This window comes from Sciurus carolinensis, chromosome 2, assembly GCF_902686445.1.
Source record: "Sciurus carolinensis chromosome 2, mSciCar1.2, whole genome shotgun sequence".
Lineage (NCBI taxonomy): Eukaryota > Metazoa > Chordata > Mammalia > Rodentia > Sciuridae > Sciurus > Sciurus carolinensis.
The window spans coordinates 68,520,977-68,645,268 of record NC_062214.1 but is presented as its reverse complement, the minus strand read 5'-3'; the positions used below and the strand labels follow the sequence as shown (position 1 = coordinate 68,645,268).

The following is a 124,292-nucleotide window of genomic DNA, read 5'->3' as shown; positions in this document are numbered from 1 at the left end:
AACAACACAAGTTTACTCTTTCACAGTTATACAGGTTGGAAGTTGGATGGTGCTTACAGAGTTGGTGTCCTCTGGGACTTCCTTTGCTTGTAGATGACCACTTCTTGCTGTCACTTCATGTGGTCTTATCTCTTGCCTTCTTGTCTCTTTTGTGTGTCCTAATCTGTTTTTTAAAAGCACCAGTCAGACTAGGTTAGGATCCACCCTATTGGCCCCATTTTAACTGAATTCTTTGAGGACCCCATTGCCAAATACAGTCCACATTTTAGATACTGGGGATTAAGGCTTCAACATACAAATTGGGGTGGGGTGGGGTGAAAGCAATTCAGTCCATAACAGTTGTTGTCCTTATAAGAAGAGGAGAAGAGACACAGACACTGAGAAAAGACCATGAGAAGACAGGCTGGAGGGATGCAGCCCACAAGCTAAGGAGCTCCTGGGCCTACCATAAGCTGGAAAAGGCAAGGAAGTTTCCCTAGAAGATTCAGGGGAAGTTTGGTCCTGTTGACCCCTTAATTTTATACTTCTAGTCTTTAAACTTTTTTGTTTTTAAACTGGTGATTGAACCTACCAAACTGCATCCCCAGCCCTTTTTAATTTCTTATTTTGAGACAGGGTCTTACTAAATTGCTGAGGTTGGCCTCAAACTTGCAATTCTTCTGCCTTAGTCCCAAGTCTCTGGGATTACAGGTGTGCACCAGGCGTTACTGCTAGCCTTCAGAACTGTGATGGAATAAATGTCTGTCTTTATAAGCCATTTCGTTGTCATTTGTTACAGCAGCCACAGGAAGCTAATACATTAACCTATAGGAAATGTAGTCCTGTAGAATTTTCTCTTATTCACGTAAGCAATATAGATACAGTCCAAAGCTCAGAAAGAATAAAAGTGGCATGGATTTATCACATGTAACATGCTCAGACACCTTCTAATAATAGGAGATGATTTGGAAGGCATCCCTTCAGCAAAGCTTTGAAAAGATGCTGGCGAGGGGAGCACCAACGTTCTTGAACTTCCCTGGTGGTAACTGATCTGAGCAAAGCTGACTTGAGGATAGGGCAACAGGCCATACTGGATAGTTCAAGTTTGGCATTCCAAATTCATTTTCCAACCACTCTTGCACCAGAAGACTAACCTGTATGAGCTTCAGGGGCTTATCCACAGTCTGTTCAGGCCAGTCCCTTGGGTGTTGACCCTGAGGCCACCTTAACTTAAGCAGATATGAGCATTACTCTTAGGCACTCCTATCAACACAGTAAACATGAATCCTGTTTTCATAAATTTGACTCCAGCAAGCTTTATAATTTTTTTCTTCTACCTCCTGACACCTATGGAGTCCCCCTCCATAATCCTTCTCCACCTTCTACCAGTATGGTTAGATAGGGATCCTGCCACACTTCTCATTGTATAGCTGTGGCCTCCCACAGCAGGCTTGTACTTTTCCTTTGGGATCAACTTCCTCCTGTAGCCTGGAGACTGTGAGGAGCTGTGGGGTGAGGTCTGAGGGTGATCAGCATCAGGAGGCAAAGAGCTACCTCAGGTGCGTTAATTGAAAGACAATTTAGGCAGGAGGCAGTTAGTGAGGGACTGAGACAAAGGGATTTAAAGGTTCAAAGTTCTCTGCAAGAGATCTTGGCATTCCTCTAGAGGCTGTCTTTCTTGAACCCTTAATTTTGGAAGTGATTCAGAGTCAGCCAACCAATTATAAAGGATTTTAAATGTCAACCTATATACTGAGTGCTTTATAGATATGATTTTATTTAGTGCATATTTCCATAACTTTAACACTTTACAAAGAAACAGAATTGGAGAATATAAACAAGGTGTGCTTCATAATAAGACAGCTAATAATAAAAGAGCTGGAACTTAAACCCTTACTTAATCACCCAGAAATTTCCCTTTCAATTATATTTGTATTTTCTATTATTTTGTCTACCGATCTTTGGAAATGATTAAATAGAAAATAATCTTAAAAAAAAAAAGGTTCTCAGCAACCCTTATTTAGGCCTAGATTTGGCTTTCAACCTTTTCTCTCTGATAGTTGCAGAGAATGATAGTCCAGCAGGGCTTCCTGATCTTCCCCTTGTGTTCTGCATTGGACGAAGACTGCCTTCAATTTGTCCTTTTCTCTGTGTGTACACTTGAGGGTCATCAAGAAGCAGCCAGCTGACCCCACAGTCTTTATAATTCCCCTGTTGCCCTTGTGCCTAATTCACTGTCCTTTGCTTTCCTATTGCCTTGCTCTCCTTTTGCCCACTTTTCTAGGCTAACAGTGATATCCCGAATGTCCCGACTTCCCTGCCAGCCATGACTTGCTCCAACATCTGAGTAAGTCAGACCCCAAACCCATTTCGAAGGTATGGTTCCCAAGTCCACGTCACTAAAGTTAAGCCCATGTCACTAAAATTAAGAATACTTACTATTTTAAGTATTGGTGTGAACACTTGGCATGGATGTGGATGAACTGGACTCTCACACTCCTGTCAGGAATGGAAAATGGGAAACAGCTCAATGGTGGAGCACTTGCCTAGCATGTTCAAGGTCCTGGGTTTGATCTGGGGGGTGGGAGGTTTGGAGAGAAAAGGGGGAAAGAAAATTGAAAGCAATTTGACAGTTCTTAAAATAGTGAAATGACACCTATTGTACCACTCAGCCATCTACTGGTAAATATTTACCTAAGGGAAAAGAAAGCATGTGTCCATATAAAGCCTTGCAAATGACATGAATGTTCACAAAAGCTGTACATTTAATAATCCAAGTTGAAATCAGTGAACTTTTAAACTGTGGTACATGTAAGGAATCCCACAGAAACCACGCCAGACATGGGAAATCACATAAAGGAGTTTATTAAGCAAACAGAGTGTCTCCCTGCAGGGTAAGAGAGAAAATGAGAGGAAAAGAAAGAGAATGAGAAAGGGCGCATGCTAGAGAGAGTGTGAAAGCCAGGAGGATAGAGAAAGTGAGGAGGAGAGACAGAAGGATGAGAAAAGATGGCGGGGTAGCTACAGTAAAGCAATTGAATTCCATTGGGCTAACAGGGGACCAATAATGGAGAAGGATACTTGCAAGCTGACTGATGAACCAATAGCTAGCTAGGATGTTCACAGACTGACAGTAGTTGGGAGGCGGGAAAATGGCTGCAACAGAAAGGGCAGGGGAACAGCTTTATACATTAGATTCCCCTGTTTCTGTTTTTATAAGAAAATCTTTTGCTCTCCAGTTCTTTTCGAAGCCTTCTCTCTCCTTCCTGCCTAAGTGACTGGGGACAGTTTTGCAGGTGAGATGTAAAAAGTCCATTCTCCTTCCAGACTTCCAAAGGCAGATGGTTTTCATGGACTTCATTTCCTCGATTTGACTGATCCCCTATTTCCACACTAACTGCCTGTCCCCAATTCTGGCTTCATTCACTCCTCTAATTTTAGGAACTCCTTCACTGCTGTAGGGAAAGGGGGTGATGACCGATCTGGTTTCTTCGAGCTGGAAGGGGGCAGCATGGGGCAAGCAGTTTGGAGTTCCCTTTTTAGAAATTGGGTCAATTGAGGGGTCCAAGGTAGAAGTCTGGTTGGGGAAGAGCAGGCTGTAAAAGCATCTGGGGATGGGTGCTTCTATGAGAGAAGAAAAAAAAGACATGAGTACTGAAATGAGATTGATACAATATAAATGTTGCAGAATCTGGAACATGCCAATAAATATCATAAAGATGACAGAAGATAATAATTCCTCACCAGGGGGTGGAAGAACTGAGAAGTTGTTCCCATAACAAGGCCTAGCAAAGGCTGGAGAGGACAAGGCCTTTATTTGGGAACTTTAACATTGTCCAGGTTATCAGGAATGTAAACACAACATTTAGTAGAGATCTCTATACTTCTGTTACTAGCAAACATAGATTAAGCCTACCTGTGTCTGTAGGCTTTAAACTGACTAAAACTTCTGACTCTGGCAGTTTCTCTTGATAGTTATCAGGCACATTTGCCTAAGAATCTCTTTTGTAGCTTTTAGCCTTTATTCTAGTGGGTTAACACAAGTGTACATCTTAAGTTATGTTTAAGTATTATTTCTTTTAAATGCCCAAGAATGGCTACATTTTGGTTTTAACTGTTTTACTAGGTGTTTAAGATCAAGTTGGCCAAAGTGACCTGTTCCTGTCTGTTAAAGAGTCAGCTGAGTTCCCACAGGGGTCACTCATAGAGAACTTAAGAGCAGCTTCTTAGCTCCATTAGTGCCATTGGTTAGGCAGGGTCTCCTCAATGAGGTGGCTTCTCTTGAAAGTACCAGGGATGTCTCCCTTTTTCCTTGACCCTCCTCTGCAGCAGGTGCACTGAGTGGCTTTTCCTCTAGTGGCCTCATCAATCTCCTTGATCAGGAGGTTGTGTGACCAAGAGTTGCAAACCTCCTTAGAGAAGTCCTCTTGTTCCCTGGGTTCAGGCTGACTTTGAGGGCAAGACCCAAATATGGACTTTTCTTGACCTCTGTATTTAATCTCAATCTCTAAGTTTGATCTTAACCATCAAGCAAGCCAGTCTCACCAGTCATAAAGCAAGAGTACTGGACTTTAACTTCAATATCTATAACTTTAGTTATTTACCTCCTTTTATCTAATTGGGGTCTACATTATCTGTCCTATAGGTGATGGCTTACTATTTCAAGTTAATTTATGGTGTACTTCTGCAATATATTAATCAGGCAACAGAGTTTACAAGGAAAGTATAAAATGGAATCACCAGTAATTAATTAAGGTTTGGATGCAGAAAATTGTCAAACAATTATCTCCCACTACTTGTGGGGAATGGGGCTGCTTATATTACATGGGGGAGCAGGGGAAGACGGATTAGCAGGGTCTGGAGGCGCTTGAGCCTGCAGGAAGAGCCAAGAAGCAAGAAAGAAGAGACTTGAGGATAAGGAATCCCTTTCCATCTGCCCGCTCACTCACGGAAGCTGTGTGCCATTACTCAGGGCCTGGTGCTTGCGAGGCAAGCACTCTACCAGCTGAGCTATCTCCCCAGCCCTACACAAACGAATTTTGATGGCTTTAAGTTGGGGGTCGGGCGAAGGGTTCCCAGGGTTGAATCTGCCAGATTGGAGGACCCAGATCCCATGGTGGGGACTGATACAGCCCAGTCTGTGCCCCGGTGTCCCGAGGCCACAGAGTGGTCGACTGGAGACGAGAAGGCGGCACATAGATGGTGTCATCACACAAACATCAATGTGGGGCCAGGCAAAAGCCGAGAAGAGTTGAGGACCTGATATCAGGGTTTTCGAGTGCGAGTGCACGAGTGCGAGATGAGCCTCAACCCTGAGAGAGAATCTCCACCATAAAATCAGGAATCCACCCGGCAGATAGGACCGACTATAGGGGCCAGTTGTAACTATAAAAGTTGTGGCTGGGGGTACCCCCACCCCTCAGCCGCCTAGAGGGTATAAATCAGCCTAGGGGAACTCGCCTAGAGGACTCACCAACCTGAAGTCCGGCGATGAATGCAGAGCAGAGTGTCCGGGCAGAATGGAAGGTGGGGCTGTGTCTGGGGGGCACTGGGGCTTAGATGGGGTTCCACTTGCTTAAGAGACAGTGGAAGATCCCATCCCAAGTCATGGCACCAATGTAAGGAATCCCACAGAAACCACGCCGGACACAGGAAATCACATAAGGGAGTTTATTAAGCAAACAGAGTGTCTCCCTGCAGGGTAAGAGAGAAAATGAGAGGGAAAGAAAGAGAATGAATACAGCCACATCAATGTTCATAGCTGCTCAATTCACAATAGCCAGATTGTGGAACCAACCTAGATGTCCTTCAATTGATGAATGGATAAAGAAACTGTGGTATATATATACACAATGGAATATTACTCAGCCATAAAGAATGATAAAATTATGGCATTTGCAGGCAAATGGATGAAATTGGAGAATATCATGCTAAGTGAGATAAGCCAATCTCAAAAAACTAAAGGACGAATGATCTCGCTGATAAGTGGATGATGAGACATAATGGGGGGGTGGGAGGGGTTAGTGTCAGGGTTAGAGTTAGGGTTAGGGAGGGGGGCAAGAATGGAGGAAGGAAGGACTATATAGAGGGAAAAGAGGTGTGGGAGGGGTGGGGGGAAGGGAAAAAATAACAGAATGAATCAAACAATATTACCCTATGTAAATTTATGATTACACAAATGGTATGCCTTTACGCCATGTACAAACAGAGAAACAACATGTATCCCATTTGTTTACAATAAAAAAGAAAGAAAGAGAATGAGAAAGGGCGTGCGCTAGAGAGAGTGTGAAAACCAGGAGGATAGAGAAAGTGAGGAGGAGAGACAGAAGGATGAGAAAAGATGGCGGGGTAGCTACAGTAAAGCAATTGAATCCCACCGAGCTAACAGTGGACCAATATCAGAGAAGGATACTTGCAGGCTGACTGATGAACCAATAGCTAGCTAGGATGTTCACAGATTGACAGTAGTTGGGAGGTGGGGAAATGGCTGCAACAGAAAAGGCGGGGGAGCAGCTTTATACATTACAGTACATTATTAGTTTGAAAGGCCATTTAGCAATAAGATAGAATGAACTATTGACACATGCCATAGCATGTTTCAAGGTATTTTCTTCTCTGTGAAAGAAACAGAGCACCCAAAGGAGTACATACTATATGACTTCATTTATACAAAACTCTTGAACATGCATGCTGATCAATAATGATGGAGCACAGATGAGTGGTTTCCTGAGAATAGAGGTGTAGACTTGGAAGGAGGGAGCAAAAAGGGGTGCAAGAAAACTTTGGGGGGTGATGGAGGTCACTATTTTGATTGTGGTGACACCTATCTATGACACATGTACGTGTGTGTGTGCATGTGTGTGTGTAAATTTAACCATACAGTTTACTGTCCATCAGTTATACCTCAGTAATACTGGTTTTAAAAATTCTCTCAGTTCACATAACTGGTGAGGTTCCTGTCTACTGACTGAACCCAGATATGATGGGTGGTTCTGGGGCAGGGTTAGAGCTCTCTGTGGGGTATTGAGGTCTCTGTGAGCTTTGTTCCCTTGATATCACAAGCATTGACAAAGAAGTGAAGCAGAGGTGGGTTGACCTGGAATATGTTCCACACAAGTGTCCTGGAAAGCTCCCATGTCCAAATCCACGCAGTACAACTTTTCACTTTGCTTCCAGTGATGGGGAAGCAGTTGGTTTTATTGCTATCAAATATTTAAAATTTAAATTTCTTTGTTTGAACCCATGAGTGCTTTACCACTGAGCCATATTCCCAGTCCTTTTATTTTTTATTTTGAGATAGGGTCTCACTAAGTTGCTGAGGCTGGCCTCAAACTTACAATCCTCCTGTTTCAATCTCCGAGTCACTAGGATTACAGGCATTTGCCACAACACCAGGTTAAATGTATTTTTCAATGACTTAAATGTTTATGTCTGATTTAAAGTTAAATGGTATAAAACTTCATTTTAAAACCATTTCGAATCAATCAGAAAATGGCATGAAATCCAGAAAATTTGGAGAAGAAACAAATTACACTAGTTCATTAGAATGCCTCCTGTTAATTTCAACATTGCTGAAATCGTGTTGAACTACTCTACCAGAGGCAGCTAAATACCAGGACCAATTGTATCTTAGGCCATATCCAGTTTGTGATAATAAAAGTGTGTTATATCTTGAGGTTTCCTTCCCATTTACTAGGCAGGATACATTTTCAGAGCGCCCTTTGAGTTCAGGTGTTAGTGGGGTCTAAGGTCTTTCCTAGGGAACATAACCAGGGCAAGCCCCTACCACTGAGACAGTACATGGATGCTAATAGCTTGAAAGTGTCATTTTCAGGAGAAATTTTTAAAAATGAAGTTTCAAAAAGGTCAATAGCCTCTTTGTGTTAGTCAGCTTTCTATAACTGTGACAAAATACCTGAGTTAATCATTTTTTTAAGGAGGAAACGTATATGCTATCTGCTTTGGGCCTATGGCAGCCCAGTATATAATTGTAGGAATGAGTGGCAACTGGGGAAAAAAAAAAAGAGGAAGAAGAGATACTAGGATCCCAACATTTCTTTTGAGGGCACACACCAAATAATCCAACTTTCTCCCACTATGCCCAGTCTCCTGAAGTTTCACCATCTCACGATAGAACCACTGACTGAAGACAAAACCTTGAACACATGGACCTTTGGGGGGTGTTACAGAACCAAATGATGACCCCCTGATGGGGACAAAGATGGGTTCACCATCTTTGCACTGGTGTTGATGTGAACAACATTGCTGACCTTTAACTCCATCTACTCCTCACCCCACGCCTGCTCAGATCCCATGAAACATCAGGATTTTCTGGGCTTGGGGAAGGCATTTGGATAAGCTTTTGAATTGTGATACTGTTTGATGTTGGTGCAGTATACAGCATCAGTAGAATGTATCAAAAAAAAAAAAAACTCCCAGTTTTTTGGGGGTGGTACTGGGCATTGAAGCTAGGGTACCCTACCATTGATCTCCATCCCTCATCCTTTTTATTTCTATTTTTGGACATGGTTTCCCTAAATTGCTGAGGCTGGCTTTGAACTTGAAATTCTCCTACCTCGCCTCCCAAGTCTCTGGGATTAGAGGCATGTGCCACAGTGCCTGGCTAAAACTCCCAATTTTGCACAGTTTTGTAACACTTATTTGGAAATTCAAATTTTTGTAGTGAGGCTGGGCATGGTGGCACATGCCTGTAATCCCAAATATTTAGGAGGCTGAGGCAGGGATTGCAATTTCAAGGCCAGCTGGGCACTTAGACCCTGCCTCATAATGAATTTTTTGAAAGACTGAAAGTATAGCTCAGTGGTAGAATGGTTCAATTCAAGTATTAAAAAATGCAGTGATGACCTGCAGAATCCTTTCCTATGTGAAATCTAGGGGCCAGACTAGTGCAGGAAAGCAAAAACTTCTCAACCAGCATCTGCAGCCATATACAATAAGCTTACATGGGCTGGTATTCTGCAGGTGTTAGGAGATCAGTGGCCCATTTGTCACGTGAAAGAAGAGATTCATGACTGTCATACCAATCTGGGCATCAGGATCACTTGGGGTGCTTGCTAAACCTGCAGAAATCAGCCCCACTTCCCTGACATTCTCATTCAGTTTCATTATTCAAAGAGTAGATTCCACTTCACAGGAGTGTTTTTGAGACAGGGCCTCACTAAGTTGCTGAAGTTGGCCTCGAACTTGCCATCCTTCTACCTCCTAACTTGCTGGGATTACAGGTTGCGCCACTGTGCCCAGCTCAGTTCATTTTTTTTGCTCAACTTTCATTTTACAGTGTCACCAGATAGTTAACAACAATTACAATTACAGAACGTTGGAAAATGTCTTAGTAGGCTATAATGAGAAATAGGCTATTATTAACCATAAAATAAAGTGTCTGATCTCTTAAGTCCAAGATTAAAGCCCTCACTTGACAAGAATAGATATATACCACAAGAGGGCGCCATTGTCACAAAGTTCTAGCACTGTCCTGACCCAACCTTTTTATGTCTACTATCTTAACACATTTTGAAAAAATTTTTAAAAATGTGTTTAAGGGTTAAAACGGGAAAAATAAAAATACACATGGATGGGGAATGTAGCTCTGGTAGACCACTTGCCTAGTGTGCACAAGGATCTGGGTTTGATCCTCAACACCAGGAAAAAAGAAAAAAGAAAAAAGAAAAAGACATCATAAATCCTTAGGATTATGGAAGGCCCAAGAATAAAATACAAGGAGGAGTAAGTGTTAAAGAAGTAGAGAAATAGGGCTGGGGTTGTGGCTCAGTGGTAGAGCATTTGCCTAGCATGTGTGAGGCACTGGGTTCAATTCTCGGCACCACATATAAAAAATAAAGGCCCATCAATGACTGAAAAAAAATTTTTAATAAAAAAAAGAAATAGATAAATAGATTCTAAGTACATTTATCCAAAGTTTTTGGGACCAGAAGTGTTTGTGTATTTTTTTTTAAATTTTGGAATATTTATATATAATGTAATATCTTGGGGATGGAGCTAAATTCATTTATGCTTCATATAGTATATACATAGTCTGAAGGTAATCCTATACAGTATTTTAAATAATTTTTATTAGTATTTTTAGATGTTGATAGACCTTTATTTTATTCATTTATTTATATGTGGTGCTGAGAATTGAACCCAGTGCCTCACACATGTTAGGCAAGAGCTCTACCACTGAGCCAAAACCCCAGCTCCTTAAATAATTTTGTACATGAAACAAAGCTTAATGTTATGGAACTTTTCATTTGTGGCCTCATTGCAGCACTCAAAAAGTTTCAGATTTTGCAACATTTGGATTTTGGATATTTGAATTAGGGATGCTCAGCCCACATAGGCATTTTGATGATTTGAGAGGGCTCTTACTATTTCCATGCTAGAAGAATACTAACAATGATACTAACTTCAAATTAGTTCTATGAAATTTCTTTTTTAATTCATTGCTGAAGGTTAAGAGACAAAACTCGAAATAAAGTATTGTGGAGATTCTTGCTTAGAATCTGATGCATTCTGGGCTCTTTGGCTATGACTGGTGACAGCACTCACTGACTTCATCTCTTTGGGTCTCAGTGTCCACTTCTGTAAGACAAGAAAGCTGGCTAAACAGCTGAGAGATAGAATCTGTGATCTTCATGGTCTAAACTGTTAATATTTTGGAACATCTGATGTGTGGAAAAATTGGTATGTTTTTATCCTTTTTGTATTAGGTAATACAATCACATTTGAAAAAAGCAAGACTGACATTTAAAAGTACTCCTTGGAAGATCTCATTCACATCCTTCCTTCCAATAACCCCCACTCCCCAATTCCCCTGACCCCTCATAGAGCTTCACTTTCTCATGCATTCATCTAGCCCTGTTATAAAAACATTAACAATATTCTTATTTTTTTTCCCCCTAGTATGGGGATTTACCACTGAGCTGCATCCCCAGTCCTTGTTATTTTTTATTTTGAGAAAGGTTTCACTAAGTTGCTTAGGGTCTCCCTAAGTTGCTGAGGCTGGCCTCAAACTTGTGATCCTCCCGCGTCAGCCTCCGGAGTTGTGTGTGCCACCATGCCCCACTGACAGCATTCTTATTCTTCTTGCCTTTTGTTTTTTATTGTTTTAGTATATAGAGAGGCTGCTCCCTGTTTTATAGCTGCAGAAGAGAGATTGCCCCAGTTTATAGTGATTTACTGATGATTTTTAAATTTTATGATGGGACAAAAGTGATGTGTTTTCAGTGGAAACTCTAGTTTGAATTTTGAATTTGATCTTTTTCCCATGCTAGTGATTTGTGATGCAATCCTCTCTTCTGATGCTGAGGGCTACTGTTTCCAGTCAGCCACACCATTAGGAGGGGAAACTGCTAAGCTGTCATGTCCTGTAGGTTAGATGCATTCAATGCATTTTCCACTTATAGTATTTTTAACCAATGATGGAATTATCAGGGCGCATCTTCCCTCAAAAATAGAAGAACACCTAATTTTATTTTCTGAAAACTAGTCCAAGGTTTTTTCATCCACTCCCCTATAAATGGACACTTGAGTCTAACAGTTCGCTACCACACTTTACAATCACAGAGAACAAGTGTCAGTTGTACTGATATGGCTGGAGGATAAATTCTCAGAAGTGGGGTCTAAAGTAAATGCATTTACAATTGCTAATGGTGATAAAATGCCCTCCAAACAAGTTGCACGACTGCATGACAGAATGCTTCATCATACTCTTGGTAGTGTGAATTCCTAGAGAACCCTTCATCGGCAGGCCTGGCTAACAGCCCTTATCAAACATCAGATGAATGATAAGAATATTTATGACCCTAGTGCTGGCATGATAGCAGAATAACAGGGTGTGCAAAGGATCAGGGAAGTGCACAGGGGGTGTAATTTAGCAGTGGGTGCTCTGGTGTAAATGTTCTTTTATCCTTGCAATGTACTTTAGGTGTTTGCAGATCTGAATTACTGCTATCTCAATTAGTAGCTTAAACCTTCTTCTGCAGCTTGAATTCAAAGTGATTTGATGCTTCATTAAGCCTTGAGTAAAACAAAGGGGATTTGAGCTACACATTTGGAATGTCTCCACAAGAACTGACCCCAACTGTGGTTAGGCCTCAGGTGGCCATGCTGACCAGCTGACCAGCACCAGGGTTCGGGTGTGGAGGAGGGGATATCCCTCCTGTGAATGAAAGCTATGTCTTTGTGCAAACCCTCCAGCTGCAGAAATTCTGACCCTGCTTTAAAGATTAATGGCATTTCTTGGCAACAGATGGGAAAGTCAAACTTCTTTGCAATACAAGGATTAAGTCTTAGACTAGAAGCAAACTGTCCTTGGCCCCTTCAGGGAGGTTATCTCCCAAAGAACATTTAGGCAGTTTCCCAAGAGTGCCTGTGCTGGCAGCAGTCGTTTCTGGTTATCAAGATTACATCTCATCCGGCCAGTGTGCAGAGTTATGCTCAATTTCTTCTTTCTGTCTCTGTCCTCATGTACATGTGCACATGCCCACAATGCTTGTATGAGAAACACACTGATGATGCACAGAGATGATAGGCAGAACAAGGAAGCATGAGGCACTGAAGAGTGTTCCAGGCAACCAGTGTTGTATTGCTAGTGTTTGGAAGCCAGAACATAACCCATGATCACTTACCCTTTCCTGTCTCTGACTGGAAATGCTGCAACTAGAATGAAAAATTGAGGAATCTTAAAAAGGTAATGAGAATCTTGCCTGTCAGTTTAATAGCAATGTTAATAATGAGGCAAAATTTTATTGGGTTAATAGAGGTTTAGTGGTAATATTAGTAAAATGGTCATTACAGATATTCTTTGCAAGCTGTGAAGAGAACCTTCTGAAAGGATGGATTATCACAACTCTCAGCATTCACTGTTTCTTAAAAGAGGCATTTCTAAAAGTTTTTAAAAATTATTACCATTTTTTTTCAGGGACCCTCTTTTGAGGCTCGAGTCCAGATGCTGTGTCTTTCAAGAAGCCCTTACATGAACTCTGTCAGTCGTTCAAGGCTTGCTGCCAATAAACAATTGAGGTATTTACCAAGGGTTTCCAAGAAATTGCTGCAAATTACACGAAATGTTATACCTGCAACAGGCATTAGATGTATTAGCAGCAGGAAAAAATGTGATTCATGTGGAAACAAAGTTGCAATTTATGAAAAAATATTCCCTCATGGAGGTAGAGATGAATTTTATGTGTCAGAGAATCACAGACATGCAAACAGAAAGGAAGTAGATGATCCCACATTTTAAAACAAATTTCTCAAAATCAGTCTAGACTCACTACCAGAAGACTTTAACCTGATTTAGTAGAAAGATCTGGTGTAGAAGTCAGAACCTATCCCAGTCTCCTGATCCCCTATCCAGCACCAGTCGCCTCTCAGGTGCCATTAGGAGTCTTCATGGAATAAGCCCACAATTCAGGTTTCCCCTGCAAGTGGACCTGTATCTGATTATGGTTAACACCACACCTATTTTGTGGTCAATGACTCCCTCAAAATAACAAAGAAGGCTCCCAGTGCAGCTAATCAAGAACCCAACATCATTAAACTATTCTTAATTTACTGCAGTGAAACACCTACAGAATCTTATCAGCCAGTGTTCTTCCCATCTTTAAAAATAATGTGAGGGGACATGTGTGTTAGGAGCTGCCAGAGTCTCCAGGAGGCTCCCCTATTGAACCTGTAGTTGAGGCTGTATCTGGACTCAGGAAGCCAGGGATTTCTAGGAATTGGGGGATTGAGGAGGACAAAATATTATTTCCTCACGTTTCTGTACTTTTTATTGAACTTTAGTTTAGGAGAGGAAATATGGACATGTCCAAAGCCGATTAGAAAATATAAAATCATTGACTATGTCACGATATTGAAAGTCTGCAGGTCTACATCTTGCCAGATTTATGCCTTACATATATCATTTTGAATTATGGGGCTGTTGCTGAATTTGGGGGCTCTGGTGACTCCCCAGCATTTGTGGTTTATGGTCTTACTGGAAACCTCTTTATATAGTTTTTGAGCCTGTAATTCATGGTTGTATGTTCTGTATTTTTCCCAAGACCACTGCTGAAATCCTGTATTCACTGCATAATCATATTTTATTTTTGGATGTGGATCACTTCTTAGAGAGGGAGTGTTGGGAGGAGGGTAATGAACTATTTTTGACATAAATCACAAGAGTCTCAGAAAATAGTAGTACTCCAAAGAATAAACAAGAGCTACCACCATTCAGTTAAAGAGAAAGTATCTGCATCTCCCACAGCTTGGTATTTTAAATCATGTAATAATCTCATTTGGTCTTAGTAATGAAAAGAGACTCAATGATTACCCCAGGGCTGGGGCTGGGGCTCAGTGGTGGAGTACTTGCCTTGCACGTGTGGGGCACTGGGTTCGATCCTCAGCACATTAAAAAAATAAAATAAAATAAAGTTATTGTGTCCATCTATAACTAAAAATTAAAAAAAAAAAAGATTACCCCACGCATGTTTAGTTTCTGTTCCGAATTCCTTGGTTCATTTGATTAAATGAGAACCCCGCAGGCCCAGGAAATACTTTGCTCTTAAAACCCCGATAATATATTGGCGACTAAGTAACAGGACTGATATTTACAAACATTTGTTGAATAGGCACGTACTCAGTTTTTGTTAACTGACGTTTTCGTAAAGGAAATGTATAAAACCTAGCGTAGAGGAGCAAGGACCCAAAACCTGTCTTCAGAAATCCAGGACCTTTTTGTAGATTAACTCTATCAGAATATTGACAAAGACTCAGATGAGCGATACTAATCAGCTATCTGCCCAAACAGATTACAAATAAAAGTAGTGTTTTGTTGCCCAGAGTATTAACATCTTCTACCGTATCTTCAACATCTGTTAAATGCTAGTACTGAGTGAGGAGCTTGGGCATAAAGTATGGCTCCTTCCTCCCTCCTTTCTTCCAAGGTAACTGAATTCACGGTTCACTCTCCAAGCCTGCACGTCGCAAACCGCTCCCAAACTGTTGATTCTATACGTGCGGTTCCTGCCGACAGGACTGCGGGAACAAAGATACAGTGTGAATGGGTCCACACAAGCAAGGAGGCGGGAGGTCAGCGAGGCTGAAGGGCAGGGCGCGGCAGTGGGGTTTATCCGAGGACAGTCTGGGAACGAGGAACGTGCGATTCGTGTAGTTTGTGGCCAAGAAGCCCCTTCTGCAAAACTCGCCCTGGAGATGCCCATTAGCGACGCCCTGGTGCGCAGAGGGACTGCCCGGAGCGGCCCACTCGGAGACCAGTTCTCCCACCCAATGCAGAGTCAGCCTGCGGGCCGGCGGGGGGCGTGGCCGCCGGTGCGGATAACGGGCTGCTGGAGCCGGCGCCCGACCGGGCCTGCAGCTCTAGGACAGACACGGCCACACGCCCCCTCCGCCCGGCCGCAGACCACACCGGCGGGCGGGGCACGTGGGCTTTTATAATTTAATTTTTTTTTTTTTTTTTTTTGTCAAACTTTGGCCACGTGAACCGCCCCCCATTCACTTTTGCGCCAATCGCGTGGCGCGGACGGATCCCGAGAGGGGTCACGGATCGCAGCCGCCGGGGCCGCTTCATAACGCGCTGTGCGTGACGTGAAGGGCTTCTGTTGCAATGGCGAGCTAAGCCGGAGGATGTGCAGCTGCGGCGGCGGCGTCAGCCACGAAGAGGACGGGGGCGGGTGCAGCACGAGCCAAGCGGAGCCAGCCGGGGGACGCGAGCAGGGCGGGACAGGGGCTCTAGCCCGACTGCCACTGCCGACGCTGTCGCGCTGGCCCCGCGCCTCCGCGCGCAAGCGGGAGGAGCCGCCGCCGCCTCGCTCCCGAGCCGCCGCCGGCGCGCGCCGGGCATGGTCCCCTCTTAAAGGCGCAGGCCGCGGCGGTGGGGGCGGGCGTGCGGAACAAAGCGCCGGCGCAGGGCCTGCGGGCGGCTCGGGGGCCGCCATGGGCGCGGCGGGCCCGCGGCGGCCGCGGCTCTGTCCGGGCCGGGCCTCGCGGCGCTAGGGCGGGCTGGCCTCCGCTGGCGGGGGCGGCGGGCTGAGGGCGCGGGGAGCCTCTGCAGTAGAAGCGGCCCTGCGGGCGGAGTGGCGCGGGCATGGCCGCGCGCGGCCGGCGCGCCTGGCTCAGCGTGCTGCTCGGGCTCGTGCTGGGCTTCGTGCTGGCCTCGCGGCTTGTCCTGCCCCGCGCTTCAGAGCTGAAACGAGCGGGTCCGCGGCGCCGCACCAGCCTTGAAGGCTGCCGGTACGGGCAGGCGGTAGCGGCTGCGGCGGCATCGTCCCAGGCCGGCGGGGCGCGGGGCGATGCGCACGGGGCGCAGCTGTGGCCACACGGCTCGGCCCTGGGTGGCGGTCCGCGCGACAGGAACTTTCTCTTCGTGGGAGTCATGACCGCCCAGAAATACCTGCAGACCCGCGCCGTGGCTGCCTACAGGTGAGCCCCCTTTTCCTGGAAATGGCCTCTTGCATTCTGCATTCCGGTGGGTGGCATTACCTGTTCAGTGACTCTTGCCCTTGCGGATTTTCCAGACTCGAGGCTCCCAAACTTCTTGGGGGAACCGGTGTACCTCTTAGGGGATGACGGACATTGGCAGCAGATGTCAGGGGCGGCGGGATGGCAAGGACAAGGTTCAGGAGTAGGTCTTTGGGGTCAGATGGACTAGGATGGCTCACTGGGTGTGCCTCACCCTAACCTTATGCAAGGCACTTCAGCTTTTCGTGTCCAAGCCTCTTCTTGTGTTAAAAGGGTCTGACTAAATGAGTCTTCCTCATAAGGTTGTAGGAAAACTCATAGCCCAGTACCTGCGGAAGTGCTGGCAAAAGAGGTTATAATTTGATTCTCTAAAATGAGCACATTTGCCCTTGCAAAGCTCTAGCGCATGTAAATTAATCTGGCTAGAGCCTTCCCATAGCATACTTTTAGATTTCACAGTTGAAGGCACTCCGGCAAACGAAAGGGGGTGCCCAATGTGCACTTGACCATACCGGACTGTAAAGCAGAGAGAAAAAGCCTTGGGGAGAAAAATATTTCCCGTGGTAGATTGCGTGGAAGATTGCATTCCCGCGTCTTTTGCTCAGCAATTATGATATATGCATGTTATCCAGTAACTGAACCCTACTTGGCTAAATGAGTCATAAAAGTGACTGCAGTCATGTTAAAGGATTATCAAAGGGATTAGCCAAAGCAGTCTTTAGAAAGGAGATGATTTTGGAATAGCCGGCATGGTTAGAATTAGATTTGTATTGGAGTGAATTTAAAGAAGAGGGATGTACACTTAGTGAAAGGATTTGGTGGAAACTTTGTGTGTGTAATACAGAAAACACTTACTGTATGGATAAAGCTTGGAGTTTATCCAGCCACCAAACAACCCAGGGTCAGTAATGGTTTTAAAGCATGAATATACTGGGAATTAACTTTTAGAGCAGTCAGTACTGAGCCAAGATATGATAGTTGCTGGGATTTTTGTTTGTTTTTGCTTCTATTTGTTTTAAATGCCTTTGTAACTTCAGCCTTTAAATTCAGTCCTGCTCTTTAAGTTTTCAAACATTAGATATTGTAATGGGATAAGGATATGCAGATCTTTCCCTTCCTTTAAAGGAGGTAGTATTGAGAAACAAGGTCAAAGAGCTTGACTGCCCTTTGAATGGCTTGATCCCCATTCCTGCATGTTTCCATTATCTTGTTGAAGTCCAGACCCCACATTCTGCCAAGAAGGGTTCTAAGTAGTTGAAAAGCTTAGAATTTAAGTGTTGTACCACAAAAATAGGATCCTAATTAGAATAAGTTATATTACATGTATGTATAACATGTCAAAATACACCCTACTGTCATGTGTATCTAAAAAGAGCAGGTAAAAAGAATTTAGGTATTGTAACTATAGACTAATGCAGCAATTTGGGAACTACCAGATCAGGGTTCTCTCCTAGGTGTACTATGATTTTAACTGCGGTTTTATAGTCTTTGTCCAGAGAAACATCCATATCAGAAATGGATGAGTCCCTATGACTACAGTGTGACGACTGACCATGTGAAATCACAGTTCTAGGGACAATCGTCGAAGTAGTTTGTCCACTGTCCACAACAATTATCAGCATACTCAAAATGTATGTAAACTAGAACTACTAGTTTACATTCTGTGATAGTTTCCCAAAGTCCATGCTTGATATTCTGACTTTTGGTTTCCTTTCCACATCTCCTATCTCCTCTTTTTTTTTTTTTTTTTTTTTAATTTTTAAACACATTAAGATTTTGTTTATTTTCTTATAGGCAGTTGAGGAAAGTAGAAACACAGTTTGCCCTTTGGCCTGGGTTCTTCCTTCTTTGAGACACCTTTGCTTTTTTTTTTTTTTTGAGAAATGAAGACCCCTACCAGAGGTCTTCAGTCATTTCTTCAACTTTCTTGCATAGCTTTTAGTTCTCTAATCTGAAGAACTCAAGAGTATTTCGAATCTAAGGGTGGGCCTACCCTTAACCAGTTAGAGTGTCTGCCCCTCCTGTCCACCCTGTACTTAGTCTGGCTTCAGGAGATGGCACAAGACAATTTTAGTCTTAAGGAACTTTCAGGGAAGGCCTGAATTGGGATGGAGTTTGTAGGGTGTAACTTATGATTACAGTTTTGCTGTGCTTTATAGGCCAAAAGTCCACACTGAACTCTCAAATTGGAAATTCATGTACAGATTTGTATGGAAAGTAGACTCGAATCTTAAATTTGCTAATACAAAGTGAAATTATAGTTGTACCTGGTTGTGCTTAGTAGTATATTTCTTCTGAAAAGCAAATTCATTCTTTTTTTTAAAAAATATTTTTGTTAGTTGTTGATGAACCTTTATTTATTTGTATGCAGTGCTGAGAATTGAGCCTAGTGCCTCACATATACTAGACAAGCACTCTACCACTGAACCACATTCCCAACCCAGATTCATTCTTTTTTTTTTTTTTTTCCCTCGCGGTGCTGGGGATTGAACCCAGGGGGCTCAGTGCTTGAGAGGTAAGCACTCTACCTACTGAGCTACCTCCCCAGCCCCAAAGAGTTCTTCTTTTCCTTGAAGGTGCCTTTTGCATGCTAGGCGAGTGCTCTCCAACATGAGCTATCTCCTCAGCTCCAAATTCATGCTTAATCTCAGGAAAAAAAACTCTGCTTTTTAAACCTATTGTTTGACTTATGAATGAAGGAGATGCCAACACTTTTAGTAAGAGGGCAGTGTGGTATAAGATATTGAAAGCGTCAGAATTTAGGTCTAGAAACTAGTAACTCGCAACCTCTTCTTTCCAAGAACTGTCTGAAATCTATAGGAGAGCTAAAAAACCCTTGAAATATTCAAGAAGGTGGTATGTCTATCTGCACTAAAGTTAATGCATTTTATTTATTTTAAATTTTTAAATTTTTATTCATTTATTTGTTTTGTGGTACTGGGGATTGAACCTAGGGGCACTTGACCACTGAGCCACATCCCCAGCCCTATTTATTTTATCAGGGTCTCATTGAGTTGCTTAGTGCCTCACCATTGCTGAGGCTGGCTTTGAACTCTTGATCCTCCTGCCCCATCCTCCAGAGCTGCAGGGATTACAAGCATGTACCACGGCACCCTGGCCTAAAGTTACTGCATTTCCATGATAGAACAGCCCTATCCTTAAATAATTTACTTTCTAGAACTGCCATATGCTTGTAGTAGGGGTAGGTGCCACCAAGAGATGTCAAGGCAGTGATAGCTAATATCAGACAAGATAGAGAATTTAAAAAGCAGGCAAAATAAAACTCAAAGTGCAGTAGATGAGACACCAGCCAGATCTGACTTCTGTATCCTCTGACTAAACACATAACTTTTAGGTTCATAGGAGTAATCTTGGTTCATCAAAACATTCAGATGCGCTTTGTATTCATTCCTTTGTAAAGCCAAATACATGCATAGCCCCTGTGGATCCAGACCCTGAGGTTGGGACATAGCAGTACAGATGCTTGTTCCAGTGGGAGGGACAGACACTAAAAAGAGGGTTTCAGCTATTGCTGGGCACTGTAGAGAAAATAGAACAGAGTAAGGTCAGGGCTGGGTGGTGCTTGTCTTTATTAGGTAGTTGGGGAAAGCTTTGGAGAAAGTGGCATTTGGGCCATTGGGTCTGATAGAACAGGTTATCTGAATATCATTGATGAGCATGTGAGGCAAAGGGAGTAACTGTTAAGTCCCAAGGCAGGAAACATTGTGGAGAGGAACCCAAAGGTGACCAGTAAAAGAAAGGGGAATGAGGGGACTGGGGTTGTGGCTCAGTGATAGAGCACTTGCCTGGTACGTGTGAAGCATTGGGTTCAATCCTCAGCACCACATAAAAATAAATAAATAAAATAAAGGCATTGTGTCCATTTAGAACTAAATATTAATAATAATAATAATAAAGGGGTGGAGGAGAATGGACTTACAGCAGCAAGTCTTTCAGAATTTTATTCTAAGTGAATAAAAAAGTCACTCAAGCATTTAAGCAGGGAAGTGGGGTGAGTAGCTAGGGTTTTGCAAATAAACACAGAAAATAATTTATTTTGACTCATCTGCGAAGTTATTTGTAATTTCACTTTAAAATACCAAGATTCCCCAAAATAATTTATTGTGCTAATTATAAACATGTTGTGGGAACTCCTGCATTCATCGTGTCTTGAGTTACTAACTGCAACCCATATTTTCTCTATCTTTTTATTTCTCATTTGTGAGGTTCTTTGATAAGCAGAGGTTAAAAATGTTCATGTAATTTAATCTGTTTTTCCCTGACTTTAGAGCTCCTTCCTTAAGCTCTGGAAGGTATTAACCTAGGGAGATTTTTAAAGGTAACATTTTTTTCTGATGCTCGAAAGGACAGTCATCTCAGCTTCATTTTTTCTTCCATATAGTTTATTGTCTCAGCACCATGTGTTGAGTAAGCTCTCATTTCCCTACCAATTTGAAATGCCATCTTTATCATTCTCAGAATTCTTGGGTATGTTTTTGGACTTCCTCTTTTATTTATTGATTTTTTTTTTTTTTTTTTTTGGTTTGTTCTTCTGCCAGTACCACCCATTAAAATTATTTGAGGTTGAATAATATTTTAATATCCGGTAGACAAGGCCCCCTTTGTCATCTGTTTCAGATATTTCTTGGCTACACTTACCTGTTTTTGCTGGGGGAGTTGTGATGCATTTTACATCTTTTTATTTTATTGTTTTTGGTCAACATTTTGATAAAAAAAGAAAAAACATAACACATTTAGTTTTTCAGTTCATTTAAATCTGAGAACACTGAGCTAATCCAACACCTCTTATTTGTCTTGGTTCTTACTTCTCCTGGGCTTATTTCTTTCTCAGAAGAAAGACTTGGTATTCTTTCTTTGCCCAGGAATGATAAAGGGCACCTATAAAGATTAGTGTCTGTCTGTAGGGGACTGTGGGAAGGTAGGGTGAGAAACACTAGCTTTGGATATAGGACTCTTATTTCATGGTATTGTATCAGTTAATAACCTCTTCCTAATACTTTGAAAGAAGGCAGACTGTTCCTTTTACCAGCCCTAATGAGCTGCTTCTCCTTTATATATCTCAGAGTTCGTTTCCTTTTTTTTTTTTTTTTTGAGCTAATATACCATGTTTATCTTCAAACAGTTTAGAGCAGTACTCACTTTCTTAGATGCAGTTCTTTTTGGCAAACATTTATATGGAAGGTTTTTACATGTAAAATCAAATAACCTTTAAGTGAACTTTTGTAGCCCAGCCCATTTCAAATTATGTATTACCTGTAGAACAAGACTAGTGAAAAATTGTGGTCCTGAAAATGAGTGTAGTTTTATATATCATGGTTTAAGATCTTGTTGCCTCCAAATGGAATGAATATTCCAGGTATAACCATGGTTGTGTTCTCATCACGCTGGCAGTTTGACTTTTCCCTGACCATGAATTAAGGTGCCAGTTATTAAAAGTAGATTACCAGTGCTGGACCTCACTCAGTCCCTACAGAATTTAGTTCAGGGAGGGAAATGAATGATGATGGATGATGAGGGAGGTGCCTGAACGAAGTACTGGGGGGCGGGTACAGAAGAAAGAGGCTTACACTGCATAAAGAGGATCAGGGCTGTATCACCCACACTACACATCCTTTCTTCTCTGCTGAATCTTGAAAGATGGGTAGGAGTTTTTGAGACAGAATAGCAGGTTTCCTAAAACATGAAATAGTAGGAAGAAATGATGGATGAGAAACAGACAGTTCATTGATGCTGAACTGTGAGCTGTGGGTGATGGAGTAGTAGGCAGGGACATTTAGAACCAGGCTGAGCTAAGGCATCTGTGTGCTAGGCTTAAGAATTGGGTTTTGAGGGGCTGGGGATATAACTCATTTGGTAGAGTGTTTGCCTTGCACGCACAAGGCCCTGGGTTCAATCCCCAGCACCACAAAAAAAAAAAAAAAAAGGGTTTTGTGGTATGGGTGTCCAGAGCTGTTGGTAGTATTTGAGCAGGAGAGTAGATTGTTGTGTTTTGAGTTTCTGAACATCAATTGACAGCCTTACTATTTAGAGAATGGACTAAAATCCAGAGAAATTGGTTCCTATTGGGGGTGGGCTTTGGCAGTATTTATCAAGAACTTTAAAATGCATCTCTCCTGAGATCTAGCCATTTCCTTTATAATTTTTTGAAAAGAATTTAAAGGTGTGTATGAAATAGACATTTAAAGTACCTTAGGTGTCCATCAGGAAGTATGGATCATGATTGATTGAATTGATTCAATTGTATTGTGATCTATATTTCATACCTTTAAGATGATATGGTTCTGGGGGTATGGCTCAGTACTGGAGTGTTTGCCTATTATATACAAGGCCCTGGGTTCTATCCCCACCCAGTAATGGGGGGAAGTGGGAAGAAAGTGTGGCTGAAATATTTTTTTCAAAATGAAGAAGTTCAAAATATATTTGAGTGAGACTATGTTATGAAATAGTATGGCCAGCATGAGGCCCATTTTGTTTACAACCAAAGTAAACATATATTTTTGTTGTATAGAAAAGAAAGTGTAAAAGAATATATACATCATGATGCTAAATGATTTTTTTTTTATGTTCTTAGCATTTTTCTATATATTCTAGTTGTTTTACAATGGGCAGTCATTTTGTAATAAAGCTATATTGAAAAAAAAGAGATGACAGCTTTTGGGAGGAACTGTGAATTTGATTCCCCCCAAGTGTGTGGGGGTTGAACCCAGGGGCATGCTGTACCATTGAGCTACATCTCTAGCCCTTTTAAAATATTTAAGATAGAGTCTCACTAAATTGCAGTTTAAATGTATTAAAGCTGTCTGCCTTCTCAACCTAATGCATTATTTCTAAAGCATTAATTGCCACAGCTATTTATTCTGTATATAAATAGATTTGTTTTGGATGGTTAAAAATAAGGGGCAGTTTACTCTTGATGTCAAGTTGGTGTTTTTGAACAAAAACCTGAGTATTGTTGAGCAGACACATAGATATTAATGTCACGAGTGTATGATTTTTCTAAGTTGATCACAGGTGCCAATAAACTTGTTGTGTGTGTTACTGATGATAATGCCCCCTCCTCCCGCCCCACAGAATTGAGCAGAAGTTTGAATAGTAAACAGATTCACACAAAAGAAGGATTTCAGAAGGTTATATTTGAATCAGGTTTTCTGGCTGAAAGACAAAACTGACCCCAACACTGAGAAAGGTGTTCTTGGCCAGCAAGTTTTGCCCAGATTTTCTTTTCACCAAGCCAGGCAGATAAAGGGGGGTAGAAGTGGTTGAAGTATGTGTAAGACTGCTTTCCTTATCTGTGATGGCTGTTTCCTCAGCCTTATCAGTGGCCCAGAGACTGGAAAAGAAATGTGGGTGATAATTCAAGTGACAAGTGTATGGGATGAGAAGCCAATAGGCTGACCTGTGGGGCTCTAGAGCTATACCTGTTTGCATTCTGGCTTTCATGCTTATTAACTTTTTGATGCTGAGCAAGTTACTTACTTAGACTGGAGCCTCAGTTTCCTGTGGGTAATGATGCTTCACACACCTCACAGAGTCCTTGTAAGATTGAGTGAGTATAATGCACTCTGAAATCGTTCAGGGAAGGGTGACTGTTGACTTTGGATAAACAGGCTGATTCCAGGTAGTGCCTCAATAGAAGGAGACTCTGATTTCAAAGGGGTCAGCCAGAATAAGTTCAGGGTTGTTGTTTTTTTTTAACCTTTATTTTATGTATTTATATGTGGTGCTGAGAATCAAACCCAGTGCCTCACACATGCTAGGCAGGTGCTCTACCACAGAGCCACAACCCCAGCCCTCAGGTTGGTTTTTATTGTTTGCATTTAAATGCTGATTTTTTTTTTCCCCTTAGATTTGAAAACTTAAGTTTTGTCCACACATATCTTCTTTTTCTCCTCAGAACAAAGAAAATTACATTTATTTGGGGTTAATTAGGAATACAGAAAAACAGATTCAAGCAGGTTTGAAAATGTGCTTTCTGTTCATACATATCCCTTAGAGTTAGTTGTAAGTGTACAGCAGCATTATACAAATTATACCAAGTAGCTTTGCAATATTCCAAGTTTTAGAAATGTATCAGGAGATCAGAATTTGTCTTCTGTCATTTACATTCTGAATTTTATTTCTTATGTTTCAAAGAGGGTGTATTTATGGTCTATCAGGAGTCTTCTCATTTTTTGTTGTGAAACTGGGCTCCAAGAGCAGGTTACTCTTAACTCTTAATACTTTAGAAATGTCTTCTGGCTAATGTCCAAGCCATTGTTGAGGTGGGAAGTTGTAATATACCCTGCCAACAGCTTGAGAAGAAAATTGCTGTTTAGCATGCTGTCCTTGTAAGTATATTTTTTTTAGGATTATCAGTAAAGAGTAAAAATGATTTCTCTTTTTAAAATAATTTCCCTACCTATTCCAAAAAGAATTTGAGATTGCTCACATCTTAAGGACAGTGAGTCAGTTAAAGATTTTAAAAGAGGAAGCCACATACCCGGAAACCACACACTTGGAAGGGTGAAACTGTAAATACATTTGATGTAGAACTCCTAGTATTGAGGCAGAAGACAGAAATAATAGACTGAATAATGCTGGCAATGCCCTGCCTGCAATGACATGCCTTCAGCTCTAGGAGAGGCGTCAGTCACCTTTCATCCTGGGAGTGTCCTCAAGGCCTTTTGCTGATCTAACTGGCAGTGAGGAGCACACACTCTGTTTTTGTCGGGGGATGAAGTTAGACTGCTTCCCCATGAAACCATTCTTCCTATAAAGATATACCCTACATTTATCCTGCTTCCTCACCATGGGCTTGGGGGAGGAATTTCCCAAGTCTTAGTATCTGAAATAGTTTTTATACTTAACCCAGAACAGTAGGACACAGTCTTGTGACTTGGTTGCCAAGTGGAACCAGAAGTCTGGAAAGCTTCTAGCTGAATTTGGGCCTGCCATTGGCACTTACATGGATCACATGATGTCACACAGGTCTCAGCATGTGAGCTCACTGCAGTTTGAGTGGGTACCTCCTTAGGTCCCCTGCCTGATCCAGGTTTGTCTTGGGTGTAAAGTTGTGCCAGGCAGCTCCTATGGTGATTTTGCCCTTTATGCCTTGCTCTAGGTTTCCTACTCTTACTTTTCTTTAACCTCATTTTCTTGTTCACTTTTTCTCTTAAATTTTGTCTGTCTTAAATCCTCTTTATAACAGGGAAAATGTATATACATTTAATTTCTAGTGTCCAGCTTTTCTACAAGGGAACACCTGTATTCTTCCTTCATTCTTTGACCTCAACTTCTGAGATTATTGTATGCTCAAACTTAGCCAAAAGGTCAAGAAGCCATATCTGAGGTTTTTTTTTTTTTTTTTTTTTTTTCCATGAGTCCTTTTAGACTTGCCACTTTGTAAACAGCAGATGACATGCTTAATGGTTTTGGGGAACTTGAAACTCTCCCAGCATTTTAATTTAAAAAATTAGTATAATTGTTAAAGTTTAGAAACTTTAAAGAACTCAATTTTGTTGTTTTTCTTTAAGCTTTTGCCTGTTGGAGAGAGAGGTTTTTATTACAAAAGTAAAATTTTGTTGTCCTGTCTTTTGGTTTCTTTATTTGCTTGTTAGCCCAAAGCTTTTCTCCAGGTAATTTTCCCCCCCTAATTCTAACTATATGTATCTGTTAGAAAAAAAAAAAATTTAGAAAACATGGAAAATACAAAGAAAATTCAGTCTCTTCTGATCCCCCATCAATAAATGACTATAGCAACTATTTTGGGGTGGAGGTATACATTATTTTGTTTTTGAATGTATACATTTGTTCCTTTAGGAAGCCACATAAGAAATATGTACCGTTGCCTGCTTTTTAAGCTGACCATATATGATTATTTACCCAGGGCAGTGGTTGTGCTATAGATGCGGTGTTGAACAGAAGTAAATTTTATGTGATTTTCCTAAAAACGGTGCTAAATAGAAATGGAGACTATGATACCAAGTATTCACAGGACACAGACATTCCTTGGCTAAGCTAAGATCAGGCCAGCAGCATTACTAAACTGTGATTTCACTTGGTATAAGGGTAGCAGTTAGATCCCAGAGGAATGTAGGAATTGCTTGGCTCTCTCAGATTTCAGTTGTCTTATTTGAGCTTCAGGAAGAGTTGGGTATCAGTCCATTGAAAATTGAGTTTTCTGGCAAGAGCCTTTGCAGATGTCCTGTTATATCAGTTAAGAACTGCTGGTAACAAATGTGTTGATAGCCAAGTTGCCATTTGCTTATGAAAACTACATACCTTTGCCTATTCTATCACAGAAGGAGGGCCAGTTGCTTGGTCAGCAACATTGCCTTTAGTAATTTAAAATTATTAATGTGCCCTTTCCCTACCCAATGGTGAATTATGAATTATTTTCCAGAACTTGTTCACAGGTGGAGCTCTTTAAGCTTAAATTACCTAATTGAACAGATTATAATTTCTTAAGATTGGCGTGTTTACAAAGACTTCATGTTGAGAGATGTTCCTTAAAATGCCATCATTTAGTTCTAGAAGTTTTCTGGTGGAATTTCCCCTAAGGTCAGAATCAGCAAAGTAGAAGGATATAAAATCAACATTCCTAAATCTAATGCATTTCTATTCAGAAGTAATGAATCCACTGCAAGAGAAATCAGGAAAACTACCCCATTCACAATAGCCTAAAAAAAAAAGAACTTGGGAATCAATCTAACAAAAGAGGTGAAAGACTTCTACAATGAAAACTACAGAACACTAAAGAAAGAAATTAAAGAAAACCTTAGAAGATGGAAAGACCTCCCATGTTCTTAGATAGGCAGAATTAATATTGTCAAAATGGCTATACTACCAAAAATTTTATACAGGTTTAATGCAATTCCAATTAAAATTCCATGATGTACCTCATAGAAATGGAGAAAGCAATCATGAAATTCATTTGGAAAAATGAGACCCAGAATAGCCAAAGCAATTCTTAGCAGGAAGAGTGAAGCAGGAGGTATCACAATACCAGATCTTAAACTATACTACAGAGCAACAGTAACAAAAGCAGCATGGTCTTGGCACCAAAATAGACCAATGGTACAGAATAGAGGACACAGTGACAAAACCACATAAAGTACAGTTACCTCATACTAGACAAAGGTGCCAAAAACATACAGTGGAGAAAAGATAGCCTCTTCAACAAATGGCACTGGGAAAGCTGGAACTCCATAGGCAGCAAAATGAAATCAAACCCATATCTCTCACCCTGCACAAAACTCAAAATGGATCAAGGACCTAGGAATTAGGCCCGAGACCCTTCACAAAAAAAAGAGGAAAAAGTAGGCCCGAATCTGCATCATGTTGGCTTAGGACCAGACTTCCTTAACAAGACCACCATAGCACAAGTAATAAAAGCAAGAATCAATAAATGGGATAGATTCAAACTAAAAATTTTTTTCTCAGCACAGGAAACAATTAATAATGTGAAAAGAGAGCCTACAGAGTGGGAGAAAATCTTTTCACACACACTTTAGACAGAGCATTCATCTCCAAAGTTTATAAAGAACTTAAAAAACTTTACACCCAAAATACAAAGAACCCAATCAGTAAATGGGCTAAGGAAATGGGCAGATAATTCACAGAAGAAGATATACAGGTAATCAACAAATATATGAAAAAGTGTTTATCATCCCTAGTAATTAGAGAAATGCAAATCAAAACCACTCTAAGATTTCATCTAACTCCAATTAGAATGGCTGTTATCAAGAACACAAGCAATAATAAGTGTTGGCGTGGATGTGGGGAAAAAGGCACACTCATACATTGCTGGTGGAGTTGCACATTGGCTCTGGAATGCAGTACGAAGATTCCTCAGAAAACTTGGAATGGACTCACCATTTGACCCAGCTATCCCACTCCTGTTATACCCAAAGGACTTAAAATCAGCATACTACAGTAAAGCAGCCACATCCATGTTCACAGCAGCTCAATTCACAATAGCTAGATTGTGGAATCAAACTTGATGCCCTTCAGTTGACAGATGGATAAAGAAACTGTGGTATATATACACATGGAATATTAGCCATAAAGAAGAATAATATGGCATTTGCTGGCAAGTGGATGAATTTGGAAAATATCATGCTAAGTGAAATAGGCCAAGCCTAAAAAAACCAAAGGCCAAATATTTTCTCTGGTAAGTGTATGAAAATATATAATGATGGGGGGGGCAGGGGGAAGAGATGAATGAAGGAACTTTGGATGGTGTAGAGGAAAAAGGGGTGGGAGGGGGTGGGGGACAGAAAGATAGTAGAATGAAACAGACAGTATTACCCTATGTATATGTATGATTACAGGAGTGGTGTGAGTCTACATTGTGTACAACCATAGAAATGAAAAGATTTACCCCATTTGTGTACAATGAATCAAAATGTAGTCTGTAAAAATGAAAAGATTTTAATAAAAGAGAAACAAAAATAAGAATCAACAAATGTGATGGATTCAAACTAAAAAATTTCTTCTCAGCAAGAAAACAATCAGTAATGTAAAGAGAGCGCCTACAGAGTAGGAGAAAATCTTTACCACTTGCACTTCAGATAGAGCACTAACCTCCAGAATTTATAAAGAACTCAAAAAACTTGACACCAAAAAATACAAATAACTCAGTCAATAAATGGATTAAGGAACTGAGCAGACACTTCACAGAGATATACAATCCATCAACAAATATATGAAAAAATGTTCAACAGCTCTAGTAATTAGAGAAGTGCAAATCAAAACGACCCTAAGATTTCATTTCACTCCAATTAGAATGACTATTATCAAGAATATGAGCAAATAAAAAAAATACATGGTGAGGATGTGAGGGAAAAGTTACACTCATATGTTGCTGGTGGTTTGCAAATTGGTGCAGCCACTCTGGAGAGCAGTATGGAGATTTCTTAGAAAACTTGGAATGGAACCACCATTCAACCCAGCTATCTAATTCCTTGGTTTATACCCAAATGACTTAAAATCATCATACTACAGTGATGCAGCCACATCAATGTTCATGGCAGCTCAGTTCACAGTAGCTAAACTATGGAACCAACCTAGATGCCCTTCAACAGATGAATGGATAAACAAACTGTGGTATATATACACAATGGAATATTACACAGCCATAAAGAAGAATAAAATTATGGCATTTGCAGGTAAATGAATGGAACTAGAGAATATCATGCTAAGTGAGATAAGCCAGTCCCAAGAAACCAAAGGCCAAATGTTTTCTCTGATAAGTGGAAGCTGATATGTAAGTCGGGGTAGTAGGGTAAGGGAAGAATGGAGGAACTTTGGATTGTGTAGAGGGCACAAGGGGAGTTGAGGGGGCAGAGGGAAGGAAAGATGGTGGAATGAGACAGACATAATTACCCTATGAACATGTGTGATTACACAAATGGTGTGACTACATCATATACAACCAGATAAATGAAAAGTTGTACTTCATTTGTGTACAATGAATTAAAAAAAAAAAAAAAAAAACATTTAGAACAGAAAAGCAACATGAGGTCTTTCCCTAGGTCACCTAAAAGGGAGCAGATAATAATTGGGTGAAGTTACTGTGAGACTATAGAGGGTTTTTTTAAGGATGGTTTAAGTTTAGATTGTTGGTTTTTAAAATTAACTGTTTTCTCTTCTTGGACAAATAACAAAATTTGAAATCACAGTTGAGGCATTAAGTGTGACCATGTCAATCATGTTGCTAGCGTTTACTGCTTTGGGTTCTGTCTGGGGGTACATGGAGAACCAGGGCCAGATACAATGATTATTTTTAAAATATTTTTTTAGATATTGATAGACCTTTATTTTATTCATTTATTTATATGTGGTTCTGAGAATTGAACCCAGTGCCTCACACATGCTAGGCAAGCACTGAGCCACAACTCCAGCCCCAGGTGAAATGATTTTTGGTACTAGTCTAATATATTAAAGAGTCTGGTGTTTTAAGCAGAAGCATTTAAAATTCAAAGTCTTGTAAGACTGTGTCCTGTACCACTGAGATTGAGAATAAAATGAAATTTCTGATATAGTACATAGCTTGAGGGATGGGTTTTTAGCCAGATATGTGAGAAGCATTTTCCACAATAGCTTCATTCCAGTTTGTAGTCTTGCAACTGACTATTCCTTGTTTGGCCCACACTTCCCTGTCTCTCTCACTTTTTTTTGTTTTGTTTTGTTTTGTTTTGTTTGCACGGTGCTGGGATTGAACTCAGGGCCTTGAGCTTGCAAGGCAAGCACTACCAATGCCAACTGAGCTATATCCCCAGCCCTCTCACTTTTTCTTTAACAACATTGTTTTATTTACAAGTTCTTGTCTACCCTCATAATAAATGATACTAATATAGTGCCAGGCTGGCTTCTAGGCACTCTGCATATAACAATTTATTTAATGCTCACAGCAGTCAGATAAGGCAGGTACTGTTTTCCCTAGTTTACAGATAAGGAAACCAAAACCGATGCCAGCATTCTTACCCCAGCAGTGTGATCCCAGAGCCCCTGCACTGTAGATTGCCTATTTAATAGGTTGTTCCTTTGAAGTGAGGAATTAGCTACTTCATCTTCCAAATATTACTATGGTGCTTTTGTATTTTCATGGCTTTTTGGGGGTGGCTCCTTTAGTGCTACTTTGAACTTGGTCTGTTTTAGTACTCACATTTTGGTTTAGAAGCACCATATGTATTAATGAGCTAAAGTTGAGTAGCTTTTATTCCTCATACTGTTAGTCAGTCATAAAGTGGTACAGACTATTTAGCTTTGAATTATATTTCAGAAATATTATGGGTAGTAATATTTTTCAACTCCAGTGAACCTGTGAATTTTCCCTCTGGATTGATTGTTTTCTTGTTTCTTGAGTCAGTTTTCTGTAGGTTGGAATTGTAGGATGTATGACTTGGGGGATGAGAAGTGAAGAGAAGGTCATCTGGAAATGATTTCTGCCCTTTTACAAACACATATGTGGCATCTTTAAGTCGCTTACTCTATGGTAGTGGATAGTATTCATTCCACACATTTATTAACCTCTGTTATATGTCAAGCACTGAACTTATTTACATTTTTAGAGAACTGTAACTGCCAAACAAAACAACATTTCTATACAAGGAGAGTAGAGTCAGATTTCTTTTCTTTCTTTTTTTTTAACCAGGGATTAAACCTAGGGGTGCTTAACTACTGAGCCATGTCCCCAGCTCTTTTAGTGTTTTATTTAGAGATTGGGTTTTGCTAAGTTGTTAGAACCTTGCTAAGATGCTAAGGCTGGCTTTGAACTTGTGATCCTCCTGCCTCAGCCTCCCAAGTTGCTGGAATCACAGGTGTGTGCCACCACCATGCCCAGCTGAGCCAGATTTCTTGACTTGAATGAGGTCAGTATAATTTTGCCATCACTGGTTTCTGGAGGTTGAAAGAGTGCTGGGAAGTCATCTCCCCTCCAGATATGACCACATCAGAGGGGCAACTGTGGATGTCATATATTCGGTGTATGTTGCAGATCATTCGCATTTGCAAAGGGACTGGTCCCTTTGCAGGTGGGTTTGATTTCTCTTTAATCGCCTTATCTCCTTTATTTCTTTTTTCTTTTTCTTTTTTTTTTAAAGCAGACTATTCTTTGTGAAAATGAAATGCAGTTTTCAATATAGTATTTAATACTGTAGAGTTCTGAATTTGTTTCTTGGTTCTTTTTCAAAGAATAAAGTGGTATAGAATATGTAGGTCTGCTTAAAATCCATAAGGTGTTAAAGGAAAACATTAGCAACTACTGTGTTGTATCCATTCTGAAATGCACTTTATCCCCCCACGTTTTAACATCTCTGAAATTAGGATTTATTTTACAGATGTTGGCATGATGGGATTATGATTGGCAGTATTTTTTCTTATTGATAGATGAAATGGTGCATCTTATAGTTAATATTTAGATTTGATGAAAAGTATTAATACTTAGACTTTTTGAGCAGCATGTTTGTTAGAAAGTTGAATTCCATTGAATTTTTCTTTGGTTTCAATAAGTGTGAAGTTGTTTCGTATTTCTTAGATTTTGGTTAAGAAGAGAGATGAAAGCCAGTCATTTATTTTCCAAGTTCTTCATTGTAAATTGTTTATGAAATTACAAAAGTAAGAGGTAATACTGTGTTTTAGAATTTCAGTTTTGCAAAATGAAAAAGTGCTGGAGATGGATGGTGGTAATAGTTGTACCACAACAATGTGAATTTATCTAATGCTACTGAATGATACACTTTTTTTTTTTTTTTTTTTTTTTTTTGGCACTGGGAATTGAACCCAAGATTGCTTTACCATTGAGCTACATTCCAGACCTCCTTTAAAAATTTTTTTTTAAATTTTAAGATAGGGTCTCACTGAATTTACAGATATATATATATATACACACACACACACACACATATGCATATGTATACTGAATATAAATACATTTGTGTTTATTTATTTTTGGTATTGGGGATTGAGTCCAGGGGTGCTTAACCACTAAGCTACATCCTAAATTCTTTTTATTTTTTATTTGTATTTTTTCATTTTTTATTTTTGGCACTGGGGAACGACCCCTGAAGCCCTGAAGCACTTAACCACTGAGTCACATCCCCAGCCCTTTTTTAAATATATAATTTAGAGATAGGGTCTCACTGAGTTGCTTAGGTCCTTGCTGGGTTGCTGAGACAACTTTGAACTTGGAATCCTCCTGTCTTAACCTCCTGAGCCTTGCAATTACAGGCGTGTGCCACCATGCCCAACATCTTTTGAAATATTTTTCTCCTAAGATTTTGCACTACAGATGTGTTTATGTTTAATTTGATCTGCCAAGTCACTTTTTCATTGTGTAAATACTATTGTTAATAGTTAAAATAATGTGGAGGAGACTATTACTTGGGAACTGCTTTTTTTGATTTTTGTTAAGGTTAAATTTACTACACATTGAGCATCCCTAATTTGGAAATCCAGAATGTTCTGAAATATGATGAAACTTTTTGAGTGCAGTGCTCTATTCTGCCAGGGATTTCAGAGCACTTTGGATTTTTGGATTAGGTTTGCTCAACTGGTAATCTGTGTACATATTCCAAAATCTAAAAAAACTCCAAATTTAACACACTTCTGGTCCCAGGCATCTCAGATAAGGAATACTCAACTTCTGTGTCATTTATTCTCCACCTTTTTTTTTGTGTGTGGTGCTGGGGATTGAACTCAGGGCCTTGTGCTTGCAAGGCAAGCATTCTACCAACTGAGCTATATCCCCAGCCCTCATTTATTCTCCATTATACATTTTTCCTGAAAGTAGTCTATGTAAATAAATTGTAGTAAACTACTTCAGCTTTTAATTCATAGCATAAGTACAAGGTAAAGGATGTGATAGCCTTAAATCAGTTGTTTGGTGTAAGGATGCTCTGTTTCCTTCTAATTGATCCTTAGTCTTTCCTTGGTCCTTCCTATCTATAGCTTCATTCAACCCTCTACTCCGTTCCTGAGGATTTCGTCTCTCCTCTGCTCCATTACCTTTGATGATTTCTTGGTGGTTTTTAAAACATAAAGGCCCACATGTCTGGCAGGCTCTGCTAGGCCCTGCAGAGTTTTCCCCACTTGACAGCTTTCCCCACTTCCACACTCTGCATTCTGGTGTCTTGGCATCCTTGATGGTCACCCTGCCTCAGGGAAGCATTTTCTGTCCTGCAGGTCTTGTTCACTTGCAGCGATTCTTTCAGAGAGCTTATTTGAGTTCTTGATACTACGTACAGGAGTGAATGTACGTAATGTGTCTCTTCTAATGTCAGCTCTACAAGTTGGGATGATGTTTTTGTTCACTATCATATTCCTGGCACGTTTGGCACTTGATCAATAGTCAAAGAAAATTTACTGAATGAATAGTTTGACTTTTCTTTTTTTTTTTCATGGTACCAGGGATTGAACCCAGTAGTGTTTAGTTGCTGAGTCACATCCCCAGACCTTTTCTATATTTTATTTAGAGACAGGGTCTCACTGAGTTGGTTAGGGCCTTGGTAAATTGCTAAGGCTGACTTTGAACTTGTGATCCTCCTGTCTCAGCTTCCTGAGCCTCCGAGATTATAGGTGTGCATCACAATTTGACTTCTCATAGCTTGTTTTATAGAGTTGAGGAGTTTGTCATGAGGAGTTGATAGTATTAACAAGTAACCTGACTACCTACGTCTTGGTGTCTGGCAATTTGGTTTTCACTAAAACTGAACTTTAATTGTTTTAACACTCATCCTTTTTTGGGGGGTTCTTTTAAAAATGAATTTGGAGATGGGCATGGTGGTGCACGTCTTTAATACCAGTGGCTTGGGAGGCTGACGCAGGATGATCACAAGTTCAAAGCCAGCCTCAGTAATTTAGCAAGACCCTAAGTGACTTGGTAAGACTCTGTCTCAAAATAAAAAAATTTTTTAAAAGGCGGGTACACTGGGGGGATGTGATTCAGTGGTTAAGCACCCCTGGGTTCAATTCTTAATACAAAAGAAAAAATAATTAAATTCTGCAGTATCTGGGAGCCTGGGCTTCCATTAACAGGAAGCAAACAGGGCGTCTGTTTTGTGGTTGGGGCTGTAGTTCGGTGGTAGAGCATTTGCCTAGCATGTGTGAGGCACTGGGTTCGATCCTCAGCACCACATAAAAATAGATAAATAAAATAAAAGACCATCTACAACTAAGAGGAAGCAAACAGACCAAGTAAATCAAGCAATCATATGTAGTGATTCAAATGAGCAGATATGTAAATTTCTAAAAATAAGCCTGAAACAAACTGTTCTCTAATTGATATTTATTTTAATTCCAGAACATGGTCCAAGACAATTCCTGGGAAAGTGGAGTTCTTCTCTAGTGAGGGTTCAGACACGTCTATACCAATTCCAATAGTGCCACTACGGGGCGTGGATGACTCCTACCCACCCCAGAAGAAGTCTTTTATGATGCTCAAGTACATGCATGACCACTACTTGGACAAGTATGAATGGTTTATGAGAGCAGATGATGATGTTTACATCAAAGGAGATCGTCTGGAGAGTTTCCTGAGGAGTTTGAATAGCAGTGAGCCCCTGTTTCTCGGGCAGACAGGACTGGGCACCACAGAAGAAATGGGGAAGCTGGCCCTTGAGCCTGGTGAGAACTTCTGCATGGGGGGGCCTGGTGTGATCATGAGCCGGGAGGTGCTTCGGAGAATGGTACCACACATTGGCAAGTGTCTCCGGGAAATGTATACCACGCACGAGGATGTGGAAGTGGGAAGATGTGTCCGGAGGTTTGCAGGCGTACAGTGTGTTTGGTCTTATGAGGTAAGAGCAGAGATCTTTACTAAAGGAAAGATTGTTAATTTTGTCATTAGTTCTGAATCATTTGTAGGAAATTAGTGATAATATCCTTTTTGAGGGTTAAAATTGGTATAAATTATACATTTTTTAGCCTCAGGGTTTTTTGTTCTGTTTTGTTTGTTTTTAAAATTTGGGTTCCCCTTAATTCCTTATCTCTTCTTGGTCTTGGCTTTTGGAACATGCCTTCTATACCTTTGTCATAAATACCTTGGGTAATAAACAATGACACTTGGGGCTTAAATAAAACACGTGGTTTGCTGATAGTCATAGTGACATTTTCATGATTATTCAGAAAATCATCTTGTATCATTTCTACTGACTCCACAGAGATAATTGCAACAACATAGGATACTTCCTGGTCCTCAGTCTCTCAATAACTGACTACTCTGATCTGGTCATGATGACCTACACAGATTAGAAACTTACATGTTTTGAATTTATAAAATGCTTAGTAATGTAAAAAAAAAAAAAGCCAGTAGCATTTGACTTTGCATTTATTTTGAACCTTGGGGTTTGGGTAGGCTGTGTGCTTAACATACGGGAGACTTGGGGTTGCATCCCCAGCACCATAAATAAATATTTTGAACCTTGACTTTTTGAATAGTTATTGTAATCTGTAAATTTACAATGTAGTTCCTTTCAGATGAGGTGGTAGGCAATTTCTGAGTTATCTTGACATTCACATGAAACTTTTTTTTGTTTGTTTTCCCAAAAACCTGAAGCTTTTTGAAGGAAGTCTATTTGTACTTGCTTTGTGATTAGTAGTTCCAGAGGTTATGAGTTAGCTTTTTTACTTTTTCCGTTTTTATTGGCAGATATGTACCTCTTGCCTGCAGTTGCAGGATCTGATAGCAGTGAAAAAAATGATTTAGGTGGTGGTGTGTTTAGATCGATAAACTACTGGTAGTTGTGAAGAGTAAAGGGAATTGTATGTCTTTTGCCCAAGAAAAAGATGTACTTTTCTGATGTAAACTGTTAGCTCTCTTGGAGTCAGTTTTCTAAAATACTTAAGTGAGGAACTGGTGTTCTTGCATGTACTTGCCTTCCCCCCCACACTTGCTTTTAAATATCTTGTAATCAGTCTGTTACTTTTATTTGAACTTTTAGGGAAGTAGACATTTTCAAGTATATGGGAAATGGTCTTCATGTAATTTTTAATTTTTAATTTGCAAAGATGTTTTCAAGTGCTAGATGTGATCTGAATAAATCCCTTAATCTTCATGTGCCTTACACTCCTGCTCCCACCCCTCCAGTATGTAGGTGGTTGCTCGCTGGGCCTAGGGGGTTTCTGTTTTCATGGATTTTTGCAGGAGGAAAGCCATTTGGGGATTTCATGCCATATTAAGCAGAACACAGCTGGCAGTATTTCTTCATTTTTCTCCATCCTTAATTAAGTAGATACAACCTTAAAGTATTTCACTGGGGCTAAAATATGTAATGCTATGTAGTTTGGAATACTTTCTCCTGATGCTTATCTCTGAGAAGAGAGCCTTCTTGGTGGATTTGTAGAGGATAGAACTACTTCTGAGAATTTAAAAAAAAAGTCTTAAGCATAGTTATGTTTGCACCCTAGATATACTAAATAGACACATTAGAGCCAGTATCTTGAGTTAGATCAAGAACTTTGATCTAACACCAGTTCCAAGATGTAGTTGTAAAGTGGTGTCCTGGGGCTGCAGGGATTAGAAGACTGGGGGCGAGTTTTCTTGTTATAATGTAATCTAGCGTTAAGGTTTCTAACACCCTCGGCAGGGGTGCCTGGAATCATCCTGTGTGAATGCTTGGAGCCACCTCTTAGACTTGATGCATCTGCAAATTCCCTAATAATTAAAAGGGGACCTGGTGGGTGAGGAAGCTCTCTCCTTGGGTGCTTCTCTTTCTCCCTGCCTTGGAGTTGGGTCAGTGACAGCAGCAGGGAGGATCTCCCTGGGAATGTGGGGCAGTCTGTCAGGGTGATTCTGCTTCTTTGCACAGATGCCTTATGATGACAGGGCTTTTACTAGATACTGCTGGCTTGCTCTCTCTGGTCTTAGGCCAGGTGGCTCTGTTACCAGCCGTGCTGACAGTTCTTTTTTCCTTTCTGTGAGTTGCCTGTTCATAGTTTTGGCCCACTTTTCTGTTGGAATGTTATCTATCTCAGGGTTTTGTTGGAGTGCTTTATTTTGAACAGTATCTTCTTCCAGATCATGACTTGTCTTTTCATCTTCATTGTGAAATTTTTATTATAGGCAAATTGTGAATCCAATTTATCATTCTTTTCCTTGATGTTTTCCTTTTCTAAAAGAAGATATTCTTGTTTAAGAAATTATTCCCTTCTTGGGGTCACATATATATTTTTCTGTTTAAAATTTTGCCTTTCATATGTGGTTCTTCATTACCATTTTAAAGAATTGTGTCCATTGGGATATTTACCATTTTGTTAGACTTTTGATTTCTTTCTTTCTTTTGGTAAGTCTTTAATAACTTCTAAATTATTAGAATTTATCATTGTATTCACCATTCAGACAAGATTAATCCTTCATGTGGATGAGGAACTTTCATTAAACACCTTGTAAATCTAGTTTCTTCATTACAACTTACAGAAGAAAATTTTGAGGTAGAGTCTTATGGTGAAGACAATTATGTTAAGCTTTGGGTCTTGGAAGGTACTTATTTTGCTCAATTGTAAACCTATCCAGAAGGTTTAATTTTTTTTTTTTTCAAATAGAAATAATGCCTTGGATAATATGTATATAATTAAGTGACCCATGAGAAACAGCCATCACAATCAAAACCCAAATTCATTTCTAAGTTTGTTTTGATTATTACTGGTAGTTATTTATTAATAAATGACTTTTAAAACTTTACTTGGAGGGCTGGAGTTGTGGCTCAGTGTAGAGTGCTCACCTAGCACATGCCAGGCACTGGGTTCGATCCTCAGCACCATATAAAAATAAATAAATAAAATAAAGACATTGTGTCCATCTGCAACTAAAAAATATTTTTTATTAAAAAACCTGGAAATGGGCTGGGAACATAGATCAGTTGGTAGAGTGCTTGCCTCGCAAGCACAAGGCCCTGGGTTCAATTCCCAGCACCACAAAAAATAAAATAAAATAAAAAATCTGGAAATAATTTTAAACTCACAGAATTTATGGGAAAGTTGAGAACGTGGGCCTGGAGACTGTTGAATACTAGAAAAGTCTATAGGAATTTGTCTATAGCAAGGCCTGGTTCCCCTTGTCACAGGGGTTTGGCATTATTAACTCAAGTTTTTAAGATTTTTCTGAGAAACATGATTAATAAGTCTGAAAAACTAATTTGTTTTATTTAAGAAAATATTAAATACTGTTCTTTTAATAAAGGGACCAACTTAATCTATTGGTTTTATGTTTTAGTTTTAAATTGGCGTATTCCTGTGGAAAAAACGCCTAGATTGTTAAGTGTAGAACCCTGGGGATTTTCACAAACTAAATGTAATTGGGTATCTGGCACCCAAATCTTTCACTTATTTTAATACATTTTTTTTTCGTGGCGCAGGGGATTGAACCCAGGGCTTTGTGTGCGCAAGGCAAGCACTCTACCAACTGAGCTACATGCCCAGCCCTTAACACAATATTTGACTAGTAAAAAAGGCATTTGGGGGTTGGGGTTGTGGCTCAGTGTTAGAGCACTTGCCTCGCATGTATGAGGCACTGGATTTGATTCCCAACACCACATACAAATAAATGAATAAAATAAAGGTCCATCAACAATTAAAAAGTATTTAAAAAACAAAACAAAACAAAAGGCATTTGGGGTAGGAAACAATTATTACTAATGAAATTTGGAGGTAGACAAAGATGGATTTAATAATTTTTAAGAAGTTATTGTTTTAATGGATAATGCTGTCACATGGTTCAAAATTGAAAGAGTTTACAAAGATAAATCGTCCCACTTTTCTCTCACTGGGTTCTTCCATCAGTCAGTTCCTTAGGGTGCATCCTTCCAAAGGCACCAGGAGGTATCGAAGGGCATATTAATTACATCATGTACAAACCATTTAGTTTATATCTTTCCCCTTTTACATGAATGCTAGCATGTAAAAGCAATGTTATATGTACTGTTTACATCTTGCTGTTTTTCACTTAAATTTCCTGTAACATTTTCTGTTTGGTTCTTTTACAAAAACTATGGCCCTTAAGCTATTTGCAGTTCTTTACAGCAGTTTTTCTGATCAGTCATTCAGCACAACACTTCCCAATCTTCTTCATATCATGGTACTCACACTGGGAGACTGACTTCATGGGCTCCTACCCCAGCCCCTATCTGCTGCAACCATCCCTGCTTCGCTTACCACCCTAGACCTGGAGAAATGGCTGTCCGGGTACAGCTGAACTTGTTCATCTAGTTCTTTTTTTGGTTGGGAAGGGTACTGTGGATTGAACTCAAGGGCACTGGACCACTGAGTCACATCTCCAGCCCTATTTTGTCTTTTATTTAGAGACAGGTTCTTACTGAGTTGCCTAGCGCCTTGCTTTTACTAAGGCTGGCCTTGAACTCATGATCCTCCTGCCTCAACCTCCTGAGCTGCTGGGATTACAGGCTTGTGCCAACGCACCTGGCTCTGAACTTGTTCATAATATGCCTGTATGCCAAGATACACCAGTTGTGATGCTTCGTGTTAGCTAGTAAATAAGAACTGTCTTCTGAACTAGTAGGAAAATTGAAAAATATTAAAACACGAATGGCTTTCTTTTTCTCTCAAAAAGACTCTGGAGACAAAGTTGAGGAAACAAAGATATATGTTCACAAAACAGATGAAAAGTATGAGGCCTTGTGATACTGATTTTAAATTAAACTATAAGGAGATCAAGATCAATGATACTCTTTTTATGGGAAGGCACATCATCTGTGGAAACCAGAGTTTACAGCAAAATATGTTAAAGAAGAAAAGATCTTCCTTATTTGGCTGGTTTATAAAGGAATGTTGAACATTTATAAAGAATGTTAGATCAGAAACCTGGGATTTTTTTTTTTTGTTTATTAATAGATTAATATCTCCCCACTGGTGGTTGTCATGGAGATGATTCATGTTGCAGTGGTGGCTTCCTCCTCATTTAGGCTGCCCATCCACCTCACCTACCAGAGAGCCAGGCAGCTCCCCATCCTGTGGCCAGAGTAGATGTTCCACAGACCACACATTAATGCTGTACGGTACTGGGCATGCTTATACTGAGCCTTATTCTTTTGTTCCAGAAGTTTAAAAGTTGTTAGTCAGCCTCTAATACTTTGAAAGTGGCAAATTATCACCCCAAAAAGGGGACTACTGTATAAAGACTATCAGCAGTGAGCAGGAAAGGCATGAAGGGAAACTGCAAAATTAGAGAAAGTGAGCAACACAGCAGTCTAAGACCAACCATTCATTGTGCTGTGGAATTCTAGTTTCATTCCATTGTGGGTGGAAAATGTACTTTGTATGATTTCAATTATTTTATGCCCAACTTACATTCTGTCCTGGAGAACGTTCCATGTGCGCTCGAGAGGAATGCTGGTGTTGAGTGTTTCATAGATGATAATTAGGTCTAGTAGGTTTATAATGTTGATCAAATCCTCTATTTCCTTGTTGATCTTTTTTCTGGTATTCTAGTCATTATTGAAAGTAGAGTATTGAAGTTTAAAATATTGTCCAATTGTCTATTTCTCCCTTCAGTTCTGTCAGTTCTTTCTTCATTCATTTTGGGGATTTGTTTTTAGGTATATAAAAACAATTCCTAGATGTACTTAGGAATGTTTGTATGTACTGTATTTTCCTGATGGATCGATTCCTTTATCATTATAAAAGTCCTTCTTTGTCTCTGTTAATAATTATTGTCCAAAGTTTATTTTGTTGGATATTAACATAACTACTCCAGCTCTCTTTTGGTTTTGCATGGTAGATCTTTTTCTGCCTTTTTACTTTTAAATTGTGTCTTTGAATCTAAAATTTCTCTCTTGTAGATAGCATATAATTGAATAATTTTAAAGTCCATTCTGCCATTTCTGCCTTATAAGTGGAGTGTTTCATCCACTTTCATTTAATGTCGTTACTGAGAAGGTAGGATTTGTGTCTGCCATTATGCTATTTGATTTCTGTATTTTTTTTTAAGTTCTGCTCTTCCTCCAATACTTTTTTATGTTTAACATATTTTCTAGTGTACCATTTTAATTCCTTTGTCATTTCTTTTTTTTAATTTAGCTTTTAATTTTTTACAGACTGCATTTTGATTCATTGTACACAAATGGGATACATAATTTCATTTCTGTGGTTGTACACGATGTAGATTCATACTATTTGTGTAATCATACATGTACATGAATATGATGTCTGTCTCATAGCATGATTTTTCATACCCCCTCCCTCTCATTTCCTTCTACACTTTCTAAAGTTCCCCCATTCTTCTCTCCCTCCCCGTCCCCCCACCCCTATTATATATCATTCTCCACTTACCAGGGAAAACATTGGGCCTTTGCTTTTTGGGCTTGACTCATTTCACTTAGCATGATATTCTCCAATTCCATCCATTTATTTGCAAATGCCATAATATTCTTCTTTGTGGCTGAATAGTATTCCATTGTGTATATATACCAGAGTTTCTTTATCCATTCATTTGTTGAAGGGCATCTAGGTTACAATCAAGAATGTGAAGAGAGATCCTACAGAGTGGGAGAAAATCTTTTCCACACGCACTTTAGATAGAGCACTTATCGCCAAAATTTATAAAGAACTTACAAAACTTTACAACAAAAATACAAAAAACCCAATCAATAAATGGGCCAAGGAACTGGATAGACACTTTACAGAAGAAGACACATAGGCAGTTAATAAATTTATGAAAAAGTGTTCAACATCTCTAGTAATTAGAGAAATGCAAATTAAAACAACTCTAAGATTCCATCTTACTCCAATTAGAATGACTATTATCAAGAACACAAACAATAATAGATGTTGGCATGGATGTGGGGAAAAAGGCACACTTTTACATTGCTGGTGGAGTTGCAAATTGGTGCAGCTACTCCTTTGTCATTTCTATTTCTATTTTTTTTAAAGTTATTTTCTTAGTAGTTGCCCTGAGGATTACAATTAATATCTCAATAACTTGGTTAGATTAAAACCAACTTAATAACAAAAGTAAACAAAAATATTTGCTCCTGGATAGATCCATCTCTGGCTTAACTTTGTGCTGTTGTTGTCATACAGATTATATTTTCATACCTTGTGTGCTCACCAACATAGATTTATAATTGCTTTATGCAGTTGTTTTTAAAATCAGATTAGAAAAATACATTTATGTAGTCTTTTCTTTTTACCTGTGTAGTTACCATTATTTGGTTCTTTATTCTTGTTGATTCCAGTTACTATATAGTGTACTTTCATTTAGCCTGAAAGAGTTCCTTTACTTTTTCTCTTAAGGTAGGTTTACTAATGGTGAATTCTGTTTTTATCTGGGGACATCCTAATTTCTAATTTACTTTTGAAGGATAATTTTGTTGAATGTAGACTTTTTGGGTTGGCAGAGTTCTTTTAGCATTTTGAATGGAGGCTTTCTGCCATCCATGTTATCTAATAAATTTGTTGATCGTATTGATGATCCCTTTATGTGATGTGTTACTTTTCTTGCTGCTTTCAAGATTTTCTCTTTGGCTCACCACAGTTTGATTATGATGTGCCTAGGTGTGGCTCTTTTTATTATTCTTGGAGTTTTTTGAGCTTGTGTGTATGACTTGCTTTTCATTCGTTTGGGAATTTCTCAGCCAATATTTTTTCAAGTATTCTTACTGCTGTGTGCCCCTTCCCCGCCCCCCCCCATTCCCATCATGCATGTGCTGATTCATTTTTCTTCATTCAGTTTTTTTTTTTTTCCTGTTCATCAGACCAGGTAATATCAGTTGGCATGCCTTTGAGGTTCACTGGTTCACTCTTCTGCCTATTTGAATTTCAGATATTGTTAATTTTTTTTTTTCCTTTTTTGGTACCAGGGATTGAACTTGGGGGCACTTAACCACTAAGCCACATTCCCAGCCCATTTTTTTGTGTTTTATTTACAGACAGGGTCTCACTGAATTTCTTAGGGCTTAGCTTAGGATCTTGCTAAGTTGCTGAGGCTAGCTTAGAACTTGTGATCTTCCTGCCTCAGCCTCCCAAGCCACTGAGATTACAGATGTGTGCCACTGCACCTGGCAAGATGTTGTACTTTTCAATTCCAAAATTTCCGTTTGGATCTTTTAAAAAGTAATAATTTTCTTCTCTTTATTGATGTTCTTTCCTTCTGTGTTTTCTTGCTACTTTGCATATCTCATAATTTTTGTTGGAAACTGAGCATTTATCTATCATTATTTAAATGTTACAACTCTGTAAATCAGGTTATCTTCCTTCTCCGTCACATTTTGCTGTTTGTTTAGTGATCTTTCAGAACTCATTCCATAAAGTCTGTATTCTTTTCTGTATGCCACTGAAGTCTCTGTTCAGTTTGCTTAGTGTTCAGCTAATGTTTGGGCAGAGATTTCCTTAGTTGAGGAGAATTCAAGTCTCCCAGTCTTGTTTTGAGGGAACTCTGCATACCTTTTGATGCTTGCCCTTAGAACAGGCAGTTGACAACTCTGCTTTAGCCTTCACTTCCTACTTGAGCAGAGCCTCAAGGTCAGATAGAGATGAGCACTTAGGACTTCCTCAGGTCTTTCCTAAACATGTGCACAGCCCCACTCATGAGTATGGCCTTCTACATTTCCAATATATTCAATGAAGCTTTTCAAAGTCCCATTTGGACATCTCATTCCCTGGCTTTCTTTTTAAACTTTTAGTTATCTTTTGCCCCACCAGCTACTCTTTTGAACTGTGCAGTGGTCAGTTGTTTGAGACTGTTTCTGATAAATACCCATCCCTTCATCACTGTCTATTCCAAAGAGGTTATTTGCATTGGGAGAGCTCAGAGGTCAAATAAAGACAGCCTTGCAAGTGGTGTCTTCCAGGGGACCTACCAGACAGATCACATCTTGGCACTTCTCTGGGAATGGGGCTTTGAAGGAAAGCTAGCCTCTTTGGCCCCTCCAGTGGCTTCTGGGTTGCTTGTTCTCATTGTGATTGTGGACTATGGGTTTTCAAGACCAGGGTGGATCTGGAAAACAGGAATTGGAAATAGAGTTAGTTAAAAGGTCATAAAACTCACTATTAACCATAATTTTGTGGTTTTCTTGTGTAAATGCTCCCTGGATTACTGCAGAAATTTAGCTAATATATAGAGTCTTGAAAGGGTTACCTCTGAACATTTTTGCTAGTTTTCTCTTTACTTCTGTGGAGAACAGAATTTTTTGGAGGTTCTTACTCCACTAGTTTTGCTTATATCACCTAAAAATCACCCTTTATGGAGTCTTAGGATAGAATCTGTTTAAGAAGTATTGTGTCTTAAAAATTAGAAAGACTTCAACCAATGAGTTATAATACTCTTGTGCTTTCATTTTAAAAATAACTTGTATGTTTGCTGTTAGCAATATGCTGTTTCATTTGGGGGCACAGCCATGCAGAAAGCAAAGATCCTGTTATAGTTGTGATGGAGCTAGGCTGGAGTGAGGAGGGACAGTGAAGAGTAGTGTGTGATATGTGTTTTAAGATAGCAGGGTGACCAGTATAACTGGATGAAGTGACAGGGTGGAGAGTAGTCAAAGATGAGGCCAGGAGACATAGATGTTGAAGGGGGAAGGGGGTAGTGTGAACATCCTGTTTGGGCACAGATAAACCTGGGCTTAAATTATAGTGCTTCATTCAGCTTGATTCCTCACTAGTTGTGTGGTATTGGGCAGCAAGTTACCTAATTCTCCTGATCCTTAATTTCTTTAAAAATCGGGTAAGGGTAGAAATTACCTCCATTGTAGAATGGCTTCTAGGATTCATTGAGATGATATATGTTATTATATTATAGCTAGTGCAGGGCAGAGTGTAAGGGCTTGTGAAATGGGAGGTTGTTGGAAGTATCCTCAAGTACCAGAAAAGCAAAGCCATTTAGAACTCATTCCTTAAGAGTTCTATGTAAATACGTATTTGACTGATTTGTAGTAGCATTGTGGTCTTGGAATCCCTGTTCTTACTTTTACAATTGAGAGAAGACTGTTTTGACAGATAATCAGAGTTTACTGAAAATGGAAATGTTAGTTGCTTGGAATCTCTTTACTGGCAAAATAATGCCTCCTGCAGGTATGTAAACACCTCCGAAATGGTGTCACCATTTGGTCTGTTAGCACAGTGTTGTGAGGGAGGCAAATTGATATGTCTTCATGTTTGATAAGTTAAAGGTATTCTAGGCTTTATTAATCAGCTTTCTTCTTAGAAGATGATCACTAGGTGTATTTAACCTATTATGTTTAGTTGGCAGGAAAAGGGTTCTTATAGCTCATTATCAGAAGTTGGGATCCATATATCACTTTCTTTATCTTAAGATGTAGCCCAGTAGCATAGTTGAAAGGGTTGAGACCACATATATATATATCATTACTCCAGTTCCTATAATAGAACTGGTAATCCACCTTTTAAACGTACATTTGTATTCAAAGTGCTATAAAAGTCATTTGGAAGTAATGGTTCCGAATACTAAGAATTTATCAATAAATGAAAACGGGCTAATCTATTTTAAAAACCCCACACTATCTAATTAACAAACCAACAATAACCAGAGCAAAATACTCTTAGGACACACAGGAAGGCAAGGAAGGACGGGTGACAATTGGAGCAGGGCAGGATGAGTTAAGGGGACAATGTGGAGAGGCTTCATAGCCTGACTCACCCTATTTAAAAGTATTTGGATTTTTGGACTGTTATAGACAAAAATCCAATGGTACCCTTTCACATCCCCCTACCCCTTTCTCCCTACTCTTCTAGCCATGTTAAGTGAGTGGGTTGTGAGGATGAGGGGCCAGCAGTGAACCTCAAGTAAGAACATGGGAAGAAATCAGAGATGATGGAAGCAAAGACATTTTGACTAGAGATGAAACTGACACTTTAAAGGTAAAACTAAATGATATTTTAAAATATCTTTTTTGTTTCTGCAGTTGATTTTGCAAATGTCTGTTTATGTAGTCTGGTTGTAAATCATTCTTTTTTTAAATTAAAATCTTTTATTTTTACAGCCTGCATTTTGATTCATTGTACACAAATGGGGTACAACTTTTCATTTCTGTGGTTGTACACAATGTAGATTCACACCATTCATGTAATCATATGTATATATAGGGTAATACTGTTTCATTCTATTATCTTTCTGTCCCCCACCCCCTCCCACACCATTCAAAGTTCCTTCATTCTTCTCTTCCCCCAATCATTCTTAATGCAACTTTTTTATAGTAATTTTTAAATTTGTTCTAATTGGTGATATATGACAGTAGAATGCATTTTGACACATTGTACACAAATGGCTCATTCCTCTGGCTGTACATGGTACTGAATCACATCAGTGGTGTAATCATACATGTATATAGGGTAATACTGTCTTTTGCATTCTACTGTCATTTCCATCCCCATTCCTGTCGCTCACTCCGCTCTGCACAATCGAAAGTGCCTTCATTCTTTCCTATCCCCGCCTCCCCGCAGGGTCTCTGTGTAGTGCCTAAGTCTTTGATTCACTTAGAGTTGTTTTTGTGCATGGTGAGAGAGATTTAATTTCATTTTGTTACATGTGGATTTCCAGTTTTCCCAGCCCCATTTGTTGAATAGGCCATCTTTTCTCCAGTGTATGTTTTTGGTGCCTTTGTCTAGTATGAGATAATTGTATTTATGTGGGTTTGTCTCTGTGTCTTTTATTTTGTACCACTGGTCTACATGTTTAAGACAACTTTTCAGGGTTTCTGTGAACTATAATTTAAGGTTTATTTACCAAACTAGTTTTTTAAAAAGTAATTAGAAAGTATTAATTACTGTGGTGGTTCATAAACATCACAAATTCTTTGATAATTTTCCCTCTTGGAAGGTGGAACTTGTTTTCCCTCCTCTTCCCTGTAGGCTAGTCTTTGTGGCTCTCTTTTGGTGAATGGGGTAGGATTTGGGAACCTGGCATTCACCACCTTAACTTCATAAGTCACCTTCATGTCGTGTTCTCACCAGTATGATGAAGTGAGGACACTTTACTTTCTTAGTAATCTTCCCTGAATCCATAACCCCAGGCTAGTCAGGAGAAAACTTGTATCAAACCCAAAGCGTAGGACTTTCTAAAAGGTGTGACCTTGAAAAGCAAGGAAAGACTGGGAAGCTCACAGAGTGGAGACGGTGGAGACTTGACAACTCAGTGCAGTGTGGGGCCCTGGATTGGAAGAGGAAACGTACATGAGTGGGAAAGCTGGTGAAGTGTGAATACAGTCTACAGGGAATAGTGTTATATGAATATTAATTTTTTCATTTGATATGTGTGCCATAGTTAAATAAGATATTAAATGTAGTGAAAAACTGGATGAAACAGGGTGGGGATTTTATTCACTGTGTTTACAACTTTTGTAAATCTAAATGATTTCAAAATAAAAAGCAGAACCCAGAGACATCTAATTGGACACAAAAGGGATGTTGCTCTGCCTACCCCTTTTCCTCTGGGCTGCTCTGGGCTGCTCTGTTTCTACCCCAGTTTCCTCTGGGAAACTGGCCTAAGCAATTGAAGACTGGATCCTCTGTGACTCTTAAGTGGGTATTGTACAGGACGTGATTTGTAGCTTATTGACTTCTAGGAAATCTACAACAGAAAGGTCTTTGTTTGGGAGGGCAGCAGACTTCTAACCCTAATGAAAGAGCTTATCATACGAGCAAGCTTATAATGTACGATGGTATGACTATAAAAATTTTGTCGTGGTGCTTTAGAGCAAAATTGTTCCTTTGCTAGCAAGAATCCTTCAGCTCTCACTCAACAGTTTATTGCTAACTCTTGCTGACATCATCAGGCTTAACCCTGTTTTCTCATTGAGCCCTTGTGGGGATACAGAAATCAGTATAGAGTTCTTGTTTTTGATCTCTGTTACTTATTTCCAAAGCTTTTTCTTTTTCTTTTTTTTGGGGTGGTGCTGGGGATTGAACCCAGGGCCTTGTGCATGCTAGGCAAGCACTCTTATCAACTAAGCCAAATCCCTAGCCTGCTTTTTCTTTTTAAAAATCTCCCTTTGATAGTAAAATATTGTAGTTACTACTTTCTCTTTCATGTTTGTTACATTTGTATATTTCCCTGCAATATGAACCCTGCTTTTAAAGACATGACTTAATTTTATTTGTACTAATGTGGTTTATTAAAGGTAGCAAAATGAATAAGTTTCTGTTCGCTTTAATATCAGAGGGATTCCTGTTGGCTCTTTAGGTGTTTATTAATGAATACTGTAATAATGTAGAATTCTGATTGTTTCTTAGAGCAAGATGAGTATGGTTGTTAAAATATTCCAAGTAATGCAAATGTAGATTTATTTTTAATGGTTAATGTGTTAAAAACCGCGTGCCTGTTCTGTGACAGGCCTGCTGTGGACAGGGTGGGCAGAAGTGAGCACAGCAAAACTGCTTTCAGTGTGCATCTACTTATCTGTGGAGATGCCAGAAAATGAGACAGTCATACATAACAGCAAGTGGCACTCAGTCCCCTGAAGAAGCACAAGTACTTGCAGTGGGTAGAGTAGTGGAGGAAGGGAGCTGCTAGATCAGGTGAAAGAGTAAGAAGTGAACCTTTTTTTCAATAAATATAGGAAATATCATTCAAGCAGAAGGAATGTGATGTATATGATAGGGGCAGAGGAGCATGTGCATGATCAGGACCAGGAGGTGGGTGGAAGGAGCATTTGAGTGAGGAACCGCATCTTATGAGACCTGTCCATGATGAGGGTTTTAGGTGTTAAGCTGAGTGTGTGTGTGTGTGTGTGTGTGTGTGTGTGTGTGTGTGTGTGTTGGGGTGGGGGAACCCTTGGGGGTCAGGGGAATACAGGGACTTAATATTTGCAAACCAGTCCCCTGCTCCTCTTGTTGGTATATGAGCAGTGAGATTGTTTAGCAGGTGAGTGGTGAGAAGTGATTAGTCAGTGGATGAGTTTTGTAGGTAGAGCTAAGAGTGAGGACAGAGAATAGTTGCCCAAGCAGTTGGAGTTTGTCTGCAAGGGGAAGATGGGAAATTCAGCCTGCAGATACAAATGTGAGTTATCACCATAAAGATGTTATTTAGGGCCAAAGACACATGATGTCTTCTAGGGATTTAGGGAGGAGGAGGGAGGAAATCCTGAGGTCCACCTGGGGTTTTGGGGGGTTAGAGGTCAGAGACGAAGGGGACCCACAAAGGAGACTGGGCATGGGAGGCCAGTGAGATGGGAAGAAAACTATACCTTTGATTTCCATTTCCTTAGTTTGAACTTGAAATGTTTGGACACTTAACATTTGGTTGGTTTGGAAGGTGATAATGTGAGAGGATTCTTTTCAAAGTGAACATTCTCTTTAAAGAGAGAATCCTTGGGTATGGGTGGACTGCATGGGAGGTGTGCTACAATAATGAAGGGGAACTTTTTTTAATCTGCTGAGGACTGGTGTGTAGAACAGTGCTTGAGAATAGTAGAACTTTGGGTACTAGCCCTAAGACCAGTAGACTGCAGAGAGGGCTGGTGGTCAGCACTGCGGAAGCTAATTACTGTTTGGAATTGTAAACTGTGGAACCATTTTTTTTTCTTTTTTCTTTTTGATTCTTGCTGTGTTGTCCAAACTGATCTCAAATTCCTGGACTCAAGCCATTCTTCTCAAGCCTCAGCCTTCCTAGTATAGGCTAGCATCACCATGCTTGACTATTGTGTTTGATGCTCACTCTGTTGGTTCAGAGAACCACACACATTCCCCAAGAAGCTTCTTCATACCCTTTACTAATTGCTGTAATCAGCCTTTCTTTTGTAACTTTGGTCTATAAAACTCCCTAATAGAGTGAAACCTAAACGATCACCAGTCTTAGTTATTTTGTAAGTTACTGTAGATCAGTAGAACTTTTACATGGGTTCTTAACAGGAAGGCAGAAATCAGTATTAAGTTCATGAGATAGTTATTGAAAAATGATTCAGTTAAACCCTGGTAGTAAAGAATTTTTTAGAGTTAGATGAAGTTTGAAAGGATATCTTATACTTTTGTTAAATAGAGAAAACATTTAAAGTCTGTTCTTCTAACCCAATTTTCTCTTTTCTAAAACAGGGTCATTTAACTTGTCCAGGGTTGTACTACTTGTGAAGAGAAAAATTCAGAATTTGAATCCAGGCATCTGACTGCAGGGCCTGCAGTTTTAACTGTAATGATCATGTTTTCTTTTTCTTATAATATTGCACTATACTCCAAATATTGCAAACTTTTTGTTGTTGTTGTAAATATTGCCAGTATATATTTAAAAACAACCCATAAAGTTCAGGTGTGAAGAATTTTAGACAAAAAGAAAATCTTCAGAGTTCTTATATTTCTTTTGGATATTTTTAGGGTGCTCCTACATTCAAGATAAAGTTCAAGTTAACAGACATTGTGGTACTCTTGGTTTGTTTGAGTCTTGCTAAAGTAGTGAGTTAAATGGATTTGAAGTAGTGAATAGCAACCTAAGAAAAAAAAGAGATGTTTGATCTTCTCTGGAAATTTTCAGTGTTCCTGGATCAGTTTCTTAAAGTCTTTAGTCCTAAAATTCCTCTATGGTCTTTTTAAAGATGCTGGTCAGACTCTTCCATAAGCCCTCTGAATTCTCTGACCTTGATGAAGGCATTCATTACCTCTGTAGTTGAGTTTTTGATAGTTTAGAGGGTAGAGCTTTCCACATTAACAGTTGAGTTCATGTGTATTTGGTAGTAATACCTGTAAGAAAAAAAAAAAAAACATATCATCCTCTGTTGTGATTTTGTAGGGGAATCCATTGGATAATATATTTGACTTACAGCATGTGTAGTCAATTCAATAATGACTACCCAGAGATATCAAGTTCTGGGTGAATATTACCTTACTGGGAAAGTGGTCTTTGGACGTGGATTTAAACTGAGGATCTTTGAGGCGAGGATATTACCTTGGATTATCCTGGTGGATCCTGAATGCCATCACAAGTTTTGTTAGTTGAGAGAGGCAAAGGGGGGAATAAAAGATATAAACAAAAATGTTGTGTGTAGTGGTGTGTGGTGGCAGCCCACCCCTATTGTCCCAAGTACTCAGGAGGCTGAGGCCAGCCTGGGAGCAAGATCCACCCTGTCTTGAAATAAAAGTTTTAAGAAGGATTAGGGTTGTAGCATAGTGGTAGAGTGCCCTTGGGTTCCATCCCCAGTCCCCCTCTCTCCTACAAAGCCGTGTGAAAAAAGCAGAGATGGGAGTCATGCATCCATGAGCCCAGGAGTGCTGGCAACACCAGAAACTGGAATGAGCCAGGCTGTTCAGAAAGGGGATAACTCTACCAGTTCTCAGACTTACAGTGTCCAGCCTTGTGAGTGAATCTGTTTTTCTTCATTGTCTGAGGTTCTGTCTTCCAAGTGATCTAGTCTGTTGGTGATGCTTTCCATTGAGTTTTTTATTTGGTTTATTGTTTCCTTCATTTCAAGGATTTATTTGTTGTTGTTGTTGTTGTTGTTTTTGAGAATCTCTATCTCTTTGTTGAAATGATCTTTTGCTTCTTGCAGTTGCTCTTTCAACTGCTTATTAGAGTGATCATTCATTGTCTGTATTTGCTCTCTTATCTCATCCTTTGCTTTATGAATCATTTTAATTATGTATATTCTGAACTCCTTTTCTGACATTTCTTCTACCATGCTGTCTCTGGATTCTATTAATATAGAATCTAGGATTGTTTGGATCATTTTCTTCCCTTGTTTTTTCATGTTGTTCATGTATCTCCCCCTCTGCAATACCCCAGATCTGCATTGCTAGTTTCCCCCCATAGGCTTATAGTGACCCTATAAGTTTCCAAAACCTCTTCTTTAAGGGGGAGATCAATATTAGCAGCGCCCAGTACAGACAATATGCAACCCTATACCAAATTGCCCTTATGAAGACATTAACGATATTGTTATAAACAGAATGAGTTCAATTATTATCTACAGTATAACAAATAGATTTGCAATAAGGTCTGAAGTTTCTAATGGAGGACAAAGAGGATGGGGAGGGGTGTAGGGTGTAACTGTTAGTGGGATAGGAAAAGAGTGTATAGAAATTCTAGATCATAGAAAGAGTGAAAGTGTAATCAAAAGAAGTTCATTGTTAGCATGAGAAAGGGAGGAAAGAGACTTAGGAAACAGGTAAACAAAAGGAAAATAGAGCAAGAAAAGTAAAGAAATAAAAACTTAAAACATTTCAAAAGGGAGAAAAAAAAGAAAATTATACTATAACAGTCATATAGTATTCAAACCTCTGAGTCTTCAGTAGCCTGATGCATGAGAGGAACTGGACAGTGAACTTCCAGTCTTCAGCAGGTGTCCCAGGATAGGATTTGCCCCACCTAAAGATGGGAGCTACCACTTCCAAGATAATCCAAGATGTCCGCTCTGGCTTCCAAATGTGTTGGCAAATGGGAAGCTGTTGACTGGGGTGTGGGCATGGTCGGCTGGGGGTCCTGGAGGCGGGGTGTGGTCAGTCTGGTTGAGGGGTCCTGTAGGTGGGGTGCAGTAAGGCAGTCTGGGGGTCCTGGTGGTGGGGCATGGTCAGTTGGTCCAGGGGTCCTGGAGGCAGGGAGTGGTCGGTGGGGCCGAGGGGTCCTGGAGACAGGGCTCAGTCAGTCCGGCCAGGGGTCCTACAGGTCCTGGCTGTTGTCTTAAAATGCCGGCAGCCACATGTAACCAAACCTGCAGGTTCTATGACAGTGGACTTCCAGGCAATAGCAGGCAGCTGGCGATCCACTGGTGGTCTGCCGTCTGTCTGTTGGCTACCGGCAGACAATTGGCAGGTGAATCTCGGGTGGTGAGTGATGGGTAGGTGAAAGGCAGGCGATGGACAGGCAAGAGGCAGGCAAATGGCAGATGATAGGCGCCAGTCAGTGAGCAATCTGCACTCAAAAAGTAGTCAATATGCTGGCAGACTTCTGTGACCAAAATACCTGACCAGGACAACTTAGAGGAGGAAATTTTATTTTGACTCAACTCTTGGTGACTGGGAAGCAGAAAGAGGAGGAGGCGCCAGGGGAACAAGATATGGTCTCCTAGGGCATGGTCCCCAGTGACCTACTGCCTGTAGCCATGCCCACTGGCCTGTAGTTATCACCCAGAGATGTATCCAAATTATTAATCCATCAAATGGATTCATCCAGTGATTAGGTCGTCTCTTGCCATCTGATCATTCACCTCTTGCATTAACACAGGAGCTTTTGGGGGACACCTTATATTCAAATCATAATAGTATATGTCCATCTGTATTTATTTTAAGGTGAAAACATGAATCCATGCTGTGGTCTCCAAATCAGAATCTTTACCAGGTGAATCATTCTAGTCTCCTCTCTTTTCTTAATTGCCATCTTCCCACCCTAGCAGTAAGAAGCCTGGCTTTCATCATCTGCTACCCATCTACTTAATTCTTCAATCCAGTATTCATGCTTTGTGGTTTTGGAATTGTTGCCATGTATCCTTACGGGAAACAACTTCATCAACTAGAGTACAGTGCCTTTGTGCAGTTTCAGTTGCCTTTAGTCTTGAGGTCTCTGCTCATTTCCCAGGTGACTTAGCAACCTTCTACCCTGCCCTCTTTAGTGAGGGTGTTGTATACATATGCAATACATTGAGGTGGTTTTGTCATTGTCACAGTCTGCATTCTATCCTGGGATTCCCTGACCTCCAAAATGATTTTTTAAAAGTTTGTGTACCTTAAAGTTTGCTTTTGTGCTATAAAGTTTTGTGGTTTTGAGAAATGCATTGTCATGTATCCATTGTTAACTTTTTTTTTTTTTTTTAAACCAGGGATTGAACCCATGGGTTCTTAACCACTAGGCTACATCCCAAGTCCTTTTTTTATATTTTATTTAGAGACAGGGTCTTCACTGAGTTGTTTAGGACCTCACTCAGTTGCTCAGGCTGGCTTCAAACTCATGATTCTCTTGCCTCAGGCTCCCGAGCCACAGATTACAGGCCACTGCACCCGACTCCATTAATTTTTGTACAGAATAGTTTCACTGTTTGGAAAGTATCTATACTCATCTATTCAGTGTTCCTCACCCCTGCTGCCTTTTGGAGACCTTAGCAACCATTCTTCTTTTTACTGACTCCATAGTTTTGCCTTTTCTAGAGTCATAATTGGAACCATATATTATGCAGCTTTTTCAGACTGGTTTCTTTCACTTAGCATTTAGAGTCATCCATGCCTTCCTGTAGCTTGATATCACATTACTTTTTTATAGCTAAATAATATTCCATGATAGGGATGTGTACCATAGTTTGTTTATTCAGCTGCTGAAGGATATCTTGGTTGTTTCCTGTTTCTGGCAGTTATGAATAAAGCTCTTTCAAACATTTTTCATGCATGTTTTCATGTGGATGTGTTTTTAAATCACAAATATCTGAGTAAGTATGAGTGTTATTGTGGAGTTTAGCTAAGACAGTGTTTAGCTTGGAGACTAGAAACTGTCTTATGCTGTGACTGTACTGTTGTGCATTCCTAGTAGCAGTGAATGAAAGTTCCAGCTGATTTTCATCCTCTCCAGCAGTGGACGTTGTCAGTGTTTTGGATTTGAGCTATTCTAATGTTACATAGCAGCACTTTGTTTTAAGAAGAGATTTTAATGCCTTATTTAAAAACCCAGGCTGAGGGGTTTTTATTTGATTCTATATCTTTGTTTATAATTCAGGCAAGTGGCTCTTTTCATTTTTTGTATCTTAATAACATTAAGCTCAACATGTTTTTGCCTAACTCTATGAGGATGTGGAAAATTGTTGAACTGATCTTTGGGTTTGGGTTTGAATTTTCCCTCCTATTTTTATGGTCGCTTATGTGCCTTAAGCATCTAGAATATTAATACAGAGTGCTTATCCTGAATGGCAAAAGTTTTAAAGACAAGTCTGAACAGCTTATAGATGATTGCATTCCATATTTAATACCTACATGATTATTAACAAGCCAAAAGGGTTTTGAAGTGACGTACATGAATTGTTCATTCATTTGTTGTTAAACAGGTAAATTAAAAAAAAAAATTTTTTTATTTGTTCTTTTTAAACATGACAGTAGAGTGTATTTCGACCATTATATATACATGGAGTATAACTTCCCATTTTTATGGTTGTATATGATGTGGAGCTATACTTGTTATGTATTCATATATGAACATAGGAAAGTTATGTTCAATTCATTCTACTGTCTTTCCCATTCCCCTCTCCCTTCCCCCTACTCCCGCTTGCCCAATTGAGTGAACCTCCCCCTCTCTCCCCCCACACCTAGTTGTGAGTCAGCATCTGCATATCAGAGAGAACATTCGGTCTTTGGGTTTTGGGGATTGGCTGATTTCATTTTTGTTTATGGCTGAGTAGTATTCCATTGTGTATATGTACCACATTTTCTTTATCCATTCATCTGTTGAAGAGGCACCTAGGTTGGTTCCATAGCTTAGCTGTTGTGAATTGAGCTGCTGTACACATTGATGTGGCTACATCACTGTAGTATGCTGATTTTAAGTCCTTTGGGAATATCCAAGGAGTGGTATAACCAGGTCAAATGGTGGTTCCATTCCAAGTTTTCTGAGGAATCACCATACTGCTTTCCAGAGTGGTTGTACCAATCTGCAGTTCCATCATCAGTGGATGAGTGTACCTTTTTCCTCACATTCTTGACATTTATTGTTACTTGTATCCTTGATAATGCCTTTCTGATTGTAGTGAAATGAAATCTCAATGTAGTTTTAATTTGCATTTCTCTAATTGCTAGTGATGTTGAATATTTTTTCATGTATTTGTTGACAATTCATATTTCTTCTATTGAAGTGTCTGTTAATTTCCTTTGCCTATTTATTGATTGGGTTATTTGTGTTTTTGGTGTTGAGTTTTTTGAGTTCTTTATGTATCCTGGAGATTAATGCTGTATCTGAGGTGCAGGCAGCAAAGATTTTCTCACATTTGTAGGATCTCTCTTCACATTCTTCATTATTTTCTTCGCTGTGAAGCAGCTTTTTAGTTTAATACCATCCCATTTATTGATTCTTGATTTTACATCTTACACTTAGGAGTGTTGTTGAAAAATTCGGTTCCTAAGCCAACATGATGGAGATTTGGGCCTAATTTTTCTTCTAGTAGGCACAGTGTCCCTGGACTAATGCCTAGGTCCTTGATCCACTTGGAGTTGTTGTCAACAGGTAAATTTAGTTAAGTGCTTACTGTTTGATAATGGTGCTGTGTGGCACGGACACTAAGATGAGTAAACATACCTATCCTTGCCATTGTCTCATTTAAGAAAGAAAGAACATGTATGTGCTTGTGTGCATATTATATGTATATACGTATATATACACACACATAAAATATACATATGTGTATCTTTAGATTGTGTGTGTGTGTGTATATATATATATATTTTTTTTTTCTGTGATCCTTTCAATACTCTTCAAAATCAACCTCCAACAAATAATTATGTACCTACACTATACTTCACTGGAGGAGCCAGGGGGGATAATACACAGGTCTCTGCCCTTGTGGAATTTTGTCCTTGTGCAAGGTAATTATTTTGTTAGTTACAACTGTGGTGATCACATGATGACAAGTACAGAATCTGAGCATATGAGCATGACCCCCCAGGGCCAGAGGGTGAGGAACCAAGGTCTGAACTGGTGCCTGAAGGTTGAGGAAGAGGTTAAAGGTTCAGGTGGCAACAGTGCGGTCTACTGAGAAGAGCCCAGCAAATAGTGAAAGTTGCCTAAATTGAGGCCAGTTAAACAGCAGAACCTGTGGATGTTATTTTACCCGTTTGCTTTAATTTGGACATTTTGCCCCAGCAGGGACTATTTTTGCTTCATACCCCAGTCCCTTCTCTTCACAGGTAAATAAAATATTGATGATTTAATTAAATGTATTCTTGCAAAGAATGAATGTTTTTGAGAGTATATTTTTACTGTCATAAAATAGAAACAATACAAGCAAATATAGATTAAAAACATTCAAGGTAGTCAAAGAGGATCAAAGATCAGTAAGACCATATACAAGCATACATTTCAGTGAGAAGAAGTAACAGGGCTAGGAACAGGATCTCACAGGAAACCAAAGTCAGGGTGGCAGGGACAATTCCATGTGTGGGGCAACTGCTACCCAGAGCCTTGTGGAGGATGACTACAGCACAGATATACCAGGAAATGAGGAAACAGAGCCAAGGTCATCATAGGATGAAGGTCCCTGTAATGTGACCATCTACAAGCTCACATATAAGGGGTAAGAAACAGGTCCAAGGCCAAATAGCAGTGACTCAGAGGCATGTAATGAGATTGCTAGTGTAAGAATACTCAAGTTTGTTTGCTTTTGAAAATTATTTTGATTATAAAAAAGTAACTTAGAGAGAATTTACTTTTCTATGTATTTTGAAATTATAGAAGATTCTGTGTCATAAAGAGCAGAGTTTCTAGTAAACTTTGTATACTTCATTTTTTTGTGACCTTTCAAACTTAAGTTTGATCTTTCTAACATTGTAAGCTCATATTGACAGTGTGCTCTAGAAAAGTTTAAAGGTTTTAATCGCTGTGACTTGTAGGCTATACTTGGTGTTTTCAGGTCTTTACACATCATTCATATGTCAAAGCTTATAAACATCTATTAAAATACATGGAAGTACCCGATTTTAAAAAATCCATTATTTTAAGATGGCAGATGGAAGCAAAATACTTGTGGGGTGAGATCTTGCTTTAGTCATTGCCTTCCTACAGAAGGGCATGTAAGTACTTTTGTGATAGTCTGTAGTGAAATAAGTGTTTTTGAATTTTGCACAGGCCATGATAAGAATTTGTTTGGTGTGTGTTGGGGGAGGACAGTGGTTAGGTGAGATGTGCTGTGTTGTGTCCAGTAATGTGGAGTTGCTGCATCTTCAATAAAAGTAAGTTGAGCCTGAGTTGGGCAAATGGAGTCATGAGTGCTGAGTGTGCACACACACATGCCTGATGTGTGTACCCAGCATGTTTTACTGTCCCTCCTAAACACATTGGTGTTTTTAAAACACCAATCTTAGGAAATCACCAACTATAGTAGGAACCTAGTAAAATCTTATTGGCATGGAAGTTTGCTTTGCTTCAATATCTGATCTATCAGAGACATATTTTCTCCAGCTGTTGTATTTTGGAATAGGGATTTTTTTTTTTTTAACGTAGGGCACTGTTTTCATTATACCATTTTGTTTTAGATCCTTATGTGAGCTTTTGTATGGATAAATCTAGTAAACCTAGGACTTTCCATTTTGTATTTTGACACGTTTTGTAATATTTTTCTGTTTGGGAATAGTTTTTTGTTTGTGTTTATGGTGTGGTTTTGTTTCATTTTGTGCAGTACTAGGGATTAAACCCAGTGATTGCTAAGAAAGCACTTTCTACTGAACCACACCCCCAGCCCTTTTTATTTTTTATTTCCAACAGGGTCTCAGTAAATTACTGAAGGCCTCCCTGAGTTGCTGAGGATGGCTTTGAACTTGCAATCTTCCTTCCTCAGCCTTGAGAGCCACTGGGATTATAGGCATGCACAGCCACACCTGCAGGAATAGTTTTAAAGTATTGTTTGTTTAGTCGTAATATAATAACTGACACATGAGTTTAAATATATCATTTTTACTACTTGTGTTTTATTAGTCCACATCTTCTAAATCTCTTTCCCTCCCTTACCTTCTTTTGGATTACTTTTTATTTATTTTTTCTTCTCTGCCATTTATTTAGTGTGTAACTAGTACAGATTATGTCATGCTATTTTGACTTATCAAAGACTGTAAATCTCATTTCCAGGAAATGCAAGGATTTTAGAACATTGCAACTCCATTTTACTCCTCCTACCATTTGGGCTGTTGTCATGTGTGTTTATCCTGCAAGACATCTTTATTACTGTTTCATGCAATTAATTTCTATTTAGATTTATATTTGTAGTTACCCTTTCTCTTATTCCATATTCCTTCATGCATCTCTGTTCTTCCATCTGGGATTCTTTTCTTCCTTTAAGAAGAATTAACTTTCAAATTTCTGTTAGGCAGGTCTTCTGTTGGTGAATTGTTTTTGTTTGTTAGGAAAATTTATTTCACTTTCATTTTTTTCAAAAATTTTTGCAAAATTTCCATCAAAGCTGAAATATTTTTTCAGTAAATGCTTATATATACACACTTAGATTCTGTTTTATTATACTTCCTTTATTATGTGTATGTCTATTCATCTTATTTTTTGATGTGTTTGAAGGTAAATTGAAGCCTTTGGTACATGTCTCCTACAAGTATTTCAATATACCTTTTATTACCTAGAGTTCTCTATTGGGTTTATAGTTTTTTTCCTTAATATCATATTTATGTTCTTCTGTTTCAGTTGTAGTTAGTCTGCCAATAAACCTCTTGTGTTTTATTTGCATTTTAGCAGTACATTTTTAGTTTTGGATTTTCCGTTTGGTATTTTAAGTAGCTTAATGTTCTCTGCTGAAATTCTCCACCTTTTCACCTATTTCTTGAACACGTTAATCACTTTATGTTAAAGTCCGTATCTGACAAGTATGGATTTCTTGTGTCTGCCCTCTCCACCCAGTTTTCAGTCATTTATGGGTCTTACACTGGCATGACTAGTAACTCTTGACTAAATTGCAAGCATTGTGTGTAAAAATTGACTAGTCTTTGGATGTAATTTTTGTGTTTCAGTGAGAACATTAATTTGCTTTTGATAATGAATATAGGAACAGGTTATCTTACCCCAACAGGGACTGAGTTATTTCAGACTTGCCTCACCTTTATGAGTTGTTCTATTTCTGTTTCATTTCTGTTCTAAAGATAGTTTTCCTCTCCTTCCTCCATTCTCCTTCTCCTTGTTTTTTTGTTTTTGTTTGTGTGTGTGTGTATGTGTGGTGTGTGTACTGGGGATTGGACCAGGGCATCACACATGTGCATGTGTTAAGGGCTACATCCCCAGCCCCTTGCGGTCATCTTAATTGTGTATATATATATATATATATATATATATATATATATATATATATATATATTTTTTTTTTTTTTTTTTTTTTTTTTTTTTACGGTCCTGGGAATTGATTGATTATAATTTTTAAAAAAATTTCTTAGTTGTAGATGGACATAGTACCTTTTTATTATTTGGGGGCTGGGGGTGGGGTGTGGGAGATTGAACTCAGGGATGCTTGACCACTAAGCCACATCCCCAGCCCTTTTTTGTATTTTGTTTAGAGACAGAATCTCAGCGAGTTGCTTAGTGCCTAACTTTTGCTGAGGCCGGCATTGAACTCGATCCTCCTGCCTTACCTTCCCAAGCTGCTAGGATTATAGGCATGTGCCACCATGCCCAACTAATACCTTTGTTTTATTTATTTTTATGTAGTGCTGAGGATCGAACCCAGTGCCTCACATGTACTAATCAAGTGCTCTACCACTGAGTCACAACCCCAACCTGATACTCAAAGTGTGAAGAGGGTTAGCCAGTAGGTGGGAAGAGAAATAATGGTGTTAGGGCCAGGGATATAGTTCAGCTGGTAGAATGCTTGCCTTGCAAGTGCAAGGCCCTGGGTTCAATCCCCAGCATTTCCTTACCCCCCCCCCCAAAAAAAAGAATGAATGGCATTAGATGATGACAACTACTTTGAGAGTATTTTGACAATACTAACTTGTAAGACTGATTTTAATGGGTCTTAATTGCAAAGTTTAGAGCACTTTTATACTTTCTTTGTTGTACTTGCTATTTAAGTTGTCCTCAAGGGCAGATGAATAACATGTCAATAGACTTGTTTTTAACATTGATAATGTTATACCCATATCTGTCCTCTCCTACCAATAAACTGAAGAGAGTCCCGAGTGTGTGTTCTGAGATAATACTTAGCAATTGGAGCAGTTACTGATTTGATTATAACTTACCCTGGGAATTAAACATAGAAAGTATAGAAAGATTCATTTTTACTGCCTTTTCTTCTCATTTGTTGACTTCATGCAAATGTGTCTTATTGTTGCTTAGCTACTGACCTTGTATTTGTTATTTTTGTTTAACAGTTTCCCCCCCTATGGAACACTGAACTTGTATAATTCCAGTCTAAATTTAACCCTTTTTATATAAAACTTGAAAAAGCCCCATGAAATACAGGGAGATAGCTCTTTATTATTTTTCTACAAATCTGTATATAAGTTGAAATTTTATTAAAATTAAGTTTTAAGTGCTGTTTATGTCTCTTTAGTCACTTTCAATCTGAAATATGTCTTCAGACTTGAGTTTTATGATCTTGACACATTTGGAGACTATAGACGGATGGAATGTTAATTAGTTTAGATTTGTTTATTATTTTCTTATGAATTGATACACAGTATGCATTTTAGGCAGAAATATTATTAAAATGGCACTGTCTTCTTGAATTTTAGCAGGTCATGATTTTGCTATTGGTGATGTCTGCCAGGTTTCTCCATTGTAAAGTTACTCTCATAATTAATAAGCACCCTTGTGGAGAGCTACTTTGAGACTATGCAAATATTCTGATCTTCATCAGACTCACACATATGGTTTTAGCAGTCATTTATGTTTCTTGGCTGAAAAAAATTAGTATTGTGATGTTTGCTAAGTGGTATTTTTATAATCCAGTCATTCCCTTCTGTTATTAGTTGAAAGTAAAGTTTGTTCCTCTTGAATGTGTTTGTATGAATATAGACTTTTGTATTCCTATTTTGTTCAGTGGGTTATAATCTCTTGCTGTTATTATATTTTCTGTTTAAATATCCCAGATTGTCCAGTCCTTTCTTGAGGGTTCTGTGTCTTTATGATATAACTCTATATTATCTGCACAATTTCTTGCTTTCTGGTACAATAAGATGTTCTATACTCTTATGTTTTCCTGTCCCAGTTTTTCTAAGACCCTTATTTCTTATAGTGGAAAATATTGAGAAGCCAAGATCTAGTCCTAAGTATGCTCACTGCTGTTGGTTTATTTCTGTTTGCAGGCCTCTTCAATGGATTGAACTAGGAAAAGTGTGTGTGTATCCCCATAAGTTCACACTAATACCCCAAATTCCATCTCACCACCAAAGGGTTCTTATTCTTTCTTTCCACATTTGTAACTCCTTTCTTGGACAGTTGAGAAACCAGCTTCCATCATCTTCAGAGATTTACTTAGTGCCTCAATGTCTACTGTATGTGAGCAATCTCCTGTTGCTGCCACATTTCTTCCACTGGTGCTGTCCTGTCTTGACTCAATCAGCACTGTCACTCCTAGCCTCCGTAGAAGACTTTCTCATTCTGGGCTCTGATACCCACTGCTGGGCTTCCTGTGCCTATCTCCCTCAACCTTGCTTGATCCCACTAGTGCCTTTTGAGGGTTGTTTTTTTGTTTATTTTTGGTATTGGGGATTCATCCCAGGAGCATTTTACCACTGAGCTGCATCCCCAGTCTCCCTTTATATACATATATATTTTTTGAAACAGTCTCATTAAATTGCCCCAGACTGGCCTCGAACTTACTACTTTCTTCCTGCATTAGCAGCCCACAAGTTTCTTTTTACTTAAGAAAAGTTGGAGGTGGTTGGGCAAAAAGCCTGAATCTGTCTTGATATAGGCTGTGTGTGTATGTGTGTGTGTGTGTACACACTGGAGATCAAACCCAGGGCCTTGCACATGCTAAGCACATGTTGTACCACTGAGCTACATTTCCCACTCCTTGAAATAGGCTTTTAATTTTAGTTACCTAATCCCAGGTGATAACTGACTCTGGCACATGTCAGTGTAGCCCTCATTTTGTTTTTTGAACACCTATAGGTAAGTTTCAGAAAATAAAATATTTCTATTTTAAATTTTTTTTTTTAGTTGTCAATTTGTCAGTGTACCTTTATTTTATTTATTTATATGTGGTACTGAGAATCAAGCCCAGTGCCTCACACATGCTAGGCAAGTGCTCTGCCACTGAGCCACAACGCCAGCCCAGTATTTCTATTTGGAAAGTGTATTCTTTGAAGATCTATTTTCTTGGATGTTTCTTTGTGCCAGACATTCAACTTTGTCTTTTTCCTAGTAGATTGGGTGTTATCTTGATCATTTTGGTATTCCTCTTTGAGGTTAATATATGAGGCATTTAATGTTTGACAAATAAACATGTATGGAGAATATGGTAAAGGTACCTTGGGTTTTAAGGAAAATGTTCTGCTAACTTGACGTTCCATGCTATGTGAAGTTCTCTATTGGTTTAGCTAGCCAGCTGTCATCATGAGCTGTACTCTGAAAATTCAAATGAGTGATTTTTAAAATACTAACTACTGTCGTTAGTTAAGTTGAGAAGCATTTGGTGATACTAATTCTTACCATTCTCAAGGTTTGTATGGGTGTATAAAATCTTTCAGCCAAAGTTTTTTTTTCTTCCTAATTTCCAGAAATGTAGTATAGAAGATAAGTCTTTTATTCCCATTTTAGATAGTGAGTAGTTTCTTTTTATTTTTTTATTGTAAATGCTGTGTTAATATAAAATACATTTGTCAGGAGTGGACTTTTTCTGGGAAATATATTACACAAGATTTGTTTCAGATACCTTGTTAGGATTTTCCCTTTTAGGTATTATTTGTTTCCTTTGGTTCTCTTTGGTTTAGTTTGGTATGGTGTAGTGGTTTAGTTGGTTTCTCTTAAATAAAATTTTAATTTGGAACCAGTCTTCCCCAGAGTGCGGCTATGCCGGTGTAAAGTAGCCAGCAGATAAACATGGCCCAAGTTACTAGAATGTTTTTTATCTGATGTTTGGTGGAGAGACAGACATATTTATAATGAAATAAGCATGGTATCATAGAGTATCATGTAGATTTGTGTGAATTTTTAAGATTAAAAACAGGAAAAGAACTTTAATATTTATTGGAGGACTGCTTTAGACTGTGCCCTAAACCATGGGAATATTCACTCTCCTCTGCTATCAGGGATACTTCTGTTTTGGGGAAAAAGAAAGAGAGAGAGAGAGGAAATGATGTGTTCTCTCACAGTTGATGAAGTCTGGTTTGTTTCTTTTCTGCAGCCAGTTTATTCATGTGTCTAACATTGCTGGCCTTTTTGAGCTTCTTAGATTCCTTAGTTTACTGACTTTCCCCAAAACACCATATTCTTTCAATGCATAATTTGATGAGTGTTCATTTATTTTCTGAAGTGTTATTTGTATTTTGTCATCTTTCACAATGCTTCCTTCCAATGCATTTATACAGGAAACAGCCTCAGTTGTGACCACCTTGTGTAGCAGACCATCTCCAGCAGTCTTGCTGGCTGCTGTACTAGCTGAGGAGGAACTGCTTGAGGCATCCTATCCTCTACCTCAGTCTCAGTGGCTGAGCTACTTCCTTGAATGGATCATTGCCTCTTGAGAAACAAACCTGGAAATTGATTCTCCTGCTTATTGGAGACCTATTACATGTTCCCTTGTCTTTCTAATCTCACTTCCTGGCAAGTGGGCCATCCTTGTCTGTGTGACTGCCATTCTATTTTCTAAATCATCTCTCCTGGCTCTGAGGCTACCCCAGGGAGAGAGAAAGTAGACAGATGTGGGTTCGTGTTTGAAATAAAACTTCTCATTTAGTAGTGTGAATATTATGTCATACATATAAAATTACTATTATTATTTTAAAGATGGAACATTTTTCTAGCTATTGATACTTGAAATAGAAAATAACACCATATTAAGAGCATGGGAATTAGAGAAAATTATTAGACTATTTCCCAAATTAAAGTTTTCACCTTGAGCAGAACAAGTGTGTATATTTGCATGTTTAAATGTTAGAATGCTAATGATGATAGTCATTGACAGAAATGTTAGACTTGTTATAGTTTTGTTATCATAGTACCCTTCAAGTTTGAGTATGAATCTTTCAACAAGAAGCTATAAAACTTTATTAGAGCTGTATATTTTTTCTTTCTCCTTGTTTGGAAGCTTTGTATAATCTATGCAGCTTGATAAGTAATGTGTTTATATTAAAGGGGAAATATAAAGACCAGGTTTTTCCTTAAATAACTGATGAGTAGGTTGGTTTTAGTAAATATACTAGTCCCCCCCCACCCTCTGAATCATCCATGCATATGGTGGTAATTTAGTGACTAGGAGGAACCGTAAATTATTGGTTATAATAAATTGTTGTTATGCCTGCAGCACATTGAGCAAAAAGGATGAATTAGGGTCAAAAATAGTAACAGGCTTTTGTCCAGGAAACCTCAAAGCATATAATGAGGTATTACCATGATGATTATGTTAAAAAAATCCAAAAGACAAAATATTGAAGCTTTAGGCTTAATAAAACAGATTACAAATAAAAAATGACTTTTTTATATTTCTGAAAATCTCTTTGAATTGTCTAAGAGCTTTTAAGAAGTCTCTTGCCATGTATCATGATTTGTTGGTGGATAGAATATGCAGTATTACAAAAAAAATTACCATGATATTTTCCCAGTGACAGTATTTGTAACTTCTCCAGATGATCATTTTTAACTAGTCCATCTTTTGGTAAATTTTTAAAATTTTGAAATAACTTTAAACTTAACCGAAAATAATTCCCCTAAATTCTTTACCCAGATGTCCTGATTGTTGACACCACATTGGGTTTATCCTTTTCTCTGTATGTTATTTTTTCCTGAACTATGTGAGAGTAAGTTTCAGGTATGGTGCATGTTTTTGCCCTTGAATACTTCAGCGTGTTCAGTGTGTTTTCTTTCTTCCTTCCTTCCTTTCTTTTTTCTTCTTGGTACCAAGGATTGAACCCAGGAGTGCTTAGACAATGAACTACACCCAGCCCTTTATTTATATAGAGACTGGGTTTCATTCAGTTACTGAGGCTGGCTTTGAACTTGTGATACTCCTGCCTCAGCCTCCCAAGCTGCTAGGATTATAGGTGTGTGCCACTAGGCCCATCTTCAGTATGTTTTCATAAGAACAAAGACATTCACTTACATAAACAGTGCAGTAATCAAAATCAGGAAGTTAACATTGATATAAATGTACAGATATTATTTGTACTTCATCAATTATCCCAATAATGGCTTTCATAGAAACACCACCCCAACAACAACAACAATCAAACAAGCCTCCAGTTTTTCCAGGGTTCAGCTCAGGATCCCATGCAGTGTTTAGTTGGTATGTCCCTTTAGTATTCTAAACCTTGCCCTTGTTTTTGCTGTCTATGACCTTGAATTATTTTGTAGAGTGTCCCTCAGTTTAGATTTATCTCTCAGTTTCCCCTAGACCAAGTGATGAGTTATGTCCTTCTCAGCCCATCACATCAGGAGTGCATGATTTCAGTGGTATCTGTATGGGTAATGTTAATCCTGATTACTTGCCAGGTTTCTCCACTGTAAGACGACTATTTTTTTTAACCTTTGTAATTAATAAACATCTTATAGGGCAATACTTTGAGAACTTGAGATATCCTATTCCTCCTCTAACCATCATCTACTAATTTTAGGTTTTACCTGAATTCATTACTGTGGTATTATCAAATGCTGGTATTCACAACTCTTCTAGATGGCAATTTTTATACTGAGCAACTTTATTCTTGGGCTTTTGGTAATTGCTGTCTTTACAAGTGACTATAAACCTGAGAAGCCATTATATTGAACAGTGTCTCTCTTGTTCTATGTCATTCATACATGCAGATTTGTGTCCTCAACCTTTGGACTGGGTTGCTAGTACATGACCTGTTGAGATTGGGGACAGAGTCTGCTGAGTGTGTCCTGAGTGCATGTTTAGCTGTTATATGTTCTGTGCCTGCTTTCCCCTTATTTTGGGGCCTTTTGGCATCTGGAACCCAGCATATTCTACTTGAAAGCTCGGTTACATGCCCCTGGTTCAATCCCCTAGTACCAAAAAAGAAAAGGCTTGTTTTTAGGGGTTAACAATCATTAATAAAATTGATCTGTAGTTATCTTGTTTTGTTTACTTGAAAATGCTGTTACTGAATCCAGTTGTCACATCTTAATTTTTATATACTAACAAGTGCTTGCTGTGGTTTGAATATGGTTTAAGTGTGTCATACATTGTAAGCTTTTTGTTGCTAGTGTGGTGTTGAGAGATGGCAGGACCTAGTGGGAGGTTGCAAGACTGGGCTTTTCCCCTGCCCTGACTTCCTGTCTTATAGTGTGATTTTGATCCCACTTTTGAATGCGTTCCTACCATGTGGTGCCGCCTCCCATGAGGTAATGCAACCATGGGCCCTTGGTAGAGCCAGTGCTATGGTGTTTGGTCCTTTAAACTCCAAACCTGTGAGATAAATAAACTTCTTTATAAGTATCCAGCCTTGGGTATTTTGTTATATTAAAAATCACCCCCCCCCCAAAAAAAAAAAAAAGACAAATGCAGTGCTTGTAATTTTATTCAAGAAATAAATGACCTTTTGTAGTAGTGATAATGAATTTTTAAACATATGGAATCTCAAAAAGCTTAGAAGAATTTTGAATGTGTTTACCACAAAGAAGCAAAATATTTGAGGAGATAGATATGTTTAACTGTTTAACCTGGTTTAAACATACAGTGCATACATGTATAAAAAGATCACATGATACTCCATAAATATGTACAATTTTTAATGTTTTTATGTGTCAGTGTAGAAGTTAATTTAAGGATATATAGTGAATCAAAGTCTACATCCCTATAAAGCCCAGAGAACATGGCATTATAGCTTTTTTTTTTTTTGCTTTTATTTGGTCCTGGGGATTGAACTTGGGGACACTTGACCACTGAGCCACATCCCTAGGCCTATTTTGTATTTTATTTAGAGACAGGGCCTCACTGAATTGCTTAGTTGCCTCACTTCTGCTGCAGCTGGCTTTGAACTCACAAGCCTCCTGCCTCAGGCTCCCATACTGCTGGGATTACAGGCATGCACTACTGCACCTGGCAGTTCCTTTGTTTTTTTATTTATTTATTTTTATGTGGTGCTGAGGATTGAACCCAGTGCCTTCACTTGTGGTAGGCAAGCATACTACCACTGAACCACAACCCCAGCACCCCCATAGCTGGTTTTTGATAATTAAAAAAAAAAAAAAGATGTCCAAAATGCAAAAACAATTTGCCTCACCAATACTTCTTTTCTTGCTAAATTTCCACTTACTAGGACCTTTTAAATTATTTATCCTCAATTTTTAGTCTTTTACCTTTAGTTTTAACCACTCCTCCCAAATCCCTAAACATGCAAACTACTATTTATAAGTGAACCACTTTTTTTTTTTTTCTTTTTTTCTTTTTGGGTACTGGGGATTGAACCCAGGTGTGCTTAATCACAGAGCCACATCCCCAGCTCTTTTTTATATTTGATTTAGAGACAGGTTCTCAGTCAGTTGCTTAGAACCTCACTAAGTTGCTGAGGCTGGCTTTGAACTCACGATCCTCCTGCCTCAGTTTCCTAAGTCACTGGGATTACAGGCATGCACCACCGCACCCAGCCTAAATGAGCCTTAAATTAAAAAATAATAATAATAAAACTTAGGTTGGATTCATATCCCATTCACACCAGTGTGTGCCACCAGTGATCAGAAATGCCCTCAGTCTCCACATCAGCCTTGTTCTGACTCTCACATCCTGCTGCCTCCTCCCTCCCTGGAGCAGTGGGTAGGATGCTGGTGCAGCATTAGCAGCCTCTGAATTGCTGAAGCTCACAGCATGCGCTTTGCCCATTATGTGAGCTCAGATTGAAAACTGAAGTATATCTGGAGGTCTGAGGATTGTCCTACTCAGTTGTGTAACAGGCCCTTTTCTGGCTTGCTTGCTCCTGACTTGACGTTGCTCTGACTCCTGGTCCCTCATGGGGAGGGCATAGAAGCAGGTTTCCAATCTCTTTCTTGGGCATAGTCCAAGAAAGGTGGCAGGTGACAGTCTTACTTTTCTTATTTTCCATCTGGTTGGCCTGGCTTCTCTTAAGAATACATCAGCTGGAATAAAAAGAGAGGGTCAGCCCCTGCCATCTAAGGCCACCAAAACTGCCAGGGAACGCCCGTCTGCATTTCTTCCCTGCTGCTGGTTTTCCTAACCTCTTGTCATCTGTCCATCCAGTGACTCATAGCTGCAGCCCTTGCTAAAACTTAGTTCTTCTGACTTAGTGCTTTCCTGCCTACCTTCTTCACCTGCGCAGAAGTCTGTGGGAAGAGAGCCACACTTGTCCATCCACCAAATGAGTCAAATTAGCTGCAAAAAGACATGAAGGAGTTAGACCACCAACTTGCTTCCTGTTCTTACTAGTCTCTCTCCCTCTACCTGCTGCCCCTCTTTTTTTTTTTTTTTTTTTTTTTTGGTGGGGTCTGCTGTGTTGCCCAGGCTGGTTTGGGCTCAAGTAGTCATCCTGCCTTAGCCTTCTGAGCAGCTGGGGCTATAGTTGTGCATCACTGCATCTGACTTCTGTATCCTTTTTATTTTACCTTTGACCTCCACCTTAATCCATAGGGTTTGAGATGGTACCTCCTGCCATAGCACCTTCATGTCAATATTCATGGAAGGTTGGGGAGCAGGATAGGAATAGATGACTTCATCTCCAATTAACAGCCTTGTTATATTCTTTGTATAGTAGGTTTTTTTTGCCAGGAACTTGTATCAGAATCCCAGATGCTGCTGTTGTGTGCCTCTTATGGAGAATCTGTAAAAACAGTTAAAGGAATTCGATATGCCTGTCTTCATCTCCTTCATCCCCTTCTTCCTCTCCTTCCTCTACATTTCCCTGTTGGCACACTCTGGGAGAGAAGGGACTATAGGGTATCGGATGACAGAAGGTGCCCAGACCCTGGCTGCGGCAGGGAAACACTGAGTCTTGGAGAAAGGACTTACCCAGGGAAGCTGATGTGGCATGTACAGCCAGGGAGAACCCATTGGCCCAGCTGCAGTGCTGCCACAGCATCAGACCTAGTGGAGGGAGGAGAGGTGGGTAGAATGGGGTGGGGCACTTAGAGGTTATGTAGAATATTGTGGGTAAATTATTCCCAGCAAGCAAGTAACATGGCCAGAGTTCCATATCGTAAGTCTACCTGACCAGAATCAGAGGAGGCTGAGGCTGGGACAGGGAAGGCAGATTTCTGCAGTTTTTAAATGAGAAATGAGGAAGGTCAGGGCTGAGAGCCTTGCCAGTGGGTGGCAAAAGGGGGTACATGGGGAAGACTTAATAACTGCACTTCCAAAAGTGTGGTCCTGGACTGATCTGAGTGTGCAGGTGGGAAGCAGCCAGGTGTTCTTATCAAAGCCTATTTCTGTCCTACTCCAGAACAGTCTTTGAGCAGTCTTGAAACAGCCCTCTTAATCTAATTCACATTAACAATTCACCCTCAATTGTAATCTTTGCTTAGCCTAAACTGACACAAGCTTGGTCAGGAGACTTGCTTAGGGACACACAGCCTATGAGAAGCAAAGCAGTTGCCAGCTTCTCAGGCTCTGCATATGTATTTGCAGTCATGTTATGTCTACACACCTGAGTGACTTTGTTTTCTGGTAGTGTAAAGACTTCCCTTATGTTCTACCTTGATACCTATAAGAATAAAAATTTTTTAAATGATTCTAGAAGTAAACTGGCTCATGAAATGACTACATATAGTGACATTTTGTCTTATTCAACCTATATTGTTATTTTGGTGCCTGAATGATCAAGAGTATGTGGAATTTTAAACATAGATACTTATATTTTATGCTGTTGTGTAGAGTATTACTTAACTGTACTCAACTGGTGGGTATTTACAAAATATCTGTTGCGCAAAATGAATTGTATGAAATGAATTTCTGTTTCTTATACCTTCCTTATTCAGAATGATGCTGCTAGAGCTTTGTTACTCATATATATATTTGCTGATGCAGCTGTAATGCTAGTTAGAAACAGGGATAAAATGAACTGGGTTGTTTGTGGTCTTTGAGGTTTCTATTTTAGGGAGCACTGTCTGTTTTTAGTTTCTCCAAACTGCCTTTTATGCACAAGACCAAAGTAGGATGAATGTATACCACAAAGTAAGATCATGCAGAACTTGATACGTCATTTTCTCTGCTTCTAGTGTTACTTCCAGGTTTTTCATTTAATTTAAATAAAATTTATTTAATTTTTAGAGGACTAACATGAAATGACCTTTTTAAATTTTTGTTTTTAATTTTGGTAAAATATACATAATAGCTTGGTGTAGTGGTATACACCTATAATCCTAATTGGGGAAACTGAGGCAGGAGGATCACAAGTTCAAGGCCAGCCTGGGCAACTCAGCAAGATCCTATCTCAAATAAAAGGCCTGGAGATGTAGCTTAGTGCTTGTCTAGTCTCTCAAGGGTTCAGTTCCCAGTACCCTCTCCCCACACGCGTGTACACATATATACACACTCTATATTCATCAACTTTTAATTGCTGTGACTGCAATATTCCTCAACAACTTAGAGGAAGAAAAGTGTATTTGGCTCACAGTTTCAGAGGTTCAGTTCTTAGTTGGCCAACTCCAAATTAAAGCAGAACACCATGGCAGAAAGGCATGATGGAGAACTACTCAGCATGACAGCTGGGAAGCAGAGTGTGAGTGAGCAAGGTACCAGGAGCAAAATACAAATCTCAATACATACCTCCAGTGACCCACTTCCTCCAGCCACGCGCTACTTGCCACCACCCAGTTAGTCCATCCAAATTGTTAGTCCACCAAGTTTTATATTTAATATATATATTTTTTTTAGTTGTTGATAGACCTTTATTTTTATGTGGTGCTGAGAGTTGAACCCAGTGCCTCACACATGTGAGGCACGTACTCTACCACTGAGCTACAACCCCAGCCCTCTTAACTACTCTTAAGTGTACAGTTTAGTAGTGTTAAGTACATTACATTGTTGTGAGACTAATCTCTAGAACTTTTTTAAAATCTGAAATTATTTTTTTAAAGTAAGGTGTTCTGTTAGAATTGAAAAAGTAGGAAGCCAGAGGTGTAGCACTGACAAATGCAACAAGGTGTTTTGGTGCCAGGGAGGCACAACCAGTCGTGTGGTGGCTTGGCATCAGGGAACTAAAGAGCAAGGAGAAGCTGAGTTCTGGATGGAAAGGTGAATTGCTTGGGGAGGGACACTGCATTTTGGAATGTGGTTCACTTTAGCTAAGTCTGCTCATGTCCAAAGGCTCTAGATCAGGAAGCAGCAGGCTTTTTTCTGTAAAGGGCCAAATGGTAAATATTTTTACAGTCTGTAGTTTCAGTCCTAGCCATTTAACTCATCCCTGTAGTGCAAAAGCAGCTGTTGACAGTAACTGAATTAAATGAGCTATGGGCATCAAGTGCCAAACCTTCCTCTAGGTGGGCATGATGTTTTGATCTTGAATCTGCAGCCATTGGCAGTTTCCTTGCTTTCTTGGAGCTCATTTTCTCCTTTGTAAAGTGGGAACAATACCTGTAATACTTAGGGCTGGCACATAATTACATGAAATAATATGTAAAATGCTGCTCAGAAAGTAGAAGTAACTATTGCATTTTTTATGAAATGTCATTCTGGGGTGGTATTTAAATCATAGATTGTTCTTGGGCTTCAGTTTTTAATTTAGTAGCAAATTTATAACTGCATGACAGCTACAGCACACACTTGAGAAATGCAGTGGAGATACATGTTAATTTCTCTAGTAGGTAACAGGACAGCTGTTTCAGGTGTTCCAGGAAAGTGTGGACTGTGTTCTTCATAGTCATTGAGGGATCAAGATTCTTCCATTTTGCTTCTGTCATCTCTTGTGGCATTGTCCTTGATGGAGATGGATCACATAGTCACCATGCTCAGGCTACAGCCCTAGAGACACAGTGGGGGACATACCAATTCCACTCATACTCCACTGGGAAAGACTTGGGTATGTGGTCACACCTCTAACTTGACAGAAGGACAGACAGCTGGAGTCAGGCCCCAGTTTGTCACCACAGGAGGAGGAGGACAGATCCCATGAGGTCACATTCTGTGTATATCCTGTGGTGAATCCCAAGCAGCCTGTCCTCTTGTGGACTGGAGTTTTCTTTCTCAGGTTGCAAGTGAAGTCACTGAATTTCACTTTTGAATACAAGGCAATGTACCAGGGTCAGAAGGTTAAGAAATATAATTGCACAATGCAGTTTAATTGGCTTTTAGGTTAAAAAGCTCCTTATTTGAGATCAGATTAGACTTTCAATAAACATTTCCATTGGCTGGAGTCCTTGGTTGTTAGAAATTGGTAATCAGTATATTCTATTTGTAGTTTTGGTTTTATGTTTGCTATATTACAATTTAATATTATATAAATTTGTAATTTAACACTATATATATATATATATATATATATATGCGCCAGAATTGGGGGTATCCTTAGATACTTGACCTAAATTTTTCCTGGAAAAAATTCTGGCTATATAGATACAACAACTTGGGAGTATTCTTGAAATACAGTACAGAGTTGCATGTCAGTTCAGATGAGAAAGTTTCTCTTCTGGTGTCTTCCCTGATTAAAGCCTTTACATTTTTTTATGTGGCTTTTTGCTTTCCCTGCCATAATTCTTGAGTTTGGGTGTGCATTTGTGATTAAACTCGTATTTGAGGGGCAGGGGAATACCTTATCATTAGTTATCAGAGTTTAACCTCAACTCTACAGAAGGAAGTAATGAATCTACAGTCAGTTTTTTCAGTAATTTGAGTGAAAATCTTAAATTGAATAATGCTACCTTTTGTAAAATAGAGCAAAATTGTGACTCATGAATATTTGCATAGTAAACATACTTGGAAGTGAAGTAAAACAAAGACTAAAATAATTAAACATGTTTTGCTTATTTTTATTCTAGGAATATGCCTGTACTTCATGTGAATTGGTAGGGTCATATGCAACTGATGTAATATAATGTATGTTTGACTAAGACATTTAGAAAAAAAAAAAAAAGTATTTAAATTATGGCTTTTTTGCTTATGTTGACTAATTGTTCTCTAGTTTACTGTCTTAGATGTGGATGTTAGTATGGAATACGACTTCATAAACATTAAGGTTGTGACTTTTTAAAATTATTTTGACATTAATTGTACCCTAAGGTAGTAACAGGGGTTATCACCGGACAGTAAGAATGGAATTAATATTTCTTTTTGCCTCTTTGGATTTTTCTGTTTCTGCTCACGAATGTGTGTTGAGTAATAACGTCTCCCAACACACACACACACACACACACACACACACACCCCGTTTTTTGCATGAGCACAGTCCATCTGATAACTGTACATACAAATGGGGCATGAGAAAATGCCTACTAAGAGACTGGGAAAAGAAGAAGGAGGTCTTCATTTCTTCTAGTATAACTCATCATTATGGGGATTATGAATATTCCACTGTTCAGTTAGCCATGTGCTTATTTTATACATACATTTATTTTCATATTTATACTTATACTGGCCAACTAGGGGTTAATGAAATTGTACTTTTAGTCTTTAATTGACACACGACTTATTCCTTTGCCATTAGCCTTTAAGTTTTTTCACTTCTGTGAAATTTTTTGTTGTTCTTGTAGCTTACAAATTTTAATGTCTCTTTCTTAGGTTGATCCTGATTGATAAATAGAACAGCTTGATTTTCTTTCTTTTTTTTTTTTCCCTGTCTGTTTCATTCTACTATCTTTCCGTCCCCCACCCCCTCCCACCCTAGCTTGGTTTTATTTAGCAGTAATGTTAGCAGTTTCAGGAGAATAAGATGTCAGAAGTAGAATTATTATTCTGACATAGTATATTTATGAGTAGGCATACACTGTATAGTTTACAGGGAATATAATTAGTTTTGCATCAGAATGAATTATTTTGCAAATCAGAATAGGATTTTAAGTGTTTTTTTCCTTTTCCCAGTATTTTATAATGAATGTATGCATTAGCTTTCATTACTGTGACAAAATACCTGACATAGTCAACTTAATAAGGGCTTTAATTTGGTTTCAATCCAAGGTCACTTGGTCCTATTGCTTTGGGCCTGTGGCAGCACAGTACATCATGGTGGGAGCTTGTGGAAGAGGAGGCCTATTCACTTCATAGTGGCCTGGAAGCAAAAAGAGATGGCGGAAGAGACCAGGGTCCGGATATTCCCTTCCAGGTTACGCCCTCCCCATACTGAAGACTTCCCATTAGGCCCCACCTCTTAAAGGTTATATCCCTGCACAGTAGTGCTAAGGGTTGGGGACCAAGCCTTTAGCACTGTGGACCTATGGGGAATATTCCAGAGCCAGACCATGGCAATATATTTTACTTTATAATGATAAAAGAGATATAAAAATAGTAATCGCAAGTGATATAGCTATTTCTACAAAAAGGCACTGTAAGAATCACATGCTTTATAGGTGTAGGCTTATAAAATGCTATTGGTAAGACTATGCTTTGTTTATTAGCTCCCCCTTTATTTTTTTTGTTTTTTCATATAGCTTTATCGAGGTAAAATTGAAGTATAATAAAATGCACATATTTGGACTGGAGCTGTAGCTCAGTGGCAAAGCACTTGCCTAGCATGTGTGAGGCACTGGGTTTGATCCTTAGCACCACATAAAAATCTGTCCATCTATAACTACCAAAAAAAAAAAAAAATTAAATGCACATAAAGTGCATTTTATGTATTTTAATTACTTTTGATGTTTTGACACATACGTAACCAATACAATCAATATAAAAAACATTTCCGTTACTTGTTTTTAAATTTGAAATCATGCAGACTGTGTTTCCTGCATGATTTATTTCATTAGAAATCAGTCACCTTAAGATACATAGAAGCCTGTCCCACATGTCAACTACTTCAAAATTAAATGGCACACTTGTAAACATCTCACAGGTCAAGGAAGAAAACACAAGAAAAGTAAATAAGAAGTGCTTTTAAGTAAGTAATAAAAACTTAAAATATCAGAATCTCTGAGATGAAACAGTACTCAGATGAACATTTATAACTTAAAGTTCTTGTAGCAGAAAGAAGCTACTATCAGATTATTTCAAGTTAGGTAGTAGGAGCAGAAATATATGAATTAGAGAAGAAGTAATACAACTAAAAGTTAAAAGTCTAATCAAGAAAACAAGAACACAAAAATTCATATTAATGGTAAGGTAGCTATCAAAATAACCTTACAGATGCTAAAAACATATTAAGGTAATATTGCAATTTCATGCCAACATATGTGGTAGCATATATATAAACATGCTTTATAATAGAGAAGGATCCATGTGCTGCTGAGAAGAAAGTCAATTCATTGATGAAATATTCTATATATGTCTATAAAGTCTAAATTACTGGTCGTAGTTTTTAGTTCCATAGCTTCTTTATTGAGTTTTTGTTTGAAGAATCTATCCAGTGGTGACAGAGGCACATTAAATTTATCAAGTATTATTGTGTTATGGTCTATTCGATTCTTGAAACTGAGAACGGTTTGTTTGATGTACATAGATGCTCCATTGTTTGGGGTATAAATATTTATGATTTGTTATGTCTCGTTGATGTGTAGTTCCCTTAAGCAGTATGAAAGAAATGTCCTTCTGTTCCATCTGATTAACTTTGACTTGAAGTCTACTTTATCTGATATGAGGATAGAAAACCTTGATTGTTTTATGTCATCCATGTGAATAACATGGTTTTTGCCCATCCTTTTACCTTCAGTCTGTGAATGTCTTCACCTATAAGGTGAATCTCTTAAAGACAGCATATTGTTTGGTTCTTGTTTTTTAATCCAATCTGCAATCTGCCAGTCTGTCTTTGAATTGATGGGTTCAGGCCATTTACATTCAATGTAATTATTGAGATATGATTTTTATTCCCTTCCATTTTGATTTATTTCTCATTTTTACTTTGAGTTATTTTCTCCTTTGAATGACTGTTCTTCTAGTGTAGTTCCTTCCTTTGCTGATTTTCACTTTTATTTTTCAGTTTTTCTTCATGAAATATTTTATTGAGTGTTTTGTAGTGCAGGCATTCTAGTTTGAATTTTTTTTTTTTAACTTTTATTTATCATGGAAGGTTTTTGTTTCATCATCAATTCCAAAGCTAAATTTTGCTGGCTATAGTATTTTTGGTTGGCATCCATTTTCTTTCAGAGCTTGGTATATATTATTCTAAGACCCAGCTCTGAAGGTCTGGGTTGAGAAATCACCTGATATCCAGGTTGGTTTTCCTCTAAATGGTACCCACCATTTTCTCTGGCAGCCTTTAAAATTCTATCCTTATTCTGTAAGTTAGGCTTTTTCATAATAATGTGCCTTGGTGTTAGTCTGGTATAATTTTGTATTTTGGGGGTCCTGTAAGCCTTCTGTATTTGATTTTCCATTTCATTTTTTAGGTTTGAGAAATTCTGATATTATATCATTGAAAATATTGTGCATTCCTTTTGTTTGTATCTCCAAGCCTTCATCTTTCCTGATAAATCTTAAATTTAGTCTTTTCAGGTTATCCCATATTTCTTGGAAGTTCTGTTCATGGTCTCTTAGCATCTTTTTCCACAGTTAACTTTGTTTTCAAGATTCTGTATTTTGTCTTCATCATACAGGTACAAGAATGGAAATTTATATTCCATGTATGTATAATATGTCAAAATACATTCTACTGCCATGTATAACTAAAAAGAACAAATTAAAAAATTATTTAAAAAGAAGCAGATAAGATCTTATCCTTTTGGCCTCCTTTTCAGAGATGTATTCTTGAAAACAGAATTTTGACATTTTAAGACACCACTGTTTATCCTCCTACCTTTTGTGGCTCTCAGTGTTGTCCTTTCTCAACCAAACCCACACACACAGTTAAAGTCAGGGCTTAGGATTTAATTTAGGAATGGAGGCAAGATTAGAAAGTAGGATTGTTCAGGGTCTTGGAGGTAATCATGTGTTATCAGTGATTCTATTCCAGGTTCGAGCAAGAAGTACTAGCTGTGATGGATTAAATGCCATTGCAACTGGTGCTTAGAAGCAGCTCTCTCATTCTTTTCCTTTCAGCACTTACTATATAACTTTATTTAATGGTGCAGAATACCAGATAGGAAATAAGGAATATAGGGGCAACCTTGATGGGAAGATAGTTGTTCTGGCTATATAATTCAGAACTAAAATTAATTTACAAGTTAATTTAGATTTTAAATTGCCATAGCGAAATGTCATTTTATAATTCTTTTAAAGTGTTACCTGGTTTACTGCACTGTTTCTCAGGTGAGGTACCCCTACAAAATGTGTGAGCACATGTGACTAGAGTAGACATGTTTAGTTGAGATAGGTTTACCTTGAATGAACCTTTGTTCCTTTCAGTTTATAGTACTTGACATTCTGTGTTAACATAAATAATAAAGCACAATTTACCCATTCTGTATTTTTCTAATTTAAAGATTACTTAACTCCACTACTTATAATATTGACTTTCCTGTGGAAGACTAAGTAACCACATGCAGAGGGCTCTAGGAAAGTCAATTAGTACTTTTGAGTTACTCCCACTTTAATGAAATGCTGGGTGGCCCCTGGATCCTACTGTGTTCTGGTGCCAGGCCAAGATGGGAAAGCTGACTACTTGTACCCAAGGAGAGAGTAAGTGGGCACCAGGGAGGTGTAAACATGCTCTCCAATAGTCCTTCCTTTCCTGGCACCCTACATTGATGAGACTCCGTGTTTTCACCGACTCACAAAACAAAAATGACTGCAGTTTGGTTTCTTAGGAAGTGAAGGTACCCAAAGGTGCATATCATCCCAGTGTAGAAGACTATCCTTTAGTGCTGGGACTGTTTGTGTTGTGTGCACATTAAATATGGGACTTTTCAGTCCTCCTTTTTACTTTTATGCTTTAGCCAACCCAGTTTCGTTCCATGGAACGCACATATTTGTTCAGAAAATTTTAAGTAGTCATTTCTAGCACCATTATTGATTGTACCACTAAAGTACATGTGTGCACATATGTGTGCATGAACTGGAGCCTCCCCATGAGCCTGTACAGAGAGATGGCAACAGGACCTAGAGTTTTTTAAGTTGAATCTAGCAGCAGTTTCAGTGAGGAGCATTCACCTGCCCCCAAGTAGACAATCAAACTGGTGACTTGACCATCGTACCTGCTTTTTGCTCCTAGGATTGCTCCTTGCACAGAGTAATGGTATCCTCTCTGTTTAAGAAATTAATGTTCCCAGATACTAAACATTGGACAGTCATGGAAATACCATAGAATTTCATTTAGTTCATGCATGTTAAGTGATGTAAATCTTTGATGTTATAAAATCACACAGATTGTTTAACTTCAGTTAGGGATGGGGAAGCAGTAATAAACATTTTTTTTAGTTTTTTAATTCAGGTGCCTCTCAAGGGTTAAAGGGCTATGTGATAGTTCAAACAGATTACCTAATATTTACCTAAAGGAAGGATTATGTTGAATGATTGTGCAGGGGAAGTAGGTTATTTTGGAAGTGTAGAATGATATCCACTTAGTATACTAAAATTCTTGGTTGTTAACATTCTATCCTTAGGGTAATTGTCTATCAAGAACATCTGTTATATGCCAGGGGTCTGCAACATGTTGGAGCTACAGAAATCATATGTGTGACCTCAAGAGACTTGAAGGAACCTCAGTCTGGTGGAACAGATACGGAGGGATAGTCAGTGTAATTTCTGAGAATTTGAGTGAGTCCTCTTTGAGGGTGTTTTCCTCTTGCATCATTTTGAAGATATTGATGGTCTATATTCTAAAGTTCCATTCTCATAGTTCTTGTTGCCTTATTTGTTAGCAACAGGAGCTGGTGGGGAGGGTGGCAAGGTGTGCCTGTCTTGCCTTTGTTCACTTTTTCTACTGGGCCCTACAGCCTTTCTGAGAATGGGGGAGGGTAGCTTTATGAGCGGGCAAATATGGTGTGCTGTGTGTATGTGCTCTTCTAAGGTGTTAGCTCTTATCTTTGTTGAGTGCAGTGCTTTTGTTCCGTTGTGATGTCTAAATATTGATAAGAGCCATTTACATTGTTATCTATGATCAGTCTTCTTGTCTTTATTAGTAAACAGGGAAGATAATATCCATTCGTTTATTTCAAGTTATTTGTTGGATATTTAGATACTTTTACTAGGCATCTAGAACAAAATGGATTTTGTCCTTAAAGGGCTTAAAATTGTGAGGATTGATTGTGTGTCTGTATTGAGAGGAAGAGAGAGAAGCTTGGTGTCTCATAATAGATGCTTGATGCTCAAAATATACCCACCCACCCTACCCTTTCTTTCCTTTCCTTTTTTTTTTTTTTTTTTTTTTTGGTACTGAGGATTAAACTTGGGGCACTCGACCAACTGAGCCATATCCCCAGCTCTATTTTGTATTTTATTTAGGGTCAGGGTCTTACTCAGTTGCTTAGTGCCTTGATTTTGCTGAGGCTGGCTTTGAACTCTCGATCTCCTGCCTCAGCCTCCAGAGCTTGAGACAGGTTCTTGCAGTGTTGCCCAGGCTTACCTTGAACTCCTGGGCTCAAGTGATCTTCCCACCCAAGCCTCCTTAGTATCTGGGACTCCAGGCATGCACCACTGCACCTGTCTTTCTCTTCTTTTTGTATAGAGCTTTTTAGTTTATAGAGTAATGTCTTTAAGAACAAGATCTTACTCATTGTGATTTCCTTCTTTCCCTGCCTGTCCCTGCCTCCATCCCTCCTTTCCTTCCTTCCTACCTTCATTTCTCTTTCTGGTTGTTGTGCAGAGTGCCCAGGGGCACTCTGTTGCTGACCTATATACCCAGCCCTTTTGATTTTGTTTTGGTATAGGGTCGCTAAGTCACTAAAACTGGCCTGGAACTTGTGATCCTTCTACCTCAGCCTTGTGAGTCACTGGAATTACAAATGTGCCTCACCACTTTACTTACATTTTATTTCTACCTTAACCTCTTTTTACAAAGGACCTAAAGTTTAGTGCATTTTATAAATTCCTATAAGGGTTTGTTGTTTCTTTTTAGAGCTGTGAGTAGATGGATCAAGGAATGAACAAAAGAATTGATTATAAATAAGTCACAGCAGCTGGGTAATCCCAGCAACTCTGGAGGCTGAGGCAGGAGGACTGAAAGTTTGGGACCAGCCTCAATAACTTAGTGAGACCCTAAGCAATTTAGTGAGACCTTGTCTCAAAATAAAAAAGAAAAAGGGACTGGGGATATGACTCAGTTGTAAAGTGCCCCTGGGTTCAATCCCCAGTAACAAAGCCACAGCAAAGGATTAATAGTTTTTCCCTAGAACTTACTTACTGAGAATTTTTTCCTAATAGGTTGCTTTAAAAAAAAAAAAAAAGAAGAAGACTTTAGATTCAAAGCAGAATTAAGGAGAATGTAGTTCCCAGGTATCCTGTCTCCAAACTTCCCCCAGGACATTCTCTGCCACAGTGGACATTTGTTACAATCAGTGAAGCTACTTGGATACATTATTATCACTCAGAGTCGGTAGTTGACATCTGACAAATGTTTGGGTGTTGGGTACAACAATATCAAATGGATTTGGACAAATTTCCATTGTACTATTATACAGAATAATTTCATTTGAAATCTCTATGAGCTGCCTTTTCACTCTTCTTTCCTCTTTAACCCCTGGCAGCCACTGGGGTTTTTGTTAAAAGTACTGGGGATTGAACCCTGGGTGAGTGCTCTCCCACTGAGCCATTCCCAGCACCACACCTCCCAACTTTTTTTTGAGACAGAGTCTTGACTAAGTCGCCTAGACTGACCTTAGCCTGTGATCCTCCAGCCTCAGCCTCTGAAGTATCCAGAATTACAGGCATGTGCCCATGCCTGGCCTAACCACCGATCCTTTATACTGTTTCCATAGTTTTGTCTTTTCTCTAAAATGTTATATAGTTGAAGCCACAGTGTGTAGTCTTTTCAGATTGGCTTCTTTAACTTAGAAATAGATATACTTTTGTTTCCTCTTTGTCTTTTGTAGTTTGGTAACTTGTTTGTTTTTAATGATGAATAATATTTCATCATCTAAATGAACCACAGTTTATCTATTTACCTAGTGAGGGACATGGTTGCTTCTGCTGTAAATATCCATGAACATGTTATCAGCTTCTTTGGGTAAATACTAAGGCGTCAACTTCTGGATTGTATGTTTAGTTATATAAAGACCTGCCAGACTCTTTCAGTGACTATCATTTTGCATTTTTACCAACAATGAATGAGAGTTCCTATTGCTCCACACCCTTTCCATCATTTGGTTTGGATTTAGGCCATTCTCACAGGTGTGTATAGTGTATCCCATTGTTGTTTTGCATTTCCCTAATGACATAGGATATCTTCGCACATCCTCATTTACCAGATGCGTGTCATCTTTGGTGATGTGTCTGTTAAGATCATTTGCCACTTTTTAATTGGGTTTCTTGTTTTCTTGTTGAGTTTTAGAATTTTTAAGATATTTTATATATAAATAAGTTTATATATAAATAAGACTTATTTGCCTAATAAGTCTTATGTGAATTTTTAATCTATGACTTGTTTTCTCTTAAGACATGTCTTTGTCATGGTCAATGAAACCCAGTTTATCAGTTCATTCTTTCATGGAGTCAGTGTCTTTTGTCTTTGTTTTACATCTGAAAAGTCAGTGCCAAACCCAAGGTCATCTAGACTTTCTCCTGTATTATGCTTTGATTTTATTGTTTTGGCTTTTACATTTAGGTCTGTTATCCATTTTGAGTTAATTTTTATGAAGAATCCTAGCTAGTTTTGGGTCTCAATTCCTTTTTCTTGCCTTTTTTTTTTTTTTTTTTTTTTTGGTATTTGAATATCCAGTTGTTCCAGCAGCTTTTGTTGACAAGCCTATCTTTTTGTCATCATTGTTGTAGTTATTTGTTTGCATGTACCTATGTCCATTGTCTGTGTTTTGAAAACTATTTGTATTTTTTCTCTGGGAATTTGACATTATGGAATATAAAACTTTAATAGCTCCCTTTACCAGCACCACCCCACTCTTTCCTTCCCCCATCACCCTCTCCAGCCAAAGTTTTCTCCTAATCTTCTGTGAAAGAAAACTTTTAAGAACTGGTGCCTTGGAGTGATAACTATGAAATGAGAATTCCCCCTCAGACTTGACTTGCACTGAAGATGACAGATGTTGGAGACCTTAACTCTTGGGCCCCACCTTATAGTTTCAGTGGTTGTCCTAACTTAACTCATTAGACTTTAGTGATCCAAATTCTGTTTGAATCTTTATGTGTTTTTTGTTCTATTTTGTTTTGTTTAGTTTGCTTGTTTGTATTTTGATAAATGCCATAAGTTAAAATAGCATAATGTGTCTTTATGTAGAATTGGAGTTTACAATAAATCAAGTATAAATAAAAACAAAAATTCTAGAAGGAAATGAATGTGTAGGCCATATTTGACCCACACATTTATTTTGGCTTGTGTACTCCATCCCATCCCTTTTCACCCCCTTTGTCCCTCTTTCCCAATTTAAACCGAGTACTAACACTTAGAAGTAAGAGACTTTCCACACACAGCTGGATTTCTAGCTTTCCTTAGGTCTGACAGCACCAGGCCTGTGTCACTATATCCTCATTCCCCCACTTCACCCCTTTTGACTTACATCTGACCTGCCTGGGTAAGTTTGGTTTTGCTTTTACTTTTGTTTTGACTTGTTTTTGGTTATCTCCTAGGCTAGAGCTTGAATCAGTCATATGGAGATGTTTTGGGTCACATGTGACATTGGTACCTTGTCCATATTGAGTAGAGTTAGGACAGTGCTGTGGGGGATAAGTGGAGGCCAGTGGGGACTGGATCCTAGGGCTAGAGGAGAATGAATTTTTAAAATATAGCTTTAGAAAGAAGGCCCTTCCTAGCAGGTCCAGAGCTAGGAAGTAATTCTGCTCCCTGCCTGTTCTGTCGAGTTCATGCTTATTATCTTTTCTCTGTACATGGCCTTTTGGATTCTCACTGACTTTCATGTGATGGTTTAGTGAATATTTGGTACCATATCTGCATAGGACTTCTGCATATATTCATTTTGCTTCTTTATCTATTTGGTGTGTGTCGGGGGAATAAAAAATGGTGTTGTCCAGAGAGCTCAACTAACTAACTGACCTGAGTAGCTGGAATTACAGGTGTGGGCCTCCATTCCTGACTAGAGATGGGAATTTAGGTGCAGTTCTGCAACTACACATAAAGGTTGGACTATCCTGTCCCTACTGATTATTCAAACCCTGGAATGTTCACTTGCAAAATCCTGTTTCAGCTTGTTCACTTTGCTAATATTGTCTTATGCAGAAGCCTTAAATTACTACCAGCAGGTTTTTTTTTTTTTTTTTTTTTTTTTTTTTTTTTTTTTGCGGTACTGGGGATCGAACTCAGGGCCTTGTGCTTACGAGGTAAGCACTCTACCAGCTGAGCTATCTCCCCAGCCCCCACTACCAGCAGTTTTTATTTAACTTTGCCAAACCCAGTCTCAATTACTTTGAAATGGGTCATGCTTCTTTTGACAGTGTTTAGATTTCAGAACTGGACACTGACCATTCAAGACTCATTTATATAGTTCTCATTTTTTACCATGAGCCCTCCCCCCCTCCCCCGGTTTAATTCCCATGAAAAATGTAGTTTTTATGAATGCAGTTTTATAAATACAAAATACCAACTCCTTGAACTTAATTGGATGAAAATTGGCAAATCCTATGCAAAAATAATCAGGAGAGACCTTATAGGGACATGTAGGGTAACCATATGTCCTTAAAGCCAGGGATAGCACAGTTTCAGCTGGTGGTAGGCCAGATTTTTAGTAGACCCCTACTTCTACCTCAGGGGTTCTTGCTTTGGAGAGTAAATATTCTAGAAGACCCACCTGTAGGTGTATGAGAATGTTAATTTAAATATTTAAAAAATTTGCCCTCGCAAGCACAAGGCCCTAGGTTCAAATCCCCGGCACCACACACACACAAAAAAAGTGCGACTCTGGCTATTGAAACTACCTGCACTTGTGATCTTTTAACGTTTAGGCAACTTATATTTTCTTTGAACTAATTTTCAGAACAAAAGGATGAAAAAACAAATTCTTTGTAATGAACACTGCATACACATTTGAATGAGGAGTTGTCAATCTGGAGCAGTGATAGTCTGTTGATGTGAAGGAACTGTGTATCTAATGAAGGACTGTAATGTAAATTACTAATGGGGAAGAACAAGATCTAATGAGAATGTTGGCATTCATTGCAGAGGACGGGAAGGACATTTGCTATTGAATTGAAGACCATAGAAAGTATTTGTTAAGGAAGATTAGAAGTAGATGGTTGATGGCTATTCCCAGCTGGGCTACAGTTTCCTGGGAATAGCATAACCCTGTTATTAGCCCCTCTTACATTTACCAAAGAATGAATACACAGGGTCCTGTAGCATCTCACTAAGGGATATGGCTTTCCCAGAGTCAAAGATTATAGAGGTGCTTCTTAGAACAAAGAATAAGGACTGTTCGAACACTGGAAATTAAACCATCTTTGCTACTATACTCATCTTAGAAAGTTTCTTCAATTAGTTTTTGTTATTTTTTAGAACAAGGCATACCTGTTTGCATCAACTTGTGTTTTCTTCTGTTAACTGTTTTATAATCTTCTAAATAATATGCCAAATTATAGATGATTCAATTACCTGGTGATAATAAATTTTCTTAAAATTCTAAGTTTGGTATTATTCAAGATATCCTTTGTAACAAAAGAATCATTATGTATTTGTTGCTCCTGGAGTTATAAAATCAACTGTTAGGAATCTCCTAACCTTTTGTTTTGTGGGATAGAAACATCCCAGGATGTGTTGTTACCCTTTAATGCTTCAAATGTAGATTGAGCTTGTAATGCTGCAGCTTCAGCCAAGTCAGGAGTAGTGGGCAGAACATCAAGGCGTAACTTCAGCATGTACATGACCAGTTCTAACTAACGTGGTCACCTAAGGTCTTAGAATTCTTCATCTCAAAGGAACCTCTAGTATAGTACAGTCAGATTATAAATGAGGAAACTTGAGGACTGATGAATTCAAATGACTTGTCCAAAATCTTACAACTTGGTGGTAGCATCAAATCAGTAAATAGGTCTATGTAGTCTTATTTTTTTTAATCTTTCTTCTCGACATTGTTTTATTCTGAACTTTCTTCTAGAGAAATAATAGTTTATTTCTATTTCTAGAAAATGGCTAAAAATTTGATTTAGTCATATAATACTTTTTTAAAAATTGTTTTAGTTGTCAATGGACTTTTATTTTATTTATTTATATGCAGTGCTGAGAATTGAACCCAGTGCCTCACACGCACTAGGCAAGTGCTCTGCCCCTGAGCCACAATGCCAGCCCCACAATTATACTTAAGGGTTGAGAGTTTCATCCTGTTGAATTCAGGAAATTGCTTGGAGTTCAGAAATTAAATCTTCCCTGCATCTTTACTTACTTAAAGAGGAACCTTGGGATGAGCTTTGAGTTAGCCATAATATGAGGGAAAGAGAGAGGAAATGGATAAAAGATATTTACCAATCATTTCTTATTACAGTTCCTAAGACCACAATAGTTAATTTCATCTCACCCATAGGATGCCTTCTTAAATACAGTCAGGTGGTTTTTGTTTTGTTTTGTTTTTGGGTACCAGGGATTGAACCCAGGGATGCTTAATATCTGAACCACATCTCTAGCCCTTTTTATTTTTTATATTTTATTTTGAAATAGGATCTTACTAAGTTTCTTAGGGCTTTGCTAAGTTGCTGAGGCTGGCTTTGAACTCACGATCCTTCAGCCTCAGCCTCCCAAGCTGCTGGAATTATAGGCATGCACCACCATGCCCAACCCAGTCAGGTGTTCTTAAGGAAAAGTAAAAGGTAGGGAAACTAGTTGAATGCAGGCATACAAAGATAATTTTTGAGAATTTATGCAAGGGAGTATAAAATCAAATAAAAATGGCTGAAATATACTACAAAGGCAGAAATTAGATCCACAAGCCCTGGGATAGCTTGATGTAATCAGGTGAAAGAGCAACTAGGATGAAGGTGAAGGGGGCAGGTCAGATGACCAGGTGACCCCTATGGGCCCCTTGTCATGAAGGATAGTGGGTGGGGCCAGGGCAAAGCTACCCAGGCTTTCTCCCTTATTTTTCTCCTGTGTCCTTTTCAGAAATTTCAGGTAATTTCTAGATTTCTTTTCTAACTTGGTTTTATTATATCATTGGCATTTTTTGCTTTGAAGTATATTTTTTAATTCTTGTTCTTAATTTCAAAGGTGATTTGTAAATATATTTCTCTTAAAAAATCTTTCTCTAAAATCTGAAGAGTTTTTTTGATTTTTCCTTCATCCTCACTCATCTCACCACACTCCTCCACCAGAGCCATTCATGATGAGGCTTTGTACAGAATTGAGGGGGTAGTTAAATGTGCTAATTGACTGAAGGTGCCACTTGAAGCCAGTGTAGGCAGGTCGCAGTGTGACTCTCAGTGTGACTCTCAGTGTGGTCATGGGAGGTATAGGTCCTCACATGTCATAGCATCTTTCTACTCACTATTCTTAAGTCCATCCCCATTAGCTGCTTTTAGAAAGTCTGCTCTTTCCTTTGCATTAAGATCAGCCAGGTGTGCATTCATTCTTTGTCTAAAATGTTTATGTGTAGCATGGCAATAAGTATAGGAAGTAAATTCTTTGGGACAACATGAGCCACTATCCAGTCTGGGCATAGAATTGGCCTTAAGTTTCTGCAGTGTTCCTCCCCATCTCCACTTATTTTTGTCTTTCAACAGACTTCTTACTCATTTTTTAAAAATTATATATAACAAATATTCTTTTCAGTCAAACTTTGAGAGTTTTGCCAGAAAGTTCTCTCAACAACTTTACTGTAATTTAAAATTCTCAGTCTGTTTTAAGGCTTCCATAGCCTGTATAAATGCTTCTTTCCATATTGATGTGCTTAGCATATATACTATTTGAGGTGAAGCCTACCTAGACTCCAGTCTCTGAAAAGTAATGACCATAGAGGGCCTCTAAAACATCTTGAAAAATCTATTCCTGAAAATGGGGACATGGCATCTTTGAAAGTCTGTAAGAAGTAATCAGTCATACAGAGAAGATTGGACACCATGCATGCATTCTGCAAAGACCTCTCATTAGAGCCTGCTTCCCACATCTTGTGTATTAATAGCTAAGAATAAAATGGACAGTCAAAAAAAAAAGAAGAGGAAGAAAAGGAAAAAAACATCAGTAACATCATTTGTGTGATTTTTTTTCTTTAAATGTGCCTCTGATTTTTATTTCCTTGTCCCCATGTGTTATTTTCCATGTATGATATATCATGTAAGTCCTCATCAGTTGTTTAATGTTGAAATTATTCAACAGTTTACTAATATTTGATGTGCTTAAAGGCTTAACCTTTCAATATTGATCTGTCAAATATATATATTGAGCATCTTATAAACATGTCAGGCACTGAGCTGGGTTCTGGAGATGAAGATGGTGACCATCAGAGCCTTGTAGTTCGTACTGGTCTGCTGTGAAACAGTTCTCATGAGACTTCTTTGCAGGGTCATTTTGGATTGCACCCCTCATTTCCTTGCGTCTTCCCAGATTTGTACCTTCACTTTAGAGGGGCACATCCGGACAGCAACTTCCTGGGAAAACAGGAATGCAGGATAAATCTGAGCCCTGGAATATCTGAAAATCTCTCTCGTCTCTTGCTTGATGAATAATTTGGAAAGAGAATTCTACATTGAGTATGATTTTCACTCTTTCCACTTTTGAAGGCATTGTTTTTTAGTGTCCTGTACGATTGTCTTATGTCTAGTGTCATTCCAGTTTCTGAGTCTTTGGCAGTTTTTAGATTGTTTTATCCTTGTGTTCTGAACTTGTATTTTTCATGCTGAGTACTTAAGAGTTTAACCCATTCATGAGGTCCTTAAATTCTCTACCAGTTTTTTATATTATTGTTTTTCTCTTCTCTGTTTTGTTATCTCTGTTTGGGTCCTGAGGGAAGAGGGAGTCTGAGGTGCACAGAGAGATGGAATTCTCCAATTTCCTGGGAAATTCTTCAACTTTGTCTTCCAGTGCAACTCCTTTTTTTTTTTTTTTTTTTTTTTTTTTTCTTATATTTAACTTCAGAAGGTCTCTGATTTTATTTTTTGTAGTATTTTTTTTTTTTAACGGAGATGCAATATCTTCTCTTCAGATATATGGTTTTTGTTTTTGTTGAATTTTTTTTCTGTTAATTGCATTGTTTTTTTCTACCAAGCTTTCTGTTCTTTGTCTTCATCTTTCCCTTTGGAACCCAGAACCCTTTAACTGCCTGATTGATGATCCTTGGCTGTTGATATTTTTTTGATGAAGCATTGAAAAGTTGACCGGGGACTCTGAAGGTGAAGCCTTTCAAATTGCTGTTTTGGCTACAGTGATCCAACATTTTGTTTGACTTTTTGTTGGAGGACTACAGGTCTATGGGACTATTTGATTGATCTTAAAAGATTTCCAGGTTCCTGTGTGGTATGGGGAATGGGGTTATGTGTGCTGGGGACAGTGGGGAGATACAGTGTGGGGTCCTTTCTGCTAAATTCCAGAGATTTTCATTCCTCTAATGAGTTTTCTACCTTAGCCCAACCTAGATGCTCATGTTTGATTTCTGAAGAAACTGAACTTCAGAGTTATGTGCTTAAGCAAGACAGTAACCTCAAAGAAGTGGGGAAAATATTTGTAGACAGTTGTATTCAGGAATACCTACTGTACATGATGAACATGTAAATGTTGAAATGTCCACTTTTTGTTATTTGCCAATCCTAATTTAGTTAAAGTAACTGGTAGACAGTCACCGTCTCAATGGCAGAATCCTAACTTGGAGCATCTGTGAAGATGCTGGGTGCCTTCTACCTTCTGCAGAGGTTGTGAGGGAGGGTGGTCCCTAACTCTGGGGAAGGGAATTTGGAGATCTACTTCCAGTCTCTCTGCATTCAGTAGAGGGCCTTGCCCCTCCCTCTCACAGCCCGGTGTCTTTCTAGGGCTCTCACAGGAGGGTTGGCTTTCTCAGAGTAGACTGTGAGATTTCATCTTCTCTCACTTTCCATGTCCCCAGGTTCTGGGAGCATTATGTGTTCTGTCTCCTCTTGGTTCATTCTCTTGACCTGTATGGGTTTATTCCCTTTATATTTCTTTATTCTCTTTTTAGAGGTGTTTGGGAAATGAGAAGAGAAAATCATGTGAGTTCTGTCACCCCTGTTTTAACCAGAAGTCTGATTTATATTCTTATACCATTTTTACTATTGTGTTGAGAATGAAAACCGAGGCATAACCCAGTGGGTCCTGAGGGAAGACTGAATCTGAGGTGCACAGAGAGATGGAATTGACAGCACAAGCTGTCTGCTGTGCAGGGGAAGGAACAGCACCTGCCTTTCTCACCCTTTCCTTCCATACTTTTTATTGGTGCATTATAATTATACATAATGGTGGGATTCCTTGTTACATATTTGTTTGTGTACATGATATAACAGTATAATTTGGCCAGTATTATTCCCTAGTATTTCCCTTTTCCCTCTTCTTTTCCCTTCCCCTTTTCTACTCCACTGATCTCCCTTTGATTTTCATGAGATTCCTTGCTCCCCACCTTTCTTTTCCTTATTCCTAACTCCCACAGAGGAGAGAAAAGATATGACCCTTGACTTTCTGAGTTTGGTTTATTTCACTCAGTGTTTTCAAGTTCTATTTTCCTGAAAATGATATAATTTCATTCTTTTTTATGACCAAAGCTCCACATTGTCTTTATCCATTTATCTGTTGACAGACACCTAGGCTGGTTCCATAGTTTGGCTATTATGAATTGTGCTGCTATAAACATGGTTATGCATGTATCACTATAGTATGATGATGACTTTAATTTTTTAGGATTAATATTGAGGAGTGGTATAGCTGAGTCACATGATGATTCCATTCCTAGTCTTTTGAGGAACCTTCATACTGATTTCCATGGTAAGAGCACTGATTTATAATCCCATCAACAGTGTAAAAGTGTTTCCATATCCTTTCCAGCATTTATTATTCTTTATATTCTTGTTCACTGCTACTCTAACTGGAGTGAGATGAAATATCAGTGTAGTTTTGATTTGCACTTCCCTAATTGCTAAAGATGTTGAACAATTTTTTCATGTGTTTGTTGGCCATTTTAATTTTTTCTTTTGAGAAAGCATCTGTTTAGTTCATTTGCACATTTATTAATGGGGTTATTTGGGGTTTTTTGAGTTCTTTATGTATTCTGGATATTAATTCTCTATCAGAAGAGTAGCTAGCAAAGACTTTTTTCCCATTCCATAGTGTCCTTCTTCACATACTTGTTTCCTTTGCTGTGCAGAAGCCTTTTAATTTGATGTCATCCCATTTATTAATTCTTGGCATTATTTCCTTAGCTTTAGGGGTCCTATTGAGAAAGTCATTGCCTGTGCCTGTATGCTGAAGTGAAGTGTTGACCCTCATTTTCTTCTAGGAGTTGCATAGTTTCTGGTCTAATTCTTAGATCTCTAATCCATTTTGAGTTGCCTTTTGTTCAGGGTATGAGAGAAGGGGGTCTAATCTCATTCCTCAATATATGGATAACCAGCTTTCTCAGCACTATTTTTTTTTAAGAGGCTGTCTTTTCTCCAGTGTATGTTTTTGGCACTTTTGTGTCTGTGTGGGTTTGTCTCTTTTATTCTGTACCCTTGGTTTATGTGTCTGTTTTTATGCCTGTACCATGCAGTTTTTGTTACTGTAGCTCTGTAGTGTAATTTGAAGTCAGGTATTATAATGCGTCTAAGCATTGTTTTTTTTTGACTTAAAATTACATTGGCTATGCTGGGTCTTTTATCCTTCCAAAGAATTTTAGGTCTATTTTTATAGTTCTGTAAAGAATGTCATTGGTATTTTGATGGAGATTATATTGAATCTGTGTGTTGTTTTGGTGATATGATCATTTTAGATATGTTAATTCTGCCTATTCATGAGCATGAGAGATCTTTCCATCTTGTATCTTCTTCAGTTTCTTTCTTCAGTGTTCTATAGTTTTCATTGTAGAGGTCTTTCCCCTCCTTGGTTAGATTTATTCCTAGCCTTTTTTTTTTTTTTTTTTTTTTCCTAAGCTAATGTCACCCAATTTTGGAAAACCATGTTGATGGTTGAATATGTTTATGTTCTTGGAAATGGGGGGCAGTGAGGACTTTCAAAAAATTCTATAGGTCTTCACATTCATTCTCAAAAATTTGGAAATTATAAGCAGATGAAATAGAAATAATATGTAATTTATTACATGTGATCTGTAGTCGTGTTCCTGTACTAGTACCTAGTTCTGGAGCATTTAGGTTGATGCTGACTCTTCCCTGGGGTGGAGCTTTCCTTACATGGTGGTGACCTTAGGTGACAACTTGGGGTCCGATGGTTCAGTTACCTGGTTCCTGGGACATAGGAGGAATGGTTTCTCAGAGTTGGGGAGCAGCTATTCAGAGGCATCCTTTTACTTTTAGGCTTTATGGGATTGTGAAATGACTGTATTTATCTCAAGGTTTTAGCACCTGCAAAGAACCTTCCTAAACTTTTATTGTGAATCCTCAGATTACACTTGGTTTTCACCCTTGTAGCCCCACAGTTTGCACTCAGCAGCCAGCCCATTTGGAAAATGAGCAGTGAAGATGTTTTCAACAGGGAGTTCTTGCAGTGTCTTTTGTTATGACTCACATAAGGAATAAAAGTAGAAAGAGAGATTATGGTGGTCATCTTTGTTTTTTGTTTTGTTTTTAACTGAGGATTGAGCTACACCAGTACCCCAACCCTTTTTATTTTATTTTATTTTATTTTTTTAATTTCGAGACTGTTTTTGCTGAGTTGCCAAGGCTGACCTCAAACTTGTGATCATCCTGCCTCAGCCTCCTGAGTCATTGGGATTACAGGCATGCGCTATGCCTTGTTGTTACTTCCTCTTTGCCCCAAGCATCCAGGGTTTGAAGAAGTCAAGCTCCAGATTGCTTCAGGGCTTTAAAGCAAAGATTTGTTTTGCTGACTTGTAGTCACAGTAAGTAGAAGTGGTACACAAAATTCCTCATAACAAGCGTCTGCTGCCACTATACTCCCTGAGCAGCAGTGAGCAAACTGCTGGCTGCATGGGGGTGGGTCTTGCATTGTGTCCTGGTTCCTTTTAACACATGAGTCTTCCTAGGATGAATAAGATCTGCTTCCCTTTTTAAATTTTTATTTCTTTTTTAAAAGAGCAAAAATTGGATTGCCTTTTCTAATTGTAAAATTCAACACTAACTTCAGCAGATAATTCTACAAATATGCTCACATGTGGATCATAATGATGTGGAAACAGAAACAGTGGCACACTTTGGAGGGCACCGCAGCCCCAGTCTGATCCCTGCACTAAGACCAGACTTCATGGATGTTTGAGAGGGGAAGGGTCAGCGTACATCAGATGCAGTTTGTGTAGGTGTCTGGAGCCCACCACACCTCTTGTGGACCCTTGAGCTCCTTTTTTTTCTTTTAAGCCATTCTTTGAAAGTATTCCCCTTTTTAGTCCTGTTGTTTGGCAGCTTATAGTATTCTGTGTTAAAAGAAAATGGAATGTGGTAGCTAATTTGTATTTTTCTGTTATTATGGTCATAATAGTAGCTCACAGAAAAAAAGAATAAAAAATATGACTGCCCAAAGGCAGATAAACTAGTCAGCCATATTACTCATATCCAGAGTTATTGTGTAACATGAATAAATAACTGAATTACAAAGGGGAAAAAAAAGCAGGCTTAACTTAACCTGATACCAACTTATAATGGTGTTTTTGCTACTTTTTTGGTGGACAGAGGGAAGTGAAATTTTATTCTTCATTTCAGAAGACTATGAAAAAAAAAAAATCATCATCTCCTTAACTGAATGTCCTGAAGAATTAAGCCTATTTCCTTCCTAACTTGAACACAGACCCCATGTTGGCTGCTGGCCCTTAAGCTTATGTTCTCCAAAACTTGTGTCTTAGGCTGGAAGAAGAGTTCAGCCCCATGCTTACTGCACCCTTCCTGGTGGGTCAGCATTGCCTGAGCTCCCAGGCCTGTGTGGGTGCTGGAGACCATGCTGAGCAAGCAGGCAGACAGGGAGAGCATTTTCAAATCACACTTTCAGATACTATGCAGAACCTTCTTTCACCCTGAGAACACATCCCACCAGCAGCAGGTTTTGTGAGCCTCTGTTGACTCTCTTATTCCTTTAGGAATTAAAGGAGGTTTATTCCTGCACATGGGTGACTGCAGGACCTACTCTGCTGGTCTTTTGAGTGCAACTTTGTCTGTGGGGCCATTCACGTGCTTAGTGGGACCAAAAGTGGCATTCTTTCCCAGGTATCTCACTTGGTAACTGCAATCTCAAGTTTACCCTTGAGATTTCTTTATGGGAAAACCTTTTCATAATTCTGCCTGCAAAATTATACTGGCCAACTCTGGTTGTTAAGTCTTATTTCTTTAAGCAGTTTATGTCTGTTAACTCTTCTAATCTTATTCAGCTGCTATTGTTTGGACTTTATCTGGGGCCATCTGTGTGTTGTGGCCTATCTAGAAGGATTTCTAATATTTAGATTTTTGTCTTTATAGTTATCAGGTATTTAAGGAATTACAAGCATGGAGAGACACTCAGTCATGCAAGACTAAACTTGTAATTATTTTTCTTAACAGATGCAGCAGCTTTTTTATGAAAATTACGAACAGAACAAGAAGGGATACATCAGAGATCTCCATAACAGTAAGATTCACCGAGCTATCACATTACACCCAAACAAAAACCCACCCTACCAGTACAGACTGCATAGCTACATGCTCAGTCGCAAAATTGCTGAGCTACGTCATCGCACAATACAGCTCCACCGAGAAATCGTCCTGATGAGCAAATACAGTAACACAGAAATTCATAAAGAGGACCTACAGCTGGGAATACCTCCTTCCTTCATGCGGTTTCAGGCCCGCCAGCGAGAAGAGATTCTGGAATGGGAGTTTCTGACTGGGAAGTATTTGTATTCGGCTGCTGATGGTCAGCCCCCCCGGCGAGGAATGGACTCAGCCCAGAGGGAAGCCTTGGATGACATCGTCATGCAGGTGATGGAAATGATCAACGCTAATGCCAAGACTCGGGGGCGCATCATCGACTTCAAGGAGATCCAGTATGGCTACCGCCGCGTGAACCCCATGTATGGGGCAGAGTACATTCTGGACCTGCTGCTTCTGTACAAGAAGCACAAAGGGAAGAAGATGACGGTTCCTGTGAGGAGACACGCGTACCTACAGCAGACTTTCAGCAAGATCCAGTTTGTGGAGCATGAGGAACTGGACGCACAGGAGTTGGCCAACAGAATCAATCAGGACTCTGGATCCCTATCATTTCTCTCCAATTCCCTAAAGAAGCTTGTTCCCTTCCAGCTCCCTGGGTCCAAGAACGAGCACAAAGAGCCCAAAGATAAAAAGATAAATATACTGATCCCTTTGTCTGGACGTTTTGACATGTTTGTGAGATTTATGGGGAACTTTGAGAAGACATGTCTCATCCCAAATCAGAATGTCAAACTCGTCATCCTTCTTTTCAATTCTGACTCTAACCCTGATAAGGCCAAACAAGTTGAACTGATGAGAGATTATCGCATTAAGTACCCTAAAGCTGACATGCAGATTTTGCCTGTGTCTGGAGAATTTTCAAGAGCTCTGGCCCTTGAAGTAGGATCTTCCCAGTTCAATAATGAATCTTTGCTCTTCTTCTGTGACGTTGACCTGGTGTTTACTACCGAATTCCTGCAACGGTGTCGAGCAAATACAGTTTTGGGCCAACAAATATATTTCCCAATCATCTTTAGCCAGTATGATCCAAAGATTGTTTATAGTGGGAAAGTTCCCAGTGACAACCATTTTGCCTTTACTCAAAAAACTGGCTTCTGGAGAAACTATGGGTTTGGCATTACTTGTATTTATAAGGGAGATCTTGTCCGAGTGGGTGGCTTTGATGTTTCCATCCAAGGCTGGGGGCTGGAGGATGTGGACCTCTTCAACAAGGTTGTCCAGGCAGGCTTGAAGACATTCAGAAGCCAGGAGGTAGGAGTAGTCCATGTCCACCACCCTGTCTTCTGTGACCCCAATCTGGATCCCAAACAATACAAAATGTGCTTGGGGTCCAAAGCATCAACATATGGGTCCACACAGCAGTTAGCTGAAATGTGGCTGGAGAAAAATGATCCAAGTTACAGTAAAAGCAATAATAATGGCTCTGCGCGGACAGCCTGATGTCCAGCTTTGCTGGAAAAGACATTTTTAATTATCTAATTTATTTTTCAAAAATTTTTGTATGATCAGTTTTTGAAGTCCATACAAGGATATATTTTCCAAGTGGTTTTCTTACATAGGACTCCTTTAAGATTGAGCTTTTTGAACAAAAATGTGATCAATGTTTGCCTTTGAACACATCTTCTTGCTGAACATTATGTAGCAGACCTGCTTAATTCTGACTTGAAATGTCCCTGAAGAACAGAACCTTTTGTGTTGTTTTTTTATATTTCCTTTCCAGGCCCCTTCTCTACAGTCCTATGGCAGAAAACATGAACATTCCTATGAAGTATTATTGTAACAAACAAAAAAACACTGTAACTCTGGTAAATGTTCTGTTGTGACTGTTAACCTTGCACAGATTCTACCTTTTGTCTTTTTTTACAAGTTTTTTTTAAAGCCATCTCAAGTTCCAGTTGTAAAATAAGTAAATGTAATAATATCTGTATCATCATCTTCAGCAAAGCTTTCCAAAGTTGATTATTTGCCCCGCACTGTACTCTACCCTCAAGGTCAAGTAGCTTTGACAAGCAAGGGGAGTGAGGGGGGCCCAGCCAGAGCGGGGCTGGTTCCTGTCACGCTGTGGCCTAAACAGGCCTGGCACCACATTACAAGAACATTTGGTGTTTTTTCTCTTGCCGACCCTTCTCTTTAGAGGGTAAAAATATCAATATTTAGAATGATGAAGAAGAATTACTGTAATGATTCTAATGTGTGCAAGCTAAACAAACAAAAGCACCCTAACGAAAACATTGGGGGAGGTGTATTTGGCTTCATTCACTTTTTCCTGTCTGTATTGTGGAGATGGTTACTTCATTCTTTAATTTCTGTTTGTTTTGTCCTTGGCATCTGAATACCTTTAATTTATTTAATATCCTTTGTTTAGAGTTCCACCATTTCTTGAGTACCTGTTAGCATTAGTATTTATGTGTACCAGAAGTGTGGTTAGTATGTTTTATTTGCAGTAAACCGATCTCCAAAGATTTCCTTTTGAAGACTTTTCCTCCTCCTTAATTTTTACATTCCTGTTTTACTAAGTATTAAGTGTTCTTGGACAATTTTGGTGCTCATGTGTTTTGGGGACAAAAGTGAAATGACTCTGTCATTACACCAGAATGTTTGTTTTTAAACTCACAGATCAAATGTGCCTTAATATTTTTTTTTTTTCATTTAGGTTCAAACAGTTGATAGGCTTGCCATTTTAATACTCATCATTGGAGATCTGCTTATTTGTAAATAGCCTATTGCTCATTTGGAAAAATAAACCAGTGGACAATATTTTTCTATTGTACTTTTGAAAAACATTTTGTCTCATTATTCCTGTTTTAGCTGAAGACTTGTATTACATTTGGAGAGTAAAAAAACTTAAACACAGATTCATAAAGTTTTTTGAGTTATTTGAGGGAAATATTTCTGTGGGCTGCAGTTTGGGAGTGAGATGAAACTGATTTTCAAGTGCATCTTCCTCTGTTTTTCCTAGAATGAACTTGTCTCATTTGTTCCTCATCTGCTTGCTGACTTGATAATCTCAAAACCAATCAGGCCCTTGTCAGGCTCTGTGATGCAAATGTACCTTCCAAGCCCTGTAGAATCTTCATTTTAACTAGTGCCCCACATGTTTGACCACGGTTTAACTGGCACTGTGCATATGTGTTCTTGGGGTTTTGGTATTGGTCTAGCTAGAAGATAACTTGCATACAGTTGCTATCTAGTTCAACATTTTTTAAAAACTGATCTCTGATGCCAAAGTAGCAAGCTTTTGTGGATGAGAATTACACTCCCAGGAGAGGTATTTACAGTGTAATGACAGTTAAATCCCAGCATAATGACATCGTGCTCACAGAAAGAATTGCTGTAATTCTGCCTAATTGCCATTTACTGTGGGAGTGTTTAGTTTTTTCTTGGGAAGAAAAGCAGGGACGCTTTTCTCCAGTAAGGAAGAGCATAATCCACATCTTGATGTCAAAGTCATGTAAATCCCTCCTGTTTATCCTCACTGAGAATTGTAGGGATTTGGAATTTGGATTGGGGATGTGAGCAACAAACCTATGAGGCTGAATGTCCATCTGTCCAACATCTTGATGACTCCTGGCTTAACTTGTCATTTCCTTCCCTACTCCCCCTCTCGTGACTGCCCATCTTCCTCACGTCCATGGCAGTGCTGCCTCCCTTCAGGGCTTCTCCAGCAATTCTTCCAGGTCTCAGCTCCCCACCCCTGGCAGTGCTTGGATGCTGTCTGCTGGCCTCCAAGTTCCATTCTCCTGTCATTCCTCAGTCACTTCAGGGCTCTCCTTCTCCCAGTGGGTGGAGTTCATAGTCTCACTGCCATTCAGGCCCTCTTCAGCTTGGCTTCCACCTCCAAGTCCATCAGTCTCCATTCTGCAGGGTGCTTCCTCCAGCCATGCCAGCTCCAGGTTGTGGGGCGTTAGTCTTTGCTGCTCTGGCATGTGCTTTCCCAAACATGCTTTTCCTCTGCAGCCAGAACACCTCATTGTTCACTCTGATGGCATCCAGGACCCTTCCTGTGTAGATGTGATTGGGGAAACTGTGTACTGGCTCAGGTCTGTGGACCCTGGCAAGAGCCTCTTAAGGAAATGTAGGGCAGAAGCAGCTCTGGCCCCTCAATGGCTCTGTGACAGTGTATGGGTAGGGCAGTGGACTTCTGGGCACTGTGGTTACAAATGCAGGAGCCCTGCCTGCCTGGAGTAGACCAGGATGGCCTCATATTAAGGCCTGGTCACTTGACTGGCACAAGTATCTGGGGCTAGGATGAGATGAGCATGGACATTGATCATAACACCCCAAGACCCTCATGTGTAGAGAAGAGGGCCAGGTGTCACACAGTACAAGCTGTGAGACATCCCTTTGGGCTCCAAAAGCAGGAAGGCCACTGTGAGTGAGGGTGGAACATCACGACTGAGAGCAGGAGGGTAAGTGGAAACCCCTTTTATGAACTTGCTGATCAAGCTCTGGAGCCCTGTGGACAAAGTATGTCTGAGCCTCCTTCCTGCCCATCCCTTTGACCACATCCTATTTTAAAAGCCCTCAAAACCTGGCCCTGACATAGCCCAGGAGTGGATGTGTGGTTTCTTTTTGTCAGACTGCAGGTGCAGGAGGACCTGGCTAATGGACACCTTCACGTACCCACCATTTGTCATGGTGTTTAACCCAAGCCAAAAAACAGTCATGTTTTGCCACCTCCTTGTGCCCTTGAGGAATCATCTGGAAATCTGTGTACTCTCAGCAGCCACTTCATTTTTCAGTATGTTCTTGGAGTCAAACGTATGTGCAGGCGAGTTGCAGTTGCTGGGCCCTGTCTCTTAAGGACACTCTTAGGTTAAGGGGGCCAGCAGGTGTTCAGATATGTTGCCCCTGTTGCTGGGGTCTTGCCTTTCAAGATCTGCCCTCCAGAAAGGTGGCACACCTGCAGGGCTCCTATCCACTGGACCATCTGCTTTGGCTGAGGGGTTCTGTCTGAACACCAATGCCTGAAGTCTCTTCTTAGGCTGTCTTGTCATGAAGGGAACCAAGGCCCCTCCCCACACCTGCACAGACGCCTGCCTGGGGGATTAGGCTGCATTACTCCCATATGAAGTGCTGTAATCTCTGCTGCAAAGGAGCTTATATGCCACGCGACCAGGGAGCCAGCTGGGGGTCTGTTGACTAAGGTGGCTGCACAGGGCTGCCACCTGCCTGGGCAAGTCTCATGGTAATTTGAGAGTCTTTGAAAGACGTCTCCTGTTCCATTTGTAAGGCAAATGCCCATAGCAAATTTGCTTAGTCTAACTTGTTATAAATGCACTAAAAATGGAAAGATCACAATGCAATGGGTCAGATTACACCAACTCATTGTGTATGACTTCCAGTGAAGGAAAAAACTCAATTAGTTTTCCTATGCTTCAGAGTTTTGGGTCTTTTGCAGGGAAGTGGGGATTAGAATGGGTATAAATATTCAACCAGAAATCATAGGGCCAGCTACGGTAGGGGCTGGCTTGTCATTAGTGCAGTTAAACCACTTAAATATATGTTGTCAGAATTTTTAAATGCATTTTAATTTACCATTATTGTACCCCAGCTTGAGGATCTTCATGTTTTACTAATCTGGACAAAAATGAAGTTTTGTCCTATAAAGAACATTCTAGCTATACTTCTTTAAAATGGCAAGAGGAGCTAGGTGTGGTGGTGCACACCTGTAATCCCAGCAGCTCCAGAGGCAGGAGGATCACAGGTTCAAAGCCAGCCTCAGCAACTTAGCAAGGCCCTGTCCCAAAATAAAAAAAGGACTGGGGATGTGGCTCAAGTGATTAAGCACCCTTGGGTTCAATGCTCAGGTTCAATTCCTGATACCAAAAAAAAAGGAGGAAGGGGAAGAACAATTATTTATGTCTGACTGCTTTTTAATAAGAAAATATAAGTTGATCAATCATTTTAAATGGTGCTGATTTGTTGCAACTTACTGCACTGTGTGAAGCCACTGCCCTTGGGATCTTTAGTTTGCTGCCTTATATATGTTCCCATTGGAGAAAATGAAACCCTTCTAGCTAGACTTTAAAATAATTAATTCTGAATTAAATTTAAGTCTTCCTTTAGGCAAAAGCTTACTTCTCAAAACATGCCAAAGGGCTATGTCGGTGCCAGGCTTCATATACTCTGAAGCCTTCTGCCTTCTTGCAGTAGAGAGGCCACAAATGAACTATTTCTAAAAATGCACTTTAAAATGATCCCATTAATATCACGAAGGAAGCAATTCAGATTTTTAAATGAAATTGTTTCCTCCATTGTAATTGGTGATGTTAACCACACTATAAAGAGTGTATACAGTTGACCCTCTTCCTGGGGTTGCACATCCATGGATTCAACTGACCTGCAATTGAAAATCTTTGAAGGGAAGAATTGTGACTGTACAGGACTAGTACCACTTCTTACCCTTTGTCATTATTCTCTAGACAATACAGTATAACAATTATTTATGTAACATCTATGTTGTCTTAGGTATTATGAAGTATACAGGAGGATTTGTGTAGGTTCTATGCAAATACTACATCATTTTATATAAGATCTTTCACTAACGATGGTATCTGGGGTAGGGGGAGATCCTGGAACCAAGCCTGAGTGGATACTAAGAAATAATTGCATATATAAGGAAGAAAGGAAGGGGAAGGACAGATCTACAGTCTCTCACACCTTCCTGTTCCACTCTGGCAAGTTCCTGTGGGGGTTTCACGTGTATTTAAGGTTTGTTGTAATGGTGGACATACGATTTGGCATCTTGCACTTCCTCTCCTCCACAATGATAATTTAAAATTGTCTTTAAAGGCTGCCTTCCTAGAATTGAAAGTTCCCCTAATATCGACCATCTCCAGTGTCCTGTCCCATCTTGAAAAATGCCATAGGGAGCACCTTCTGCACAGGGTCCTTTTTTGTACTCTGGTCATCTGATGGATTTCCAGAGGCAGTGCATCCACTTCTAGGGCTGAGCAAATGGAGTTTGGCTCTCCTTACATGACACAGTTATCTAGTATTTATCTGGTCCATGTTGACATTTTGTACCTACTAGCATTTCTAATAAAACCTTTTAAAAGTCAGCCTGAACAATGAAATGACCTTCAAGAAACACTCAGGGAATGTTGCGCACAGTATCTTGCTTACCTCATCCCCAGGAAATGGCAACTCTACAAATCCAGCTCTGTGGCCACAAAATTTGAGTCACAACTTAGTGCAAAAAAAAAAAAAAAAAAAGAGCAGACAGATCTATTGATGACTCAGGAAGTGAGGAGAAGCAAGTCCCAGACACAGGTCCTCTTTGGGAATGAGGTACACTGCACGCTCAAGCCGATTACCCTCATCCCAGGAGATGGGTTGGGCCTGGTAAGGACAGGAAGCTGCCAGCTCAAGATAAGGGCAGCTCTTTCCAGACTTGGCAAGGCAGCGAGAGTGCTGAATAAAGCATAGATGCAACCAGAAGTACCCAGGCGTTCCCTGGAGAGCTGGAAGTGATTTTCTGGTAGGAAAAATACACATTTGCAAATAGATGGAAATAAATTTTGATGTTCAAAGATAAAACTGACATGTTCCAGGCAAGTTTTGAAGATTGATGATGTGTTTCATAGAAAAAAAGTTTTAAAAATTAGTTATAACTTATTATCTGGCTTTGGTGCTACTTGGAAGCCTTAGCACATTACTGGATTCAAAGGTAGTGTTTGGCTATGAGCTATAGTCCCAGCTCTTGGAGACTCCATAAATGTTTTCTTTTGTAGGGGGAGCAGGTGATAAAGGGAAGATACTAGCACATCCCCTCGCAGAAAAGGACAAGGAGAGGTCCTTGTTTCACTTCACATCTGTGAAGTGAGGATTTCTGAGAGAGCCATGGACTCCAGGGAAGCAACTGTTAATAGATGTACCTAAGCAACTTCCCAAGGGCTAAAGATCTGAAGTGGCTCACCCAACTGTCACTGGGTAATGAGCAGTTTGCATTATGATTCACGGGCCTTCTTTAAAGTTAGATTTGGGGATGGGCCTTTCAGCAAATACTCACCAGTTCCTCTGAGGCAGGTCATCAGGACAGTCACTGTCTGGGCCACGTCCTCAGGAGGATGTGACGTGTGTTCCATCAGGATCAGAAGACTCTGTCCAACCCTAGCTGGTTTCCTGTGGGTCTGCCAGGAGTTTCTGGGCAGACTTGACCTCTGCTTATTGAGAATATAGTTCTTAGTCGGGCGCAGTGGCACATGCCTGTAATCCCAGTGGCTCTGAAAGCTGGGTCAGGAGGATCGTGAGTTCAAAGACAGCCTCAGCAATGGCAAGGTGCTAATCAACTCAGTGAGACCTTGTCTCTAAATAAAAAAAAAAAAAAAAAAAAAAATAGGGCTGGGGATGTGGCTCAGTGGTTGAGTGCCCCTGGGTTCAATCTCCAGTACCAAAAAAAAAAAAAGAGAGAAGATGGGCCTCAACTGCCAGATCTCCCATGGAATGAGGAGGACGCATGGCTTCCACTTCCTATCAGACTCGGGACCCCATCATGGCCCTGGACTAGTGGTCTGCAGTCCTATCTCACTGCCATGAGAGATTTATGTATCCCAAAATGTGATACATACGGACTTTCATGGGTTTGTTACTAAAACACTGCAGACTGTCTTAAAATGAGTAGTCTGAGAGAATGCAGAGCTGCCAACTTCAAAGACAAGTACTGTGCAAATTGAATCCGTTTGCAGATTGTGACATCAGAAGCACAGTTCCTACTTGGGACTAGAAAGTGCTATGCTTGGGTCCTGAATGGCAAGCAGGTATCCTAGCAGTTCTGCCAGTCTGCAGTCCTCAGGTGAGCATTAAAACTAGATGTGAGCTTTCTTCACTGTTGTGGGCTCTCAGCAAAATGCTCCTCTCCACAGGGTAGGCTACTCGCATATGGGTCCAGAAGCATCAACTAAATTGTACATCCCGAAGTAGCACAGCCCAGGGTTGGAGAGGGGCTGAGGGATAGTGATTCTACTGTTAGGTGTTTCCATGTCCCCCATCTTATAGACCAACTTGTGGTTATATAAACCCAAAAAAGTTTTAAGGTGAAGGGTGATGAATAAAAAAGACAAAGAATTGGACTGATTGTGAGGTGTTTGGTTTGGCACCAGGGAAGGAGAGGGGCCCTCAGAACCAGCTGACTTGAGTGAGCTGGGGCCCCAAGCCAGCTAGGACTGGCTCATGAACACTGATTCCTGACTTCACATTTAGTGACATCATACCAGGAGCCTGAAATTGGCTGAGGTGGAGTATTTACACTACAGGAAATGGCAAATGCTTCAAAGCAGTTTGCTTTCCTTTCAAGTTGGATTTACCAGCACAGCTCTGGTTTAGATCAACTCCACAGATGCCAGGCCAGGTCCTGGTCCAGTCTGCCTGCCTGCCTGCAGCTGTGTGATTGTGAACAAATTATGTGTGCCAGAGCTCAGCTTCCTTCTCTGTAAAATGGGAAGAGTTCTCTCTCCATCACCTCCCAAGATTAGAGAATCAATTGAACTTGACTCCCTTGTCCCTGTATGTCAATTATAATGCCACTCTGCACACCATCTCCACCTTCCACTCTGAAATGTCAGCTCCTTTCACACCCACATCTGATGAGTCATCAAAGCTGCCAAATCCAGATAATGTCACCAGGATGGCCCCTCCCCTACCCCATCATCTCCAGACAAAGCAGCATTTACAAGGGTATGACTTGCCCATTTCCAGTTCCCCTAGTCCAGCCCCTTCCTTAAAACAAAACAAAACAAATCTTATCTGACTTTCCTGCTGAGACACAGCACCAGTTCAACCCCAGACTGCTTGGCCTGACTGCCCTAAGGCTCTGCTGAAGCAACCTCTGCCTGCTTTTTCAATGTCATCTTTGTTCAACAACCCCCTGACAATCACTGTGACCCCATTCACCCTTTCCCTCTACAGAAGAGGAATCCAGGATTGGCTAAGAGGCATTCTGTGCTTGGAATGTCCACTTGCAAATTCTGGCAACACTATCCTCTCAGTTCAACCTTTCGAGGTTTGGTCATGCATTCCTATCCCAATCCCAGGTCCCCTTCCCACTTGCTGAGGTAGGTTCTAGCTCTTAGCTGGGGACTTTGTGTCTCCATCTGCTGGTTGCCTGACCACAATCCCTCCTTGGTCAAGACCAACTCAATCATCTTTAGGAGCCCCCAGGGACCTGGAAGGTCATGGTATGAAGCCAGTGCTAGTTCCCTTTACATTGAATGGGTTATTTGCTAAAGGAATATAATAGCTAAAATTAAATATTTCTATAAAGACAGCCTGGGACTTTCATTTTTTAGGTGAAAACAATCAAACAACTTCTAGTATAAGAATAAGAAACTTACTTCACAGATATGGAATGCTTTCTGGAATCATGAAGTTAACATTTATGGAGCAGTTATGAAGTGCCAGGCACTTTATAGATGTTACTTCATTTGCAGCTCCCTCAATCCCTGTGAGATCAGTATTCTTGACCACAGCTGCAGATGAGGAATTGAAGTGCAGAATTTAGGTATCATGCCCAAGGTCACAGATCCAAGATCAACACCACATCAGACTTATTCCAGAAACCATGTCTGTGGAAAAGGAAAATGCAATGCTTCTAATTGTCAGGGAGATTCAAAATTCTCAACTTAGATTACTCACAGATTATCAGAAAAATGCAGCCCCTTGAATGGAAATTTTCAGAACTGAAGAAATGGAGAGCATAGTTTATCTTTTTTTAATTTCCTCTGCTTTTTAAAGGGTTAAATTTTTTAAAGTCCATGTTCTGGTGCTATAACAAAATATCTAAGACCAGGCAATTTACAAAAAATAGAAATTTATTTAGTTCACAGTTCTGGAGGCTGGGAAGTCCAAGGGCATGGTGCTAGCATTTGAGAAGAGTCTTCTTACGGAGCGGTATCACATGGTGCTAGTTCAGGTTTCTCTTCCTCATCCTAGAAAGTCTTACATCATAGGGTCCCATCTCCATGACTTCATCTAATTGGAATTACCTCTCAAAGATATCTTCTTCACATCCCATCAATATGTGAACTTAAGGATTAGGTTTCCAACACAGGGACATTTGGGTGACACATTCAAACCTTAGAACTCCATAAACATGCTATTCAGTGTAGTTGCAGTAAATTTTTTTTAAAAAAATGCACAGTATTTGGAAAATTCTAGTTTCAGGTGAGGAGGAGTAGCTTGTATCAAACTAATCCTCTCACAAATAGCAATTATAAACTACAGAAAAATGTAGAAACAACAAAAAGCAAAACATAAAGGAACAGCTCTTGAAAGGCACTACAGAATAATCAAGATCAGGTAGAAATAAGAGAATCTGACTTTGGAAACAAGGGAACTGCATTGGATAATTATTTATATAGCCCTTCCCTGGAGGATGCTCACCAGGCTACAGAGAAATGGGACATAGAACTTGGAAAGTTCCATTGTTATTATTGGCTTGAGGTATCATAAAATGAATTTAGAGCTGCCAGAGCCCCTGGAAGTGAAAAAAGTCCCAGGAAGCAGGGAGATTAAGGCTAGAACTCCCAAATCTGCGAATTAACTCCCCTCTCGACCCCAATTCATTTCTACCTGTTTTCATAAAGGAGACTCCAAGGAACCCATCAGAAAGCAATAGCTGGAGGTTTGAGAAAATCTAATTAGAGATTAGCTTCTACTGCAGGGGAGTCAGTGTTTGGAGTTAGAGTCCCATCAAGTTAGAGGGGCTTCATAAACATTCTGGAATTTCCACTGAAACCCCAAATGGGTCATATATTAGGAACGAAGACTATGTCTCCTATTTATCATAAGACCAATGGCATACCTAAAATATATATACCAAAATAGACCTTCCCTAATTGCAAAAACCAAATGTTTATAAAATCAAGATGATCTATCAGAAATTTAACATTCAGAAATTTAACTAAAATCTATTCAGAGGAAGATAACAGAATCCAGAGTGTATACAACAGATCATCCATGATGCACAGAATTTCCCTTTTAGGCAGGGTTTCTTAGTGCCTTGGATAGAGTTTCAGAACTCCCATCCTTATCCTGGGCCCTCTTTACATGAGGTCCTGTAAAGACTAGCACTTATACTAGGGCTTCTTCCCAAGATCTGCTGGTTGCCTGGCTGCCACAGAAGACGTTATTAACTTAACTGATTAGTAGATATGTAAAGAAACAGGGAAATGTGACCTATAGTCAAGAAAAAAATCAGGTAATGGAGAACTTGAGATGAACCAACTGTTCAAATTTGCAGATAAGAGCTTCAAAACAGCTATTATAAAAATATTCAAAGACTGAAAGGAAAATTGTCATAATGAGCTGTAATGAGAAACTTCATCAAGAAATAGAAAAAGGAACTTCATGAATATTCTGACATAGACAACATCTAAAATGAAGAACTTACTAGATAGACCTAATAGCATATTAAGCATATTGAAAATAGCAAAAAAAAAAAAAATTGTCAGGAGTAAAGAAGTTGGCAAAACCCTATAAGTCTAATTAAGAGGAAGAAACAGGAATTAGGAATGCAGCTCAGTGGTAAAGTGCTGATTCAGTATGCATGAGACCCTGGGTTCAGTTCCCAGGATGAAAGAAGAGGAAGAAGAGGACAAGCGAGAAAGAAAAGGACAAAACAAGAATTAACAATATCAGAAATAAAAAAAGAGGATATCACCAACAGATCCTGAAGCTGGTTAATGAAAAAGTAATGACAATATTATGATTAATTTTATGTCAATAGATTAAATAACAAATTGCCATATTTATTTTTTTAAAAAAACCCATACTAAAGTTGCCACAAATGAAAACAGATAAACCAAATAGCTCTATATGTAATAAGAAACTTAATTTGCAATTATAAAAAGTCACCTGTCCTTGGGAGAGAGGGGTCAATCAAACCCAGATGCCTTTATTTACTGATGAATTTTATCAAGATTTAATGAAACAAACAAACAAATAGAAACACTGTTAGGAAATAGAAAAGGAGAAAATACCTAGTATTTTTAAGGTCAGTATAATCTCAATACCCAAAACCTGACAGACATCACAGGGCAATTCCATCATGGAAAATATCTTATGAACATAGACACAAACTCTTTACCAAATTGTCCCTTTGCGCTGCTGTGGCAGAACAGTTGAAACTGGAACAAGTATAAAGAACAGAGATTTATTTCTTATATTTCTAGAGGCTGTAAGTCCAAGTCGAGGGTCCTGCCTCTTGCTGAATCATCCCCTGGTGGAAGGCGGAAAAGCAAGAGAGCACATGTACCCTGAGGGTGGAGAAGGGAGGGAGGGAAGGGAGCAGAGCCCATCCTTTGAACAGAAACCCACTCCCTGCACACTTAACCCACTCTCAAGATAACGGTTTTAATTCATTTATGGTAGAAGAACCCTCATGACCTGATTGCTTCATAAAGGTCACACCGATCAGCACTGTTGCATTGGGATTAGCTTTGGGAGTCACAGTTAAACCATTATAAAAATATTGTTAGCAGTTGAGTCAAGCAACATGTGAGGGTTAGGCCAGGAATTTTGGTGAGTTGTCATGATATTCAAAGATCAATCAATAGAATGCCTCATGTTAATAGAATAAAGCAGAAAATCATATAAAAATCTCATATAAAGAAAAAGGTTCTAGATGAAATTCAGCACTCCTCTGATGTAAATTCGTTCTCATTCTCATAAAGACATATACAAAAAACCTGAGAGCTACTATTACATTTACTGGTATTGAAGCCTTCACCCTCCCATTGGAAACAAGGCAAGGCTGTCTTTTCTTTCTTTCTTTTTTTTTTATTATATGCAAATGGGGTACAACTTTTCATTTCTCTGGTTGTACAGTGTAGAGTCACACCATTCGTGTAATCATACGTGTACATAGGGTAATGATGTTTGTCTCATTCTACCGTCTTTCATGCCCCCTGCCCCGCAACCCCTCATTTCCCTCTACATTATCCAAAGTTCCTCCATTCTTCCCTAACCACCCCACCTCCGTTATGTGTCAGCATCCACTTGTCAGAGAAAACGTTTAGCCTTTGGTTTGGGGGGACTGGCTTATGCTGAGATAAGCCAATCCCAAAAAACCAAAGGCTGTCTTTTCACCATTTCTATTCTGCATTGGCCTGGACGCCTGAGGTGTGGAGTGGAATGACTGCTGAGATGTCCTGGCCAGTGGTCTCTGGCCAGGGGCTCCACAAGTCACTGCCATGTCCTCCCTCCTCCGCTACAAGGTCTCTTTGGATGGGTACCCCTTCTCAGTTTTGGTAGTGCCACTTGTCACATTCAGGAGTCCTTTGCTACCTTCTGTACCACTTCTGCTTCACTGCCCCAGCACAAAGTATTTGCTCAGTAGAAATGCATATAATGGCATATGCATGAGGATTCATATGCAAGAAAAAAAACAAAAAAATTGGGTGTAAGTGGACCCTTAGCTTATGCCACCTATGAAATAATTACAAGGAGACAGGAGACCTGACACTGAAAGATAAGATGATAAAACTGAGGAAGTCAAGTATCTTCTAGGTCTTAGGATAAGGAAGGGTCTCTTAAACAAGACCCTAAAAATGTAGTAACTATGAAAGGAAAGACAAATTCATGTCCATCAATTGCCCCAGCAATTGTAAATTGTAAATTTACAATTTACACAACACATGTAACAGCACAGGGGTAAATCTGGAGTCTGGCTAACAGCCTGAACCCATGGAGTCAAGAGAAATGGCCCAGATACAGGTGGCCCATCTTCAAGCTGTCCCCTTACTTCTCTTCATTCATGGGTCTTATGTCATTTCATGGGTGCGAGATAATCACGCTGACTTATCTGTATGCTTTTTAAATTAAAAAGTCAAACACTTGACTACATATGGTCCTTGACTTATGATGAGGTTACATCCTGACATTAAGTCAACCCCCATCATAAGTTGGGGACCATCATTGTCATCTTTATTTATCATCTTATGTTCTTCTGCATCTGTCCCCTTGAAGCAAAGAAAGTTTTATAGCTAGTTGTCTGAGTGAGGGAGAAGCAAAGGGCAGCAGGAAATAGTGGGGTGGGGGAAACATTTATTTCCAAAACAACTGTGCCACACCCTTCTGTCCTAAGGGCTTGCTCACATGAAGGCTGGGGCGGGCAGGCAGAGGCATGGGTCAGTCTAGAGAGCTCAGAAATAGGTCTGTACATAGGTGGACACCAAAGGTGGCCAAGCTGGCATGCAGATGTGTCAGAGAACTGAGTGTACAACAAGTGATACTGGAAAAATTGGTTGTATGTGGACCCTTAGCTTATGCCACCTACGAAATAATTACAAGGAGACAGGAGAACTGACACTGAAAGATAAGATGATAAAACTGAGGAAGTCAAGTATCTTCTAGGTCTTGGGATGAGGAAGGGTCTCTTAAACAAGACCCTAAAAATGTAGCAACTATGAAGGGAAAGACAAATCCATGTCCATCAAAAGGCATCATAAGAACAAAACGATTGGGAGAAGATAATTCCAACACATGTAACTGACCAAGGACTTACATTTAGAACATTTAAAACACCCTTACATGCCAATAAGAACAACACTGCAAACCCGTGGAAATAGCCAAATGTTTTGAATAAGAATTCCTTTACAAAGGAAATCCTCAACCAGGTGTGGTGGCACATGCCTGTAATCCTAGTGACTCCGAAGGCTGAGACAGGAGACTCTCAAGTTTGAGGCCAGTCTCAGCAATTTAGTAAGGTCCTGTCTCAAAAAATAAAAGCAAAAAGAGCTTTTATATGAGGATGTAGCTCATTGATAAAGTGCTCCTGGGTTCAATCCCCAGTACAAAACACACACAAAAACACACAAAGGAAATTCTCATGGCCAATAAACAAGAAAAAATGATCAAATTTCATGGGTAAGCAGGTGTATGCAAATCAAAACCACACAAGATCCCATCACACACCACTAAATTGGTGCAAATAAAGTCTGATGATCCATAGTGGTGTTAGTGAGGCTAGAGAGGAATGGGACCCATCCACTGCTGATGGGAGTGTGAATGGGTACAAAAACGTTGGGAGCCAGTTTGGCACTATCTGATCCAGTTTAGCACATGTACTCTGTGATCTAGCAATACTATTCCAAAGTATTTGCTCAGTAGAAATGCATATAATGGCATATGCATGAGGATTCATATGCAAGAATGTTCATAATAGGGTTGGGGATGTAGTTCAGTGGTAGGGTACAGCTTTAGCATGAGCAGGGCCCTGGGTTCCATACCCAGTACCACACACACATCAAAAAAAAAAAAAAAAAAAAAAAAAAAGAAAGAAAAGAAAAGAAATTCTCATAACAGCCAAATAGCCAAATATTGGGAACAACCCAAGTGTTCAAAAAAAAAGCAAAAATGAATGAATAACTTAAGAACAACTTAAGGTAAGTATATATTTATGCCACGAAATACTATTTAACAATGAAAACTAGCAAACCACTACTACATACAGCAATAGGTGAATCCCACAAATGAGGGAAAGACGCTAGCAGAAAGACAATACTGTGTGCTTCCCTTTATATAAATTCAAAAACCAGTGAAACCATACAATATCAAAATTACAAAGAAAAGGAAAGAATTATCAAAAAGTCAAAGATAGTGATCAAATTTTGCAGAAGTATAGCTGGGGTTCAGCAACACCTTTTCTTTACCTGATATTCATGTTATAATCATTATTTAAACTATATATGTTAATGACTTTTTTGTGAGTTATCTCACAAAAGAAATGAGTTAAGAGGTAAAATGGGGTTGAGGATGTAGTTTGCCTTGCCTTGCCTCTTTCCTTGCCTTGCTTTTTTCTTATTTCTTTCTTTCTTTCTGTGTTGTTGAGGATCCGACCCAGTGCCTCACAGGTGCTAGGCAAGCACTCTACCACTGAGCCACAACCCCAGCCCCCTCCCCTGCTTTTTTTATTATTATTATTTTTTATTTTTACAAACTGCATTTTGATTCATTGTACACAAATGGGGTACATAATTTCGTTTCTACGGTTGTACACAATGTAGATTCACACCATTCGTGTAATATATATGTACATAGAGTAATGATGTCTGTCTATTCCATGCTTTTTAAAGGACTATTGTCATATAGGAGTAGGGACCACTTTACTTCAGTATGACCTTGTCTTAACTGAATACATCTGCAGTGACTCTATTTCCAAATAAGGCCACATTCTGAAGTTCTAAGGTTAGGAATTTGAAAGGGAAGTCGACACAATTTAATTCATAACAGTATTGTTCAAGTTTCTTTCTTTCTTTCTTTTTTTTTAAGGGTGTATAATAGGGAGAAAGAAACTTGAAATTCCCTGCAGAGAAATCATGGAGGCGGTGATCAGTGCTGTGCGGGAGGGGACTTCTGGAGGCCAGGACCCTCAGGCGCCTGTCTGAGGTCACACATTGACACTGAGTACACTGACTTCAACCATCTGAAAATATTCCTCCAAGTGATTACTTTGTCTGTAGCAGGATCCAGGATCCAGGATCCAGAACCCAACATACAACCCACTGAATTCCTCCGCCACCAGGGGCTTTTTGTTGGCAGAAGCAGCCCAGGCCTCAGCCCCCCCCCCCCCCCCTACCATTCTTTGGCCCAGTCCAGCCGCCACCTGGCTGGAGCCAGCCCCTGGGGCTTGAGGTTCCCACACCTCTTTATCGTGCTGGGTAGAGCTGGTTTGGAGCCTTGAAAAGCATTCAGAGAGCACAGAGAGAGGCCCTAGGAGTATCAGATCTCTTTATCTGTACTGGCAAAGGCTGGGCCTCGGAGTTGGGACGCATGCCTGTTTCCTTCTACAGATGCTGCAGTGTCCCCGTTCGGGAATGGGGCCTCTCTGTGCCGGAAATGCCTCTCTCGAGAGGCCAGCCTCAGGAGGGCTTGGCTCCACTTCTCACTGCTGGGACTGCCCCCTTCAATGATAAGCGGTCATCTGCGGCCAGAGGTCCGGGAGCAGAGCCACGTGGTTCCCAGCGAGGGTTTCTCATTTCCCTTCTGGCAGGTGTTGGCCAGGATAGTACAAGTGCCTTTGTCCCTGCTGGTCACTCCAAGGCTTAGGTTTCATCCTGGCCAGGTCCCAGAGATGCCGGTTGGTTTTCTCCAGCGGAAGATGCTGCTCTCTTTGTGTCTGCAGATGGTCCTTCTGCAGGACACATGGGTCAGGGTGACTCTGCAAAAGCAAGTGGGAAGGAGAGGAAATTCACCTTCCATTGAGAAGGGGCTGCTAGCTGGGCAGGAAATGACCTTGAGGAGGATGGGTCTCTGTTTAGTACTTCTTTGGAGATTATCCCCTCTGTTCTGGAGATTGTTCACCCAGTTCCCTTCATTATTGCCTGCAGCTTGAGAAAGATCAGCCCCTCCCGGGTTCTATAGCAGACCCAGCAATCAGAGCCCAGTGCGGGTGCCTAAGGGCCTGAATCTTTAACTTACTCCGCTGATGATTTTTTTTACATCCATGTATGTATGTGTGTGTATGTCTGTATGTATGTGCATGTGAATGTCTGTGTTCCCCACAAAATCTATATGTTGAAGCCCTAACCCCCAGTGTGATGCTACCAGGAGGTGGGGCCTTTGGAGGTGATTAGGCTTAGATGAGGTGATGTGGTGGAGCCCCCACCATGGGGCCTCTCACAGAGGAAGACAGATCTCTCTCTCTCTCTCTAATCTCTCTCACTCTTTCTCGGCCTATACTGAGGAATGGTCACATGACCACACACCATCCGCAAGTTAGGAAGAAAACTGTCATCACTCGCCAATCAAGTTGGGACTCCAGTTTAGACTTCCAGCCTCTAGAACTTCGAGAAAATCAGTGTCTATTGTTGAAGCCCCCAAGTCTATGGTATTTGATTATGGTACCCTAAATTGACTCAGAAAAACAATTAAAAAGGAGGATATTTATTTTGGCTCATGATTTCAGACCATGGTCGCTTGGTCCCATCACTATGGCCCTGTGCAAGGCAGGACATCACGGCTGGTAGCATGTGGCAGAGCAGAGCTGATTGCCTCATGGGTGCTGGGATGCAGAGAGAGAGCAAAGAAGGGACCAGGGACAAGATTAGCCCTCTCAGTTATACTTTCAGTGACCTACTTCCTCCACCTAGCATCCCTCCACACGCAGTTTCCGCCGTCTCCCAAAAGTCCATTAAATTATGAACCCATGATGGATCAAATCATTGATGAGGTCAGAGCCCTCACGATCTAATCACTACCCAAAAGCCCCACCTCTGAACTGCTGCACTGGGGACCAAGCCTTCAACACAGGAGCCTTTGGGGAACATTCCAGATCCAAACTGTAATGTCTGTCAGCCCTTCCACTTTTCATCCTCATTCAGCTCAGATCTGACCTCTTTTCTTACATGTTCAGCGTGAAGGACTGCTCCCTCTAGGGATCCCCCAGTAATGAAAAGTGGGGAGATGACTTTCCATGTGTTCTGATTCCCAGGCCCTGCTCATCCTGCCCTGTGACATCTGCATATTACACTTGCTGTCCCTATCTTGTATAACAGGGTGAGTCTTCAACAGAAAGAGTATTCTTTGGTAGCTGATGTGAACCGACCAGGGAGACATCCAGCATCTCCTTCCCCGCCCAAGCCTCCACCAAGTCCCCTGGGACAGTTGGAGACAACATCCTCCACCCACACCTCCGGGGCAGCCTGGGGCAGAGGCCCAGCAGGAGCACACAGGTTCCACAGGGGCCCTTCCAGAGGGAGGATGGGAAAAGGTGAGTGATTCCAGAACAAATAACCTGGTGTCCTGTTGGTTTGGGGTGTGTGGCTCTTTTCTTTTGCAGCTGTTCTCTCCCTAAAGGTTTTCCACCCCCAACCCAGGAAGGGGAAGCCGCCTCCGGGAGTCAGAAAGGGCTGAGCTTTCCCGTTGGGAGCCACGGCCTTGGTGAGTCAGCCCCTAGGGGATGATGGGCTGGATCCTTGAAGGGAACAGAATGGAGTCTAGTGCTCAAGGGGGAGGGGAGAAGAGAGTGACTTGACCCAGAACTGGGGTGTGTTACTCAGCTATTCATCGCTGTGACCCAAATACTTGACAAGAACAACTTAGAGGAGGACAGATTTATTTTGGCTCAGGGTTTCAGAGGGTTCAGCCCATCGTTGGCTGGTTCCAAGGCAGAAACAATATGGTGGAAAGGTGTGGCAGAGGAAAGCTTTCAGCTCATTGCAGTCAGAGAGGACAGGGCAGGAGAGAGAGAGAGAGAGAGAGAGAGAGAGAGAGAGAGAGAGAGAGAGAGAGAGAGAGAGAGAGAGAAGGGACCAGGAACAAGCTACAGTCCTCAAGAGCACATGCCCAGTGACCTACTTCCTCTGCCATTCCCCACCACCTCCTAGCAATCCACTCAAATGATCAAACCATCAAATAGATTAATCCACTGATAAAGTTGGAACCCTTATGATCCAATCACTTCCCAATGCCCCACTCTGGATTGAGAACCAAGTTTTCAACACATGAACTTTTTGGGGGGCATGGGGAACATTTCAGATCTATATGATAACAGGGGGCCATCCAAAAAGAGGGGCAGAGGATAGGTATTGGAGTCTTACTCAAGCAATGCAAAGTCAGTCTTCATCTTGTCAGTAGCTCAGTGTCCTGGTTTAGGGGTGTGGAGGGGATGTGCCCTAATATACCTGGAGACTGGATCCCTTGCTGGTGGCATAAACCCAGGGTAGTGACCACAGTGGACAAAGACCCAGTCCTTTCCCGAGTCATAGAGAAGGAATCAGCTCCTGGCTCCTGGGTGACCTCCTCCTGAACATACCCACTGAAACTGAACTTCTCAGTGGAGACGGGGCATGTGGATGGAAGTGAATCCCCTGCTGCAGCTGGGGGGTTGCAGCCAGTCCTGTTCCCCATGCCTGTGGAGCACTGGGCTTGTACTGTGGGATGGGTTCAAGTATTCCTTGCTGGTCAAAGACAATTGTTTTTGAAAGTTTCAAAATTTTTATTTGAAAAACAAAGAAATGTTTCTTGTGCCAAGAGATTGTGGAAGAAGTGGTGTGCTACAGGTTGCTGTGTCAGTTGTCTTTGCTATTGCTGATTTCAGGAATGTCCATGTCCCATGTCCCCAGTTGTGCTTTTAGAATCTCACTTTTGCTACTTTGAATTGCATCAGAGCTCAGCCCAAGAGAGGCTCCAGATGAGACTAGTAACAGCTCACTTTTATAGAGAACTGGAAAGGAGTCAGCTGATCTAAGCCCTTTAACAATGTTTCATTTCATCTCAGCAACTGCATGAGTTAGAAGCTATTAGGCTCCCCATGTCATGGGGAGGGTTATGAGAACACATGGTACAAGCAACAGTTCCGAGTGTCAGGATGGGGTGGAGGTGGGAGGCTGGTCCCAGTCTGGATGTGGCTGCCTCCCAAACAACTGTGGCTGTGACTTTTCACTCACCATAGGGGCCTCCGCTTCTCCATCTGTAAGGGGAGATGGTGCAGCCTGACACTGACCACCTCCCCATTTGTTGATTCCACCTGTGGTGGCATTTTGGGGGGTGGGGAGGAGCTTGCCCTCTAGGCAGACCCAAGTCAGAGGTGGGAACCTGGAGCATGGGCTTCATTTCTCAGTTTCCCCATCTGTGAAATGGCAAGAATAGTTAGAGACTTTGTAGTTAGGAAGAATGAATGAGTTCGTAGCGGGAGAGAGCCTTGTATCTGGGGCTCGATCAATGTGACATCTTTCAGTTTGGGCTGTATCAGGGCCTTTCCCTTTCCCTCTGCTGGTGGGGTGCAAGATGGGAAGGTCCAGGGCTCGGCCTCAGTCATTACTATGCCAGGCCCTGGGACATATTTGACACTGGAGATTCCCCATGCCTTAGGGACCTGGATAGGGTCCCTCTTTCATCCCACTGTCACACACCTGGCTCCTCCAGCTCCATTCCTCCCAAGCACTTCTCTGTGCTCAGCCCTGGGAAACAAAGGTGCAGAAGGCCCAACCTCTGCATTCAGAGCTCACAGGCTCCTGGGGACACCCAGGATTATAATACCAGGTACCAGCACAGTGCTGGACATGTGCAGTGTGCTGGGGGATCCCACCGAGGATCCGGAAATAAAATGCTGCCACGTGCTCTCCTCTGAGCCAAGGAATGAACTGTAGGGGAAATATTTATGACAAAATGTGAAGTGAAAAAAAATTCAGTATCAACCGTGTATATATAATATCTGTGATTCTGTATATAACCTGTATGAACCTGGCAGCTTGTCAGGGACCAAGAAGTTCTCATTCTGAGAACATTCTGACCTTTACAATAAGCAGCAGCACTCCTCCCCCACTCCTGGCTGATAATTCTGACATTATGGAGCCTATGGCGCCCACGGCTTCTCTTCCGGGACTTCACCTTCCCCCTGGCGCGAACCTCACCTTCCCGCCGGCGCGAACTTGCAGCCTATCAGGAGCCCAATAGAAGAACACAGCCAACCAGCCTGCACCTCGTCATTCCCCTCATTCCCTCAGCATAAATACCCGTGAGAACAATAAAAATTTGCAGCTTGATCAGAATTCCTGTCTTGCTGCCACTCCCTGTGTCTCTTGTCCCTTTCATTCCTTCTCTCTTAGGTTTGCCGTCCTGTGTTGATGTCCTGCAGTCCGGGATAGCAGCTGATGTTGGGGGCCTTTGAGAAGGAACTGGGGAAAGTGGGTAGGGATAGTGCATAGAATTTTATATAGTTTTTTTTTTTTTAAACCAATGGTAAGGGCTGGGGAGAGAGCTCAGTTGGTAAAGTGCTTACACCGAAAAAAAAAAAAATGGTAAGTTTACTTGTTAAAAAAGTTAACATTGTGAGTGATCCCAATTCTGTCACCCTGGCAGCTGTGCAGAGGCTGTGACTGGCCCTGCTTAACCAGCTTACCCTGTAGAGCATGCTGAGTGGCCCCAAGAGCCTGTGGGTTCATCCCCGAATGTGTTCGTGCTAGGTGCACTTGTAATAATGATGTAATTAAGTAAATATGGGGTTAACCAATGAGAGATGAGGGGCATAAGAACAAGTGGTTGTTTCTCTGATATGGAGGTTGGATACTTTGCAAACACCTGAGAAAGGTTAAGTCATTTTACAAAAGTTGATGTCAAATTGGCCATGGGCAAGACTGCTGTAGAAGGTTGGAACCTGTTTCAGAGGACTCTTGTTGCTTATTTCACATATGTCTTTAAATTCTGGCTCCACTGTAAGGAAAACAAGCTGAACTCACAGCTATGCATTATGGATGTGATTTATTCAACAACAACAAAAAATGGTGATGTGGGCTCCACTGAGCGGCTCATTCTCAAATTCGAGGCCTTGAGCCTACATCAAAGTGTGGTCATTGAGTGTGTTTTCAGTTAAAAGCTTTAAATTGTCAGACCTGTTTTCTGTCTTAGTCTTATGTTACGGTAACAGAATTCCGCAGACTGGGAACTCTGTAATGAACAGAAGTTTACTTGGCTTATGGCTCCTGAGGTTGGGAATTCCCAGATCAAGGGACCACACCTGGGAAGGGTCTTGGTACTGTGTCATCCCTTGGGGGAAGGCGGGAGGGCAAGAGAGCATGTGCAGGAGACAGAGAGAGAGAAAGGCCGAGAAGAGGAGAACAGAGTTCCTTTTGTTGGGAACTTGCTCCTGTGATAACTAACCAGCCCTTGTGATTAATCCACCCTTGAGGACAGAGCCCTCAGCACCCAATCACCATTTTTAGGTTCTGCCCCTCAGCACTGTTCCAGGGGGGATTAAGTTCCCAGCACATGAACCTGGGGGCACACATTCAAACCTTAGCAGTTTTCTTTTATGATTCCCACTTTGACCATCTTTTTCAATGAACCTACCCACTCTTGGTCAGAGGGTTTTGGCTGTTGACTCGTGTTTAGTAGAAGCCCTGTGTCTGCCACTGCCTTTCTTAGGGAGATTCCTGAGATTTTCCCTGGTTCAATTCTGGTCCCCTTGAGGAGGGGCAGGTCTTCCCTTCATTGTCTGTCCCCTCCAGTGTTGAAGTATGCTGGGCAGTGGGTCACTCCAGAGTCACCAAGGGCCCAGCCAGGCCCATCTTCTTCCCCTTTGTTCCCACCTCTTCCCCTCAGCTGACCTTGGGGCAGGGGGAACCTAACTTACCTCCTTTGTCCTGCAAATACAGATCTGAATCTCCTGGCTCCGCCTCTGAGGAGACTTCATTGTGTCTTTGAGACTTAAATTGTGATCTGGGGAGGAAAGTGGTGCTTAAGGCTGGTAAGCTTCAAAGGGAAGCAGAGTCCCAAGAAAAGGCTCAGATTCAACTCAGTGTTTGGATGATTAAATACACAAGATGTGGCCTAGCCACGCAATGGAATATTACTCAGCCTTAGAAGGAAGAGAGGAAATTCCGACACAGGTTACAACATGGATGAACTTTGGGATGTTATGCTCAGAGTAATAAGCCAGTCACCGAAGGACAAATATGCATGATTCTACTTCCACAAGGTTCCTGAAGTCGTCAAACTTATAGAGAGAGAAAATAGAATGAGGATTCCCAGGGATTGGGTGTGGGGAGTTGTTGGGCAGGTGCTGAGGTTCAATTTGAGACAACGGAACACACTCTGGAGATGGATGGTGACATGGTGACACAACAGAGGGAATTTATTTAAGGTCATTGAGCTGCGCACCTAAAAACTTACTAAGATGACAAATTTCATGTTATGCATATTTTCTCAGGAAAAACAGAGAAAGCAAACAAAATGAAGCCCAGCATTGGGTTGTCCCCGCCCCTCAGGGCTTGACTTTCCCTGATTATTTCTGGGAGTGGAATTCAGGACATCATATAGTTTTTCCTTGCTCATTGATTTGCTTAATTAATGCTTTGTTAAAGTAAAAACATTCATTACTTCAATAGTTTGGGGCAGGGAGGAGAGCATGTTAAGAATTGGAAAAAAAAACAAAAAAAACAAATGAGGGAATCAGATCAATGGCAGGTCTCAGCCCACCTCCTCCCAGGGCCTGGGTCTTTTCTAGGAGGGCGGAGGTGGTGGGGGTGAAGGCAATTCCAACCTGAGGAAGACCTCGAAGACCCTCCCTACCCCTCCAGCTCCAACCTTGATGGCTCCCACATCCTTCTGTCCCTACCCCTCCAGCTCCAACCTTGATGGCTCCCACATCCTTCTGTGCCAGAAGAGAGCGGTGACCCCTGCTTTGTAAAGCCTCGAATTAGGGCAGAACGGCCTCTGGCCCTGGAGATTCAGGCTGAGCCCCTGGATGGGTGGTGCTTCCCCCTTGGGGCTCAAGAAGGTGATGAGGAAGCCTCATCTGGGGACGGTCCAGGCCACCTCTGTGGTTGCCCAGGGGTGGGAGGACATGTGGGTCAGTGTGGGTAGCCAGGTGTGTGTGTGGATGCAAGATCACAAGCAGATGTGGCAGGGCCACACTCATGCCCGTGGAGCAAGTGTACACGTGTGCACGCGAGCACGTAGGAGAGCACAGCTCACTGGGAGTCTGCTGAGCCCAGGAGCATCGTTTTTGCTGGGTTCTGAGCTCTTCTCTCTCGATCTTCTATCCCCTTTCTCTGCAGATCGTGCTAGACCTCAGTCCTCTGTGGTTGGGGTGCAGAGGTGAAAGCCAGTCCCGAGGTCCTGTGTCTAGGGCCTGGGAAGATGCCTGTCCCTGCTCCATAAGGAGCCTTTGTTGACTTCCACTGTGGCTTCAAGCTTGGGCCCCCCAGCTCTTGCGAAATATATCCTACAAATTAGCATATAAAAGATATTTTTCCACTCATTTTGTATTTTGATAAGTAATTATTTGGAGTAGTTAGGTGGACTGCTGTAAACATAGATCCCCGAAAGCTACTTTGGATTGGAGGAGTTCTCTCTGTACTTCAAATGTTAATTCATTTGTTGCTTATACCTGCTGCAAATTCCATCAGTTTGCAACTTATCTTTACCCTTTTTTTTCCCCCTTGACTTTTGTGATCAGAAGTTCATAAATGTAATGTGACCAAATTAATCTCCTCCTTGTTGTTGGTGCATTTTTGTTTTGGGCTTGGGAATTGACCCTCAGCTGAGGCTGCAGCCCCAGTTCACATGGAGTAGATTAGATGTTGGACTGTGTGTGGGTAATGGGCTCAAGGTCAAGGGCTGGGGGCCAGGCTGTTCCTCCCAAGGAGTTGCCAGTTGAACCCCTGCCCCCAAGGGCAGAGTGGGATGCCTGCCTCTCCCCATCCCAGTCAGGGGCACTGGGCTTTCTGCTGAGTCAGAGCCACCCTCAGCCCACTCTGTTGACCATGCCAGGTGGTTCCCATCTTACCCACCATCATCTACTCTCCTTTTGGGTCTGAAATTTGATTTTTCTGCTATTGTGCTTCCCCATAGTTGGACTAGACTGAATTTCTTGTTCAACCTGTCCTCTAGGATATTAGCTTCTCTGCCCCGCAAGGGAAGAGGTAAAGCCTCAGTGAGTGGCCCTCAGAGACAGTTCCTGAGGACCCCAAGACATGACTGTGTGCTTCCAGGAAGAGGCCTTTCTGCAGCGGGGTCTCTAGAACACCCGGGTCCCATTAGGGAGGGTGTTTAGCTTGGCTCTGGGCTTGACAACAAGGATGACGGTGGAGGGGGGATGATAATGATGATGATGATGATATTTTATTGTTTTGGAGCGCATGGGGACTGAGACAAGAGCTAGGGTTTGGAAGTGAGGAGGAAAGCTGGGAAAGGAGTTCAGCACATTTCCCCTCTCTCTGAGGGCAAGGAGTTGTCAATCTGGGGCCTTCTTCCCTGAATCTTGAAGACAGGCAGGTATTCCAGTGACCTCTGTTAAGGGGGATAAAGAAAAGGATGAAAGAGGGAGAGAGAGACAGAAAGAGAGAGAGAGAGAGGAGAGAGGAGGAAGAGTGGAGTGGAGGGGGAGGAGAGGGAGAGGGAGGGAAGGAAGGAGGGCGGGTCCTCTGTAGTCCTAACAGCCCAACACGCAGCCTCCCTTTGGGCCACGTGCAGGTTAATTTTCTCAGGCACATTATGTGTGAACCTTTGTCACTTACATCTTTAAGAGCTCTATGACACCATGGAATAGATGGCCTGCACTAATGTAATCACCTGTCGTTGGACATAGGGTCATTTCCAGGATCAGGTTAGATGTTCTAGACAAATACAACCATGGCTTCCTTTCAATTATTTCCTTAAGCTATGCTATCAGAAATGGGATGCCTAAGTAAAAGAAGATGGATATTTTTATGGTGTTTTAAAAGATAGTTGGCAGATTTCTTTTCAAAGATCATGTGCTAATTTGTAAAACTCAAAATAAATTTCTTGTTATTTTTAAAGATGGAGTGGGGCAGGGGAAAGCTTACTAGAATGTGTCTTCAGTCCTTAGAAGGCTCTAGCCTTAGTGTTTCTGGAAGATTTAATCAGAAGCTCTATTTTAGGGGGACCAGGTTGGAGCAGGCGGAAGGTTCCTGGCCATCTGACTGATAAGGTTACTGGAGGACAGTTTCTGACTGGTCTAAGTGCCTCTTGGGCAGACTGAAGTCTGGGGACCTGGCATAAAGTTGGAGAGAATTGTAGTCTCAGAGCTTGTACTTTAGTCAAGGAGGAAAAAGCAACTGTGATTGCTGCCCAGAGTCATGAAGCCTAATGTCCTCAGGACCTCTCAGGGTACAGGCAGGGCTGGGTGTCACTAGGACCAGGGAGTACTTTGAGAAGGTGGGCAACTCTGCCCAGGTCAGCAGCCCGTCCAGGAGGTTCTGGGGTGAGAGGTATTCTGTGTCGAACAGAGCAGGGCCCCAGTGAAGCCATAGGAACAGGAGTCTATTTGACATCAGAGCCAGAGGGGCAGCCAAACAGTGCAGGTGTCCTCTGCCCACCCAGGGAAAGGTCCACTGTGCCTGGACTCTCACAGGGGCAGACAGGGCCTCACGGCTCAAGGGTGAGGGGGAAGGTGTCCCCACAATGACTGGGCTCAGACCCACATATGTTCCCCAGCAGAGGTGCCTGCCTTTTCTGTGGTTGCTTGTCCTGAACCCAAACCTTCTCTTCTGCCATCTCAGAGGGAGGTGAAGGCATCAGCAGGCGCCTGCCCAGGACATGACAATGGGCAGTTTCGCTTCCCCTCAGGGTTATGTGGGGACAGGAAGGCTATGTGGGGACAGGAGCCTGCAAGGACCTGCGTCTGATTACTCAGAACAAACGTCAGATAAAACCCAAACCACTTCCCGGGTCGTGTGTGGGGGTACCTGGGGTGTCAAAGACCGGCTCTCTGTCCTCACGTCTGCCACCACTGAAGTGGGCTTTGGGGCTTCTCAGGTCAGCATGTTGAGGACGCTTTTCTCAGACTTACAGCCATGCAGTTCCATATCAGCATCATCAACAAAACCCCCCGCCAAAATACAGCAAGAGCTAATACTTAGAATGGGCTTTTCACTTCTTAACTCGATGGTAGACACTATCCTCATTACTCCCATTTTACAGATGAGAAAGCTGAAGCACAGCAAGGATAAGGAACTTACCCTAGGTCATATAGTCAGTGAATTGGGAATTGGACCAAGGTAATCTGACTCCAGAGCCCAGGGGTTTAAGCATTGCCCTGCACAGCCTATCAGTGCTGTAAAACGATAGACGTGCACACACATACCTGCTGAAGGGAACGCACAGGTGCCAACATCTAGCATTGGAGGAAGAGTGGGGAACTCTAAGGCCAGTAGACCTGAGACTGCATCGCAGCACTGCCGCTTGCCAGCCAGGTGGCTTTGGTTCATTACTGTATTTCTAGTAGCCTTGGTTACTTCAGCTGCAAAATCAGAGTATAGACCCTGGGGAGCTGCAAGGACTCCCAGCCAT

General features: G+C 40.3%; 1 protein-coding gene across 1 annotated transcript; it reads left to right on the top strand.

Annotated features, from left to right (window-relative positions):
• Positions 1–16,022: 16,022 nt before the first annotated feature.
• On the top strand, positions 16,023–98,339 carry Chsy1 (chondroitin sulfate synthase 1). Its single transcript, XM_047539807.1, has 3 exons — positions 16,023–16,419; positions 35,261–35,756; positions 95,388–98,339. The coding sequence occupies exons 1-3, from the start codon at positions 16,085–16,087 to the stop codon at positions 96,975–96,977; spliced, it is 2,421 nt and encodes an 806-aa protein (XP_047395763.1). The 5' UTR covers positions 16,023–16,084; the 3' UTR covers positions 96,978–98,339.
• Positions 98,340–124,292: the final 25,953 nt, after the last annotated feature.

Bases quoted from the DNA above. Each gene is read 5' to 3' on its own strand.
- Chsy1 (XM_047539807.1), top strand. From the start codon at position 16,085: ATGGCCGCGCGCGGCCGGCGCGCCTGGCTCAGCGTGCTGCTCGGGCTC. The intron at 16,420-35,260 runs GTGAGCCCCCTT...TTTTAATTCCAG, and splicing joins CGCGCCGTGGCTGCCTACAG to AACATGGTCCAAGACAATTC. The intron at 35,757-95,387 runs GTAAGAGCAGAG...TTTTCTTAACAG, and splicing joins AGTGTGTTTGGTCTTATGAG to ATGCAGCAGCTTTTTTATGA.